This window comes from Mesoplodon mirus (assembly GCF_964341445.2).
Source record: "Mesoplodon mirus genome assembly, chromosome: 3".
Lineage (NCBI taxonomy): Eukaryota > Metazoa > Chordata > Mammalia > Artiodactyla > Ziphiidae > Mesoplodon > Mesoplodon mirus.
The window spans coordinates 114,024,694-114,150,529 of NC_138978.1; the positions used below are offsets into that span (position 1 = coordinate 114,024,694).

General features: G+C 41.5%; 3 protein-coding genes across 7 annotated transcripts; 2 read left to right on the plus strand and 1 right to left on the minus strand.

The window, feature by feature from the left end:
- Positions 1-9,992: 9,992 nt before the first annotated feature.
- On the plus strand, positions 9,993-11,342 carry GJA8 (gap junction protein alpha 8; the record flags this gene model as incomplete). Its single annotated transcript, XM_082614459.1, has 1 exon — positions 9,993-11,342. One exon carries the CDS (start codon positions 9,993-9,995, stop codon positions 11,340-11,342), a length of 1,350 nt encoding a protein of 449 aa, XP_082470585.1.
- Positions 11,343-26,887: 15,545 nt separating this feature from the next.
- GPR89A (G protein-coupled receptor 89A) lies at positions 26,888-73,885 on the plus strand. 3 transcript variants are annotated; one of them, XM_082612696.1, is made up of 16 exons: positions 26,888-27,095; positions 34,748-34,807; positions 36,222-36,325; positions 42,369-42,475; positions 43,639-43,740; positions 50,473-50,593; positions 51,240-51,320; positions 58,651-58,760; positions 60,676-60,764; positions 61,916-62,008; positions 68,545-68,640; positions 70,282-70,371; positions 71,298-71,363; positions 71,503-71,634; positions 73,214-73,279; positions 73,740-73,876. In XM_082612696.1, exons 1-15 carry the CDS (start codon positions 27,054-27,056, stop codon positions 73,274-73,276), a joined length of 1,356 nt encoding a protein of 451 aa, XP_082468822.1. In that variant the 5' UTR covers positions 26,888-27,053; the 3' UTR covers positions 73,277-73,279; positions 73,740-73,876. The 3 variants fall into 3 exon arrangements, with proteins under 3 accessions (XP_082468822.1, XP_082468821.1, XP_082468820.1); XM_082612695.1 differs by having other exon boundaries at positions 73,214-73,885; XM_082612694.1 differs by lacking the exons at positions 73,214-73,279; positions 73,740-73,876 and having other exon boundaries at positions 26,889-27,095; positions 71,503-72,162.
- On the minus strand, positions 72,262-104,742 carry PDZK1 (PDZ domain containing 1). Of its 3 annotated transcripts, none has more exons than XM_082612691.1 (9): positions 104,665-104,742; positions 87,717-87,928; positions 86,689-86,935; positions 84,788-84,924; positions 83,151-83,346; positions 80,395-80,591; positions 75,605-75,829; positions 74,648-74,938; positions 72,262-73,247 (listed from the first exon to the last, which is right to left on the minus strand). In XM_082612691.1, the coding sequence occupies exons 2-9, from the start codon at positions 87,924-87,926 to the stop codon at positions 73,194-73,196; spliced, it is 1,557 nt and encodes a 518-aa protein (XP_082468817.1). In that variant the 5' UTR covers positions 87,927-87,928; positions 104,665-104,742; the 3' UTR covers positions 72,262-73,193. The 3 variants fall into 3 exon arrangements, with proteins under 3 accessions (XP_082468817.1, XP_082468819.1, XP_082468818.1); XM_082612693.1 differs by lacking the exon at positions 104,665-104,742 and adding an exon at positions 94,071-94,135; XM_082612692.1 differs by lacking the exon at positions 104,665-104,742 and adding an exon at positions 90,373-90,405.
- Between the last annotated feature and the right edge of the window lie 21,094 nt (positions 104,743-125,836).

Consider the following 125,836-nt stretch of genomic DNA (forward strand, 5'->3'; position numbering starts at 1 on the left):
TGTGTCCCCCTTCTGCCTAAGCAGATTGAGAAAGATAACTTTGTTAGCAGGAGAAGCCCGGGCCGAGGGGTCGTGCTCTATAGAATTGGCACAATCTGCTCTCATGCATGAGCTGCTCCATTCAATAGAGGGCCCGGCCTTGTCCTGACAACTCGTCTGTGCGGGAAATCCTCTCCCCAGTGAAAGTGCCCCACGATCTGCCCTCCACCCCACCCCTTGACCCTCAGGGCACGGGAGCCCTTGAACCTTGGCCAAATGGCTGTGATGAAGAAGAATCTGTCTCACAACCAAGCTGGCCAGGGAGGATGGTCAGAGAGGGCCATGGCTCACCTTCCCAGGTGGCACAAACAAAAAGAAAGTATCGATCCCTGTGCTGGTGAAGCAAGGAACCCTCAATCCGAACCTTCTTCCTAATAGTGGGAATAGCAGTTACTATTTATCAAGTGCTTCCCAAATGCCAAATACTGAACTCAGTTTTACACACGTTGCTTTATTTAATCACTACAACTCTTTGTGGTGGACACTGGTTCCCATTTTTCACAAGAAAAAACTGAGGCGGAGACATGGAAAGTCGCCGGCACGAGATCAGGCAGCGGGCTAGTGGCAATGCTGAGATGGTCTCATTCCAAAGCCTGGCATCACAGCATTGCTGTTCAGTTTCCTACAAGATGGAGGCCTCACCCTAAGGCCAGATCTGGGGTTTGGGGGCTGGGAGACCAGATCCCCACAGTCCCCCTCTCCTTGAGCAGACATATGTGTGGTAGGCATCCTGTCAGGGCCCGTGCCTTATCCATCTTTGTGTTCCCAGCACAGTGCCAGGTACCGTGACAGCTGAGCAAAAAGGGTGTAGTGGATATATGTATATGTATAACTGAATCACTTTGCTGTACACCTGAAACTAACACAACATTGTAAATCAACTATACTCCAATATAAAATAAAATTTTTTAAAAAGAGAAAACATAACCTATAAGGGAAAAGAACCCGAAAAAAAAATATATATATATGTATGTATAACTGAATCCCTTTGCTGTACACCTGAAACTAACACAACATTGTAAATCAACTATACTCCAATATAAAATAAAATTTTTTTAAAAAGAGAAAAAATAACCTATAAGGGAAAAGAATCTGAAAAAAAAAATATATATATATGTATGTATAACTGAATCACTTTGCTGTACACCTGAAACTAACACAACATTGTAAACCAGCTATACTTCAATTTAAAAAAAAACTGATATTAAAAAAAATGTTTTTAAAGTATGTAGTGGAAAGGAAGGGCAAAGTTGCTGGGTGGCATCTCGTTTCTTGGTGGTGCTGGAGTCTTAAAGACATGTGGGTGAACAAACCATACATGGACAAACAAGAGACAAAAATTACATTTCCCAAGAATTTCTGTCCTCGCCCACTCTGTTTCAGCCCCTCGGGCCTATTGCTGAGCGCCTTCCCCAAACACCCTCATGCCTCCGTCCCTCACCTTCTTCAACGTCTGCTCAAACCTTACCTTCTCAGCGAGGTCTGTGTCAGCACCACCTCCCCTCCACTGGCTCTCCCAATCCCCCCACACATCCTGTCATATTTTTTCATATTTGGTAGCACTTATCACCTTCTCACCTACTATATGATTCACTGGGTTATTGTATTTAATGAATATTATCTGCCTCCCCCACAAAATATAAGATCTGCTGTGGCAGGGATCTTTGTTTTATTCACCGATGTGTCCCAAACACCTCAAAAGGTGGGAGCTTAACAAATACTTGTTGAATGAATCTCCGAACATTGCCCACTAAGTCAGAGCCAGGCCTGAGACACTCAGGGAAGGGACCCGATTCACCCACAGCCCCTGGTCCTCGGTTTTTCAGAACCCCATTCCCCTTCCACACCTCAGCAGCTAGGAGAGAGAGATTCTGAGTCCCCTAATTCCAGTCACTGGGATTGACTGAGGACAGTCCCCTCAGGCCCCATGTATCTGCCTGCCCTTCTACTCATGCCAGGGCTCACCTGCTTCTCCCTAAAGAACCCTGCTGCTTATATAAGTCTGTGCCCCCAACATGGAGGCACCGGAGCCATGGAAAGTGCCTGGGCCTCGGAGACATACCACAACATTAGAGCGTCATTTCCACCCTGAGCCTGGTTTTCCTCATCTGTAAAATAAAGAGGTTGAAACCAGTGATCTCTTCTGGTCTTTCCCAGTTCTGACACTCCCTGTGGTCAAGGTTCACTTAGAAACAGACCAACCCATGACCCTGGGGTGCAGGACACAGCCGTACTCAGAGCAAGAGGAGATCACAGCAAACATAACCAACAAGTGAACAAGGATTCACAGCATTGCGTAGGTTATATCGGTAGCCACCATCATCATAAAAAGTCCTTTTTACAAAACAGAAAGGCAGTTATTAGCATCTCTATTGCACAGATGAGAAAACTGAGACTCAGAGAAGCTGAGCAAATTGCCCACAAATAGGAAGCAAAAGAGCCACATCCAGAGTCGGGTCTCCTGACTACAAATCCCATAATCTTTGCAAACACGTAAATGCTTCACTATTTCCAAAATGCATCCTGGTAAAAGAATGCCACCATTAAATTATCCAAAATGTTAATAATCTATTCTAAGTAATTACTGAATATAAAATTAGAATTTGCATTTGAATGTGGTTATGTCTCATGTTTTAACGATATATTTCCATCCAATAAAATAATAGGGCCATCATGAGAAGACATCCCACTGAAAGACCTAAGAAGCTGACTCTGATTCCTGGTAGGAATAGACAACCCATCTCTCAGCAACAGCTAAGATGAGTCTCTCTCCCCATCTCTTTCAAAACATTCCTCAAGAGGTGTGGAATTAAGTGTTTATATTTCCAACGACTTTGCAGCTGACAACAAAAATAAATCAATCAATTGGGCACTATTAGTAGAATGTCTTCAGTGTCAACAGAATAAAAAAGCAAAGGAAGTGCTCAATTAGAAAGCTGGATTCATCCAAACCTGTGAAACTAATTGGTTCAGAGCCATGTGGACGTTCCCTGTTTTTCCAGATGCAAGTACGTGCTCTACTATCATCTCTCACACAATGATGTCAGGAGATGGGACCACCCCACCAAAGTAGCCAAATTGGTCTGGGATGCCCTGCATGAGTAAAGTTCATTTGGAAGGTTGTGGAATGTCTCAGGGAAAGCACAAGCTTCAGGAATCAATATTTACTGAATGTTCTCAAAAGAAAGAATGACTGGGTTTCTTTCCCTCTCATCTCTGACTTCTTGCCTTATTGATAATTGGGAACAATCTTGACTGTCTGTTTTTAACTGAGGGATTCCCTAGAAGGCATTGTCTCAATCAGTGCGGGCCTTCAAACCTAGAAGTTGGAAAGAAATCGGAATTCTAAAGTAAATAAGGCTGTAGGCTAATGAACGTTTTAATAAAAATGGAAGTTAAGACACACAACATTGGTACCATCCTCCTTCAAACTGCCCTCGTCAAAATGTAATATGCCCACGACACCAGAAAGGACAGGAAATAAGAGGTGTGGCTGAAGCAAGCACCCTTTTTCCCCTGGCTTATTCTCAAAGTTGCCTTCGATTTAGTATCATACATTGCAGATTTCCTAAAACAATCCCAGTTACAACCATTTTTGCTCCATCGTTTCTACAAGTAAGCTTGTAGAATAAAATGCCCCAATTTTTGTTTTGGAAAATGTGGTCAAAACAACCATTTTCTATACCAGTGCAATAGACAGTCCCAGATAGTGGAAAGGGAGCAGGCTCAGAGAGACAGAGAACATGCATTCATGCCCTGCACACTAGCTTCCCAAGCATCATTCCTCATTAAGCCATACTGGTGTTTCATCCAAGAGCCTCTTGGTAAGCAAAATCATCATACACTCATTTTACAGATGGAGGCACTAAAGTCTAAAACTGTCACTGACGTTGCATTATCCCCTTGATTCTTCAGCTTCTCAAAAGTATCTGTAGGGATTCCCTAGTGGCGCAGTGGTTGAGAGTCCGCCTGCCATTTCAGGGGACGCAGGTTCGTGCCCCTGTCCAGGAAGATCCCACATGCCGCGGAGCGGCTGGGCCCGTGACCCATGGCCGCTGAGCCTGTGCGTCGGGAGCCTGTGCTCCGCAACGGGAGAGGCCACGAGAGTGAGAGGGCTGCGTACCTCAAAAAAAAAAAAAAGTATTTGTAATTATGGGTGAAACAAAGTGGGAAATGTCATTGCCTTGACAAATGGTGCCAGAATTCTTTGGAGTATTAAGACTCCTTTTCAAAGAGGGAGACTGCCCTGATGAAAGTTATGAGACACAAGAACAAACTACCAATGGAAGATGAAATATCATCCTTCAAAGGGACCAACTGACCTCTTGCTGGGGTGACTTTGGCCCAGTCTGACTCGGTGACCTCTGACTGTCCCTACATCCCTAAGATTCTCTAAGCTGATAAAAAGGTGCTAGGAAACCACCCCCAGGGCTCATGCCCTCTGGAGAGAAGCCAAAGATTTCCTGTTGTAGAAGGCCAGTCTGCTGCTAAAAGAAACTTTTGGAGACTGCAGAAGCCCCAGCTAAGCTTTCCCACATCAGCTTTTCCCCACCCCTCGTCCCATCAGTGCCCAGCACAGCTCTCCCATTCTCTCTCTCCTATTGTTTTCCAACATCCCTCCCTTCATAAAAGCTGTCTGGCTGGGAGCTTAAAATATTGCTGGACAGTAAAACCTACCCATCAGGGCCAATCCAGTCATATCTGTTCAGTCGTGCAGCACAGTAGGGGCGGGGTAGAGAAGTGGGAGGTGGGCTTTTAGGCACCAAAGGAAATTTCGAGGCCAAGCTCACCATTTTACTGCTGAGCGCCAAGAGAAGAAGAGAGTACCTATTTCTCCGGGGGACCCTACTCCTATTGGCAAGTTTTCCATGGGTGATATTAGTTTGCAGGCTTCCCACACCCCCCTCCTTTCCCAGCCTAATCTAAGGGCTATATCTGGAATTCTCCACAAGGAAAAAGGTTGCCACTAAAGTTCGGTCTTGGACTGGGATGTCTGGACTTAGAGTCCAATTCCGAAAACCTTCTTGGAATCGCCCTAAGAGTTGGCAGAGGTTTGGAAGGGAAAGAAATGTAGGAATTGGGGGCACAAGGGTGGGGTGGTGCCAGAGATGTCCAAACTCTAACTACAACTTGACTTTTTGAGGCCTTTCATTTTTCAGAATGAATTAACATGTCCCCAGTTATCCTAAGGACCTAAACCAAGTATTTGAGGTTTATGAAAGATTTCTGTAATTTTTCACCTAAACTCTGCGATAGGAGTAATAGTAATAATTGTTGAGTGCTGTGGGTATAGGAGAGGCTTCATGCTCAGCATTCTTGATGTTGGAGCATTTACTAGAACACAGGGATGGGTTTGCTAAGGACCATTAAACTCTTCCTGGGAGCAGGTTCCGTGGTCCCTACAAGAGCTGGAGGTTAAAGGGGCTGCTCTAGAAACACAGAGGTGCATTTACACTCCCTAACCCACCAGAGTGGTAAGTGGCCTCTAATCCTTTTCGTGGAACTTGTTAACACGAATGTGTATGTGATGTTTTGCCTCTTAAAAGGCAGGAGAAGGCAATGCTATCCTGGAAATCACCCTGGGCTTGAAGCTGAAGACCAGGGCTCACATCCCGGCTCTGCCCTGACTGGCTGACCCCCCTCTTGGGAGACTTACTTAACCTCCCACTCCATCTCCCATTCTGGTAATGGGGACTGATAATGCCTAGTTCCCTGGTTCTCAAACATCCATCTGTAGACCTGTCAGTTCTGGTCCGAGATGAATTTTTCGGCAGCCTGTGACAAAAATGTGACAACAACGTAGTAAATAATGCAGTAAACTTTTCACCAAGTTAAATGTGTTTGATTTAAAGGCCTGTCTTTTATTCTGAAATTATGTCCTGCCTAGGTTTATGGTATTAAAATTCCCCTTTTATGAAATGATGGTGAAAATAGACTGCACTCATAGTTAGCAATTAAATAAGTTTTAGGTCCTTGTTTGACAAAATAAGGAGTCAGTAGCCCTATGCTGGTTACCATATTTTGTTGTTGTTATTGTACTAGTCTCTGAAATCCAAGTCTGAGGGCCACTGGCATAGTTCACAGGTTGTTATGAGGACTGAAACAAGATTTGCTAAAATGTATCATTTGTAAATAGATAAGGGCTACCCAAACATACGGTGTTATTTCAATCATTACTTAAAACCATAATCCTCTAGTGGGGTGTTCTGGTGGATACCCTGGGGGTGGAGGCTTGAACTCTGGCAGCTTATTTTCCACCTGCAATAGATTTTCAGAAGAAAATAAAACATAGAATTGCCTCTTTGATGAAGAGAAATCCTTTGGTTTCAATTTTGTCCTGCTCTGGTGGAACAGTTTGCCCAGATTTACTTTGATCTGACTTCCTTTAATTATAATTTTCATTCTTAGAAGTGGAGAACCCAGGGCACTTTTCCTTAGCACCTCTAAAGCTTTTCTCCTTAATGCCATAGTTGGCCTGTTTCAACAGCATGACATTGGAAAGATTTTGTCCTAAGTTATAGTTTCTCTTCTTCCATTATATTATAAGAAATTTTGTAACTAGACATTAAAAAAAAAAACATAAGAAAGAAAACCACTCAAACAATCCTAGCATTGCAGGGTGGGTATGGAAGGACACAGCTCTGTCTGGCTTAAATTTGGAAATTATGAATGGGTTGGTCAGGAGGGTCTTCATGTGTCATGAACATGTGTCGTGACACTCATGTGTCAAGAATTATTGGCCCCAGTTTATAGCTTTAATTTTATATAAAACAATACCTCAAAATAGCTAGTTTTGGATCAATTTACTATTCTTTTTTGGAATTTACCATTGCTTTGCAAGTTGTCAGTCTCCCACTGCTAGCTGCAGCGAAGAGGACTGGAGTTCCCTAGGCTGTACATAATACTGGTATTACATGCACCCAGGAATTGAGAATTTCAGGTTTCAAATGATTACCATTAGTCCTATCCACTGGTATCTATGGAGCTCCCAGTCTGTAAGATCTTTGTTCTGTGTCATGATGGTTCACAGACAATAAAGACAAAATGGTCCCTGTCCTCCAAGAGCTTTTGATCCTAAAAAGGGGAAACAAGACTGGTAGACATACAGTCCTGAGAGCTTGTGCTCGCCACTCACATTCATGTGGGTACATGAGTGAAATACACACAAAATCCCAAAGGGGCTAATATGGTACAAGTAAGATTGTAAAAGGAGTTGATATATCAATGCGGATAAGGCATCAACACCCCTAGATTTAGAGTTCGTTAAAGCCAGACTTGATCTCATAGGAGTAAATTACACGAATTATTGTTTTGACATGAATTTTAGATTGAACTTTTTGGTTAAAAAACCTTGGATTTTCCTGGTTCTTCCACCAATAGGATTTATGCTTGGGCTGTTTACCTGATTGTGGTGTTTTCTACCTTTTTCCAGAAGGCAATGGGAATGGCTGCCACTCTTTAATAGGGCAAATACTAGATTTAGCTGCAGTTTGAGGAGTGTTAAAGGTAGAAGTATAACTACATACATGTGACTGGGATTCTGAATGGCTGGTTTTGAGTAGAGGACCCTCTCCCACTCTCAATTCCCCATTCCTAAATGGAACTCTTCCCAATGTCAGAGTCATGACTAGGGATGCCACAGCTGCTCTCACCTTCCCAGGAGGAGAGAAGCTGCTGTTGGATGCCTTGCCTAACTAGAAGTTTCTGGTCCAAGAGGAGCAACTCTCTGCTCTTCACCAAGAAACAGCTGAGAGCATAGCTTGTTCACACCTGCAATCAGTATCTGCCACCAAGTTCTGTCTGGCCAGGCTCCAAACCGCAGGTTGGAAGGAAGCTTATCCTCTCCTAAAGATGAAAATCCCACTTAATTTAAGATACCACTTTTCATCACTCATTCAAGTGTTTAGCAAATATCCCTGTCATTAAATGTGGTGGGTGTATTCCTCTGGCCCCATGGACTTCTGATCCTATAAGGTGGGGCACAGCTGGAGAAGCCTGGACCAGCATCTCTAGCATGGGTTCATGCCCTGGTCTGAGGGCAGTGTTGAGTAAATGTCACAGCACTAGAGAAGTTCAACATGGGTAACATCAGCTGAGGTGGAAGTTTTTTGTTTTTGTTTTTGTTTTTTGCGGTATGCGGGCCTCTCACTGTTGTGGCCTCTCCCGTTGCGGAGCACAGGCTCCAGACGCACAGGCTCAGCGGCCATGGCTCACGGGCCCAGCTGCTCCGCGGCATGTGGGATCCTCCCAGACCGGGGCACAAACCCGCATCCCCTGCATTGGCAGGTGGACTCTCAACCACTGCGCCACCAGGGAAGCCCTGAGGTGGAAGTTTTGATCAGAGTCTTCCGGAGATTACCAGCTTGCCCCACAGGTTTGCACTGGACAAATGACCCAGTCTGCACACATCACCCCTGTCAGTTCAATCCCATGTTCATTAGTCATTGCTGTTGCTAGGGGCATTATATACTAGCATGTTTAATGGTATTTTTATTCCTACAGAACAAATTTTAGCTCTATTAAAATAGCCACAGTTATAGACCCTAAACCCTTTTCATTCTGTGGGACACTAAAACTGTCTTAGAGGACTTTCCTCACCCTGTAACATGATTTCTTCCGAAAGCACTCTTCCCATTCTTTGGGTTTAAAAGAGTAATAATAATAATAATATACTTATACTGCTCTCAATTTGTAAAGCTATTAAGAAAGGTTTCCAGATTTCAACCTAGAGAAGAGAAAACATAAATTAAGAGTACAGGAGTCACAAAGAAAGAAAGGTGGGAGAGTTGCAACATTGCTGACTTTGACGATGGAGAAAGAGGGCCACAAGCCAAGGAACGTGGGCAGCCACGAGAAGCTGAAAAAGACAAAGAAACTGAATCTCCTCTGGAGCCCCCAACAAAGAACACGGTCCTGTTGAGACCTTGATTTTAGCTCAGTAAGGTACATGTTGCTCACATAACCCACAGAACAGTAAGAAAATCATTTTGTATTGTTTTAAGCCACTAGGTTTATGGTAATCTTACCACAGCAGAAAAAACCTAATACGTTGTCCTTTAAAAAAAAATAGAGAGAGTACAGGAGTCACAAAATTGTATAGCTCCAATCACAGGCAATGTATCTCAATGGGGCAACAGAAAGAACCCAGCCTTTGGGATCAGACAGACAGAACCACTACTATTTAGCTGTCTGATCTTAGAAAAATTATTTAACCTCTCTGAGCCTCAGTTTTCTCATGTGGTGGAATCAAATTAGTTAAACCCTTATCAAGCTCTCATTATGTGCTGGGCTTTGTGACAGGCACTGAGTATATAGCAGTAAATAAAACAGGTGTGGTCCATACCCTCGTGAAGAGTACGGTCCAGCAGGATCCAACTGAATGAAAAAATGTCATGTCAAAAGTCTGTCATAAAGTAGATATTCAAAAAAAATGTTTCCTTCCACTTCCAACATCCAATCATTATATACCCTAACACAGTCAAAAGTAAGGTGACTACGGGCAATTTCATACATAGCAAAATTTTGTTGGGGGCCCAGACACAAATGGATTAGTATACTTCTTCAGCATTATGACTCATGAACCTCAGTTCAGCTTACGGTTCTAATTTAAATCCATGTAACCATGGGTTTCTATTTATGATCAACAATGAATCCTTATTTTGGGGTGGAGTTCAAGGCTTATACAGATATTGCCTCATTTATCCTTTCAGGCAGCTTGTGAAGTGAACCCATTTTACAGATGAGGAAACCAGTGGAAGCAGATTCTTTTATGCTTCTTTCGTTCCCTAATATTCGTCTGCACAGGGGAAGCACTCAGTACATGCTGTTTACGCGTTGACCGTGCCAGTCACTCAGGAAGGAGAGGTACCATGAGAGATAGCAAAGAGAGGCTGATTCGAGATTGCATTGTAGCGTCTCAGCTTTGCCTTCTCCTTCCTCCAGGTTGCTGAGACATGGGTGACTGGAGTTTCCTGGGGAACATCCTGGAGGAGGTGAATGAGCACTCCACGGTCATCGGCCGCGTGTGGCTGACGGTGCTTTTCATCTTCCGGATCCTCATCCTTGGCACGGCCGCGGAGCTCGTGTGGGGGGATGAGCAGTCCGACTTCGTGTGCAACACCCAGCAGCCAGGCTGCGAGAATGTCTGCTACGACGAGGCCTTCCCCATCTCCCACATCCGCCTCTGGGTCCTGCAGATCATCTTCGTCTCCACTCCGTCGCTGGTGTACGTGGGGCACGCGGTGCACCACATCCGCATGGAGGAGAAGCGCAAGGAGCGCGCGGCGGAGGAGCTGTGCCAGCAGTCGCCTGGCAACGGCGGCGGCGAGAGGGCGCCCCTCCCAGCGGACCAGGGCAGCATCAAGAAGGGCAGCAGCAGAAGCAAAGGCACCAAGAAGTTCCGGCTGGAGGGGACCGTGCTGAGGACCTACGTCTGCCACATCATCTTCAAGACCCTCTTTGAAGTGGGCTTCATCGTGGGCCACTACTTCCTGTACGGTTTCCGGATCCTGCCTCTCTATCGCTGCAGCAGGTGGCCCTGCCCCAACGTGGTGGACTGCTTCGTGTCACGGCCCACCGAGAAAACCATCTTCATCCTGTTCATGCTGTCCATGGCCTCTGTGTCTCTCTTCCTCAATATGCTGGAGGTGAGTTACCTGGGACTGAAGAGAATCCGATCTGCCTTCAAGAAGCCAGTGGAGCAGCCACTGGGGGAGATTCCTGAGAAGTCCCTCCACTCCATTGCTGTCTCCTCCATCCAGAAGGCCAAGGGCTACCAGCTCCTCGAAGAAGAGAAAATCGTGTCCCATTATTTCCCTTTTACTGAGGTTGGGATGGTGGAGGCCAGCCCACTTTCTGCCAAGCCTTTCAGTCAGTTCGAGGAGAAGATGGGCACCGGGCCCCTAGGGGACTTGTCCAGGGCCTACCAAGAGACACTGCCTTCCTACGCTCAGGTGGGAGCCCAGGAGGGGGAGGGGGAGGGCCAGCCTGTGGAGGCGGGAGCAGAACCGGAGGCGGAAGCAGAACCAGAACCAGAGGTGGGAGAGAAGAGGCAGGAGGCAGAGAGAGTGAGCACGGAAGGCCAGGAGACCCTGGCCGTGCTGGAGGGGGAGAAAGTGGAGACCCCCGAAGTGGGGAAGGAGGTTGAGAAAGAAGAGGTGACGCCTGAGAAGGTATCAAAGCAGGGGCTGCCACCTGAGAAGGCGCCTTCACTGTGTCCGGAGCTGCCTGGAGATGACACCAGACCCCTGAGCAGGCTGAGCAAAGCCAGCAGCCGGGCCAGGTCAGACGATCTAACAGTATGAAGCAGTGCCAAAGGAAGAAAGAAAAGAAAACACGCGAGCTAACATATGGCAAGATGAAACCTAAAGTTGCCAACATGCTTTGAGTCGTCTGTCCCTCCCCTCACACCCACCCTGGTTGGACAGGCACTGCGGTAGAACCGTGCATGCCGTACAACTAGGAAACTGCCTTTCCCTTATATAAAGGCTATCCAGATGAACCCATTGTCCTGTCAAAGTTCCCAGTCTCATGACTGCCCTGCCCCTCTACGCCACAGGGAATTCTGCTTTCATCCCCATGTCCCCATAGAAATCCTTCCAATCGGAATTGTGATTGTCTCATAGCTTTTCACCAGTCTTGTCTCAAGCTCACAAACTCCGCTGAATTTTATCACCCCAGCACTTCCTTAGCAGACACCGTGTGACATATATCAGGGATCCCAAACTTAAACGCCTACAGGATGCAGGCCGGTGGTTGAAATTGGTGATGTGCGCCTGTTCTAATGCCATGGGAGAGCTAGGGCTGTGAAATTTGGAAAGCAGAGGGCAACTGCTGCTCATTTCCAGGCAGCGATTACCAGACAGTGTTACCTGGCCATCTGATTTTTCAAGAGAAGCCAGAAATCCAAACATTTAAGTGAAGTTTCCCACATTTTTAATGTTGCCAGCTAAATTTTAAATATGCCATGTGGGCCAAAGAAAATGTGTGCAAGCCAAAGTTAACCTGTGGGGTACCAATCTGCAAGTTCAGCTTATACTCATGAGCCCAGCTTTCCTATGGAATTGGTCATATTATTTAGGGTCTCAACTTGTTCCTGTGGCTTCCAAACCTCATTTCACCATTTTGGAGTGTTTGGTTTAAATCATCAGTCTAGGAGATGTCCAGAGTTCTCACTGGCCTTTCTCTTGGGTCACTGTAGCCCCTGGGTTCTGATGTAATTACATCCCTTGTATTGGTGGGAATTCTGCACTGGGCGCTCTCAGAAAAGGAGAACAAACCCCATAGCCTCTCCCAGAACTGAAAAGGCTTTGAACCCTGGTCGCAGTTTTCTTCCCTGAAGCAAAGGAGATCCTTTCCTTTCCTGTCCTCTTCCAACATCAGTGCTCAGCCTGAAATCTACACCTCCTTTCATCAGGGGCTGGGAGCAAGCCCAGCTCTGAGCCAGACGATACCTGCCTACTGGCCTGTCTTGAGGAGATTAACCCTCAGGCCTTGCTCAGGCAAAAAACATGTACAAAAAGGACCATCAGAGTGGCACTAGAGAGAGCCTCTTACAAATTGGGAACACAAACAGCCAGGGTCTCAAAGTCTAGCCCCAGGCCAGACTTCATCCCCGGAAGGGACATAAAGGCTTAACAAGGGAACAACAGGGATCTTGAAGGTCTCCTACCCTTTATCCCCCCAACCAACTCTCTTCAAACATAGAGTCCAGTCAGGGAAAATCCTCAGATATAAGTACATATTTCACACAGGGAGCAATTTTACCTAGAGCCAATCAGTTCCCAGAGCAGAGGGAGAAATTGATATCCAAGCTGGTCCATCTAAAACAAAGCTATGCTTCATGGGCTGCAGTGCCAAGGCTAAGATAGGAGGGATAGAAACCACAATTGGGATCTGGACAGGAGACCACCAGGGTACCCAGAAAAAACGGCCTTCATTCTATCTTACCCCCAACCAGCACCATCCCAAAGAATGCAAATCCCTTGTGCTGCCCTCTGTTTACCACCTTCCTTTTAAGATATTCATTTTAGATATGCTTTTCTAGAGCAAAGCCTCCTCCAAAACTATTCCTCCCCTGTGACAGTATTCCCATTCCTTGGTGCTCCATTCTAAAGCAAAATGGTCTAAAAATGAAATTCATTCTAAGGTATGATTTTTTTAAATTAATCCAGGGAAAATTTACATTTTAAAAGAGAAAGCCTAAAATGTATTTTACCTAGGTTAATCCAAAGTGACAAACTTTCAGTGAAGGAATGAATTAGGCAATGGACAGTTGAATAGAAGAGGTATATTTGTCTTGTAGACAGGTGACTTTCTGGCTACTACTTGAATCTTCCTTCCCCTTGCAATCAACACTATTCCAGACAGACTTTCTTCAGTATGATGACAGAAGTAACAAAATCCCAGGCCTGAGAACCAGACATCATTGCACTCTCCCTAATGGCTGCACTATTGCTCCTACAGTTTTGCTCCTGAAGACCCATTTTAAGAAGATGTAAACTCAGAACCTGAAAATAGATTGATCATTACCAGAATAAAGTGTCTATATCAACTAGGACTTAATCCAAAAGAGAAAAGAAAAAAACTGTCATTCCAAGTGAAAACTGCTGGTGCTCTTTGGAACCAGCTGTAGAGGTGTAGGTGAAGGCTGCTTGTCTTGTCTTGCTGGGGCCTAAGTGTGTGAGTGTATTTCCTTGAATGAAGCAGCATCCTGCTTCAGTGTCTGTACCTACCCCACCAGCGGGGAAGTTGCCATTTTCCCTCTCAGTCTTCCCAACAAACGAGGAAGCTTATTTTGGAAGAAACAGACACAGGCACCAAGGGACCAGGGCTTTTTTTTCTATTTCTGCTATTTGGTCGCTGTGTTATTGTCATCTCTTATCCTCTCTGTACCTCAGTTTTCTGTCTACAAACTAGAGGTGGCATTTACCACCAACGTACCTCCAGGGGTATCAGAAGGATTCATAAGTTACCTGCCAAGTCTAGAGCCTGTTGAGTGGTGTCTGAGAGATTCCTCCAGCAGCAGGGAGACTGGGAAGAAGGGCAGGTGGGTAGCTTCTATCTGACTCTCCCAACCTGCCTTGCAGTTATCTGGTGAGAGTTTTTCAATGTGGAATAGACACTCAGGAGATCCGTTTTCTCAGAGAAGGCTCAGAACAGAATCTTGACACCATATGTTTGGTAGGAACCTGTTTGACCTTGAAAAATGGCTGGGGACAGATGGGCAATTGCTCTCCACCCATGGAAAATGTCACCTCATGCCTCACCTTAAGCTGCCACACAACTGCTGTCAGGTTCCATTCACAGGCAGTGGCATGTCTGTGGAGGACCTTACCCTGTACAGCTGGATCCCTCAGTATCTCTTCTGAGGCAAATAATTATGACTGACTCAAGATGATAATCGCCCCTGGGCTCCATGAAGGCCAAGCTTTAAATCCTAATCCTGGTCCTTCCCCTGTTAGATTAAACCTTTACAGTATGTGGATCTACGAATTAAAAAAAAAGCACTGGACAGCATGACATCAAAAGTGCAGCTCTCTCGGGCTTCCCTGGTGGCACAGTGGTTGAGAGTCCGCCTGCCGATGCAGGGGACACGGGTTCGTGCCTCGGTCCGGGAAGATCCCACATGCCGTGGAGCGGCTGGGCCCGTGAGCCATGGCCACTCAGCCTGCGCATCCGGAGCCTGTGCTCTGCAACGGGAGAGGCCACAACAGTAAGAGGCCCGCATACCGCAAAAAAAAAAAAAAAATACAGGGAGATCAGCTCGGTGCTTTGTGACCGCCTGGAGGGGTGGGATAGGGAGGGTGGGAGGGAGGGAGACACAAGAGGGAAGGGATATGAGAACAGATGTATATGTATAACTGATTCACTTTGTTATAAAGCAGAAACTAATAAAAAATTAATTAATTAATTTAAAAAAAACATAGATACAATCTGTAAAACGAAGTAGGTGTGTACCTAGAAGTGATAGTGAAATAGGCATGGAGAGTTTTCCTTCTTGTAATTATCATATTACAACTAAATATGTAATTGGGGGAGGAAGGAGAAAAAGGAAATAAAATTCTAGGTTCAGCAGTTAAATAAGAGGAAAGATTTTTATGAAAGACAAGTCATCTCCACTGCCCTAGACATTGCTGCTCCCAAAGCCAGGAGAGAGTGGTACTCCACTGCAGCCAACGAGGTAGCAGTGGGATATACTGTAGCCTCCAGCCCCACGCATTCTGGAAGTTCTCCCAGGCAGACAAAGTATATTATGGAAGAATTCATAAAGTCTCCTGGAGGGAAAAGTAGATGGCGTCACTGTCTTTTTCTGCAAATTTTCCATCTATGAAATAGGATTAGTAAAGGCTCAGCTAAGAAATATGTTCACAACAAACTTCTTGGGGAAAATCTCTGGCAAAAGCATTATTGGGATTGTGTCCTGAATTCTCCAACTTTCCACATCTTTATGTCAGAGCTAATAGTTACACGTTAGACTGTTAAAAAACAATAAAACTAACTTGACTTTTCACCATCTTTGTTTTTTCTTTTGACCTGTCAGCCATGCTACCCTGTGAAGAGTAGTTTCTGGTGTTCTTCCTTTGAAATTAAGGGGTTGAGGGACAAGAGCACTGGGGGACCGGGAGGGGCAGTGATATGCTGGTAAACGTGTAACAACCAGATCTTTCCAGGGTAAAGAGGCCCTGGTTTGTAGTGTTTGCCAATTTCCTTGCTATAAATTTTTCCACCATCACCACTTTCAACCCACCAACATAATGTCACTAGACACAGAAATGAGAAGAGATGTACAGTAGCATAAAATTATAAATATTTCCACCATACAATAGATATAAATAACCTCAAGAGCACAGATAATAGTAAAATAATTAAGAAGTGATTGAGCTCTGTGCGTTACCTTTGTTTCATTTTTAAGTTTATGTAGTTTAATTGTTAATAATGACTGTACACTTAAAACTGCCTCACAAAATTCCAAGAAATTTAGCAAATGGCTCTTACGAGCCAGTACAAGCCAGCTCCAGCACACAGCTGGGTGGAATGGAGGAGAATCTGATTTAGAAAGAACATGAAACTCTCCTTATCAATTGAGGTTTGGTCAGTTTGTCCCCTCTCTTTCTCTACACAAATCTCAGGAAAAATAGTAGTATACTTCTTTGGTGCTTTGGAAAGGGACAAAATAATAGGATTTGTTCTCTTCCATGTCACTGAGAACTGTAGAAAGAGTTAAAGTTATTCATTACAGATAAAAATAGATAAAATAAAATTAGCCAAAATATTCTGCCTGAGATTTATCATGTCACTTCTCTACTTAAAATCCTTCAATGACTCAATTGCTTACCCCGAAATTCTAAATTCCTTAACATGACTTACAAAGCCTTTATAACTGATTGTAACCCACCTAGAGAGGATGTCTATTTTTACTTGCCCAGAATCTATTCTCCCTTCTTCTATAATAACATCTTCTATTGGGAAATACTCTTCCTCAGTTAGATATAGTCTTGGTGGGACTCTTAGTAATGTTTACCCTGACTTCCCGTGGTCAAGAGTCAGGTCTTGTTGTTTGTTTTTATTTTTTGTTTTTTGTTTTTAACTCAAATGGGCCAACCATACACTCACTCCCTGGAATGTGAATCTTGAGTGGAGTAACCGAGGGACCGAAACTTGGTTGAGATTCATTTATCTTGACAGAAGCCTTTAAAGAGACTCACAATTAGTTCCTGCTTACCTAGATTTCTGGGAGATGCTTAGTTCCTCTCTTTTCAGATCATGGTTCATCGGCCTTCCTTCAGTTCGCTAAGCCAGCCCAGAGTTCCTTTTTTATTTTTTTTTAAATTTAATGTTGCCAAAATTGTCTCTATTAATTACAAGCCTCTGACTGGTAGGTACACCACCTTTCTAGCCTCGTCTCCCACATCCATCCACATATGCATGTGTTCCAGCCTTACAGAAACATTGGCTGGTCCCCAAATATGGACAAGCCTGGCACTTAGTGATGAAGAAATTCCATGGTATTTCAGGCCTCTGCCCTGTCCTGCCTTTTTTCTGTAATCAGCTCTTTCCCATCCTTCAAGATTCAGCTCAGTTGTCTTCTTTATGAAATTTCACAAACTTCCCTATACAAAGTGAGTTGCTCCCTCCTTTGTGATCTCTCAGTATTTGTGTACACTTCTCTCATAGCACTTATCAAAAGTGATTTCAGGGCTTCCCTGGTGGCGCAGTGCTTGAGAGTCCGCCTGCCGATGCGGGGGACATGGGTTCGTGCCCCGGTCCGCGAAGATCCCACATGCCGCGGAGCGGCTGGGCCCGTGGGCCATGGCCGCTGAGCCTGCGCGTCCGGAGCCTGTGCTCTGCAATGGGAGAGGCCGCAACAGTGAGAGGTCCGCGTACCACAAGAAAAAAAAAAAAAGTGATTTCAAAAAGAGATTTCATATTATATATCTCTGAATATTCAGTACTTAGCACAGTGCCTAGAACATAGCAATGTTTGCTGAATGAATGAACACTACTCAGACATCTCCCAGGGCAGGAAGGAGATAATTGGCTAAGCACTCCCCAGCACCAGAGCAGGCTGACACTACATAGCAATATATCTGAGGAAGAGGTTCCGTGAAGGTCCCAAGAGTTCCAGGCTGAAGGCAGGCAGGCTTGCTTTATCATAAATAAAGGAAGGCAGGGAAATTTTCACATGAGTTGCTGGATGTCATCTCCCAGAGAAGCCTTGGAAGCCATATGTTGACGATGGCAGTCAGAGCCTTTGAATGACTGTAGACTAGAGGACCAGCCCCCCCTCCCACCGACACCCCTACCAATTCCCACTAATTGGACTTCCACACTTTACATGAAACAAAAAATAAGCTTTTATTGTATTAATCTTCTGAGCTTTCAAGATTTATCTGTTACAGGATCTAGCATTATCTCATCTGTTTACAGAAATTAAGGTTAGGTGTGACTATAACAAAAACCTAAACTATGTGGCTTTGGCTTAACAGTTGAACAGTGAGTGGTGAAGAAATGAAAATCAAAGGTTACAAGGATAGAGCCTCAGGCTATACCATGCAACTATTTAGTAAAAATGTCGCCTGTGATGATTTGTGTATTAGTTATCTATTGCTTGGTAACATATCACTCCAAAACTTAATGGCTTGAAACAACAATAAGCATGTATTATCTCTCATAGTTTCTGTGGGTCAGGAATTCTGGAGCAGCTTGGGGTCTCTCATGAGGTTGCAGTCAGATTTTGACAGGGCCTGCAGTCGTCCGAGGCTTGATTGAGGTGGTAGGATCCACACACTCACGGGGTTACTTGACCAGAAGGTTGGTGCTGGCAAGTTGGTATCTCTCTACTTGGGCCTCTCCATGGGTCTGCTTGAGTGTCCTCATGAGCTGGTGTCTGGTTTCCCCCAGAGCAACTGAATCAGGAGATCAAGGCAAATGCTTCAATGTCTTTTATGACCTAAGCTTGGAAGTCACATACCATCAGTTTCACTGCATTTTATTAGTCACTTTCCCTCAGACTGCTCCAATTACTGTACAGAGAATAAACTAGAGAGGAGCAAGATTTGAGATAAAGATGCCAATTTTGGCTCCTTTTTCTCTGTTTTAATGATTTCCTTGTACATATGATATGTATTGTAATCGTCTCCAAATGCCTCTTGGAAATAGGCAGGATTGGAATCATAAATGATAACTATAATGCAAATTCCAGACCACAGTACAATTGCCACCATCAGGGAAGCCCTCAGCCAAGGATAATGTTTTTGGCCAGGACAGACTTTTGAGTTCTTTTTTTTTCCCCCTCCAGCTTCTGTTCTTCTCTAACATTCGGCTTTCCTGAAAACTGTTCAGCTTTTCTAATTCATCTAAGTTTTCCAAATGCATTTTTCTATCTTTCTCATTTGCTACAGTTGTCATCTCCACACTGGCTAGATCTGTAGATGGAAGAAAGGACAAGGCACCTCCGGAATTGAGTTAGGCCAATAAAACCAGCAGAAAATGGATGAGATCAAATAAACACAAGTGAGCTAAGCCAGCAGAATATAATGTAACAACAACAACAAAAACAAACCCCAATTACATCTTTAAGGCAGACATTATGACAAGGGACATTCTTATGACATTACAACAAATAGGGACATCTCTAATGTCTCTCAGACCAGAACCTCAACTTTCTCCAATTTCTTTTTTCATGATTGTATCAGAATGAAGCAATAATTTCCAGGACAACTCTATCTTTCATGAATTACAGACTATTTGTCCTCCCTTTAAATATTTTTTATATACTCATCCAGTAGTCAAAGACCCTTCTTGACTTGTAAAAAATCCTGTTGACCTAATTACTGTGCCTAGTTAGGTCCTATACATAGACCAGGACAGAAGAGACTCTCATCTTTACAGATGAGTAACAGACAAGGAAAACAACAACAAAGAGACAGCTAACAGCCTAGAATTTATGAAAGGTACAGGAGACATGAGAAGAAAACAGCGGTCACCAAAAGTAAAGGAATAGAATAATTTCAAAAGATATTTACTTAAGAAAACAAAAATAATCTTGAAATCTATTTTATGCTCTCAAAAAGATGTAAAGAAAACCTGGGCTCTATAAAACAAGAGATGAAACAAAAGATAATAAAATAACAAACTGAATTGGAAAAGGAGCTGGCAGAGTTAGCAAACAATGTCATGGCAGAATTTAAGAAGAATAAAGAGCAGAATTAACAGCACATAAAGCCAAATCAGTTTTGTAAAGTGTCAACATCAGAAATTCTCCCATAATGCCAAGGGGAAGAACAAAGAGATGAAAGTTATTGGAGAGGAGATAAACGATGTGGAGAGAAGGCAATAGAAATCCAGTACATAGGTATTGGTTCTCCTGAAGGAGAGTCAGGACAAGAGAACCACAATCATCAAAGACATAATGGGAAGAAACTTCCTTGAGCTGATAAAAGACCTGAAACCACAAATTGGAAGGAATTCACCATGTACCCAGAAAAAAAAACTAGATAAATTGTGATTTGAAAGTATAAAGAGATAATTCTACAATTTTAGAAATATAAGAAACAACTCCTGCTGTGGTTTGTGTACTGCTAATGAACAGTTAAGTTTTCACATTCTTGCCCAGTTGTGAACACAGAGTAGGATCACAACTTGTCAATAGGAGCTGAGGCTTCCTGTGAAGAAAATATATATTTCAATGTATAATCCTGGAAAGGGAAAGATCTTGGTTGAGAAAAGAGGACTTGGAAGGTGAGCCTTAAATAAGAAGAAGAGGGAATTCCTTTCTCTGCCTGACCCTCATTCTCTTAAGCCTGGAATCCAAAGAGTTCCAATGTGCTCAATATGTTTCCAACAGATAAAGGAACAATGGCATGTGCCATATAGAAGCAAGTCAGGGACTAAATTAGGGAGTTAGTGATTTAGTACTTGTCAAGATCATAGAACATTACCTGGCTCATAGTAACCACTTGGTAAGTATTAGCTATTATCATTATCATAAATATTATTTCTATGTGATTAATTACTGTCATTAATATAGTGTTATTATTAAATGATACACCTTAGACTCAACTGGAATACAGAGATTTGAGAGAAGGGTTTGTGCACTTGATCTAGAGGGATTAAGAAGGAGAAATCTCCCCTCTCTCTCAGAGACCACTGTTGGCCATGGGGATCAGTGATAGCTGTAAAGGAAAAGAGAAGCTAGGGTGAGGACAAGAAAGCAAAACTCTTGGCTCTCAACTGTAGCCATCTCATCCCTCCCAATGTGGAGTTAGTCCCCCCGGAGCCAACTTTGCTTAACAGGATATTTATTAAGTTAGCTACAAAGGAAGAAAATATCAGGCTGGCTTCATTCTTCTCCATAACATATTAAATTTCAGAAAAGAACATCTGTAAAATATTGAGGATGAAAAGTTTAAGCCAGGAACCCCACAACAAGCCAAATGGCATTCATGAGTAAAGGCAATTGAAAGGCATTCTCAATTATGCCAAAACTCAAAATTCCTGCAAACCCTTCTTTAAAGAAAAATTTATCTCATGATTCACTCAAGCCAAAAGAGAAAGAATTTTTAAAAAGAATTTAAGAAGGCCAAGTATGAAAGAGGTTGGTGATGAATACTGAAGACATTAAACATAAAATGAATTAAATGTAACTGTAGTAAGAATCGTTACAAAACAGAATACAAATGTCATAAATAATTCTTAACACATAGTAATTTTTTAAAAGTAAGGCTTAAAATCCCAGGTTATACCAACATAAACTTGGGAACTGTGTGAGGTGGAAGGAGTAAGGGAAAAGGAGAAATATGAGGAAGTAGAGTGCCCTGATATTTTTTACTTACAAAGATATTATTTTATTCTCTATTTTAGCAGTTAGAAAAATATAGGGTTGCATGTGTTATTTTAAAACAAAATGTATGCCTTCCAAAGTACCAGGGGAAAAAATTAAGGAACACATAGTCCATACAGAAAAAAAGAGAGAACAGAAAAAAGAAAAATTAACAACAGACACAAAAAACAAGAAGGCAGAATCATTAAACCAAACCAAATATTTATTTGTATTGATATAAAATATAACATGGAACAAAGACATAGTATAGATCATTTTGCACTGTAAAATATGGCATCTATAAGAAGCCCTCAGAAATACAAGGAGATGTAGACAGAAAAATAGTAGTAGTTAGAAACTTTAACATGCCTCCTTCAGTTCTTGACAAATAAATAGAACACAAAAATATAGAGGACCTGAATATAATTTACAAGTCCGACTTAGTGGATATGTAACAAAATGTTAAATGGAATATTTCCTATGTCTTAGGGTTTCAGCCAAGGCTGAAAAACCAAGGACGATGAATGCTCAGTGCCTATACATTCTGAAGAGTGAAACAAAGCAAAAACATTCCATAACTGCTATTAAAAAAAAAAAGTGGCCCCCCAAATGGTCTTGCAACTCTTAATCCACCATCTGCTCCAGATTATTTAAGAGAATGATAAGGTTTAATTGCGAGGGCATTCTTTGAAGAGAGGGTCGGATGAAAATAAAGTGCTGCAATGTTTCCCCTCCCGTTCCCTCCAAATAAGGGTTCAAGGAAAACCGCTGAGATTTTTCTGGGAAACACCTGCTTGGAGGGAAGCCTGACATTTTACTAGTCATTAGCCACCTACTAATCTTCAGAAGTTTGCCTGCCCACCTCAGGCTACCACAGGAGCCAACCTTGGAGGAGCTAATGTGTGTGGCCCCAGATCTGCTGAGTCACAGACATGGTGACTGCCCCTTGCCCAGGGAAACTTGAGGGCTTGGGTAAGTGTTTCTTGTGGGCCAAATTCTTCACCACATTATTATCTTATTACAGAAAACAAACAAAAACAAACAAAAAAAAAGCATACTGGTTAAATAAATCATGGCATAATCAGATGATTGGAATGTTATTGAATCAATGAAAAATGTAAAATCTTTGGCATGAGAAAATATGTTCATGATATATTTCTAAGTGGAAAAAGTATATAACAAAATATCATGCTCATTGTATCCATTGTGGGAAAAATGAAAAAGTATACCTGCATAAGTGTGGGCATTTAACAGAGTAACCAGGAATAAGACTAAATATCTCAGACTTTGGAAATATGCCAGGATTGAGCTCCTTGGTACTTGTCTTTCCAAAGTCCTGATGGTAAATCACAATCCAGTGAGAAAGGCAGGGGCTTCTCTAAAATGAGGGAATGTTCTTGATGTTAGTCATTCAGAGAAGAAGTTAGTCCTGGAACAGGAAGTGGTGGGGAGATAAGGAAAGCTTTCTGCTCTGCGCAGTCTCAGACGACAGGAAACCCAAATTTAAGTGTGGAGAAGTTCACAACAGTTCTTATGGGAAAAGCATGCACATATTTTACTTTTTTTCGTGAATTCCAATTTATATATTCAATTTAAAATTTCCTCTCTCTATATTCTTCCCTTTTATTCACAAATTACATGGATCAAGTTAACTCTGCATTATAATTATATTAATAAGGAATCCCCAAATTAGCTTTAATAAATGGGAAAAGATTTAATGTTATATATTTTAAATAATGCCTCTGAGTCTTTCCAAATTTGGCAGATATACAATCATCAGTCTTTTCAATCCAACAGGAATAATTGGCAACCAGAAATTTTAAATATATGTTTAAACAGAGTAATAATGAAGGAAAACTGTGAATGTAAATTCATTATAATAATAATGAGTAGGGGCTTCCCTGGTGGCTCAGTGGTTAAGAATCTGCCTGCCAATGCAGGGGACACGGGTTCAAGCCCTGGTCCTGGAAGATCCCACATGCCACGGAGCAACTAAGCCCGTGCGCCACAGCTACTGAGCCTGCGCGCTAGAGTCCGCGAACCACAACTACTGAGCCCGTGAGCCACAACTACTGAGCCCGTGTGCCACAACTACTAAAGTCCACGTGCCTAGAGTCTGTGCTCCACAACAAGAGAAGCCACTGCAATGAGAAGCCTGCACATCGCAACGAAGAGTAGCCCCCACTCACCACAACTAGAGAAAGCCCGCGTGCAGCAACGAAGACCCAACACAGCCAAAAATAAAATAAATCAATTAAAAAAACCACACACACAAAAAACACTCTGGCCCTCAGTCCCCTTTCTCCAGGCAAATCAGAGCTGACCTTTCCCTATTGAAGAAGGACTTTGAGGTGGGAAGCAGAGTCTCACAACCAGTCCTCCAGTTCTGTCATTGTGTATGGAAGTTGTTAAAAATGCAGATTCCTGGGAGCCATCCTCAGAAATCCTGAGTCCACAGGTCTGCCTTAGGGCCTATGAATCTACATTTTATTATTTTTATTTTTATTATTTTTTTTGTGTGGTATGCAAGCCTCCCACTGTTGTGGCCTCTCCCATTGCGGAGCACAGGCTCCGGACGTGTAGGCTCAGCAGCCATGGCTCACGGGCCCAGCCGCTCCGTGGCATGTGGTATCTTCCCGGACCAGGGCACGAACCCGTGTCCCCTGCATCGGCAGGCGGACTCTCAACCACTGCGCCACCAGGGAAGCCCTGAATCTACATTTTAAACAAGCTTCCCAAGCAGTTACAGCACCACACTTTGAGAAAACTGCACCTATAAACTTTTTAGGTACCAAGTATAGATGCTGTCCATGGGACCACTGGGAAGGAAGTGTCTCCTCTCTGAATATTTGGGGTTTCCTGGCCAGCCTGCCTTGGTGGATTACTGGGGTATAGAGTGGGGTTCAAGGCCTCAGTGAACCTGACATAGCAAGGAAAGCTACATGGTAGGATGGCTATACATGGAGGGAGACAACTGGAGTAGGATGCCATGGAATTGGTGATGTCCTATATCTCAAAAATCCATTTGTACGTTTAGTACAACTGCATGTGAATCTACTACTATATCACGACAAAAAGTTTAAAAAGAAAATTCCTAACAGAAGTCATCCAGCCACTGGCATGGGCAGGAGAAGAGGTGCTAGGATGTTTCCCAAGGATCTAGTGTTCGTGTCAGCTCCTAGGATCAGTCTTTTGTATGAATTTGGAGGAAGAGGGGAATATAGTTAGCTGTCAGGATGTGGATGGTGCTGGACAGTGTGAGAAGATGGGTGCTGTAGCTGCTATGGAAAAGAGTGCAAAAAATTGACGTGAACAACACTGGTCCAAGGGACACAGATTGGTCATGTTGTCAGCAGACTCTTTAAGAGTAGATCTATGTGGCTGTCTGGCTGTCAATCTCTAGATGAGTGGTAAACAATGGTCAGCAACTATGAATATGAACTATTTTGGAAAGCATCCTTGGAAAATGGATACAAACAGGGGGCTCAGGTAGAGCCCAGGTGGCTTGACAGTCCCTGGAGGCAGAAGCAGATCTCACTGTTGAACAGGACTGCAGCAGCTAGAGTGAATTGGGAGAACAGTACTGAGGTAAGGGTAAGAGGACAAGCCATCTTGGTGACGGAGTCCACCACCACCAGGAAAGAGACCTGCTTTGAAAGGACAGTCAACTGGACGTTAATCTAGTGTGAAGGTTTTCTGGAGACATTCCGTCAAAAGCAGGGGGGGCTTCCCTGGTGGCGCAGTGGTTGAGAGTCCGCCTGCCGATGCAGGGGACACGGGTTCGTGCCCTGGTCCGGGAAGATCCCACATGCCGCGGAGCGGCTGGGCCCGTGAGCCATGGCCACTGAGCCTACACGTCCGGAGCCTGTGCTCCACAACGGGAGAGACCATAACAGTGAGAGGCCCGCGTACTGCAAAAAAAAAAAAAAAGCAGGGGGCAGTGGTTCTTTGGCTCACCCATGCCTGTCCTTGACCTGGACACAGTTGTTAACAATAGGGAGAATCCTGAATGGTGTCTTTCAGAGTTTTACACAGCCCTGGGGCCAATGAGATTGCATACCTTTTTCTGCTGCCAGATTCATTGAGACCCTGATCCCCGCCATGCACTCCACTAAGCCACCAAGGTAAACTGTTTGCCTTGATAGGCTAACCCAGCATTCTGCACTATCACAGAGTCTTGATAGATGACAATCTAACTCATCATATGCCTACACAGATGCTACTGCTTCCCTGATAGATGTAGCCAGGGACACAAAGTTCTCTGGTTTAAGACTCTCCCTTAGTAGGGCTGCCTCCACTGCTCCCTCGCCTTCAGGATTGGGGATTGGACATCTGATAGGTAGTTCGGGCTGCTTAGTATGAGTAGAGTTCAAGTCTAAGAAGAAAGACACATTCCCTTGTGTGTAATAAATCTGAGTCTCAGTTACTCAGATTGCAGTAATCTAAGCACTCTGGTCGAAGATGCAGGTCCACTCAAGGCTGTGCTTCCAGTATTGACTGCAGCCTTGAATCCCACACTGGGTGATTGCCCTCAGCTGGAGCCGGCTTCAGGCCAAGACTACAGGACTACAAGGAATAGGTAGAGTCCTGGTGGGAAAGGATAAGCCCTACAGCAGTGCATTAAGCCTTCACGCAATGAGTATTGAATGGATGAAGTAGTGATTCAGTCTACATGTGAGCAATTCCAACATGGGTTGAGGCGGTGGGGGAGATTATTTCCTAAAATAACTCATCTTCAGACTCTTAAAGAATTATTCCTTGTTTTGAATTAAATCTATCTTCATTTAACTTCCAGTCCTTTGTCCTACAAATATCTCTTGGGGCCATATCAAGTCTATCCATTCTTTCATATGAAGACAGCTGTCAATGTTCCTGAGTCTTCTTTCTTCGATTCCTTTCATCTGTCCTCATCTGGTGACTCACCTCTGAGCATTCTCCAATACATCTAATTGCCTCTTAAAAGCGCGGTAAAAGAATGCAATACTCCAGGTGTGGTCTGATGGGCATCAAGTACGAGATGGACCACTCCCTTGTTAAAGATGGTGTGCTTTTATTGTTGTTATCACATCAAATTTACTGGGTTAGCTATATTTGCTAAAACCTGCCTTTCCACTCTTCCCTCTTTATGCAGTTGTTTGTGGAGCCAAGTATAAGCTGTAACATCTAGAACACAATGCCTGATTTCTGGTCTAACTCATGTTTTTTTAATGGTCTAACTCAATATAATAATAATCATTATTATTAACTTCATCTTATTAGCTATGACCATTATAAAATAAAATTACCACTTAAAATGTTAGCTCAGGGCCCACCTCCTTTAGCCTCAGAAATGGAAACGCTCCCTTGCAATATATCTGCTTTTGAATTTTCAGGCCACATTGTTGTATCCCGCCCCTTTTAGCCAGGCCACCTCTAATTAAGCCCCGCCCCGCCCCCTGAGCGGCCACTCCCTGGCCCCTCCCCTGGCCCTCAGCTCCTCAGCACCCGCCCACTCCTAGCCCGAGGCGGGAAACGCTGGACGTAGCTGCTGATTGGCTGGCTGGGGCGCAGCTTGATGGCGTCGGGCTGGCGAGCGGAGGTCCTGGCAGTGGCCCGCGGGCGACAGCTGCCAGTGTGAGGGGGCCCGTGGTCAGAGCGTGCTGTGGCCTTGGGGAGTGGGAAGTGGAGGCACGAGCCCTCCTTATACTTCGCCATGAGTTTCCTGATCGACTCCAGCATCATGATTACCTCCCAGGTGAGCTACCGTGTTCTGCCCCAGGACTCCTCAGCCTCCCTTTCCCGAGTCGTCTCCTCCGGGCCTCAGCGATGCGGGCTGGCCCGGGGTCTCGGTCTTCTCTCCCGCGGCCAGTGCCCGCCTCACCTGTGCCCAGAGCTTGGGGAGGGTGTGGGATTTGCTGCATCCGGTTCCCTGCCCCCTGGCTGTCAGGAGGCGTCCTGCGGCGGTCCGCGCCCCCCGCCCAGACTCCATTCCTCCTCACCCCACCCCACCCCCAGGTTTTCCGTTCACTTTTGGGAGAGGTCAGGTGGCCTTAGCTCTCAGAGCGGGTGCCATGAGAAGGGAGCTGCCCCCAAAGCGCCCCGAAGCTCTGGACTGCGCCGCTGATTCATGGATTAGGGAAGAGTGTGGTTCCGGGCGCGGAGGGCGCGACTCGCCAATCCCTGCTGGCTCCTGGGGGCACGTGAGGGCTTTGCTGGTTTAGCTGTCAAATCCTGAATCCGGATGCGGAGAAATTTGCCGCCGTCACTTCAGAGATCTAATAAGTATCAGGTTTCCTTTGTACAGTAACACCTCCATCCTTCATCCTGTTTGCTGCCCACGCTTTCGGATCTTTTTCTAACCCTCTTTCCTTCCCGATTGGCCACCTTCATTCATTCGTACAGTCAGCAAACTTTTATCGAGCATTATATAAAGTTCTGAGGATACAAAACTAAAATAAGACACTGACTTGTCCCTGCTCTATAGAAACTTCATCTAGTGAGCCTTTTGCTTTTACCATGTCAGTTCGTTGAGTTACTCTGTTTTATTTTCTTCACAGCATTTATCATAGCACTGATATCATTTATGTATTTGTTTATGAATTTATTTTTTGAGATAAATTCTTCATAGCTCTATCCTCCCTCCAAGTGCGAGTACTCAATAAATATTTGTTGGCCAACTGATAAAATTTGTAGAAGCTCAGACTACCTAATTACTGATCTTCCCTCCACCCACCCCCATTTTTCCAGTAATTTAAAGTATTCTTTCTTAATTGTTCTTTTTTTTTCAAGTGGCACATGACAGAAACAGTTCCTTCTGGGGGTTTAAAGTAAACTAAATCTTAGGGTTTTGGGGTTTTTTTCTGTTTTTGTATTGCTTTATCCTAATGCTTCTGTCTTCGGAGTGGAGCATTGTCCTTGTTTCTTGAAACCTTTTATTAAAACATTTTAGAGAGCATGAAACAAGGAACAACCTGATAGGATAAATTTTTTGTTTTTAAAATTACCATTCTTTATAAGTTTTCATAACTATAGTTTTTATTGGCTACATAATATTCAAATGCATCTATGTATAAAAATCTGGACATGTAATTCTCTTGCTTTTCTAACTTTTCCAAGGCTTCCTGTTGCCCTTTATGACAACTCAGGGTTATTTTTAGCCCTAGTACCAACTCAAGAAAAATGACAATATTTAAGTAGCATTTTTTTCACTCAGAATAAAAATAAGAATGTCAGTGAGGAAATTGGCATTACATTATAACCACTAAGATGGTTATAACCATTTTTAACATGGATATAATTGATTGACAAGTTGAACCAAGAAAGTGGCTTTCTGATCTTGTATGCCATATAATACTTTAACTTTCACACATGCATTCACATGCAATATTAAATTTAATTCTCAAACCTGCTCTTTACAAGTGAGGAACTAAGACCCGAAGAATCCTTTGCATGGAATTGTTCTCTGTCCATATATTTATGTGGCTACTTCATCATCATTTAGGTATCAGTAAAAATATCACTTCGGGGAGGCTTTACCTGACGCCCTACCCCCAGTCAAGGTAGCCTCTATTCCAGCCACCTTTTGTCTCATGTCCCAGTTTTAGTTTCTTCTAAATATCTATCACTTGTTTGTTTGTGTTCGTTAGATGTAAACTCCATGAGGTCCAGGATACTCTCTGTCTTGTTTCTACTGTATTCCCCAGCATCTAGATCAGTTTCTGGCACATAGTAGTCCTAGTAAATATTTAGTAAAAAGCACCTTTCTGGAGAGGTGTGATTACCTTAGAAACACCCTCCCCTCATTTTTCCTGTTTTGTATGAACTGAAAGATTTATTTGAAACGAAATCTGAAATCAGAGGTCACATATTGAATCTGGTCTGTCTCAGGCAACATCCTGGTGTAGAGATTGTCACAGGATAAAGTTCACATTCTTAATGTGGCTTATGGGGTCTCTTATGATGAGACCCAGCTCTTACCTCTTCACTTCAGCCTTGGCCCTCACCATTTCTCACTTCAATTTATAACACACTAGCCTTACTAAACTTCTTTTCATTCCTTAACCTGGCCATGCTACCATGCCTCCAGGTTTCCACCAGTCTGTTCTCTTTCTGGACCTTTTCCCCATATCTCTCCACTTCTTTCTCCTGGCTAACTCCTATTCAGCCTTCAGATCTCAACATGGATATCCAAAAAACCTCTTCCAGACTGGACTAGATGTCCCTATACATGTTTTCCTAGTACCCTTTGCCCACTTCACTTATAACAGCACTGTCACAGTTTCATAATTACTTGTCTATCTCCTCCATAGATTATAAACTCCTTAAGGCAGTGTCCATGCTCTCTTGTTTGCCATTCTACCCCTAGGGCCTGGCACATATTAGACACTAATAAATATTTGTTAAATAAATAAAAGTGTAAGTAAATGATCCAAGAAAGGGATCTTTTACTGTCAGTTCTTTAATAACTGTCCTGCCAATGGCCATCTATTTTTTTCAAATCTGTAGCTAATTTTCAATGTAGGAGTTATTTTTTGTAAAAGCAACTGTTATCTAACCTCTGTTTTCAGCCTTCTCTACAGTCATAAGACTTATCAGTTCCAAAGTACACTCTTAAGTCCCAAGGTCAAGACTCTGCACAATTTCAAAAATATTCTTTTTGAATAAGAGCTGTGCACTTTCTATTTTATTTGCAAAAATGTTTGAAATCGCTTTTACCTTTTGCATGCTTTTTAGATCCTCTGTAATCTTGCCAGAATTCATATTAATCTTGGACTTCTTGAATTCTCCTGGTATTTTTTTTCATATTACTTGTGTAAAACTCTTTTTAAGCATTTCTTCAATGTGAAAGAAGCCCACAATGAAATATAAAGGTATGTACCTCTTTCTCTTTTTCTTCTGTTTCCCACCCCCGCATATAGACTTATCAATTTCACTTGTTTTCTTTTCCTTGTCGAAATCCCATTTCAGAGTGCTCTTAGTGAAATATTTTATTCTTTTTTCATCCATCTCCACCATATACAATACTCCCTAAATTTCTAACTTCTCCATCTGCAGTCATGACTTCAGAAGTCATTTAAATATGGCCTCTAAACTATAAATTTAAATGTCTCCACTGGTAATGATTTATAATAGCCAAAGGATCTCCCAGGTAGTCTAGGGGTATTTTCTCCTAATCTATTCACCCTCTTCCTTTTCTACTCGGTCTGGATTCATGGAGCCAAGCTACTTTCTCATATCCTCTTGTTTCTTTACCTACATATAAAAGTCCACGCTCGGATCACTGCTATAGTTTGTCTACTACTAACTCAGGGGCCTAAAGCCTTCTGTAGAAAATCATACAACTGTGCAGATTGCCGATGCCATAAGTTTATGGACACCCTTAGCTCACTGAATCGTTTTTTTTCTTGACTTTAATCAGCTGCTTGTTCCCTTCCCCTCATAATTTCTCTGAGTCTTTATCACTCTTCAAAGCTCCCTTTTCCATTTTCACCCTCCTACTCTTAGCAGACCACCTTGCCTCCTACTATATCAACAAAACTGAGGCCAAGAGGTATGAGCTCCTTCTATTTCCTACATCTTAATCTAAGCAGTTATTTATATCCGCAACCATTCCCGATTCCTTTCCTCCCATGGGAGAAAATAAGGTGCCCCTTACTCCTGTTTAAGGCGATGTTTTCCACCTGTGCCTTTGATCATGGAGCAGCTTATTGGGAAGTGGTTAAAAGCACAAGCTTTGGAGTCAGCCACCCAGACTTCAGCTTGAATCCTGATTCCGAAACTTACTATAAATGGGTTAACTTCTGTTAAGCCTCAGCCTTCTCTGTAATAAAGACAATCAAACCTACCTTATCTGGTTTTCATGATTAATGAGATTGCAAGGCTAAGCACTTAGAGTTCCTGGAATATACCACATGGTCAGTAAAAGGTAGCTGTTGCTAATAATAATAAATTAATAACATCATCAACTCACCTCCAGTGTTCTATCAGTTCCTTCTCATATTTGTTTATCTCTTTACTGCTTTCTTCCCCTTGGCCTGTAAATTTTTCTCTCTACCCCACATGCTTCTTTAGGCTACTCTCTAATGTTTTCTCTCTGCCTCATTCTTGGCTGTCCCTTGGGTTATTTGTGCTTATTGTCTCTACTGCCTTACACGCCGCCGCCCCCACTACCCCCCCCCCGCCGCCCGCTGCGGGCATCCCCAGCCCACTAGAGTCTGGTTGCTGCCTCCACCTCACTACTCAAACTGTTTTCCGAAGGTCAGCGTTGACCAACAAGTTACCAAGTCCTTTGAGCCTTTTCAGTCCTGGTTCTGTTGCCTGTCTCTGCCTCATTTAACAATCCTTTAAACTCTATTCCCTTGGTTTCAGGATACCACAATGTCCTGGTGCCTATTATTTCTCTGACCATTCCTCCTCTGTCTCCTTCCTGGTCTCTTCTTCCCATTCCTTCCCTCTACTGTTTTCTTCCTGGCATATTGCCTTCTTCACTCTACTACGTACTATTCCTGGGTGATCTCATATTCTTTGGTGGTTTCAGCTCTTAGATGCATCTCAGCCCTACCTTCCTAATCTGTCCTTTATGTCAATTTGGCTTGCCCTCAAGCACTTAGCACATCTAAAAGTGAATCCATCATCGTCCTACCTCCCACCCCCATTCCCAAACCTTTGTTTTCTTGCAGTAGTCATTATGTAAAGTGGGTGGCCTCACCCTTCATCCTGTATCCCAAACTAGTCATCTTTGATTCCTCCCTGCTGATTTTACCTTCTAAGTACTCAGATCTGTTGCCTCCTCTCTAACCACCGATGTCTTACTTCAGGCCTTTATCATCTCTCTCATCGGGACTGCTGCAACAACCTCCTATCATGTTTCTTTCTCTACAGTGTTGTTTCCCTCAAATAGCTACCATAGTGCTCTATACAAAATAAACCCAGCCATGTCTTTTCTGTACTTAAATAACTCCTCATCACCTACAGACTATGATCCAAGCTCTTTACAGTGGCCTCCAGGGCTTTCAGTCATTAGTTCTCTGTTCCTCCTCTCTTAGCCTTATTTTTAACCACTTCTTTCTTTGAATTTTATCTTCCAGCAGCACCAAACTGTGTGTAGTTACCAGTATATACCATACTATCAGATTGGCCCAAAAGTTCGTTTGGGTCTTTCCGTAACATCTTATAACATCTTATGAAAAAACCCGAACGAACTTTTGGGCCAACCCAATATTTCTTACCTTTGTGCCTTTACTCATGCTCTTTGCTGTCTGAAAATAAAGCCCTGTCCTTCTACCCCCACTACCTGTCTTTTACCTGCCTAATTCTTTTTCATCTTTTAAGAGTGTTTGTTTGTTTAATATTTTAGGGATGGTGGAAACCTTTGAGTGTGTGTTGAATACCTTGGAACCTCTCTCTAGAGAAATGCATATAACCCCCAAATTTGCACATGATATCAGGTTTTAACCCTAAATTAAATCCTCCTTCATCTAAGGTATTATCGTCCCCAGAAAAATGTGTCCTAACCCCCTGCCAGATTGGTTTAGTCTACCTCTTTCATATTCTTTTACAATATCATGTGCATGTCTCACATTATAATTATTTAGTGTCTTCGCCACTATACTATACCTCCTTGAGGGTAGTAACTATCTTACTCAACTTTTTGTCCCCAGCACCTAGCACAGCACATAGAAGTTATTACCAAATAATTGAGGTTGAATGTTCCTGAAGAACAAAACATCTTTCACTGTGGACCATTTATCCATTCAGCAAACATTTATGGAGAGCCTGCTATGTGCCAGGCATTGTGCTGGGTGCTGAAGATACAAAGATTAACAAGACAAACATGATCCTTATCCTCACAGAACTTACAGTCTAATGCCTTTTTAAAAAGGGTGTTTTTAAATTAGACATTAAAAAACTGTGTGGTGAGTGCTTTGGTAAGGGAAATACAGGGTAGAATAGGATTATATAAAAAGAGCAAGTTACCTGTATTTGGGAGACCAGAGAAGGCCTTCAAGAGGTAGTAATAATTAAGTTACGATCTGTAGGATAAGTAGGGAGGGGACTGGAGAGAAGTTCCCATCAGAGGATAACATCTGCCAAGGTCTTGGTATGAAAGAATGTTGTATCTAAAGCAGCAAAAGCAGTTCCATGTGGCTGAAAATATGAATTTGGTGGGTAGGAGGGACACAACAAGAGGAGGAAGAGTCTGCTAAACCATGCTCAAAAGTTCACACTTGCTCCTAAAGTCAGTGGGAAGGCATAAAAGAATTTTTTTTCTGAAATAATGCCATTTGCAGCAAAGTGGATGGGCCTAGAGATTATCACACTAGGTGAAGTAAGTCAGAAAGAGAAAGACAACTACCATATGATATCACTTATATGTGGAATCTAAAATATGATGCAAATGAACTTTTTTATGAAACAGAAACAGACTCACAGACATAGAAAACAAACTTATGGTTACCAAAGGGGAAAAGGGGTGGGGGAGGGATAAGTTAGGGGTTTGGGATTAACAGATACAAACTGTTATATATATAAAATAAACAACAAGGTCCTACTGGATAGCACAGGGAACCATATTCAATATTCTGTAATAAGCCATAATGGAAAAGAATATGTATATATATATGTATAACTGAACCATTTTGCTGTACACCAGAAACTAACACACCATTGTAAAGCAATTATAATTAAAAAAAAAAGAATGTTATTCTTCAATAAAGTTCCTAGCCAATATAAGAAGAAAAGAGGAGTTGTGTCAGAGTATGTGTATGTAGAGAAAGTTCTATTTACCAATGGAAAACAAATGAGCTTTAGAAAGCTGAACAGAGCTGTCATGTGGCTACTGTCTCTGATGCCAGCCTGAACCAAAACTGACAATGTGAGATCCTGCAATCTTTTGGCTTTATACTGAGATGGAAACCACTTTAGTGGATTAGGCAAGATGGTGGAGAATCTGAGAAAGGTCCATGAAGGAAAACATATAGAAAATATCACTCTTTCTACTACTTTCCTTTTTAAAAAATATCTTAAAAATAACTCCTTTTCCTTGAAGTTGTTTTGTTTTTCTAAATACTTGCAAGCAGGAATCATCTGTAAGAAGCAAGTTTCAGTGACTCCTTTTTTATTTGCTAATTTCTCTGGCTCATAAAATGATTATCATAAGATTACAGGAAAAATACATACTTTAATTTTTTGTCTAACTTAAACAAGGATAATTTCAAAAATTGAAGAGTCTTTCAACATCTAGTCCCAGTGTTGAGGACTTTAATAAGTAGATCTTATATGGGTGGATGTCGCCTTTAATCTCTGAAATAAGCTATTTAGTTAGGCGACCTTTTATGTAAAATAGTCTGTAGAAGGCATTTCTCAACAGATTATGTATATTGACCTTCTATCTTCTTTCTCCTCCAGATACTTTTCTTTGGATTTGGGTGGCTTTTTTTCATGCGACAACTGTTTAAGGACTACGAGGTGAGAAGAGATCATTTTGATTATGCTAATATTATATGAATTTAGATTGTTTTAAATGAGACAAGAAAAATACCTCCATTAAAGAAAAATCATGTTCGAGAAAGACAAATATCATATGATATCACTTATATGTGAAATCTAAAGAAAATGATACAAGTGAACTTATTTACAAAACAGTAGACTCACAGACGTAGAAAACAAACTCACAGTTACCAAAGGGGAAAGTGGGGGGTTGGGGGGGTAAACTGGGAGTTTGGTTTTAACAGATATACACACTACTATATATAAAGTAGATAAACAACAAGGACCTACTGTAGAGCACAGGGAACTATAGTCAGTATCTTGTAATAACCTATAATGGAAAGGAATCTGAAAATGTATATATATATAAATATATATATATATATCTGAATCAGCTGTACACCTGAAACATTGTAAATCAGCTATACTTCAGTTAAAAACACAATGAGTTATGCTTGAACTTCCATGACCTGTGATGGTCAAGAAAAAAAAAGAAAAATCATGTTTACTCCCAAGATGGGAAGTTTTTGCCACTATATAATTCTTAAATTGCAGAATATAATTAAGCTTAGTTGATTTTTTTTTTTTTAGGCAAGTCGTGTATAGCCCAGAAGCCAGGATCATGAAATATCATGCCTTAGTCATCTCAGTATATATACCAATAGCAGATAGTTATTCTTTGGGAGAGAATTTAACTTATAATGTCTCATAAATGTGCTCATTCATTTGGTATCTGGCCTTCAGTGTTAATTACCAATCTTACATCCTAAGTTAATACCAAATTCTAAGGCTGGTTCGATTCGTATCTTAAGCCTTGAATTCAGAAAGACAACAGCCTACACTGGACATTTCCTAATTAATCTTTCTCATTTAGTAATAAGCTCAATGGTTATGGACTATCTGGGGTCATTTCTAGTATGTTCTCCATTAAACTTCCCTAGGGAGTTTGAGTTGTTGTCTGAAATAGCCCAGAATTCCAGAGATTCTGTTCTGCTCAATACTTTAAGGCCTCCTGGGGGAGGTTCTAAAACTGGTCCAAGGTCTGCAGAATGTTGAAGTAACCCTTTTAGCACTAACCTGTATATATAAATCTGTAAATTTTTTTGTCAGTGTGCATCAGTAATTCTAAATGCTACTTCTGACCCTGTCACTTCATCTTCTTGTGCTTTAAATTTTTCATCCACAGGAGGAGGATGATAATAGTGACCCATGAATTAGAAGTACTACCTACTTTCATCTATTTCTTTAGCTCCAGACAAGTTACTGTCATGGCCCTGTTTCTAATAACTTGAGAACTTCCTTAATATAAGTTTTCTGACTTGTAACCAGAAGGTTATCAACTCAATATTTCACACAAGGAAATGACTTTTAGTCTCTATTTGACTTTTAACAGGTGCGTCAGTATGTGGTACAGGTGATCTTCTCTGTGACTTTTGCATTTTCTTGCACCATGTTTGAGCTCATCATCTTTGAAATCTTAGGAGTATTGAATAGCAGGTGAGTAAGAGTACTAATTAGCTCTCCTCTTAAAGAGACCTATGTTACTTTCTTTATGGTGGAAGATTTACTGGGATCCCATATCTGAAAAAATCCACCATGTAGTTAGTTTAGTCTCAGTAACTGTAATAATCATAGCAAATACAGGTCCCTAGCACCTAGTAACTGGCTTGACAAAGATTATGAAATAGCAGGAAAACAAGTCTGAGCATTAGTTCTAAAGTACTAATTGAGACTGAAGCTGTGAGAGCCTAGGTCCCAGGCTTCACTCTGAGAAGTTTTATTTTTCTCAGACTGCTCTCTGATTGAATCCCAGTAAGAGCCCTTCACGTTGTCCTGCTGATTGAAAAATCTCTACCTGCAAAGATCGGAATTTCTCAGAGCTAGTTAAGGGCTTCTATGAAGACTGAACTCCAGTTCTTACTAATCAAGTTAATTTTGTTGATTTCATAGGCATGTTCAAGTCTGATTGAACTTAGAGTGTTCTTTAAAGCATTTTTTAAAAGCAACTCCTGTCCTCCTCCAAATAACAGACCTGTTTAGTTTATTGAACAGTCTATCCAAAATATTTCTTGCTTGTTAAACTGCAAGCTTGAGTTTTTGGGGGGGCGATGTTTGTGTGTAGAGAACATCAGCTATTCTATATAGAGTCTTGTACTTTTTTATCACGACATGGAAAAGTCTTTTAAGAATAAAGTGGCATTGGCTCTGTAGTCAGGAATCAATGCTGAGCTAAGCTGTATAACTCATTATAGACCTCTGATACTTGAGACTTACAGAGAGATTATATTCTCAAATTCCTTTTTTGAGAATCAGAATTGATAATTATGGTCTCTTGATAGATAAATTAAGAACTTGTAGTATGGGAAAACAGGAATATGTTCTGACTCGGCTGCTTTTAAACTTGTTCTTTAATAATCCAAACCTTTCTTGGATGAGCTAGATACAGATCCTATGACCGTCAAGACATGCTAGTTATTAAATTTTATTTAAGAGCCCAGAAATAAACCAAAGCATATACAGTCAATTATTTGAAAAGGGAGGCAAGAATACTCAATGGAGAAAAGATAGTCTCTTCAATAAATGATGGTGGGGAAATTGGATACTCACATGTAATAGAATGAAACTTGACCCCTATCTTACATTACTCACAAAAATTAACTCGAAATGGATTAAAGACTTAAATGTGAGGCCTGAAACCATGGAACTCCTAGAAGAAAATATAGTAAAAAAACTCCTTGACATGGGTCTTGGTAACGATTTTTTTGGAAATCACACCTAAAGCACAAATAACATCAAAAACAAACAGGTGGGACTATATCAAACTAAAAAGCTTCTGCACAGCAAAAGGAACCATCAACAAGGTGAAAAGATAACCTTTGGAACGGGGAAAAACATTTGCAAACCATGTGTCTGATATGGGGTTAATATCCAAAACATATAAAGGACTCATATAATTCAATAGCAAAAAAACCAAATAATCCAATTTAAAAATGGGCAAAGGACCTGAATAGACATTTTTCCAAAGAAGATTTACAGGCCAACAGGTACATGAAAAAATGCTCAACGTTACCAGTCATTAGGGAGATGCAAATTAAAACCACAATGAAAACAGTAAAACCACACCTCAGATCCGTTAGAGTGGCTACATCAAAAAGACAAAACAGGGCTTCCCTGGTGGTACAGTGGTTAAGAATCTGCCTGCCAATGCAGGGGACACGGGTTCAAGCCCTGGTCCGGGAAGATCCCACATGCCATGGAGCAACTAAGTCAGTGCACCACAACTACTGAGCCTGCGCTCTAGAGCCTGTGGGCCACAACTACTGAGCCTGCATGCCACAACTACTGAAGCCTGTGTGCCTAGAGCCCATGGTCTCCAACAAGAGAAGCCACTGCAATGAGAAGTCCATGCACTGCAATGAAGAGTAGCCCCCTCTCACCGCAACTAGAGAAAGCCCATGCATAGCAGCAAAGACCCAACACAGCCAAAATAAATAAGTAAATAAATATTTCAAAAAATTTAAAAAAAAGACAAAATATAATATAGTGATTTGGATGTGGAGAAAAGGGAACCCTTGTGCACTGCTGCTGGGATTGTAAATTGATATAGCTGCCATGGAAAACAGTGTGGAGACTCCTCAAAAAATTGAAAATAGAACTACCGTATGATCCAGCAATTCCACTTCTGGAAATATATCCAAAGGAAATGAAAACACTGACTTGAAAGAGTATCTGCACCCCATGTTCATAACAACATTATTTACAATGGCCAAGATATAGAAAAAACCTAAGTGTCCATCAAAGGATGAATGGATAAAGTGTGGAATGTATATACAATGGAATATTATTCAATCATAAAAAATGAAGAAATCCTACCATTTGTGATAACATGGATGGACCTTGAAGGCATTATGCTAAGTGAAATAAGTCAGACAGAGAAAGACAAATACTGTATGATTTCACTTATATGTGGAACCTAAAAACAAAAATAAGAACACCAAACTCAGAAAAAGAGATCAGATTGGTAGTTGCGAGAGGCAGGGGGTTTGAGGATGGGGAATTGGAGGAAGGTGGTCAAAAGGTACAAATTTCCAGTTATAAGATAAATAAGTTCTAGAACACTGCTGTGTAATATATAGGAAAGTTAAGAGAGTAAATCCTAAGAGTTCTCATCACAAGGAGATTTTTTTTGTATCTGTATGAGAGAATGATGTTAACTAAACCTTTTGTAATCATTTCACAGCATGTGTTAAGTCAAACCATCATTCTAGACACCTTAAGCTTATACAGTGGTCTATGTCAGTTATTTCTCAATAAAACTAGAAAAAAAATTTATTATCACAACCTGGAAGTTTTACTGATATCTAAGCAGAGGTCAGCAACCTTTCCTGTAAAGAGCCAGATAGTAAATGTATTAGGCTTTGTGGGCCACACCGTTTCTATTGCAACTACTCAGCTCTGCTGTTGTAGAGCCAAAGCAGCCATAGGCAATATGTAATCAAATGGGTGTGACTGTGTTCCAGTAAAACTTCATTTATAAAAACAGGTGACTGGCTGGCCATAAGTAGTGATCTAAGTGGTGTAGAAAGGACTATGACTCAAATAGTCTAAAACCAAAATTATTGTTTTTGGTAGCTGATGTCACCCAACTTTTGACTCATTTATAATTAACAATCCAATATAGTAAGACACCTCACTCAGTTACTTGGATTTATATTCCTCAAATAGCTTATCTTAAAGAGTATGGAAGTAGCATTGCTAAAATCTCGTTCTTCTTTAGGTGCTTTTTTGGGGGATTGGGTAGGCTGAGACATGTCTTCAGTTATACCTATTTTTTCATACTAACATTTTGTCCTACTGTGTAACAGAATTATGGACCATGATCATATATTATTACCTGTGCATTGACTATTCAGAATACTTTTCAAAAGAAAATCTTGGACCTGACCAAGAGTATTCTTTTGGCTCCTCTCTAAACAGAAGTGGTATAGCCTCCTATTTAAATATGTAATCTTGTTGGTATCCTTAATTTTCTCAAGAGAATGTCACTTTACCGTCAGCTCAAATGACAGTTAGAATATATGGTTTGCTTTTAATTGGCAATATGGATTACACTTGTCATTTCAAACCTACTGCCTCCCAATATCTTTCAGAAACTTAGCTGAAATACTAAGTATGATTGCCTGGAGGATGTGCATATTGTTTGTTTCTCTAGATGCTCAAAAGTGGGTAATCCAGATGAGCAAAAGCTGTCAGTTTATCTAAACCAAATGGTATTGGCTCTCTGTAGGGCAGCCTTTACTGAATAGCTCTTTGTTTTATGATTCCTGCCATCTACACTAAGGAGTAAGCAGTAAGAAATAGCCCTCTGAAACTCATCAGTGTTTCTCTTGAAAGGATGTTGTGAAGAACATTGTTAATTGCCCTCATATTTTCTTCTTTATGAAATCTCTGGGGAAATTTCAATATGATCATGGTAATAATTCAGTAATAATAAATCAGTAATAATTATGCTTACTTTATATAATTTGTTTTTCTTACATACACTATGATTTATCCAACTGATCAATTTTTCTATTTTACATTGACTATTAGAAAACGTAAAGCTAAATTTATGACCCACCTGTAGCAAGTTTCTAGAACTTTATAGTGAGCATTTTCATAATAACCATCAAGCCTGGCCTGATATTCTACCTATGTTTTGCCACTGTTTTTCCTTCCTTTCTTATTTCCTTATAGTTTATTTCATCATCCTGTATTTTATATGTACTCATAAACCACTTAACCACTTAAGCTTTTTTGAAACAAGGCCTAGTTTTAAGTAAGTTTAAAATCAATAAACTTGACACCATCGAGAAAGTGAACAGATATCTTACAAATTGGAGAAAATTTTTGTAAATCATGAATCTGCTATGGGACTTCTATCTAGAATATATAAAGAACTCTTACAACTCAATAACAAAAAGACAAATATCACAATTAAAAAATGGACAAAGGATCTGAATAGGCATTTCTCCAAATAAGATATGCAAATGGACAATAAGCACATGAAAAGATGCTCAACATCTTTAGCCATCAGGGAGATGCAAATCAAAACCACAGTGTGATACCACTTGACACCCACTAGGATGGCTATAATCAAAAAGACAATAACAAGTGTTGACAAGGCTGTGGAGAAATTGGAACCCTCATTTGCTATGGGTAAAAGGTAAATGATACAGCCACTTTGCAAAATAATGGCAGTCTTCAAAATATTAAATATATGGGCTTCCCTGGTGGCGCAGTGGTTGGGAGCCTGCCTGCCGATGCAGGGGACATGGGTTCGTGCCCCGGTCTGGGAGGATCCCACATGCCACGGAGCAGCTGGGCCCGTGGGCCATGGCCGCTGAGCCTACGCGTCCAGAGCCTGTGCTCTGCAGTGGGAGAGGCCATGGCAGTGAGAGGCCCGTGTACTGCAAAAAAAAAAAAAAAAAAGATTAAATATAGAGTTATTATATGACCCAGCAATTGCACTCCCTCGTAGATACCTAAAGAGAAATTAAAACATTTCTACACAAAAAACTCCTATATGAATATTAATAGCATTGCTATTTATAACAGCTAAAAAGTAGAACAACCCAAATGTTCACCAACTAATGAATGGATAAACAAAATGTGGTATATTCATACAACGGTATGAATATTATTCAGCCATAAAAAGGAATGAAGTATTGATAGATGCTACACATTGTTGAACCTTGAAAACATTATGCTAAGTTAAAGAAGTCAGTCACAAAAGATCACATATTACATGATTTCGTGTACATGAGATGTCCAGAATATGTAAGTCCATAGAGACAGAGAGTATATTGGTGGTTTCCTAGGGCTGGGGAGGTTGAAAGGAAAGGGGAGTGATTGCTAATGGGTACTGGGTTTCATCATGGAGTGAGAAAAATGTTCTAAAATTGATTGTAGTGATGGTTGCACAATGATGTGACTATACTAAAAACCATTATATTGTACACTTTAAACATGTGAATTATGTCTCAATAAATTGTTATAAAAAGAAAAAGCCCTAAAAATATTTTAATCAATAAGTAAAATATATTTTATAAGCAGTAGTAAAAGTGGTCACACAAATCAGATGTTTATACTGAGGGTACAGAAGAAGTATTTATGTGTCTTTATAACACATATTATTATTAACATTTATTTTCTTTTAACTCATATTGAAATAGGACTCCCAGTGGTAAGTGAAACAAGTCATTCTACCAATAATATATATTGATAAATGTTATACATTGTCTATGAATATGACTAGAGCATTAACATTCTCAATTTAATAAGTAAAATTCTTAGGAGGTTAAGATGGCCATATATACCTTTCAGAACTTTGTATTTTTTAATCCCTATAAATGAGCAGATAGTAACAACCTAGTTGACTAATTAGATGGGATATATTCAGTATTGAGTTCAAAGAGCAAGAGATCCTTTGGAAGGCTAAAGAGAGTGAAAGTAGCTGCCCTCTTCCCCTCCTAGTGATATTCTTTGACATTTGTTTCAGCTCCCGTTATTTTCACTGGAAAATGAACCTGTGTGTAATTCTGTTGATCCTGGTTTTCATGGTGCCTTTTTACATTGGCTATTTTATTGTGAGCAACATCCGACTATGTGAGTATTTTACCTTCGTGTCAGCACATAAGATGAGTATTCTTAGGGATTGAGGCTGTAGAGAGCTTCATTTCTATATTACTTTCAGTAGCTACTGTTGTTTGAGGGCACCTCATACACAGCATCTTTAAAAGATTGGTACAAGGGGCTTCCCTGGTGGCACAGTGGTTGAGAGTCCACCCACCTATGCAGAGGACATGGGTTCGTGCCCCGGTCCGGAAGATCCCACATGCCGCGGAGCGGCTGGGCCCGTGAGCCATAGCTGCTGAGCCTGCACTTCCAGAGCCTGTGCTCCGCAACGGGAGAGGCCATAACAGTGAGAGGCCCGCGTACCGCAAAAAAAAAAAAAAAAAAAGATTGGTACAAAATAAATATTGAATGAATGATTAGGTTATTTGTCCTGCCACGGCTTTATTTGTTTCTACTATAATATCTTTCCTTTCATTTTTCCAATGCAGGGTACTATTTGTACTTTCTGATTTGTACCGGGAATTGTTATTAGTACTTTATCAGAAAATGACCTTTCCCCCTCCTTTAACTGTCATCTTAAGAGACTTCTTGCATTCTTTTTCTTTAATTAATTAATTTATTTATTTTGGGCTGCATTGGGTCTTCGTTGCTGCACGCAGGCTTTCTCTAGTTGCGGGGAGAGAGGGCTACTCTTTGTTGCGGTGCAGGGGCTTCTCATTGCGGTGGCTTCTATTGTTGCAGAGCACGGACTCTAGGGCGCACAGGCTTCAGTAGTTGCAGTGCAAGGGCTCAGTAGTTGTGGCTCACGGGCTCTAGAGCACAGGCTCAGTAGTTGTGACGCACAGGCTTAGTTGCTTCGCAGCATGTGGGATCTTCCTGGACCAGGGCTTGAGCCCATGTCTCCTGCATTGGCAGGCAGACTCTTAACCACTGCGCCACCAGGGAAACCCAAGAATTCTTGCATTCTTAAAAAAAAAGAAATGTCTCCTCTAACTCAACCCACATCTTAATTTCAGCCAAATTTCTCTTATGATGGTAAGAGGTTTAGAAAACAATTTCTAAAACTTATATTGTTCCATCATTCATTTGCCAAGTGAGCAAGCCAGCCAAATATTAATTAGCATGATCCCATAAACTTATGTAGAGAAAGCTCTTTAACATATATCTATTTCACCTTGTCTCCTCTTTCTTAGTGCATAAACAGCGACTGCTTTTTTCCTGTCTCTTATGGTTGACCTTTATGTATTTCTTCTGGAAACTAGGAGATCCATTTCCCATTCTCAGCCCAAAACATGGTGAGTGTATATGTGGTGGGGAGAGGGAAAGTGTTGTTTATAATTTTCTAATTTGAAAAAAATCAAAATTTTTAAAACTATTGACTATGGGAAACATAGCAAGTTATTTCTCTAAAAAAGTCTGGTTTTGAACTGAATTTTTCTTTCGTCCTAGGAGGTATCAAATGCTGGTTTGGGAACAGATTTCTATCATTTTAGAGCAAGAGTTTTGACTTTAGGTTAGTGAATGAACTTTAAGGGAGTAATGGGTAGAGAAAGGTATCCTTAACTTTAACCTCCTAATATTTTATGCAGAATTATGGGAATGTATTTGTATGTGTATTTGGAAGTGAGGGATCCATAAGCTTTTATGAGATTCCCAAAGGGGTCTGTGACCCAGAAGAAATGGCTCCTGCTTAAGTGATAATAAAGATCATTTTAGGGAATGTATGTATTTTGGCAAAGAGCAATGACATAAAACACAATTAGTAGATGAAAAACTTTTTAGGAGTCAGTGTCTCTCCTCACACAAAAAAGTTCATCTTACATACAAGAACAGGTCATGGACATAGCCCTAATTTCTGTGCTAAAAACAATGAACAAAAATCCCTCACCTAACAAGTTCTTCTAGAACTACTCCAGAAATAAATACTACTCCAAAAATATACATATAAAATAGGACTTCCTGGTGACGCAGTGGTTAAGAATCCACCTGCCAATGCAGGGGACACAGGTTCAATCTCTGGCCCGGGAAGATCCCACATGCTGCGGAGCAACTAATCCCATGGGCCACAACTACTGAGCCTGTGCTCTAGAGCCCATGAGCTGCAACTACGTAGCCCCCGCGCCTAGAGCCTGTGCTCCACAACAAGAGAAGCCACTGCAGTGAGAAGCCCATGCACAGCAACGAAGAGTAGCCCCCGCTCGCCGCAACTAGAGAAAGCCCGCGTGCAACAACGAAGACCCAACACAGCCAAAAAAAATAAAACAAAAACAAAAGAAAACAAAAAAAGCAATTAAATTTCCTATAAAGATAAAAAAAATAGATTAGAGTCTACCTGTAATAAATATACTGGAACTTTCATATACTGGAGCTTTTTAAAAAAAAAATACACATCTTTTCATTTCACTATCCTGCTATATTTATCAAGGTTCTTATAGCAGAAAACAGATTCTACTCTAACTAGTTTAAAGCAGAAAGTGATTTATTACAGTGTATTAGGGAGTTAAAAACCGTGAAAGTTGTCACCTGCCACTCAGGACATATGATCAGGGACCAGACATTAGAAACGGCTTCAGCTGCCCCAGCTCCCAAGTGTTGTCACCACTCCCACGTTATTCACTTCTGTATTTGAGGTCTTACATGTGCAAGTGAATATGATGCAACCTAGGTAACATTCAGAACCTTAGCTTCAAGGAAATCTGGGAAAGAGCTTTTGGCTTTCCAGATTCTATAGTTCAAGAAGACGTGCTAGAAAGGCATTGGAATGAGTGTTTAATGAACCAGTGTCTTGAATCTGCCGTACCTCCCATGCGTCCTTCCGTATCTACTCATTACCTAGAGCAGGGGTTTGGGGAAGAGAGGTTATAAGACTCTCCTGCAGGAGTGTCAGAGGAAACGCAGTTTTGAAAAGCATGTGCAACATCATAAATAACTGTATATTTTAAAAACAAAAATAGCTATTTTGAAATTTCACATAACATTAAGTAAGTCCCCAAAAGTTAAGAAGCACCAGCATACCAAAAACATTCAAACTCTTATCATGTCATACAAGACTTTACAAGTCCTGACAACTGCTCTCATTCTCTGTCCTCCAGTCCTACCAAATTACTTGAAGTTCCTAGAGCTGTTCTATCAGCCTGGACAATGCTTCACATCTTGTCTACCTGGAAAATACCTATTTATTCTTTCAGTATTCAGCTCTTGTCAGTTCCTCTAAGAAGACTTTCCTGGCCATCATTAGGAGATATTAATTGCTCCTGCCTCAGTGTACTTGTATCACCTTTAAAACTTATGATTACTTCTTTCCTTATCTAACTTCCTCATTAACCTGTGAGCTCCCTGATGTCAGAAACTACATCTTATTTATCTTTGTATCCTTAGTGCCTAGCATGGAACCTAGCACATAATAAGTGTTTAATACATATTTATTGAATTAGTGAATGAAAAAAAAGTTTTTGGTTCTCCAAGGTGGTAGACGAGCTCAAGAATGTAACACTCTGGGGCTTCCCTGGTGGCGCAGTGGTTGAGAGTCCGCCTGCCGATGCAGGGGACACGGGTTCGTGCCCCGGTCAGGGAAGATCCCACATGCCACGGAGTGGCTGGGCCCGTGAGCCATGGCCGCTGAGCCTGCGCGTCCGGAGCCTGTGCTCCACAATGGGAGAGGCCACAACAGTGAGAGGCCCGCGTACCGCAAAAAAAAAAAAAAAAAGAATGTAACACTCTGGGTAGGAATTTAGGATTTGCTAATATGGTCAGCATGCCCATGTCACTGTATGGAAAGGTTTGAGGTAGAGAGGCCCTGATAATATAACTCTTAAACTATTTCAAATAAACCCCCAGAGAGACAGATTTGTTTGTGATACTAGAAATGAGGGACAGTAGTTGTAAAAGGACCCCAGGGCTGCTTACAACGATAGTGCAAGCTCACATGCAGTCCAAAGATGTGACTCTGTCACCTTTTTCCAGCTTTCTTCTTGTGAGCAGTCGGCTCATGTGACCAGTGCAGCCAGGCCATGCCCAAGGGGAGATGAAGACCATCACATCTATTGTACCTTCATCCATCCCTTTTTTAAATTCTGTGGGAATGTCCTGAAGAATACACTGAGAAGAAGAGCTAAGAAGATAGTTTCAGTATTAGTCTTTCTTTTGTGCTCTGGTAAATAAGCATTTTGGTTTTATTTCTGAATGTTCAAGCATCTAATTAATTTGACCCAGTAAGAGAAATAAGTAGGAAGAAAAGTTTAGGCAGTGGCTGAGAAGCAGCCAGGCACCTTTTTAGAGCTTTCCCAGCACTCTCCCAACAGCCAATATGGTTTGTTGCTATGGAGACCACACAGAAAACTATAAGACCCCATCCTTACCTATATGAAAAAATGTCTGAAAGTATTCCTTGTGCAGTGCCTGAACCTAGGAAGGTTGGAAGACATTCCATAGTGGGAAAGAGTAAGAGAGAATAAGAAATCATATGAAGCTAGAAGGAATCTCTGAGTAAATAGCAACAGTGAGATGGTCTTCTGCAAGTCACTTATCCATCTGACTTTCCATTTATGAGCTGGAAAACAAGAATTATAATGATTAACCTTTACTTCATAGAAATGCTGAGATTAAGTAGATAGTATCTAAAGGTACTTTAAACCAGAAAAAGATACTTAATAAAGGGACATCACCTTTATTAAGAGAATAAAAGGAGAGGGGACTTTTTTTTCAGTTTTTTATATTTAACAACCTGTATTAATCCCTTGGATTTTTTTTTATGTTACTGGGTGATAATAATGTACCCACAGTCTACAAACATTTGTTGAACACCTTCCATGTGCCAGGCAGTAAGAAAAGCAAAGTTCAATAAGACATGATTCCTTCCTGTAAAGAGGATGCAAATTCAAGAGATACGTGGAAAGTAGCATCAACAGAATTTGGATGAGGATTTATTCATTCATTTAACATTCTGCAAATATTTATTGAGCACCTCGTTTATATTAAGTGATAGAGATACAACCATGAACAAAATAAACTTGGTTTCTGCCGTCATGAAACTTACAGTCTAGAAGGAGGGACTAAACAGTAAATTGGTAAATATATAAACACATAGTTGCCAATTGTGATTATTGTCATCACGGAGCAAACAGGTTGCTGTGATAGAGAATAATGCAGATAAGGATATCAAATTTAATGCAAGGCCTTAGCGTCAACCTTTCTGAGGAGGTGGTATTCAAGCTGAGATTTAAAGGGCAAGATCAAAGGTAGACCCAGCAGGAAGGCACAGGAAACATCATGTAAAGCCCTGAGGTAAAAAAAAAAAAGACTGGTGTATTCAAGAGTGAGTAAGAGACGGAATGGAGACTAGTGGTATAGATTTTTTATTTGGGTGACTAGATAGCTGATGATGTCATTTGCTGAGATAAGTAATACAGAAGAAGGAAGATAATTTTAGTTTGGGATATGTTGAATTTGAGTTGCCTGTGTGCATCTAAGTGATATTCAGTAGGTAATTGGATACACAATTCAGGAACTTAGGAAAAAGGTATGGATTTATCTGTCCTCTTGGAGATAATTTCAGGAATCTGAAAAGTTAGACATCAACTAAATGCCATTAGGTGAGACTGGGGAAACAGGCAAGATCACCCAAGGAAAATGTATAGACAGAAATGAAAGAAGGAATTCTGGCCCATGCAGAGCAAAAAAAAAAAGACCAAGGAAAAGCAAGTAGAGAAGGAAACGGGAAAACCAAGGGAAATTGTGGTATGAAAGCCAAGAAAGGAAAATAATTTTTTTTTTTTTTTTTTGCGGTACGCGGGCCTCTCACTGTTGTGGCCTCTCCCTCTGCGGAGCACAGGCTCTGGACGCGCAGGGTCAGCGGCCATGGCTCACGGGCCCAGCTGCTCCACGGCATGTGGGATCTTCCCAGACCGGGTCACGAACCCATGTCCCCTGCATCGGCAGGCAGACTCTCAACCACTGTGCCACCAGGGAAGCCCGGAAAATAATTTTAAATAGGAATGATTCAGTGTCATAAATGATTAAATAAAATAAGGATTGGCAAATGTTGAATTTTGCAACCAGAAGAAAATTTGTGACCATATTATAGTAATGGCTGAGAGTCCAAGCTCTAGAGCTAGGCTGTTTGGGTTTTAATCCTGACTCTGCCCCTTGTTAGCTGTGTGGCCTTGACTAAGTCACTTGACCTCTCTGTGCCTCCATTTCCTCATCTGTAAAATGTGATATTCAATAATATCCACCTCATAGGGTTGTTATGAGGATTAAATTAATTGTAAGTAGAATACTTAAAACAGTACCTATTATATAACAGGTGCTTGGTGAGTGTTACCTATTCTATTGCCATTACAATTATTAATCAAAGTACTTTTCATTGGGTGAAGAAGAATGGGTTAAAAGCTGAATTGCAGCCAGTTGAAGAATAAATGGAGGTGAAAGAAGCTTGGCTATTAACGGGTAGATAGAGAGGATTGGTAACTAGATGTAAATTCAAGGCCAAGGACAGACTTTTTCTTAGGAAAGAGACTTGAAACTGCAAGGAAAGAACTAGCAAAGGCGGAAAGATTGAAGATACGAGAGATAAGAGGACAGGAAATGGAACAAGATTTTGGAGGAGGTGGAAGGGAAATTAGATCAAAACCACAGGTAGAGAAGTCTTAGCTTCGGACACCATCTTGTTCTGAGGGGGGCAAGTTGGAAGGATGATTACAGATGTAAATATTTATAGTAGAATGAAGGTAGTTTATGTCTAATATCTTCTTTCTTATATAATAAGCCCATTAGCTAAAAAGAACAGATTGGAAAAATGAGTTAAAGAGTATCTGCTGAGCGGTAGGGGGAGACATGGCTGACCACGGGCGAGAAAAGGATTCCTTAGTAGTGTGTGATTTCTGTTAAGACTGGAGACCATATACCTGTAATGGCATCAATGTCAGTATGCATTCTAGCAGTTTGGGGCAGCTCAGTCATGGGCACAGGGAAGGCAGAGTGTTAGACTGATCCAGAGTTGGAAGTTTGCAGGATCAGTGCTTCAGGAGAAGAGTAGAGGACTGAAAGTCCTGGAGAGAGAAGTTAAAGCAAACAAGCTTGCAGTCCAAGCTCAGCAAAGAAGGAAATGGAAGGTCGGAGGAGGCAAAAGACTAGAGACCAGCAGTCATAATGACCTCTAAAATGGTGTAGTGGAAATAGAGGCACAAGAGGACTCAAATATTGGAAGTTCAGCTTCAAAGCTAGTAGAATTCCTGAACTACAGCTCTGGCATTAGGCCTTAGGAGTGGTTGGCTGAAGTGATGCTACCCTAGAAATAGGAAGTGAAAACAAACTTAAACTAGTGTTTTCCTGTGACACCAAACTTCCTGAGTTATTCTTAGCATTGCTTTCTGTCATATATCCCCAATACATCAACAATAGCATTTATTTTAACTACCAAGTTGATTTTCAGCCTTCTCAAATAATAGGAAACAATTGATAATTAGAATACAACTGAGTATCTAAAACTCATGTACTTACATTTGAATTACTCATTCTATAAATTCAGCCCATTTATTAGATGCATTATGTGCATATTGATGGCAAAAATGAATAAGACAAAGGTAGGTAAAGAGCTTATGACATTAGGGGAAAATGTATAGATTGAAGTTAACTATAGTAAGAAGTGGTATCTGCTATTTATATTTTTCCAGCAGTTTTGCTTTCCTAATTTTTTTGCCAAACCTTTTACTAAAAGTACTACCTTACTTTGTTAGAGTTCACACTACCTTGAATAAATAGGCAATAAGTGTTATTTATAATTGTTGTTATTATTTTACTATTACCATTACCCAAGAATAGAGATGATTCTGGAAGCATTTGGGATAAGAAGAAAATCAATAGACATATTTATTAGAGAAAAATCTACATATTAATAATTAAAATTTAGCTTATGTTAAGTTAGCTAAACGTAATGGTTGCTGTTTTCAGTCATGTTTCCTTTTGCTGTGCAGATAAAAGCCGTTTTACCTGTATCACCTGGCATTAATGTGCTTTGATATTTTTAGGGATCTTGTCCATAGAACAACTCATCAGCCGGGTAGGTGTGATTGGAGTGACTCTCATGGCCCTTCTTTCTGGATTTGGTGCTGTCAACTGCCCATACACTTACCTGTCCTACTTCCTCAGGTAACAAGAGTTTTGTCTCTTTTCTTTTTTCCCATTACTTATTGAATACGTATGTCACATTGTGCCACCATCATTAATACTTAAATATTAGATCTATGACATTGCCTTTTTACTCTTCTCTGTCCTTATGGGCATTGACCTAGAAATCTTTCAAATAAGTCTTATCACTTATATTGCTTGCCCTTGTTATTTGTCCTACATTTATTTATTTTTAAAATGGCAATTTCAATCTGACCTTCTCCACCCCCTTTTCACCCCCACTTTTTAAAGACACATTTTTAGTGGACAGCAATGTGAGCTAGTCTCAACTTGAGCAAATCAGTTCCTCCCAAAAGTAGAACAGTAGATGACAATGCCAAGTTAAAACTGTGCATACACATATATCCTAAATGTCACTGGATCAAAGTTAAGCAAGTCTATAAGAGAGCTAATTACCTTCCACTTCCCTGAGGCCCCAGAAGAATTAGCTACTAAAAAATGACAACAAAATCATTTTTCTTATTATAGTTATTTTAATATTCCTCAGAAAAAATACAGTTCCATGAATTATAGGGTAACAATTGAGGTTTATGTGTTTCTCCAGCTGCCTTGTATTATGCCCAGGGATGGAACCCAAAACTTTGCTAACAGCTTGTGCTTATTATAGGAATGTGACTGACACAGATATTGTAGCCCTGGAACGGCGACTACTCCAAACCATGGATATGATCATAAGCAAAAAGAAAAGGTAAGATATCAGCACATTAATGCTATTAGAATTTCTCAACAAGGAAATTTGACATGAATTGGTGCTAACAGGGAATTTCATCTCATTTCATTTTTAAGTTAGGGAACCATCAAAGACTTAGTGTCTAATCTTATGTGAAAGAAAATTTTCAAATTCAACCTTAGTTCCTAACTTTAGATAAATTCTCTTGAGATAAATTTTAGAATAACTTTTATATTTGAAGGTATTCTACACTGGATGTTTTAAAAGTCTTTTGTGCTGCATTTTTACAAACTTTTTCATGCCTTATTTCAACTTCCCTTTCTCCAACTACTTTAAAAAATCCTTCAAGTCTTCCAGCTATTGTTGTTGTTTTTATTATTTAAAAACTACTTTTAAAATGTATGTTTTCGAGGCGACATTTCTAGAAATCTGTATCACAGTGGGTAAAAGCATAGGCTCTAGATTGACTATCTGAATCTGAATCTTTGGCCTACAACTCACAGTGTGACTTTGAGCTGGTTGCTTTATTTCTTTATGTCTTGGTTTCCTTATCTGTAAAATGGAAATAATAATAATGAGTTGACTAACATGTAAAGTTCTTAGAACAGTGAACTATACATAGCCAAGGAAAACTATCTAACTTATTAATAATCCCGGCAGGACAATCATTTGGTTTTAATACTTGGCCTTTATTTATTCATTCATATAGTCATTCACTTAATAATTATATAGAAAGCCTACTTTATGCTAGGCACTGTACTAAATGCTGAATACTACATAGAGATAGAATGATGAACGAGGTAATCTGTTCCTACCTTCATGAAGCTTATTGGTCTACTGTTTTTATTAGAGTTATTAGTGCTCATATAAAAATGATGTCATAGAAGTTTTAAATTGCATGAGTGTTTTTCCATTTCATGTTTCTTCTTTCAACACTTTACTGTGTAGTAAGATACATAATCAAGTCAAAGAAGACTTAATATAAGAGAGAACAATAGACATTAGAATGATAAAGAGGTCCAGATTCACCAACTAATTATTTATCTCCATTTGTATACATCTTTACTAAGGGAGTGGAAGTAGATACACATGTGTATACATTTGTTTACTTTTATATGTTTTGTTCACATTCATGCTCTACAGTTTATTTTACATGAATGAATATGAATGTAGATTTTTAGAATATAACAATAAGAGCAGCATTGTTCAGTATTAAAAGATACTTGTATAGGAACATACTATTTTGATTCCCATGATCATTCTCCCTTGTACTATGTTTATTTTATTTATATAGAAAGATGAATATAAAGTCATGACCCATGTCATTGTGGATGTGCACTTTTAAGCCATTTCATCCCAGTCATGCTGAGGAATTAGCTCTGATCTATACATGTACCCCTATAGACCTTGTTAAGTCAGGATCTGGGATGGTTTGTGGTCCTGCAGTAGGTCTTACTAATTTGAGTGGCTCTCAGAAGAATCAGCCTCCCAACTTGACCTAATTATCACAGTTCTTTACCCAGTGGAGCTGACAGGGCAGATAGACAGCTAACATGACAACACTGCAACCTTTGAGGTTCATGCAATGTCCTTGCTATTTACCAAAATATTGAAAAAATGTCTCCAGAAACACTCATAGTTGCAGAAGAGTAGTGACCAGAAAACATCTTTCAATTTAACAGCAGAGGTCCCTAGTGAGATGACATACACGAAAAATAACATCTGTTGTGTACAGAAAAGTTAATGGTTGAAAATGGGGGCAGGAAAGAGGCATACTGTCTTCTCACTTGGAACACTGAATAGAGGATAAGGTTTATAGTATTTGGAAAATATTCATCAAAAACCTAGTTCAGATAGTATAAATATGCTGAGTTAGTGATCAAAGCCTTTCAGCTTTTTTCAGTTTGAGAGAATTAAGTGACCTGTTATTTTGTTTTATTTTTCTGTTGACTTAGATTTTAAAGCTTTTGTTTTGGAGATCTCTGATATAACTGAAGTATAGTCTTTTTTCACAAACAATATTAGTTTTGAAATTGTAGTATTGTAGAAGATAAAAAATACAGTTATGCAACTAACTACACACCACGGTAAAAGAAAAGAACTTGAACTAGACAATCACTTTACAAGAAACTTGTTAAGTCATCTTGAGCAAATACTAAACTGTCTCAGTTTTCTCATTTGTAAAATGGTGGGGTTAACTAAAGGGTCTCTAGGATCCCTTTCAACCCACAAATTCTGAATTTATACTTTTTCACACAGCTTATGACATACAAAAACAAAAAACCTAGAGTACATAGAGTATGTAAAAGTTAATGCAAGCTATTACTATGAGGAAAAACCTTATCTCTACCCTTGAATTAGAAACAGGAAAAATTGTTAAAAACAAATATTCTAAGGCAATGGAAAATGAACAGAGACAGGTAGAAATTTGAAGAGTGTCAGGTAACTGCATGTTTGTGGTTTTCTTGCCTCGGAGTGCTCTTCAACCACTGCTCACTTAAGTATACAGATTGATAGAGTTCAAATCAGCAGAGTAACTGGAAAATTTAAAGGGAAAATTTTGGAAGCAAGAGAAATGCAGAAGGACTGAGATCTACAATCTACATAAAAACTTTGCCCAAATCCCTGCCTCATCACTAAACTATACATGTGTAGAGGAAATACCAGAGAGTTGAGAAGTAGGCAGAAACTAGAAAGGGGTCTACCCTTGAAAGACAGCATTGCCTCTTAATGAGATTTGCAAGTTTGTTGTGTCTTTAACTGAGTGCATTGTCTGAACAGTATGTAAGTTAGACATTGTTGGATGACAGAAAGTGACAGGTATGTAAGTTAGACAAGTTGGATGACAGAAAGTGAAATTCTTACTGGCTTGAGGTGTCAGAAGGTAGAACTCAGGACTGGCAAAGCAATTAGAAATTTAGGAGGGATCCCTAGAAACAAAGGGACCACAGAGAGGGTAAGCAAGGCCTAAAATTTGATTATAAAATCTGCCCAAATTCTTTGTTGGCCACTAACCTGCTCAGGCTCAGAGGAAACCACCAGAGAGTCAGACTAAAGAAAGAGCCACTCAGAGTTGAAAAACTGAGCAGAAACATTAGTTACTGCACACAGTAAGTATGACAGTTTCACATTTCAAGTCCAGGTAAATTAACTGCTTACTAGAACAAAGAAAGAGCAGTCCTCAGAAAAATAAAACAGGTTCCAAAGCCACTAAAACATAATATCTACAATGTCAAGTTTTCAATCAGAACTTACTAGACATACAGAGAAACAGAACTGTGCAACCCATATTCAAGATTAAAAGCAACTAATAGACACTTAACTCCAGGGGGGCCCAGATAACAGATTTAGCAAACAGACTTGAAAACAGCTATTATAAATACATTCAAAGAAATGAAGAAAGCATAATATTAATTAGTGAACAGAAAAGGAGTCTCAAAAGAGAAATAGAAACTGTATTTTAAAAAAGAAACAAAAGAAAATTCAAACCTGAAAACTACAGTAACTGAAATGAAAATTTTACTATGTAGACTTAGCAGAATTGAGATGGCAGAAGAAAGAATCAGTGAACTTGAAGGCAGGTCGATAGAAATTATTCAGTCTGAAGAATAGAGAAATCAAAGATGGAAGAAAAATGAACAAAATCTCAGGATGAAGCAATATCAAGCAGTCTAAATACTTGTAGTTGGAGTCCTAGAAGAAGGAGAAAGGGGCCAAAAAAGTACTTGAAAAAATAATGGCCAAAAGCCTTCCAAATTTGGTGGAAAACATTAATTCACAGATCTAAGAGGCTCAAGTAGGGGAACCACAAAACTACACCTAGGTTCATATAGTCAGATTGCTAAAAGACAAAGATAAAGAAAAAATCTTGAAAGCATCAAAAGAAAAATGATAAATATAGGGGAACAACAAAAAAAGTAATGGTTGCTGAACAAGGTTATAGGATACAAAGTAAACATACAAAAATTAATTGTATTTTTATATTACTAGAAATTAAAAATACAGTACAAATTACAGTCACTCAAAAAAAATGAAATACTTAGGTATGAATCTAACACAACACGTACAGGACTTATATGCTGAAAACTATGAAGTGCTGATGAAAGAAATCAAAGGTCTAAATAGAGAAACATACCATGTTTAATAGATTGGAAGACTCAACATAGTAAAGATGTTAATTCTCCCCACATTGATGTACACGTTTAATGTAAGTCATTTCAAAATCCCAGAAAGATTTTTTGTAGATACACACAGAATTATTCTAAAGTTTATATGGAGACACAAAAGTACTAGACACTTTTTCAAAATAACTAAAACAATTTTGAAAAAGTAAAGTGAACAGTATCAGTCTATCTGATTTCAAAACTTATTATACAGCTATAATCAAGGATTATATTGGCAGAGGTATAGACACATAGACCAATGGAGCAGAATAGAGGACTCAGACCAACAGAAAAATGCCCAACTAATTTTTTTACAAATTTGCAAAATCAATTCAGTGGAGGAAAGATAGCCTTTTCAACAAATGGTGCTTGAACAATTGGACATCCATAGATTTTTTTTAGATGAATCTCGGTCTAAGTCTCACACCTTATATAAAAGTTAATTCAAAATGTAAAACTATAAAACTTGGTAGAAAAATAGGAGAAATATTTGAAATCTAGGACTACACAAGAGTTCTTAGACTTGACACCAAAAGCACAATTTATAAAAGGAAAAATTGATAAATTGGACTTCATCAAAATGAAAAAAATTCACTCTGTGAAAAACCTTGCTAAGAGGATGAAAAGAGAAATTACAGACTGGGAGAAAGTATTTGCAAACCACATATCTGAGAAAGAACTAACTTTCAGAGCTTAGAGAAAAAAAAAAATCAAACAGTCCAGTTAGAAATTGGGCAAAAGACCTGCACAGACATTCACTGTACACGTTTTATAAATGGCAATTAAGCACATGAAAAGGTTTTTTAACATCATTAGCCATTAGAGAAATGCAATTAAAACTATGAGCTATTACAACATACCTATTAGGTTGACTAAAATAAAAATTAGTGACAACAACAAATGCTAGTAAGGATGCAGAGAAACTGGATCACTCATACATTGCTGGTTAGAATGTGGAATAGTATAGTAACTCTGGAACACAGTTTAGCAGTTTCTTAAAAAAACTAAACATGCAACTATTACACAACGTAGCAATTGCATTCCTGGGTACTTTTTCCAGAGGAATGAAGACTTATCTTCACACAAAAATTTGTGCCTTAATGTTTATAGCAGTTTTATTCATAGTAGCCAAAAATGGAAATAATCCAGATATCCTTTAATGGATAAATGGTTAAAGTGTAGTTTATCCATACCACAGAATACTGCTGAGTAATAAGAAGTTATGAACTACTGATAGATGCAACAACCTGTATGAATCTCCAGAAAATTATGCTGAGTAAAGAAGCCAATCCACAAAGGGTACAGACTGTATGATTCTATTTATATAACATTTTTTAAATGACAAAATGGAAGTGGAAACAGGTTCGTGGTTGCCAGGGGTTAAAGAAGGGCTGGGGGGTGGGAGGAGGGAAGTGGGCTCTACAAGGGCAACATGAGGGATCCTTGTAGTAATGGAAATGCTCTGTATTTTGACTCTATAAGTGTCAGTATCCTGGTTGTGATATTGTACCCACAAGATTTCCGTTGGGGAAAGGTGGGGAAAGGGTACATGGTATCTCTGTATTTTTTTTATAACCCCATGTGGATTTACAGTTACATCAAAAGAAAATGTTTAATTAAAAAAGTAATTGCTGACTTCCAACCAGAAGTGATGGATACCAGAAAACGGTAGAATGGAGTATTTAAACCATAGTAGACATTTTTCAGCTTCTTTACATGCAAACTACCACCAAGTACATACTTCTTCTAGTGATTACCTGTTAGCCTGTTGTGGAACCACAGTGCAGTGTCTGTCATCTTTACATGTTCAAGAGGTTCCACTCCACAGCCAGTCATTATGTTTATTGTATTATAGACATTGAAACTGAGGACAACAGAAATGCACTTCTGTGCACCCTATCTCCCTCTGCCTTCCTTTAATCCAGCATGGTAGGTTGATGTAAATGAGTGGGATAGAACCTCTTCCCTTTTGCTCCAGCTTTCCCAACTATGAAAATAGGAAAACTAAGACTTATGAGTCTCACCAAGTCAAAATCTCCCTAGGTCTGAGCCTCTTCTTGGCTGTTCTACATCTTCCAATAATGCTGAGTTACAGTGAACATGTGTAATTAAAGGAAAAGGCAGAAGGAGCTAATACAACTTGGGAGCTATATTCCATTTACTCAGTATCCCAGTAAAGGTCATTTTAAGGAGGAAACAGTTAAGTCAGTGTGGCTAACACACTTAATATTCTTTATTGTTAATATCATTTTAGCCAATGGCTTAAAGAATTTAGCCCACAAAAATACCATTTGGTATTTGTTACCATTGGTTCCATTTGTATTGGTCCTAACCATGAATACCAATGCTGCTTCTTTATCCTTACCACTTCGATCTCTTGTCATCCTTTTGAGGTTAACCTTGAGTTAAATTTTTCTTTAGTTCTACAACTCTTTTTATTAGAGTCATTCTGCTTTATTTTAAGCCTGTAGGCCTTGGCCTATTGTACTCTTCAAGTAGCCATTAATGCACAAATGATCTGTTTTTCCTCACAAGGACCCTATTCTATGTGGTGGGCTGGAACATGGCAGCAGCCACCACTGAGGCGGTAGGTCCTTCCACAGACTGACAGGACAAGCGGAAGGACAAGTTTCCCACTGATTTACTCGGTAGTAGTGGGAGACTGTCGTTAAAGGGAGAATGGTGTTTTAGAAGAGGCCAGGTTTATGTGATTTTCCGAGGTTTTTGTTTGTTTGTTTTTCTTTTGTCTGCTTTTAAAAAGGAAAGAAAAAAACATTTATTGAGTTCCTACCCTGTACCTGATCCTTTAGCTAGGCACGTTAGCTATTGTTTTATTTTGTTTTTAAATGATAATGTTAATACTTAAATATATTATTTCATTGATCTTCACAATCATCCAGAGATGAGGAAATGAAAACTCTAAGGTCTCACAGTTTCCAAGTTGTAGAGCCAGTCCTCAAATTTATTGCCTACTCCAATTCTGTGCTCCTTCACCTATTCCACATTCCTTCTGGGAGTGTATGCTTTTCCCTCAGTTGTAAGTGGTGGAAAAGTGGGGCTCCAGAATTTGAATCCTTCCCTGAACAGCTCAGCAAATGAAAGGAGCAGTTATGAGACTGGAAAGCAGATGAGAATGGACTACGAGGGTCCATGCTTCCTTGCTGAGGTTTTATATTTTATTTCAGGATGGCAATGACACGGAGGACTATGTTCCAGAAGGGGGAGGTGCATAACAAACCATCAGGATTCTGGGGAATGATAAAGAGTGTTACCACTTCAGCACCAGGAAGTGAAAGTATCCTTTATCCCTCTGCTTGATTCTTTTTCTCAACTCTGGACCAAGGGCAGAAGAAAAAACAGTATTGGGATATTCTCTTCTAAGATACCTGACTGCAACAGAGTTCAGCTGGCCAGGGCTGGGCTTAGGAAATACAATGTGTACAGTCATCTTTCCAACAGCCATAGAAGATCATAAAATAATAAAACCATTGTCTTTGAACTGAAGGGGTCCTAACACGTCAGTCTTTCCATTTTACAGATGAGAAAATAGACCGAGAGAAGTTGTCACACAATGGCTTGTGGCAAAGATAAGACCAGAACTGTGGTCTCCTCAGTTCTTTCCACTACACTATTGTATTTCCCACCTCTGCAAAACCACCACAAAACAATGCCTCCCCCAAATGGATGGTTTGTATATGAGATTGTAAGGGCCCATTTCTAAAGCAGTCAGTTTTAGAAACAAACAATTTTTAAGCAGCTCTGTATCTCCAGTGACTTTTTGGTTTAAAGAATCAAGGAGATTGGGATAATGGACTTGTCTTGGCCCAGCTGGTTGCAGTGTTAAACTGATTCCCAAATTGAGTAACCAAATCTCTTTGTGGCTACCAGGTTATTAAGCCGGAATTTGGGGTGGGGGACTAGAGGTGAAATAGCATATTCCTGCTTCATTCTCTGGCCTGAGGAAGAACAGATTCCCCTGTGCCTCAACTGGAGGAAAAGAATGTAACCTATTCTTGCTATAAATTATGATATATCTTTCTGGTGTGAAATGAAGGTAAGAATTAGAAAAAGAAAAAAAAAAAGTAGGATGACCACAGGAGAGAGAAAAAAAAGATGACTTTAAATTCATTTCTCGTCTCCTATTTCCAGACAGAGTGCTAAGGGGTAAAATGATGAGCAGAGGTTAGCCTCTCTCCTCAAGGAGCTTACTGCCTAATCATGGAAGAGCCAAACGTGTAACTCATTAAACCGCATTATTCAGTGGCCTGGACCATGCCAACAGCAGCCACTACTGAGGAAGGAACTGAAGGGCATTTGCTGATTTGGGTAAACTCACAGAGAGGAGGGAAGATTTGGATTAAAGCCAATGCTTCTGTTTTAGAAGGGGCTGTCTTTACTATTTTTATTACTTAAAAATTCATAAAGGCCAAAGTTTAGGTTTAAGCTGTCTTAGCAACACTAAGTCAAGTCAAAAAAGTGTCGGGATTATTTAAGATCTCTGAGTCCTTTCCTAAATGGAGAGGATAATCACATGACCTCACTGAGTTCTTCAAAAGTGGCATAGCGTAATGGAAAGAGCAGCCCTTGGAGTAAGGCAGATCTGACTTTGCTTCCATGCCTATTAGCTGTGTGACTTTGAGCAAGTTATTTGACTCTCTGAGCTTTACTTTCCTTATCTGCAAAATGGATAATAACACCTATCTCATGGGATTGTTGTAAATAATAGAAGATAATATCTGTAAAGAACTAAAGAAGGTAATGTCTATAAATCCCAGCCTGTATTAGAACTCAGTAAACATTAGTTCCCTTCCCTATCATTGTATTTATTCAGATATTTCAGGAGAAAACTTTGCTATATGATAGGTGTTTTTCTTACTATGTAACCTTTTGAGATGCCAAAGATTACATTTGACTTAATCTAACTAGATAAAGCAAAAATAAACAGAACCATCTCTCTGAGCCACTTGAGCTAGTGAGAAACTGAGTGGTAGGTGTTTGGTGGTGATGCTCTTGATGGAAAAACTTTTATACACCTGTGTCTGAGGTTGGAAAAATTGTGCTAAAGTAGTACTGCTGGCTATAAGCAGGAAATTGAAAATATGGGCAGTTCCTAGGACCCACTGTAGAAGAAAGCAAAAGCAAATGCTTTCTTTATTGCTATTCCTTGAAACTTCTATGTGATTTAAACCTTGATGCCCGTTTTGTGCCAGATCTTACTCTTATTCAACAGGAAGTGGATGCTTTGGAAGAACTAAGCAGGCAGCTTTTCCTGGAAACGGCTGATCTATATGCTACCAAGGTACGGAGCAAGGAAACTGAAGTGTGGTTTTTACTAATATGATTGAAGAGAAAACAAGACTAAATAGCTTTTTAGCATCCTCTATGGCCAAGCCATGTTAAGAGGCACCTCATAGCTTCAATATCAGCCATGAAGCACTGATGGCTGCACCCTTTGTAACATTGCTCCTACCAGTAGCAAAACCCTTAATGGAACACTCTCAAAAATAGAAATTAGTGGGATAGTCAGAAGAGGCTTTTAATCATCTAGGAAGGTGGCACACACCACTTCCTACTGATGATCCAGGATCAAGAGGGTAGCTCCTATGGTAGCTCCTCTGTTTTTTATTCTCTTGCAAGTTAGTAATAGTGTAAGAGCAGTAAGACACCAGTCTGCTGTGGTCTAGCCCTATTTTAAAGGATCTGGATCAAGAAGGGACCTAACGGGCTTCCCTGGTGGCGCAGTGGTTGAGAGTCCGCCTGCCGATGCAGGGGACACGGGTTCGTGCCCCGGTCCAAGAAGATCCCATATGCCGCGGAGCGGCTGGGCGCGTGAGCCATGGCCGCTGAGCCTGCACGTCCGGAGCCTGTGCTCCGCAACGGGAGAGGCCATAGCAGTGAGAGGCCCACGTACCGCAAAAAAAAAAAAGGGACCTAACTACAAGAAGTAACTTTCCTTTGTACACCTAAAATGCAATGTAATTTAAATATGCAAAATCTATTAGTTAAGGTTGTTCAAACTATTTTAATCCTTTTTGAGGATTACTTCACAGGAATAGCCATGTAGGATAGAGGTAAACATAGGCTTTGAAGACAGATAGACCTGAGCCTAACTTCCCTTACTCACTAGCTCTGCAACCTTAAGCAAGCTATTTAACCTCTCTAAGCCTCTGTTTTCTCATCTGTAAAATTAAAGAGAACATATCTCATAAGAGTTTTTATGAAGATTAAAGTAGATAATGCATGTAAGGTGTTTATCCTAATTTCTGGCTTAAAGTAATCATTCAATAAATTTTTCCCACCACTACTATTACTGTTATTTTAATATTATTATTATTATCATGTGTGGTTTTAATTCTTAGCCTGAACAGTGATTCAAAGAGGCAGGAATTTTGTGGAATATAAATGTAATTTTGCTGAGACTAACCATGTTTTGTGTTTGTTTTCCCTCAGGAGAGAATAGAATACTCCAAAACTTTCAAGGGGAAATATTTTAATTTTCTGGGTTACTTTTTCTCTATTTACTGTGTTTGGAAAATTTTCATGGTAAGTATATTATTTTTAATTGTCAGGATTTAGGTGATTTTCCCTGGTAATGGCAGAGAGAGAAAATTGAGTTTGGTTGAGGCATTGAACTAAATTCCAAATCCGGTAACTAAATTCCAAATCCAGTTGAGTCAATAGAAAATGTGATCTTTCACATCTCTGAGCCTCATTTTTTCACCCTCTCCTTTTTGGGTCACCTAGAAGAGGGAGGTTGCATTTTTATTCTGTCAGAAATCATGAATACACTGCTGGGCGTGGGGTGGATGGATGGTGGGGGGCCGCCGCATGGCGCAGGGGGATTGGCTCGGTGCTTTGTGGCCGCCTGGAGGGGTGGGATGGGGAGGGTGGGAGGGAGGGAGACGCAGGAGGGAGGGGATGTGGGAACAGATGTATATGTATGACTGATTCACTTTGTTGTAAAGCAGAGACTAATAAAAAAAAAGAAATCATGAATAAGTTCTTAGATTATGAAATATATGAAGAGTGAATATTGAAGTTTCTTATTTTACACCCTGCTTTCCATATTATGCATGAGTACGTGACTGTATATAACGCAATTCCTACCTTCAGCTCAGAATAGAAACCACCTGTCCTTTTTAATAATCTGTATATACCCAAAAAAGTTAATTCTAAAACATATTTCTACAGATAAGTTCATCTTCTGTGCTTACAGCTCTTATTCTTTTGTGGCTCTCCCTTAACGCTCTATTCTTTATGTGCATTTTATGTACTGCATTATTTGTCTTTACTTGTGACTCATCTGCAGGTATTAATGGATTTCAGTGTGATTATAGAAAAGGCTGATTTGACGTTCTAGTTTGGTGACTTTCCCACTGGGGCTGTGCTTGCACAAAGAGGAGCTTTGTCAGCTTGTTAGTTAATTTTGATCAGTGTAGGTGAATGGAGGATTCTGGATTTAACAGATCTAATGTTATAATAAATTGATGTTAATACCCATTCAGATGACATTTTAAAATCTTTTTTTTAAATCAGTGTTACTTTATTCTTTTTTTAAATTAATTAATTTATTTATTTTTGGCTGTGTTGGGTCTTCATTTCTGTGCGAGGGCTTTCTCTATTTGTGGCAAGTGGGGGCCGCTCTTCATCGCAGTGCGCGGGCCTCTCACTGTCGCGGTCTCTCCCGTTGCGGAGCACAGGCTCCAGACGCGCAGGCTCAGTAGCCATGGCTCACGGGCCCAGCCGCTCCGCGGCATGTGGGATCCTCCCAGACCAGGGCTCGAACCCGTGTCCCCTGCACCGGCAGGCAGACTCTCAACCACTGCGCCACCAGGGAAGCCCAGACATTTTAAAATCTTGATTCATTCAGTGGGAGAGGATAAATGAAGATATTGTATTCAGTTAACTAAGCTACTAAAGGCTTTTCCTGAGATGCAACCTTTAGGAGAGCATAACATTTTTAACAGCTTTATTGAGATGTAATTGACATTCAACAAACTGTACATATTTAAAGTATACAATTTGGTAAGTTTATATAAGTTTATATATATATACCTGTGCAACAGTCATCACCACAATCAGGATAGAGAACATATCCATCCATCACTTTCAAAAGTTTCCTCGGGCCCCTTTGTAATGCCTCTCTATTCCTTTTTATTGCTGAGTAGTGTTCCACTGTATGGATGTGCCACAATTTGTTTATCTGTTTGCCTGCTGATCGATATTTGTTTGTTTTCAATTTGGGGATATTACAATAAAGCTGCTGTGAACATTTCTGTACAAGTCTGTATTTGGACATATGCTCTCTTTTCTCTTGGGAGAAAGCATTTAAGTGTAGAATGGCTGGATCATATGGCAGATGTATGTTTGACTTTTGAAGAAACAGCCAAACTTTTCCAAAGAGGTTGCACCATTTTATATTCCCACCTGCAGTGTTTGAGAGTTTCAGTTATTCCACATCCTCACCAACATTGTGTAGTCAGTCTTTTTAATCTTAGATGTTTTAATAGGTATGAGGTGGTATTGAATCATTTTAATTTGCATTTTCCTAATGTCTAATGAAGTTGAACAACTTTTTATGTGCCTTTTTGCCACCTGTATATCCTCTCTGGCAATGTGTCTATTCAAATTTTTTGCCAATTTTTTTTTTTTTTTTTTTTTGGTACGTGGGCCTCTCACTGTTGTGGCCTCTCCCGTTGTGGAGCACAGGCTCTGGACGCGCAGGCTCAGCGGCCATGGCTCACGGGCCCAGCCGCTCCGCGGCATGTGGGATCTTCCCGGACTGGGGCACGAACCCGTGTCCCCTGCATCGGCAGGCGGACTCTCAACCACTGCACCACCAGGGAAGCCCTTTTTTGCCAATTTTTTAATTAGGTTGTTTTCTTTTTATTGGGTTTGAGAGTTTTTCAATATAGTCTGGAAGCCTTTTATCAAATATGTGATTTTCAGATATTTTCTCCCAGTCAGTGGCTTGGCTTTTCATTCTCTTAGCAGTATCTTTCAAAAACCAGAAATTCTTCATTTTGATGAAGTCCAGTTTATCTTTTTTTTTTCCTACTATGGATTATGCTTTTGGTGTTGTATCTAAGAAATCTTTGTCTAAAGATTTGTCACAAAGATGTTTTTCATATGTTTTCTTCTAGAAATTTTATAGTTTTAGGTTTTACATTTAGGTCTATGATCCATCTTGAGTTAATTTTCTAATATGATATTGGAGTATGAATCCAAGTTCATATTTTTCATATAGATAGCCAATTGTTCTCACACAGTTTATTGAAAAGAGTAACCTTTCTCCATTGAGGTAATTTTGCAATTTTGTCAAAACTAATTGACCATATGTGTGTGGGTCTGTTTCTGTACTCTCTTTTTTTCTATTGAGATTTATATGTAACTTATATATTTACTTCTGCCCATACCACACTGTCTTGATCAATGAGTTTTCCAATTCATGAGCCTGGTACAACTCTTCATTTATTTAGATCTTCTTTAGTTTCTCTCAACAATGTTTAATAGTTTTTAGTGTACAAAACTTTCATCAGACTTATCTCTTAAGTATTTAATTTTTTGATGCTATTATAAATGAAAATGTTTTTATAATTTTAATTTCCAAGTGTTACTAGCATATAGATATACAATTGATTCTTGTATATTGATCTTATATTCTGCAACCTTGCTAAACTCCCTTATTATTTCTAGGAGCTTTTTATAAATTTCGTAGGATTTTTCTACATAAACAATTCCATCCTACCTTTCTTCTTCTCCTCCTCCCCCAGCCTTACTGCACTGACCAAAGCCTCCAGTTACAGAGTTAAATAGAGCACTCATCCTGATCTTGTTCCTGATCTTAGGGGGAAAGCATCCAGTCTTACACCATTAAGTATGATGTTAGCTGTCGGTTTTTCCTAGGTGCCCTTTATCAGGCTGAGAAATTTTCTTTTATTCATAGTTTCTTGAGTGTTTTTAATCATGAAAGCATGTTTGATTTTGTCAGATGCTTTTCTGCATCTATTGAGATGATCATATGATTTTTCTTTTTTAGTCTGCTAATATAGTGAATTACATTAATTTTTGAGTATTAAACTGACCTTGCATTCCTGCAGTAAACTTTACTTAGCCATGATGTATTATTCTTTTTATATTTTGTTAGATTTAATTTACTAAAATTTTGTTAAGAATTTGTGCATCTATGTTTATGAGGAATACCAGAATGTAGTTTTCTTGTTAATGTCTTTGTTTGGTTTATGTGTCTAACCTTAGAGAATAAGTTGAGAAGTATTTCTTTCTCTTCTAATTAGCAGAAGAGTTTGTGTGGAATTGTTATTATTTCTTTCTTAAATGTTTGGTGGATTTCATCAGCCATCTAGACCTGGAGTTTTCTTTGCAGAGAGTTTTTTAACTACAAATATAATTTCTTTAATAGTTATAAAGTTTATTCAGAGTTATCTATTTCTTCTTGAGTGAACTTTTGTACTTGTGTCTTACAAAGAATTTATCCATTTTTATTGAAGTTGTCAAATTTATTGGCATAAGATTGTTCACAGCATTCTCTTATTATCCTTTTAATATTTATAAAATCTGTAATGATGTCACCTCTCTCATTCTCTTTTTATGTAACAGCTCTATTGAGATATAATTCACATGCAGTACAATTCACCCATTTAGTGTACAATTCAGTGGTTTTTAATATTCACAAAGTGTGTAACCATCAACACAATCAATTTTTATCACCCCAAAAAGAAATCCCATACTCACTAGCAGTCATTCCCTATTTCTCCCCCAGCCTCAGGCAGCCACTAATCTATTGATACTTTCTGTCTCTATAAATTTCCCTATTCTGGACATTTCATGTAAATGGAATCATACAGTGTGGTCTTTTGTGATTGGCTTCTTCACATAATGTTTTCAATGTTCCTCTGTGTTGTAGCCTCTATCAGTACTTCATTCCTTTTTATGACTGAGTAATATTTATTTCCTTATATGGATATACCACATTAATTTAAATTATCCACTTATCAGTTGATGGACATTTGAGTTGTTTCCACTTTTTGGCCACTGTAAGTAATGCTATTGTGAGCATTCATGTATAAGTTTTTATGTGGACAGATGTTTCATTTCTCTTAGGTATATACCTGTAGGGGTAGAATTGCTGGGTTATATGCTAACTATATGTTTAACCTTCTAATAAACTGCCAAACTACCAGGCTGTTTTCCAAAGCATCTGTACCAATTTACATTCCTACCAGCAATGTGTGATGGTTGCAATTTCTCCACATCCTCTTCAACACTTATTATCTATCTTTTTAATTATAATAATTTTAGTGTATGTGAATTGGTATCTCTCTAATTCTTGATATTGATAATGTGTGTCTTTTCTCTTTTTTTCTGATCAGTCTCGATAGAAGTTATCAATCTTATTGAACTTTTCAAAGAACCAGCATCTGAGTTAATTGATTTTTCTCTGTTGTTTTTCTGGTTTCTACTATTATTTCTCTTCTGCTTTTTTAGGGTCTTCTTTTTCTAATTTCTTAAAGTGGAAGCTAAGATCATTGGTTTGAAACCTTTTTTTTTAATATAGGTCTCTTAACGCTATAAATTTCTTGCTAAGCACTATTTTAGTTGCATCTCACAAAATGCAACTTTTTTGATATGTTTATTTTTATTTTCCTTCAGTTCAAAATACTTCCTGATTTCCTTTTTGATTTCTTCTTTGACTTGTGGGTTAGAAGTATGTTATAAAATATTTGGGGATCATCTGAATATCTTTCTGTAATTGCTTTCTAATTTAATTTCATGTGATCTGCAAATATACTTTGAATCTTTTTAAGTTTATTGAGACTTGTTTTCTGACCCAGAATATGGTTAACCATGGTTAATGTTCTATGTACACTTGAATAGAATGTGTATTCTACTCCTGTTGGGTGGAATGGCTTGCAAGTGTCAATTAGGTCAAGTTGGTTGATAGTATTGTTAAAGTTTTCTGTGCTCTTACTGATTTTCTGACTACTTAATTACTGAGAGAGGGGTGTTGAAATTTCCACCTATTGTTGTGGATTTGCCTTTTTTTTAATTCTATCTTTTTTTTGCTTCATGTATGTCATGTAGGGTCTTTATGTGCCCCTTGTTGAAATGATTCTTTTATTCTTATGAAGTGACCCTTTTATTTTTTGCTATGAAATCTACTTTGTCTGATATTAATATAGACATTCCAGCTTTCTTTTGATTAGCGTTAGCATAATATATCTTTTTCCATACTTTTACTTTTAACCTATTTGTATCTTTAAAGTGGGTTTCTTGTAAGCAACTTGCTTTTTTATCTAATCTGATGGTCTCTGCCATTTAATTGTCATATTTGGACCAGGAGTCAGCCATCTGTAGCCCACAGGCCAAATCCAGCCACAACGTGCTTTTATTTTAAAAGTTTTATTGGAACACAGCCAAGCCCATTTATCTACATATTGTCTGTAGCTACAGTTACGTGACAGTGGCAGAGTCTGCCAACCCCTGGTTTAGACCATTTATATTTAATGTGATTATCGATATGGTTGAGTTTAAAACAACCATGTTGCTGTATGTCTTTATTCATCTCATGTGTTCTTTTTTCCCCTTTTTCCTTTTTTTCTTCCTTCTTTTGGATTAATTGGGTATTTTTCTTAATTCCATTTGATCTTCTTTGTTGGCTTGTCAGCTATAACTCTCTTTTTTTTGTTTTAGTGATTGCTATTAGAGCTGTCAGAAAATAACCACAGGGAATGACCCTGGAATTCCTTGATTCTCTTACCCTGAGTTCGTCTACCAAAATGTTTCCTTTCTGGATCCTATTAAATTAAGTTGTATATGTCATAGCCTTATTCCCCTTTATACTCTACAGAAAAGAAAGATAGTGTAGATAGGGACTTTTGTTTGCCTATGTGTGAATAGCCAAAATAGATTTCTTATATATGATTTAGATTGAGAGTAGAATTGCATTTTTAGGAATATCCACCTGTAAGGTACATTTGGTGATTAATTCATTATTTTGAATCATTTTTTAAAATGGTGATTATTGAGATACTCTAATGTAAAGGTCTGTGTCTCTGCAGGCAACCATTAATATCGTTTTTGACCGAGTTGGGAAAACTGATCCAGTCACAAGAGGCATTGAGATCACTGTGAATTATCTGGGGATCCAATTTGATGTAAGAGTTGTATCAAAATCCTTGTTTGTTATGTTTCTTTCTATTTTATCTGCTCTAAATTACAATTCTTTAGATTCTAACTCCTTATTCTAGGTGCTTGCTCTGCTTTCATTCTTCTCACTGTCCTCTATATTTGGCATATATTTGGCATATTCATATGGCAAATTCGTAAAGGGCATAAAACCATAAGTAACGACTGGCAATTATTATTGTCATGGAGAGTGATTATTTCTGTAGTTCCTCCTCTTCTTCTCTGTAGCAGCTACCACTCACCAGCTTCTCCATAACAAATATTCAAATACTTCTCTCTGTGATACTTGATGACATCTTCAAACATAACTCACCTTTGATTCCTCTGGTAGAAAATTAAATACTAATTAGTGTTTTTGTGTTAGAACTGAAATGATTTCTGCTATAAAAAATTAACTGTATCAATTAATTCATGTGGGTTTTGAGCTAAAAATGTTAACTGTCACCTGTGCACAAAGGTTTTTTAATCGTCTTTCTACATGTTTTATAATACCACTGTTATTAAACACACTCTTGTCCCAATTTAAGTTTAATGTCTTTATTTGTAGAATAGTATATTTTCCAGGTATATATATAGCCAATGATTCTAGCTGATTAGCACTTTGATAATAAGACCAATGTCATGTTCTTAGTCCCTATGAGTGCCATTTAGCTGTGCTATGATCCTGGCCACAGACTGCATGCTACCCCCAGCCAGCCGTCTCTGCTGGACATGCCCCTGGTAGCTGGATAAAATGAAAATACACCAGAGCAAATTGAGCTCCAGTCCTTGAGAAACAGCTCAAAGCACACATTTTTTTGATGATAGATCAATAGTGTATCCTTTTTTGAAGGAGCATGGTATCTTTCCTTCAGGTAGTGTATAAATTATACGGTAAAGTATGCTTCGCTCTTTTTTCACATGTGTTTTCCTCTTTTAAATATTTTTACTGGGGTGAGGTTTTAGAAATGCCCTTATCAGTGCTTTAAGGCTAGCTGCTGTGTGTGTATATGTATTCCATCTATAACTCATCTATATACATACTTCACGTTTCATAATTCTGAATAACATCTCTTAGATGTTAGCAATGCAGCTCCCCCTCAGATGCTTTTCAGCCCTGAATCAAGCACAGGGTATCACAGCTGCCTCTCACTCTGAAGCAATCCAAGAGGAGAAGAAGGTATCATCATGTGATTCAGATGAAGGTCAGCTATTTCCTAGACTATAGCTGAGAATGTCTACATATTCTTTTATTATAAGAAGAAAAGTTTCTTATAGTTTTGGGTGATCAGAGAACTGTCATTCACAGATATTAAAAATTATCAGGCTGCTATTTAGTTTCCTTTTAATTCATGCTTTTCACTTGAAGCTGTGTTATTAGCTTTGTGTTTCTTCTGGTTATTAGGGTTATTTTCATCACTTCATTGCACTTTCTTTCTTCTGTCCTTCAGTTTTAAGTCTGCTAGTTAAGATATCCACTGCAGTCTTCCTGTACATGTTTTCACTGCCACTTACTTGCTAATGAAGTTCCCTCTCACAGCTACATAAGTGATAAGAATGCATCTTCTTAGCTTTCCCATCTCTCTGAACAGAGATTTAACAAATATTTTTCCTTCCTATTGTGTTGACAGGTGAAGTTCTGGTCCCAACACATTTCCTTCATTCTGGTTGGAATAATCATTGTCACGTCTATCAGAGGACTGCTGATCACTCTTACCAAGGTAGGTTGTATCACAGAGTTTAAAAGTACTAATTTAATTACATGTGGCACTGTGAGATGATTTTACCTAATTAACATTTCTGCCTTCTGAGATCTTAAACAGCAGTCGCAAATATTTAAAAGACATACAACAGAATAAAAGAAAAAGTTAAACTAATACATAAGTTGATGATGATGTATTTACATCATACACCAATCAGATAAGTACAGTTAGTTACCAAAGGTCACAGAATGAGATCACAGTCTGCTTCATTCACTGATATGTCACCAGCATCTAGAACAGAACGTGGCACATGGTAGGTACTGAGCAGGTATTTGGAATGAATAAATGAGATAGTATTTGAGGTTAGAAGAATAACTGTGAGAGTTGCTTGTAAGGAGGATATGGAAGTAGGAGAAGCAGAATGTTCAGCTGTTTTCTGATCAACATAGGAAGGCTTCATGGAGCTGGAAGGTGAATCCTCTCTGGCAGAAGGGGTAGGGATTTCAAAATCCAAGAATTGTTTGAAAGGAGAGAAGAGGTTGGGAGGGGAGAAGGGATCACCAAGCATCTAGCACAATTTTAGGAAGAGCTCAGGGAGCCTAGTAACAATTTCAAGGGCTTGGAGTGGCCTGGAGTAATTTGTTTTAATGATTTATAATGATGTTAAAATCATATGTATCACATAGTTTCTGATAAGGTGGAATCCTTTCATGTTATAATACCTAAAACCACCAACTTACCCATATGGGAAAAGTATAACTGGATCCTTTTGGGGCAGTCTATTTAAATATCTTATTTATAGCCTTAATCATATGAATGGTTCTATAAAGGATTGTGGCATGGAAGAGACATTTTTAATTAAATGTTAACTGTACTACTTAATGTTTTTGACACAGGAATCTAGCAGTACCATATAAATTCATCTCTCCTCCCTTTCTTGACAGTTCTTTTATGCCATATCCAGCAGTAAGTCCTCCAATGTCATTGTCCTACTATTAGCACAGATAATGGTAAGTTTAACGAACTAGCTTTATGTGTACAGCTGTAAAATGCCAGAAATGTATTCTATACTTTTAAATATTTTAACAATGTCCTGGGACTTGTCTGTCACTACGTTCAAAGGGACTTCTTGATTAATCTGACTTACAGGGCATGTACTTTGTCTCCTCTGTGCTGCTGATCCGAATGAGCATGCCTCTGGAGTACCGCACCATAGTCACCGAAGTCCTTGGAGAGCTACAGTTCAACTTCTATCACCGTTGGTTTGATGTCATCTTCCTGGTCAGTGCTCTCTCCAGCATACTCTTCCTCTATTTGGCCCACAAACAGGCACCAGAGAAGCATATGGCACCTTGAACTCATGGCTATTATAGACTGCTACAGGCCAGTGGTGTCAGAATTTGGATATAAGAGGGAAAAAATGGAGGGGACCGGGGCCTAACATTTTTTAAACAAACAAAATGCTATGGTAGCATATTCTACCTCCAGCTTATACCTTCCTCCTCCGATGATACTGTGATCATGAGTAGCACCAGCTACTCATGATCACAGAAATGAGAGAGAGAAGTAACTCAAGCTAGTACTCAGCCAAGAGCACCCTGTTTGGGTTTGAGGCTGGTGCAGTATGCTGGGTGGTGGGACTGGACAGAGCCAAGAAACTAAGGGGAGAAAATACACTGGAATTCTGGGCTAAGAGAGATCTAAGGTAGCTGGGCCAAACACATGAGATTCTGTTCAAGTCAAGGATCACATGGAGAAGGTTATGATGTTCCCTTGAGATTGACTATCATTAAAATCAGAGATTGTTAACACTTTGGACTTAGCATCATTTTATCGAGGATAGCTTGGTTAAAAAGTTATGCTTGTGTGATCTAATATGAATTGGCATCCCACCCTTCCTCCCCAACCCCTGTCCCCTTAAAATAACCAAGAGGTTATCTGTCCTGGGGACGAATGGTATGCAGCTGAACTAGAGTCTACCAAGAGAGACTTCAAAGTATGTCATTTTTCTTGATTTCCTTTCAACTTATTATTTAAAAGTGAATTACCCTAAATTCAAGTCAGTGATGATATCTCATTTTTTCTTTTCATTTGCCCCTCGTGCTGTGGGGTACAACAATGAATAACTGCTAACTGGAATAAGTCACTTTCCTATCCTACGACTCAATTTCTTCATCTGTAAAAGGAAGCTGTTGGAAAATTTTAGAACACTCAGATATGCAATTTAAAAAAATCCTGAATTTTATTACCAGGAAGTCTCTTTTTATTACTCAGATCTTATTCTGAGTTTTATTGTGTTTTGGGTTTCTAGAGGCAACATGTAGGTTAAAGCATAAAAAGTTTACCAAAAACAAAAGCACTATTAAGGTTACATCAGCTAACAGGCAAAATTTAAGCATACTCAAAAGGCATTTTTAATGGCATTTATTTTAGCAACAACAACATTCTTACAAAGGATAATTTTAATAGGCTTATCTGCTCAGGTACTTTAATTAGCAGTTCTCACATATACAAATTTATAAATCATCTTTGGTGCTCTAGGAACCTACAGAAGAGATAACAGCATACGGAGAAATGTAGTTAAGTTGAAGCTTGAAAGAAATCAAATGAAAAGCATCTGGCTCCTGCCTTAACTTTTCCTAAGTTGACCATAAGTAAGCTATCTGCAGTAGCCGCCCCTAAAACAGATGACAACAGAAGACAATCGCACATGACAAACTGGTTTCCAGAGGAGTTCTTCTCTAACAGAGACAGTAAACCGGTGGTAGCTCATTCCTTAGGAAAAGATTCCTATTAAATACCCAGAAACAGCTATCAGCCAAAGCTATTACTTGTTCTCATCACATCTCTGTATCTTCAGAATTGGAAGAAGAATGAGAGGCTGTACTGTGGGCCTGTGCAAAAGAAAACAAAGGATCTATAAGTGGTAAGAGTGTGAACATCAGGAGATGGATGATCTATTCCAGAGTTGCATGACTTAAATCAGGGAGTAGAGTCACTCACTAGAAGCCAGGTGACCTGAATTCTGTACTTGGCTTTGTTTCCAGTTTGCTGTTTGACACTAACAGATTTCTTAAGGTCCATATATGTATAATTTCTTTTCTGTAAAGTTAGCATAGTACTATAATGACTTCCTATAGAGTTGTTATAGAATTTTTTAAAGACACCTAGAATACAAGGTCAATGGCTATCATGTATGCAATGGTCTGCAAGTCTGTATCTCCCTAAAATGGGTAAGTTGAAATCCTGTTCCCCAGGGTGATGTTATTAGGAGGCAGGGCCTTTGGGAGGTGATTAGGTCATGAGGGCAGAGCTCTCATGATTGAGATTAGTGCCCTTATAAAAGAGGCCTCCCAGAGCTCTGCAGCCCCTTCTTCCATGTGAAGGCACGGCCAGAAGTCAGCAGTCTGCAAGCTGGAAGAGGTCCTTCACCAGACACTGAATCTGTCAGTGCCGTGGTCTTGGACTTCCCAGCCTCGAGAACTGTGAGAAATAAATGTTTGTTGTTTATAAGCCAACCAGTCTATGCTATTTTGTTTAGCAGCCCAAACAGACTAAGACAGCATGTATTCATTAAAAGTGAGTATTTGTTTTTTGTATTACCAATCAATAGAAATAATGTAACAGAAAGAATATAAAACTTTTAGAGTCTTGGCTTTGCCATACATTTTCTTTATGAACTTAGGTCAGTTTACTTTTGGACCTCAAGTTCACCTGTGAAAAGAAATTAAGACTTACCAAGGAATTTATCTAATCCAAATACATACGGAATAATGCTTACTCTTCCCCAGTAATAAAACTTGAATATCTGCCAATTATTTTAAAAACAATACTGTCACTAACCACCACCATTCATTTTCATGCTTACCATGAAGCAGGCACTGCTCAAAGCACTTTAACAGTCTTAATTAATATAATCCTGATAACAATCTGACAAATTATCCTTGTTTTATAGGTGGGGAAACTGAGGCACAGAGAATAAATCCATTTACCTAAGGCTGATAAATGGTAGATCCAGAATTTGTACATAAATAGTCTGATTCAGTTTCTTCTGGTGGTTCCCATTATAATTTTGATAAGTTACCATCAACTCCATGCTATGAAAAATAAGATGTTTGCTGTTCTTATACCATCTCCTCTCTGCCATGATAAATAAATTTGCTAGCTCTCTTTACACTGTAATTTTCTAGTATTTTAGGAAATCTGTGGTAAACATAGACACAGGGTGCACTTATTAAGGACTTTACTAGACTCTGGTTAGTTAGATTACTAAAAGAAATGTATCACCACTCACTCGTTCTTTTGCCATGTGTGAGTCTTGCTCTGCTTCCTCCGGCGTTCCTTCTTCGGGATCAGGGGCATCATCCAGTGGATTAGCCATGGAGGAAACGATAGGGATTTTCTTAGCCTGGAAATAATCATAGGCCTTCTTTCCACAGACTAAGAGTATGACATTCTTGCCACTGGTCTGGATTCTGTCCACCACCTTCTCATAGGGCTCATCCAGTACGTTCACTCCATTCACTTCAATGATGACATCCTCATCCTCTAGCCCAGCCAGGTCAGCAGGGCCACCCTTCTGTACCTGTGGGCAGAGGTTCTGAGTTATCACTTCCAAACACAGATAACAGAATGTTAGACTAGCTATTCTTCAGAGGAGAGATGAGGACATTGAGAATTTATTTTTAATCATGTTATTATTTCTCCTTGAGGTAGAGAAGTTGAGAATGGTTCTCTATTGCTTTTCTCCTTATGAAAGCTACAACTTCCGTACTCAAATGAGTAGTGTCACAGTGGTTGAATATCATATGTCTTCTGGGTTGAAGGCATTAGATTTCATAGGTCCGCCTTCTTTGTTCCCAACTTGAGAGCTGTAGAGATAGTCTTCTCACTGTCAGTCCCTGCAGGGTAAGGGCATTATGCACAGAAGCAAACAAGTATCACTCCCATAATATTTAGTGACTGTCACCACAGTCATGTCAACTCACTCTGTTTACAGTATTTGATTTGAAAGTATCTATAGAGACAATTAGGTGGAACAGATGTTTAAGAAATGAAAGATGTGAGCTTAGGATGTACTAGTACCTATCTTAAAGGGTACAAGACCATAATGGTGTTTATTTGAACCCACGTGAGACCCTCGGTGTAAGCCTTCAATGTAACCTTTTTACTGAGCCATCAGTGAGTGGGAGAAACTGGGACTCTCCTAATTGTGACTGTTCGTTGGGCTGCTGGAACCAGATCACCATACCTCTTTGACGAATGAGCCTGGCTGACCCCGAATCGCATTTAAGTGAAAGCCATAGCCATCTTCACCTTTGACCAGCCTGCAGAGTTTAGGCTTATGATCTGCTACTTCCTCTGTAGTATCTGGGCTTGAGACCTCCAGAGGGGCAGGAGTAGGAACTGGAGCCTCCTTGACAGACCCATTAGGCAGTTCTTGATTTTGATAGCAGAGTAATGGAGAAAAGCCAGCCTTTAGAAAATAAAGGGGAAAAAAACCCATTAATTGTAAGTATGAGAAGTTACACTTTATTAAATGTGCTGGTTTAATTTATAAGGTATCCTCCATGTTCCACTCCTCTTCCAGATACATCTGGCTGTGGGCTATAAAATTTCTCTACTACCCCAAACAGAAAAGGTATAAAGGAAGACTGAGCTTGGTTATAGAGTAATGAGTGTAAACATGTAAACAAATGTAAATATATATAAAATAAAAGCAGTATAGACTGTTGTACAAGGATCCAAAAATAAGTCTAACAGACTGCCAGTTTATTCTGATTCCATGATAGTGAGCGAGTCACTGAACAAACCATAGGCAATCTCCCTTTTAGGAGATTATAGACATTGAGTGACTTGCCCAGTACCTCATGCAGAGCAGGTTCACCTGGCCCTTCCCCTTCAATAAGATGGTCTTCAGAACTCTTCAGAGCTCCTTAAACACATTAGAGAAAGTGAAACATGAGACATTATTTTTACCACTATTTGAATTACACGCAGTAATTAATTGGGGGAGGGGGTAGAGGAGGTTGGCAATCATGTGATCACATATGGTAACAAAAGTCAATTCCAGGGCTTCCCTGGTGGTGCAGTGGTTGAGAGTCCGCCTGCCAGTGCAGGGCACACGGGTTCGTGCCCCGGTCCGGGAAGATCCCACATGCCGCAGAGCGGCTGGGCCCGTGAGCCATGGCCGCTGAGCCTGCGTATCCGGAGCCTGTGCTCCACAACGGGAGAGGCCACAGCAGTGAGAGGCCCACGTACCGCAAAAAAAAAAAAAAAAAAAAAAAAAAACAACAACTCAATTCCATCATTTGCTACTTGCTTCTCCCCCTCCCCCTCCAGTCCTGTATCTGCTGTACTCAATTTATTTTACTATTTATTATTGTAACCATTAGCTGACACTTCGGTTAAGCCAGACTCCTCACTATCTTTAAATACTTCTAATCCATCTCAACTCCCAGACCATCCATGTGAAGAAGGCAGTGATGGTCTCAAATATAAAGAGGCAGAGAACAGGAAACATATGACTGGTTTGTGTTACAGAATGAAGAGTTTAGCTGAGTGTGGGTTTTAGTTGAGAGAATTAAAAGGGTATATTTGGGTATAGTAAGATCTTGGATCAGTAGTTAAATTATCACTCACAAGCATCCAGGACATTTGTTAGGCAATGAGTAGAAAATCAAGCAATTGAAGGTGAGTACGTTTGCTCTGCCCCAAATCATACTGTTCAGCAACCTGGATAAAACTGGATTTGGGGTCCTGGTGTCATCTGTCTTACTAACCCCAAGACCACATCTTCCTTTCTTATCAAGAGTAGCACCAGCACAGAACCTGCTAGTTACCTAATTCAGCTAACTTCAGACCTTTCAATGATATACTTGCAAATCTCCCCACATTTCTTTCTCTTTAAAATGTGGAAAATTGGGGGCTTCCCTGGTGGCACAGTGGTTAAGAATCTGCCTGCCAATGCAGGGGACACGGGTTCAAGCTCTGGTCCAGGAAGATCCCACATGCTGCGGAGCAACTAAGCCCGTGCGCCACAACTACTGAGCCCTTGTGCCACAACTACTGAAGCCCACGTGCCTAGAGCCCATGCTCTGCAACAAGAGAAGCCACCGCAATGAGAAGCCCACACACCGCAACAAAGAGTAGCCCTTGCTGGCCGCAACTAGAGAAAGCCCACGTGCAACAATGAAGACCCAATGCAACCAAAAATAAAAATAAATAAATTTATAATAAAAAAAAAGTAGAAAATTGGGACTACCCTGGTGGCACAGTGGTTAAGAATCCGCCTGCCAATGCAGGGGACATGGGTTCAATCCCTAGTCCAGGAAGATCCCACATGCTGTGGAACAACTAAGCCCATGCACCACAACTACAGAGCCTGCCTTCTAGAGCCTGCAAGCCACAACTACTGAAGCCCGTGTGCCTAGAGCCTGTGCTCTGCAACAAGAGAAGCCACCGCAAGGAGAAGCCTGCACACCACAATGAAGAGTAGCCCCCGCTCGCCGCAGCTAGAGAAAGCCAGTGCACAGCAACAAAGACCCAATGCAGCCAAAGATAAATAAATTTAAAAAATAAAATAGAATGTGGAAAATTGTCAAAGTGACTCATCACATGCAAAAATACCACTGATGTCACTACCCAAACAAGCAAATCAACTGTATCTGCCAGTAGCAGCTAATCTTCAGGCAGAGGACAGTAACATTAAACACTTAATGAGTTTTTACTCATTCTTCTCTCAAATATTTGGCTGTCTAGTATGTGCCAGGAACTGTTTTAGGTGTCTGTTTTATTCACTGATATATATCAAAGATCCAACCACCTCCCACCTACCCATCTATGGAACTTACTTTGGGGTGGAGGGGGTAGTGAAGAGGGAGGAAGAAGATGGCAACAAGCATCTTTTTAGGTCCAATTTCTCTCATCTTAACCAAAACATTAAAATTATAGTTCAGTCATGCTGTCATAAGTTTAGGAGGCATTGAAAAGGACTTGATGCCAGAATTCCCTTTACAACAGCTACAGCAGTGACCTTCTGACTTCTGCTTGATTTTTTCCACCAACTGGGAACTCCCTGTTCTGCAGAGCTTGTTCCTGGCAGCTTCAGTTATCCTTAAGCCAGAAGCTAGCTCCCTGTGCCTTCTCTATTTGGTCAAGCTGTGCCCCATAGAACACCTCAAAAATAAGTCTACTTCCTGCACGTAATAGCCTTCCAAATTCATTAGATAGATATAGTTGATAGATGATAGATAGATCTAGATAGATAGTATATAGATATATATATATATAACATTTTTTAAATCCATTCATCTGTCAGTGGACACTTGGGTTGATTACATCTTTTGGCTATTGTGACTTAATTTGTGGCCTAACATATTGTCTATTCTGGAGAATATCCCTTGTGCATTTGAGAAGAATGTGTATTCTGTTGTTGGATAGAGTGTATGTCTGTTAGATCTAGCTGGTTTGTGTTGTTCAAGTCCTCTAGTTCCTTACTTCTGTCTGGTTGTTCTATCCAGTATTGAGAGTGGGATATTGAAGTCTCCAACTATTACTGTAGAACTGTATTTCTCTTTTCAATTTTGTCAATTTTTGCTTCATACATTTTCCCAGCTTTAATGAAGTATAATTGACAAATTGTATATATTCAAGGTGTACACATGATGATTTGCTAGACATATACATTGTGAAATGATTACCACAATCAAGTTAAATTAACACATCCATCACCTTACGTAGTTACCATTTAGCCTTTCAAATTCTTGAAGATGTTCTTTCTTCCCCAAAGTCTGTGCTTATTCAAGCGAAATATTCATGTAGTGTCTTACGAAACCTCTGCCCTAGTTACCTTTCTTGACACTGGCCTTAAAGTGAGGTTCTCAGAACTGGACACAATGTTGATTTAACAAACATTTATATGTGCCAGGCATTATTCTGAATGCTCCAAATATTAACTCATTTAACACTCATAGCCACCCTTCACTGTAGCTACACCTATTTTACAACGAAAGAAACAGACACAGAGAGGGTAACTTACCCAAGATTACATTACTCGTAATTTCAGGTATAGTCTGACCAACTCAGTACAGTAATACTACCATCTCCAGAAGCTAAGTGTCAATTAATGTAACCTTAAATTGCATTTTTTGGATAGGGGCAGAGTGTCATCAAGACAAGTGTCTTGAAATATCTAATCAAAATGATGTGCTAGGAGGGATTATGGCATAATAAAACCTGCATTCACACACCGGCTTCAGTCTGCTAAGCTGTGTGACTTCCGCCAATCATCACTTAGTCTAAGTTCCATTCTTTTCATCTAAAAAGGACGCTAGTACTACCACCACCTCTCATAATATTCCTCCCTCTATATCACTTATACACCTTGGGATGCTTCTATTATTGCATATCACACAGAACAAGTTCATCTTTGTTCATTTTTGTGACCAACACCCAGCAAGGCAGATGGTGCCTTAGGAGGCCCCCAAATGTCTGCTAAGCTAGAGTGAACCTGAGTTCTTATGACAAAAGTGTTATAAAAACCTTAAAATGTGCAGATAATAGCTGTTGTGATTAGAGGAAATAAGGTTAGTTTGACACCAATTGGTCTTGGTGAATCTGTGTTTCTACTCCCTTGCTAAGGGCTTATAAACTGTTTAATAATCCTTTCTAGGCTTTTACACGGATTGATAGAATGTATTGGTCTATAGTTTAAAATCCAGTTATTCCCTATTTGGGAAAGTTAGGGCTACATCTGCTTATTTCCAGGCTATTGTTCATAGGTTTTTCCCAGGTCACCAAGAGAGATTCTGCAGTTATATTTGCAAATTCTTTCAAAATCTTGAATCTAAGGACTTAAAACTCATGTGCCAATCACTTGGCATTCTCTTATCTCTACCAATTTGAGCTTCAATGCAGCCTTTATGATGATTTTATGCCCCTTCCAGTATGAAGATCAAAGTGGTAACTTAGCCAAAGTTTGAGGGCATGACTGAATGGACCCAACCTTAATTCATGAATATGTGGCCTTGTATTACTTACCAGTTTATATATGTTTTCCGTCTCTTTGTCCACCACCAACAGTGAAGTCTGGTCTCCACCCTTTTTAATCATTTCCACCACACTGTCATGATCGAGGGACTCCACAGACTCGCCGTTGACAGCAACCACCAGGTCATTGTTCTTCAAGCCAGCCTTCTCTGCTGGACTTCCGGAATCTATGTCCTTAACGATTTGACCTACTCACCCCCACCAAAAAAAAATTAATAAAATTATCAGAAAGACCACTAAAAAACAAACTGGGGGATTTCTGCTGGAACCTAAGGCCCTTATAAAATAGATATAAAAAGCATGCTGAGTTCAACTCCTGTCCTTCCCACTGGCACCCTAGGATGTCTATACACATCCTATCCAGCCTCATTCTTTGGTCAGAACTCATTCCAAGAACAAACCCAGCCATTAATAATGAAAGGGTTTTAAAGAATGTTGTTACTAAAAGTGTTTGGGATTCAATCTTAACAAAATAGCATGCTCAGCAGTAAGAAGGGTCAGCAAGGTCCCAGGAAGTCAGTGTGCATACTTGTATCTGTACATCTTATGTAGAAGTTGCCATAAAGAAAAAAGGGGGAAGGGAAGAATGATGAACAAAACCAAAGAATTCAGACCCCAGGAAACCCATGCTGGCATTTTAGTAGCAGTTGGGCAAATTCAGTTGTGAATGCGTTTGTGTGTGCACGCCACAAGGATGTGTCTTTAGCCTTATTCTCGTGACTTAAACTATCTTCACCAGATGCCTCCAGATCTCTCACACTTTTTTTTGTCCTTCATTCAGTTTTTTTTTTTTTCTTTTTTCTCTTTCGCGGTACACGGGCCTCTCACTGTTGTGGCCTCTTCTGTTGTGGAGCACAGGCTCCGGACGCGCAGGCTCAGCAGCCATGGCTCATGGGCCCAGCCGCTCCGCAGCATGTGGGATCCTCCTGGACCGGGGCACTAACCCGCGTCCCCTGCATCAGCAGGCGGACTCTCAACCACTGCGCCACCAGGGAAGCCCCTTCATTCAGTTTTAACAAGCTCCAGTTTCACTTTTCCAGCTAGCTGCTTGGCGTCTCCAACTGGATATCCCATAGATTCCTCCAATGTAATGTATTCAAACCAAAAGTCATCTTGGCCCGTCTCCCTCATCATGGTCACCTGTTAGTGGGAGCACCATCTCCCCAGGCACTGACACTTAGCAACTGATTCTTCCTCAGCATCCACTCCCCATGTCTAATCAGCCAAGTCCTTCAGTGCTACCTTAATATTTTTATACATCTCCTCTTCTTGAGTTCTAGATCCTCTACCTGAAATTCTACCTAAACTGCCACAGCACCTTACCAGTTGCTCTCCCTGTCCTTAATGCTCACCTTTTCCAATGCAGACCTGCCTCCAGATTCATCCTGATGCAATGTCTGACCGAGTCACTCCCCAGGGCAACAGCATGAACGTGGGCTTTGGAACTAAACAGACCTGAATTTGATCCTAGCTGTACCACAACTAACTGTTTGACCTTATAGAAATTATTCTATCTTCTTCAAGTCCTCAATTTCAGCAATTCTTGCAGAATTATTAGGAGTAATTGAGATGTGTAAAGCTCCTGAGACACCGTAGGCTTAATTTTTCTTCTCTCTCACACTGTTCAAAAAACATTTAACTCCCCACTGACTATAGAAACAAGTCCAAACTCCTCAACACGCACTAAAGGTCCATCATTTCTTGCCAACCAACCTTTCTAACTTGGTTTTCTGTGCTACACATTAGATGCCAATAAAACTGTGCCTGTGTTTTCCTGCTTTACTCATACAATCCTGTCTTCATGGACTGGCCTTCCTGTCCCCACTCCATCAACTTGCCCAAATTCTATTCATACTATGAAGCCTGAGCTCAAGTGCTGCCTTAGTAAAAGAGGCCTCCCAGTACATTTTTAGTGAGAAAAACTTGCTCCAACATTGGATTTCCACAGTATTTTATCTGCCCTGTATTAAGGTGCTTCTCACCATCTACCTTCAGTTATGGATACACATGTCTTATGTCCTCTACTAAACAAGAGGCTTCTTGACTGAAGAATTCTTGTCTGATTCACTTGGTATTCTCAAGGGCCCTGAGGATGTTTTTACATTATATGAACCAAATTAATGTTTCATAAATTAATATAAATATATGATTAAAAGAAAATAGCAACTTCTGGGTGAATAACAGTTCACATGGCCTGAACCTACATTTTTTTAATGTATTCAGCTTCTGTAGGAGGACCTTAGTTCTTTCCTTATTGAATTACAAGGAACCAGAAAGACTCCTGGTTCTCTTCAAGTCCCAGATCCCAACCCACACCTCTGCCTCAGACCTAGGGGTGTGCTGGAGCTGCCTCACACCAGCTCATGAAAACACTTCTCAACTTTGCATTCTGTGACAGCATGTTGGTGGCTTGAAATCAGACATGGTGGGAGTATTTACACCACAAAAAACAACACAAGCTACAAATTAGGGCTTTTTTTTTTCCAGAGAGCCAATTTACCAGCATACTACTGCCCAGATCCAAAATTCTGCCTTATAATTCTGCTGTGGAAACCTAGGGATGCCCATCATCAGGCCCCCACCCCATATGCACGGAGTTAAACTGACCCAGCTATGCTTTCTAGTTTCTTACTACTTCCTTCATGAATCTGATGAGGGGTTGGGGGCCTTATGGAACTCTGGAGTCAGACTGGGATGAGGAATTGGATGGTTACACTGCCAGGTTTTCTGCTCTTCAAGTGCCTTACCTTTCTGTTCTGGGCCTGACCTCAGATAGAAACCATAGCCATTGCTTCCCTTCTTCATCTCCACAACCCGGGGATGGTGGGGTAGCAGTTTCAAACTGGCTGTTTCTCTCTTGAATTTTATCTTCTGCTCACTATGGTGCTTGTCAGTTTCCTTGTCCACCAACAGGAACATGACGCGGCTTCCGGACTTCTTCACCTGCAACAATATACACAGGTGAGGACCAACATCAATCTCCAAGAATGATGCTGGGAAATAGGAAAGTTTCTGTATCAAGGCACACAGTCTATAGATTCAATAGGAAATATGAGATGTGAGGCCTGAGTTTAATCTGTAATACTGTTTTCTACCACCTCACTGGTATTTATCTATCTTCCCTCATACAGTTGTTTTTCGCCTTCTTAAGTATGACCTCACCCACACAGATGCTAACTGAACCCAAGTGAAATCTGTGTACCCAGAAAGGTACATAGGTGAAGACTAGGAAAGGAGTTTGAAAAAGAAAGTAAAGGTCTACTTTGAAAGATCCTTCTACCAGGAGAAGATAAATTTGGTCAATTTTCAAGGTTCCATATGACCCCAAAGGAAAACTTCTGATGGACTTCCCTTGTGGTGCAGTGGTTAGGAATCTGCCTGCCATTGCAGGGGACACGGGTTTGAGCCCTGGTCCGGGAAGACCCCATATGCCGCGGAACAACTAAGCCCGTGCACCACAACTACTGAGCCAGCGTGCCACAACTACTGAAACCTGCATGCCTAGAGCCCGCGCTCCACAACAAGAGAAGCCACCGCACACCGCAACGAAGAGTAGCCCCCAGTTGCTGCAACTAGGGAAAGCCCACGCGCAGCAACGAAGTCTCAATGCAGCCAAACATAAATAAATAAATTTATTTTTTAAATTTATAAGTAAATAAATTTATATATATAAAAAAAAACCTCTGGGCTTCCCTAGTGGCGCAGTGGTTGAGAATCCGCCTGCCGATGCAGGGGACATGGGTTCGTGCCCCGGTCCAGGAGGATCCCACATGCTGAGGAGCGGCTGGGCCTGTGAGCCATGGCCGCTGAGCCTGCGCGTCCGGAGCCTGTGCTCCTCAACAGGAGAGGCCACAACAGTGAGAGGCCCGCATACCGCAAAAAAAAAACAAAAAACAAAAAAAAACCTCTGAGTGTTTTCCATGTGTCATGGAACCATGCTAGACAGAAGATTTGGGATATAACAGGTCTTCAAATACTCCCCATGTGTAGCTCAATATTCATCACCACACTGGTTATCTTCCAGCTTGTATTACAACATTTTAGTAACATGGGCTCAACATTCACTTTATTATAAATTTAGAGGGGGATTCCAACCCCCCTCTAAATTGGAATTAATTCCAATCAATTACAAATAAGATCCAAAAGATAAAGTTAATGGTTCTTTAGAACACTTTTCTTCAAAACAACATGAAACTAGCAAAGGCCTTATTCCAAAACCCTATAACACTTTATACCACTAGTGAGTCTGTTTGCTCTTAATACAAAGGGTTAGCTTCCCATTATTATAGTCCTCCCATCATAAACTACCATTCCTGTCTTCCTGTCACTTCCAATGAGAGCAGAGTGAAAGATACAGTAAGAAAAGTACTCCTTTGGGATATACCTTTTCAACCACCTCGTCATGGGTGGCATCCTCTACGTTCTCTCCATTCACTTCAATCAAGTGATCATCAGCCAGGACTCCTGCTTTCATAGCCACACCTTGAGGTTTTATATCAGTCATGCACACTCCCTTTTTACCTGAAAGAGGGTAGCAGGTGAACAAGCGTCACAACTCCATTACACAGAAAGTCCAACAGCAAAGGGTTTTCTCCCAATAATACAAAATTAGAACTTCAAATGTTAGGGCTAACTCGAATAGACTTTGGCTTCTGATCTAGAGTGACAATTAGAGCTCATAGTGCAAAGCTTGACAGAGCCATTACTCAGTTGGTTTTTGTTGATTTGAATACGATTTCTGAGCCGAACTAAATGCAAAGAAGCAATCTCAGGTGGCACTGGCTTCTTGAACCAGAAAGTACCAAATCATGCCCACACTGCATCACTGTGTCATACTCCCTTTCTTTGCATTTGTAGAATTAGAAGTTGTCTGCTCCATTCTGTCCTCTTTAATTAATACTATCAACAACCACCACATCCAGTGGAGTGAATAAATCTCACTGATGCAGGCTAAAGAGGGCAGAGGCACAGGAGGAGAGGAAAGCATCCACACAGTCATTGTGTATTAGTAGGTGGTATGATTTAGGTGCTTCTTAAAGAAGTGCTGTCAATTCTTTCAAGGTATTAATATATCAGCCTAGGCAAAGGGTAGCTTCATAATGACTACATAAACAATTTGCAAAGAATAACAGTAATTTAAACTCTGCTTCCTTAAATACTTAACATTTCTCCTGTTACCTTGTTATGTATTTGTCATGAAGAAAAAATTTTCTTCATAAAGCTAACCTAAACCATTCACCATGGACATTATACAAAGGCCAAATGAGTAGAGTATGAATTAAAATTTCTTTTTCTTTTTCTTTCTTTTTTTTTTTTTTTTTTTTTACCATTTTACTGATAACCAACCTCTGGGAAATGCCAAGCTTCCCTTGACCACCTACATCACTGTGTTTTAATAACTGACAAACTTGAGAAATACCTCTTATAGCTAGTTTATTTCTCTTGCTACTGGTTAAATAAGCCTTGGAAACTATTTTATGTTTACTATTGGTCTGCCGTTTAGCACTTAGCAAATTATGACCCACTATCAGTACCTCTCCAATACCAGAAAGAACAGGGAAGGAGCAACATTAGAGGTGGAACCAAAAGGCTAACACAGCTATGATTCCAACCTCAATCCCAGTGGAATCATTAGAAAACCATGGTCAACTGAGCGTGGGTCAGCCTGCAGCTCTGAAATTCTAGAAACAGAACTTCTAATGCTTTCTGATGGTTGGGATTTCTCAAATCACTGTACCTCTCAGCTAGAGGTCAGGAAGTCAGGTCAGAGCTTGGCCACAGCTGAGGGTACTATTTAAAGGCCACAGGAGGGTGGGGATTTTTGCAGTGTCCTCAGCAACTGTAACAGTGGCTGATACATAAATAGGTACTCAAGAATTTTTTGAATAAGTGACTACCTGGGCATTCTGAGAGATGAAAAGAGATATCACTCTAATTCAAGGGTGGCCATCATGGAGAACCTCCCTTCTCTTGCCTCTTTTTCTCCATTCTCCCCTCTGTCTTTACCCACGAAGAAGCATCAACCCTCTAACCCTCTGGCCTCAAAGGCTCAGCCTGACAAACACTGGGGGACCGGAGTGCCCAGTGTCCCCCACACAGTGCTGCTGTCCAATGTCCTGATCCCTCTTTGCACAACTGTGCAAAGCAAGGGAAAGGCCAGGGAGGGAAAGGGAGAGAGAGGCTGCTGTTGGATCTCCAACTGAAAATTAGTCAAAGGAGTCATTAACAGATAACAGTATCTTTCTTCTGAAAAGTTGTTTGTCCCTGCCCCACCCTCAAGCTCACCTTGGACAGTTTTCAGAGAGAAGCCATAGCTACTCCCCTCCTTCACCAGGTAGCAGAGCCGTGGCTGCGTCCAAGCCTGTGCTCCTCCGTTCATCACAGAGGGCAGCTTCTTATCATTCAAACTCGACTCCTGACTTTGATCCAACTCTTTCAAATCTACTTGTTTTTTCATAGCTTTCTCATAAGAATCCCCATCCAGGACCAGTATAGTCACTGAATTCCCACTTTTTCTGACCAGATCCACAACCTAGGAGGAAGAAAGAAAAAGGTTAACTTTAACCGATAACCCTCTATCAACCTCCGGGGTGGGGGCCGGGGGAGGGCTCACCATCTGGCTCATTATGTGGCCCTGGAGATTCTACTAGCTGACCCCTGACACCCAAATAGTTAGCAGATCGTGCCCCAGCCATCTCTGCCCAGGCCCCTCCCGAGATCCAGGTACAGATTAGGCTGGGCCTCTAGCACTACTGTAATCTAGAGTATAGCCCAACCCTAGCCCAGGGGACTTTTACTAGGACTGGTCCTTTCCAGGGATGAATGCTGCCCTAGAGCAAAACAGGTCCTCCTGGGTCTATGGAGATAGCATAGTACAGTGAAAAGAGCACCCAGTTAGAGGCAGACAGAATTGGGGTAAGGTCAGACCCTCCCCCATGTTCACTACATGAACACATTAGCAAGCTAAGGTGACTGAGCCTCCACTTCCTCATCTATGAAATAGTGATATGAACCTCATGAGTTGTGGTGAGGATTTAACAAAATAATGAATATGAAATTGCCTAGTATAGTTCCTTTCATGTAGCAAATATGCAATGCATATTAGACCTGACACTATTCAAACCTAGGAATAATTTTTACAGTTCTTGGTTAATCATGGGAGACTTGATTAGCTGGCAGAATATAGCTGTAAAGGTGTCCTGCCTTGCCAGTGGCAGCCAGGAAGGCTCCACTGACCCCCAAAACTAGAATCAGCAGAGATGTGGGAGCTGAAGAGATCCTAGAAGCAGAAGAACCTCAAATGTCCCATTTACCTGCATATGCTCTTTCTTGTCCACAAAGACACCATTGATCCTAAGAACTCTGTCTCCATCCTGGAGACCTGCCTTCTCTGCTGGGCTACCCTTCTCAACCACCCGGACCAGGTGGCCATCAGTGTCCTTCTCAATTCGCAGGGAGAAGCCATAGCTTTGCCCTTCCTGTTTAGACAGCTTGCATTCTCGGGGGTTGAAGGTGGAGGCCATTTCTGTGATGAAAAACAAATGGGTAAATCCACAAGACAGAAAATCTAACTGGGGTGAGAAATCTGTCCTCCATCTCCTATACCTCTATTCTTCTGTCACACCAAATCCAGACTGTTCAGGTAGCAACATTCGGGGTATAGGAAGCCACCTTCCAGGACTTGCTAGTGACTTCCAAATCTATTTCTCCCCAAAGATGACCTTACACTTGAATTTCAGACCCATGTGTTCGGCTAGGTACTGGACAGAGATGCTTCCATTTCAATAGCTCCAAGACCAAATTCCCCTTTGTCCCCTGACCAAAAGAAATTAGTTCCAAATACATTACCTAAAAATTTTAAGAAAATCCAAGTCCACTTTCATTTAAATATTTGAAGAGCTTGCCAAGTTCTGGGCATTGAAGATAAATCTGTGGACAAGACACACCTATACTTTGCCTCTCATATCAGGGAGAACATGTTTCTACAGAAACATGTTGAAAACATGATGAATGATCTACTAGGGAAGAATAGAGTGATAAGGGAGAATATAACAGAGTGTCTTGGGAGTAGGGAATGGGGTGGGAAGAATTAAGAATGGCTTCCTGGAGAAATGACTTTTCCAAAACCTGAAGAATTAGTAGGAGTGGTGAGGTGAGACAAGATAAGGAAGACCTCAAACAATTAAAAATCAGAGAAGCCAGGCCTGAGAGCTGACCTGGTACATTGGAAACAAATAGAAAAGTGGTTTCTAGGACGCTGAAGTTCTAGTCAGAACAGAGGAGGGATGCCCGACAGAGAGAGGATTCCCGCTGCCACGTCAGATTTCTCCCTCCTGAAGCGCTTCCGTTTCCACCCATCCTGCCCCTCCTTTCACCCTGTTTCAAGAGCAAGGCTCTGGGCCACAGGAGGAGGAAAGGAAAAGTGTGAAAACCAACAGCTTGGGGCCCTGGTACCCAAACATTAAGGGTCAGATTCCTGCTAGGCACAGGGAACTATATTCAATATCCTGTGATAAAACATAATGGAAAATAATATGAAAAATATGTATAACTGAATCACTTTGCTGTACAGCAGAAATTAACACAACATTGTAAATCAACTATACTTCAATAAAATTAAAAAAAAAAAAGATTCCTGCCAGGGGTCCCCAACCCCTCCTGGCTTAAGCACTTGAGAATAGAGGCCAAGAACTGCTGGTGTAGAGCAGAGGCCCAAGAGCAGTAGGCTAGACTCTGCTGGTTAAACTGCCTGCACAGCAAGCCCTCACGTTCCCCTCGTCACAGCTCCCTCCAGTAACTCAGAATAAACCATCCGTTTCTCCTGGAGGGACAGGAGCAGATGACCGCACAGGGTATGGGAGTGGAGGGCGGAGGAGAGACAACAAAGTGCTCCAGGCTCCCTAGAAGCCACGCCATGGTAATTGGACTTGGCCTTCTCTGACTTCTGTGCCCACAGAAACATACAGTACAAATGGGGCAGAAAGCCTCCCACGGCCCGGTCCCTTGGCTATTGCACTTGCTCTCAGCAGAGTCTGGCAACCAAGCCACCAGAGGCATCAATGACTAAGAAGCCAAGGAAACAAGAAATAAATAGACAATGTTTCCACACTAACCTATATAAAATAGATAACTAACAAGAACCTACTGTATAGCACAGGGAGCTCTACTCAATACTCTGTAGTGGCCTATATGGGAAAAGGATCAAAAAAAAAAAAAGAGTGGATATACGTATATGTAAAACTGATTCACTTTTGTTGTACACCTGAAACTAACACAAGAGTGTAAATCAACTATACTCCAATAAAAATTTTTAAAAATAAAAAAATAGACAATGTTTCAAGTGATCTCTTATGAGGGCCTGAGGCCTAAGGCCACCCCAAAGAGAATCAAGGGCAGAGAAAAGTGAAACCACAGTCACCACGATCACCGTCCACACCTGGGAGAGCATTGCAGCTCTGTCTTATCATGACCAACCGCCAGGAAGATGCTGCTTTGGGAGGAAAGGGGGGAAAGTAGAGAGTTAGGGGAGAAGAGGGCAGCGCCAGAGTGGGGCTTCCTCACATGCAGGAACCTGTGTGTGGCCTCTCTGACTCTGACCCATGACTTTTCTTTCTACTGATCATCCAGCCTGCAAGCATTCCGTTTTCCAACTGGAATCTACATCTATGTCCAAACTTACCCCTAGATCCCTATCAGCTCTCAATTTCATAGGCCTGAAAAGCCTTGAAGGGAAACAAAATAAAAGCCCTCTGAAATTTGGAAGTATCAATAATTATAGAGAAACCTCATCCAAATCCTACAAAATTCGAAACATGTCCTGAAAATTATTCAAAATAAGGGCCATTAGATGCTATGTTTTCATCAAGAGATGAGTCTCTTTCTGATCAGCGTATGAATGCTCGTTTCTAAGGTACCCACCCCTACAGTTCAGCCATCTCACACTCTGCAATGGCAGCCACAGGATCTTACTCTTTTTCCCAAGGATGGAAGATGAATCCTCCTTGCTCGTAGGGCGGTCCAGTGTTTGGGGAGAGAAGAGACAAAGTTTTCCTGTATCTCAATAGAGACCTGAAAGTCTGATATACAAGGAAACACAAATCCCTGTTTCTGGGCAAAATCTCAAGTTGTTTGTGTGTTTCTTTCTTTCTTTAAAGTTTCAAACAGCCAGACAGTAATCACTCAGATCTGCACTTATGTCTTTGAAGCCTCAGGTGTTCGAGGTCAGAGTTTCTTTTCACATCTATGGTTGAAGCACAGAGAATTAGAGCCAGTTCACACCGATAAAAATACTGATAGAAATGCTACCACTCTGGGTGGGAAACAGCTGCTGTCCCCAGGCCCAGATTATGTCCTTCCACCCTCTCTGCTCTTCCAACAATTCAGCCACTAAAGGATTAATGCTGCCCCCCATACCAAACTGATGAAATATTTAACACCTTCATCTGTACTAGTAGAGAAAGCTGATCAAAACCCCCAAAGCTTGGCCTTACATAGGGCCCTGAAACTGTTTGTTTCCTGTGCCATCTTGTAGAGAGACAGTTCAACTAGGAATCAAGAGGGCTGGGCTCTGGTCCAGCTCCAGTCCTGGGTTTGTCTAGTCCACAGCCTGGTTTACACTGGCCCCTAAATCAGGGTTGGCATCAGTCACTTTAGCAAGACTCTGTCACTGCTCCATGATAAGGATGCCTGGAACTCTGGAACACAGGGCCTAACTAGGAAGGATCTCTGTATTTAAGGATACTGTTTCCTATTTCTTCCTCCTTTTCTTGCAAATCAAAACCACAGTGAGATATCACCTCACACCTGTCAGAATGGCTATCATCAAAAAGACCACAATTAACAAATGTTGATGAGGATGTGGAGAAAAGGGGACCCTTGTACACTTGTTAGTGGGAATGTAAATGGGTGCAGCCACTAAGTAAAACAGTATGGAGGTTCCTCAAAAAATTAAAAATAGAACTACCATATGATCCAGCAATTCCACTCCTAGGTATATATCCAAAGAAAATGAAAACACTAATTTGAAAAGATACACACCCCAATGTTCATAGCAGCATTATTTACAATAGCCAAGATATGGAAGCAATACAAGTGTCCATCAACAGATGAATGGATAAAGAAGATGTGATACACACACACACACACACACACACACACAATGGAACACTACTCAGCCATAAAAAAGAATGAAATTTAGCCATTTGCAACAACATGGATGGACTTGGAGGGTACTGTGCTTAGTGAAGTAAGTCAGACAGAGAAAGACAAATACTGTATATTATCACTTATATGTGGAATCTAAAAAATAAAACAAACAAATGAATTGTTTGTTTGTTTAAAACAGACTCACAGATATAGAGAACAAACTAGTAGTTACCAGTGGCGAGAGGGAAGGAGGGAGGGGCAAGATAGGGGTAGGGGATTAAGAGGTACAAACTACTATGTATAAAATAAATAAGCTACAAGGATATATTGTGCAGCACAGGGAACATAGCCATTATTTTATAATAACTTTAAATGGAGTAGTCTATAAAAATCTTGAATCACTATGTTGTATACCTGAAACTAATATAATAGTATAAATCAAATATACCTCAATTTTTTAAAATTAAAAATAAGTAAGGTAATAGTTTAAAAAGAAAAAAAGGATACTGTTTCCTATTTCTTCAGCCCCCACCCCCATCTTCTGCTTCTTGAGAATCCAGAGATCAGAACCCTATGGTGGAAAGATATGCAATTAGTGAAGGCCTATGGATTTCCATAATATCATATCGGCAATCATCTGATTCAGGCTGGAGTCCATCAAACCCTCAGCAGGCCTTACTCCCCAGTTCAAAGAGCCAAAATAAAATACTGGAAATGGAAGAAAGCTCTAACCATTTCTGAGCTCTGGGGGAAAAAGTCAATTTTTGGCAACAAAGTTGCTTGTCTGTGGGAAGGAGAACAAAGTGCTGGTGGGCAGGAAAGACTCAGTGGTGAGAGCCAAAGAGATTTTTTTTTTTTTTTTTTTTTTTTTGTGGTTCGCGGGCCTCTCACTGTTGTGGCCTCTCCCGTGCGGAGCACAGGCTCTGGACATGCAGGCTCAGCAGCCATGGCTCACGGGCCCAGCCGCTCTGCGGCATGTGGGATCCTCCCGGACCGGGGCACGAACCTGTGTCCCCTGCATCGGCAGGCGGACTCTCAACCACTGCGCCACCAGGGAAGCCCCAAAGAGATTTTTTTAATCAAACTTTATTATTAATCATACCTTTAGACTCCACCTTCTTCTAAAAGGATTAGATTATTGCTACCAGGAAAGGCAATAATATATCCAAGGTCAAGAAGAAAAAGTAGGTACATTTTAGAAGTTAGGAAGGCTAGCTAATGACAATAAGAGGAGGGTTGGTAGGACCTGTGAATGTGACCAGAGAAGAAAGAACTGAAGCCACTGGGCTATTTTCCACAGGAGAAAAGTAGCTGGTGGGACCCAGGGGACTCTCCCAAGGCCAAGGTAGCCAAGGTCTCCCGGCTCCAGGCAGCCATCAATATGAACCCATACACGATCCGAGTCAACACCCACCCTCCCCAGCGGTGCTGCACAGAGCCAAGAGTGTGGGCAGGAGCTGCTCCTGAGAGGATCACAACCACAAAAGTGAGACTCAAACAGCCAGAAGGGTTCAGCTTAGTTGGCCCAGGCTAAGAGGAAGCCTCATTTTCCCCTCAGTTTGTGTGTTTGGGGCTGGAACCTACAGGAACTTCCTCAGCAGGGCTAGTTGGAGAAAGAGTGAGACCCCATTTCAGTTGATTCCCACACCAGTGGGACTTGTAGTGAAGCATGCCTGCCTTGTCACCCGGCACGTCAGAGAGTCCCCTGTTCCACGATAGGTGCTGTAAGTGGAAAGGTCCCATTAAAAAATACCATGGGCGTGAATGCCTTTAAGCACCGCCCCCGTACCCCTCCAGTGCAGGGGAGGGCTAAGAGTGAAGGGATCTTTTTTTTTTTTTTTTTTTTTTTTTCTTTTTGCGGTATGCGGGCCTCTCACTGTTGTGGCCTCTCCCGTTGCGGAGCACAGGCTCCGGATGCGCAGGCCCAGCGGCCATGGCTCACGGGCCCAGCCGCTCCGCGGCATATGGGATCCTCCCAGACCGGGGCACGAACCCGTATCCCCTGCATCGGCAGGCGGACTCTCAACTACTGCGCCACCAGGGAGGCCCGAGTGAAGGGATCTTAAAGCCACTTAGCTCATCAAAAATCTATGATCTCCTGAGAAATATTTGAGAGTCTCAAGGTCAGTGGGAACCTGACAAGAACACAAAGCATCTCCCAATACAAAATGGAACACAGGGTTCTCCGAATTATTTCCTGCTCTAAAGCAGAGTTATTTGTCTAACTCCTGTAAGCTTCCAGGTATTATTTTGTAAAAGAATCCTGAAACTGCTGTAGATGAGCTAACACACAAGCCAGGGAAGAGCAAATTCTTCTGAGGAAGGAAAAGACAACTCCTGGAAAAGCGAAGTCAGCAAGAATCAGAGGATATTTATTCGTCTCCTCAGCCCTGGGAGCTGTCTACCCAAAGTCAGCAGCCGGTTTCATCTGAGGGAACAGATCTACTTAGTTGACAGTGTAAATCTATAGACCATCAGGTGATGCCAGTAATAATAAATCACGTTACCGTTTAAAAACTCACCATATGTCAGGCATGCTACATTATCTCATTTAATCTTCACAATCACCTTACAAATTTAATCTCAATCCCAGCTGGCCCACAGAATCACCTGCAGAGATTTATAAAAACAGATGCTTAAACCCCACCTCAGATCTACTGACTCAATCCAGGCTTGAAACCTGAACATAAGCATTTTTAGAATCCCCACGAGTTTAGGAAACTAGTGCTCAAAACCACCCTTTGCTGCTCCCAGCTTCCCTTCCCTCCCCTCAGTCTTGGGATAACACCCTCATGGGTCAGAGAAGAATGTCAAGGTTGGGTGAAAGATTAATGGCTATCTTGAGCTCACCTTTACTCAACTTGAGAAGCCAAGGTGGCAGCCTGGTTAGGAGAGGCCCTCAGGATCCAGCTCTGCCCACAGTCCTGCCCGGCCAACAGCATGGAAGTGTGTGGCAACCTAAAGGCTGTGACCCTGCCTCCCTCCCCACGTTCTAGTTCTGAGCCAGGAAACAGAATCCAGCAGCTGGAAACAACCTTTAACAGCTCCCATGGGCTCTTTGTCCAAGGAATTAAGTCTGAGGGGGCCCTTCCCTGGCCAGCAAACCTAATCACCCTAAGAGCTGAGGCCATTTCTCCTCCTCCATCATGCTATGGTTGGAAACCCAAGCTCCATTCCTGTCTGAGGCCAATCAGATTCTCCAATTAGGGAGTGGGTGCAGCTTGTTTAGGATCATGCACACAGGTCCCTCAAAATTCTACTGAACATCAAGAAGACGTATTACCCCAAATGTGATTTCATTTGTCCATGCCACAAATATTTGCCTCACACTTATACGCAGAACACCATTAAGTGGTTGATGGAATAAAGTAAAACAACAGCTCTATCCTCAAGGACTTTATAGTTAAATGGGGGTGAAGGAAAAGTTTTAGTACAAAAATAGCTACCACTATGAGCAGAGTATAAATGCCATGAGACCTACAACATGGGACAAATTAAGGAAAGCTTCACTAATTAGGTAGGATTTGATTTAGACATTGACAACACATAGGTAGGATTTCAACAGGTACAGAAGTAGGAACATTCTAGCCACGAAGAATAGTGTGGACCTCAGGCATGGAAGTGGGAAAGTTCTTGGGTATGGTCAAAGAAGAGCTAAAACTCAACATGACTGAAGAAGAGCCAACAGGAGGACAACCAAGATGTCCTTCTGTCATGGATGACAAGTTAGACTGTAAAGGCCTCGAATACCAGCCCAAGGGATCTGGCCTTAGTTTGGTGGTCAGGGACCACGCAAAGGTTATAAGCAGAGGAATGACAGGATCAGAGTTGGGCTCCAAGAGGAATGGCCTGAAGCAAAGACGTACTGGAGGTAAGTCAAGAAAGAGGCTCTTGTAATAGTCCTCCTCACATGCAACGAAGACCTGCCCCAGCTGGTAGCTGTGAGAATAGAAAGGAGGTGACAGAGATGGAGGAACTACAGAGAGGACTGAGTGACATATGGTATTAACTCTTCAATCCTGTCCTCTCAGATTTCTCCATGCAGAGATGGCCTCAGACAGGACAGGTACAACACAGATGTCCAAAATATTTATTTACACTGACCGTGGCTAGTGTCCAGGAAATACAAGAGGTCCCTATTCCTCTCCCTAATTACTGCTCACCTCACTCACACACAGTTTTGCTGTGGGTTCACGAGGCCTCGTTGCACAGAGTGGCACATGCACACTTCAGTCTTCTAAGGGCACCACTCAACGGGAACGTAGCTGTGCTTTCGGCTCCTCTCAGCTCTGAGTTGCCAGGACGCCCTAATTCTGCGGCCATCTTTTCATTCTGTCTGTTTCCCCATAAGTGGTATACTTTCCCTGGATTTATTACCCTTGCTCAGTTTTTTCTACTAACCACCCTTGATAACTTTCTTAGACTCCCCTTCTGTATGGAATCAGTTTCGTCACTCCCACAATTCCTATGTTGAAGCCTTATGACTGTTTGGAGATAGAGCCTTATAAAGAGATAATTAAGGCTAAATAAGGTCACAAAGGTGGGGTCTGGCATCTTTATAAGAAGACACAGAAGTGCATGTACACGGAGAAGAGGCCATGTGAAGACACAGTAAGAAGGCCACCATCTGCAAACCAAGGAGAGAGGCCTCAGGGGAAACCAACAATGCTGGCACTTTGATCTTGGACTCCTAGCCTTTAGAACTGTGAAGAAATAAATTTCTGTTTAAGCCACATGGGCTTCTGTTATTCTGTCACGTGGTATTCTGCTACAGCAGCTCAAGACTTAATACATCTTCCAAGTAATGCTGCCCACTTGGGCTGGGTGTTAGAAAGGAAGAGGTAAAAAAAAAAAACCCAAAAAACAAAACCCCACAAGTTCATGCCTTGGTGACTGGCATAAAAGTTGTACCATTAAAAGATGATACAGGAGACTTCCCTGGTGGTGCAGTGGTTAAGAATCCACCTGCCAACGCAGGGCACACGGATTCCATCCCTGGTCCGGGAAGATCCCACATGCCGCGAAGCAGCTAAGCCCATGAGCCACAACTATTGAGCCTGTGCTCTACAGCCCACGAGCCACAACTGCTGAGCCTGTGCTCTACAGCCCACGAGCCACAACTGCTGAGCCCATGTGCCACAACTACTGAAGGCCGCGCGCCTAGAGCCCATGCTCCACAACAAGAGAAGCCGCAGCAATGAGAAGCCCGCACACTGCAACAAAGAGTAGCCCCTGCTAGCTGCAACTAGAGAAAGCCCTCATGCAACAACAAAGACCCAACGCAGCCATAAATAAATAAATGAATAAACAAAAATAAAAAGATAAAAGATGGTGCTGGGACTTCCCTGGTGGACCAGTGGGTAAGACTCCATGCTCCCAATGCAGGGGGCCTGGGTTCGATCCCTAGTCAGGGAACTAGATCTCACATATATGCCACAACTAAGAAATCCACATACTGCAACTAAAAGATCCCGCATGCCACAACAACAACCCAGTGCGGCTAAAATGAATGAATGAATGAATAAATAAATAAACATTAAAATAAATTTAAAATATTAAAAATTAAATTTAAAAAAATGGTGTAGTTATGAGGAATGAGATGGCAAAGTCAGTTTGAGGTAGTTTTACATGAGAGGACTTGGCAGAACATCCTGCAGGTAGACAGAAGTGTGGGCCTGGAGCTCAGGAGATGAGGGACTAGAGTCCTCATGGCAGTGATCGGTGATGCAAGGGAGTGAGAACATGAAAGGAAGAGAGCCGAGGATAAAGCCTTGCATGATACCGACATCTAGGCGACAAGAAGATGAAGCTGAGAAGGAATGATCAGAAGCCCAAGATTTTACAGTCCAAGGTAAAAGAAGAATTTCAAGACAGGATAGTTAACAATGCAAAATGATGCTAAGAGGTAAAGAGAATGAAAACAGAAAATGCCGCTAAGTTTAGGAAATGCAAGTTCAGGACAGATAAGGGACTAAGAAGGAAGTGAATACTAGTAAATTAACAGAGGCCGTGAATAAAGTTACATCTTGAAACAGATAAATGAGAGAGTTGGGATAGCAGCTTAAGGGGAAAGCAGGGTTGGTGGATGGTTTTATTTTTAATGTTTGTATATCAAGGGATGATATGGAGAGCACAGCAAATGGGTTTGGCCTTGATGAGGTGGAATACCTCTACCGAGGCAGGAGAGAAGTGGAAAAAATGAGATAAAGAGGAAGACAAGGGGCTTCCCTGGTGGCACAGTGGTTGGGAGTCTGATGCAGGGGACACGGGTTCGTGCCCCGGTCTGGGAAGATCCCACGTGCCATGGAGCGGCTGGGCCCGTGAGCCATGGCCGCTGAGCCTGCGCATCCGGAGCCTGTGCTCTGCAACGGGAGAGGCCACAACAGTGAGAGGCCCGCGGACCGCAAAAAAAAAAAAAAAAACCAGAAGGCTAGGAGGTGAGGGTTTCTATGTTCACGATGAGACCAGAACTCATTAGAATGTGAGACAGTGGGGCCCGTGTGAATTTCGAGGACGAGAAGCCACAAGTGTCCCCTGGGAAAGATGAAGTGCTCCAGGGACTGGCTGGGCAGGATGAATGGGGAGAGGGAAGAAGAAGGAGCTGAGGGAGCAGTTTTGAAAATTAAGGGGTTGACACAGGAAAAGTCTTCTTAAACGATGTCTAGAACAGAGTAGTTTCCAGTTAACAAAAAGTCTAAAGTGGCCATATAGGTATGCAGCTGATGTGAAGGGAGTTTGTATTTTTATTTCCATCCTCCCTCAGCATTCTAGTCTGGGTAAATACGTTAGAAAGAACAAGAGTTTTAAAGCCAAACCCACTTTTGAATTCCGGTGTCACCACTTGCCAGCCGTGAGAACATGCGTGACTTCCTTAATTCTGAGCTGGAGATAGAAATACACCTAAAATAGGAAATGCATATGAACCCAGCAAAGATTACTGAAGATGGATCATGTAAAGCAATCCAAGCATAGCATCTGGAGCAGAGAAGCCCACTCCAGGTGCCCCATCTTCCCTGCTCTCTGGTGAGGGTCCTGAGTCAATGGGAATCCCATTTCCTGTGAGGACATTTGAGCAATGTTCCTGATTTTCCTTTTGAAGCAGTCAAGAGATTGAGTGATGCACTAGGGATGGGCAGGAATCTTGATTGTCAGGTCAGGGATTCTCTATCTCCTCACTCTGGACCACCTCTGCAACGTTAGTTTTAGCTGCTGAAAAGTCAGGGCTGAGATTTTGTTCTCCATGAAATCAAGCTCAAATAATAAACTCAGATTTCCCTAAACCCAGAAGTATCATGTAAGTCTGAAAGCTAGGGAATTACAAAAATAGAACCAAATGCCATATATCAAGGAGGTATAAGATTCCAGGGAGCTTTTACAGAACTAAGCAGACCAGAGAGTCCCAACACCTGGAGCAGATGAGCTCTAACAGATGTGAGTACAAGATACACCAGCCAAGGGGCCCAAGGAACAGAAAAGGGTGGAGAGGATGGAGTGAGGGAAGCATCACCCGATATGCGGATGTATGGGTGGATCATGGTCACCGGGGAGTGACGAGTGAACAGGTTCACTCACCAGACAACATCACTGGATTTCCAAAAGATTAGAGAAAGGATGTGGGATAAACAGCATTCTTCTTAAAGAGGGAAAATCAGAAGGGCACTGTCTTCAGTGACAGCCAGGTGCAATGACTACCGTCAGGAAAGAAAATGCCCCAATATTGTCTTCTTTGTCTCCCAAAATCCAGGATGTAGTGGATCATTCTATAAATACAGTAACCCTACAACTGTTAGTCACGAGTACTCTGGACCCACCACCATCTTATCTAATAGTTAGGAATCAATGGTGCAGTCATTATCAGACCACAAAGAAAACATAGCCTCTCCTCACAAGGCTCTTATGTAACCAACACCTGAGCCATGAAAAACTAAACAGTGAAAACTTAGCAAGACAGTGGGGAATAATGTTTATCCTAGTTACTGCAACTGGGGGAGGATATTTGTATAACCTAGGATGTAACCATAGAGTAAATTATTTCTGTTTCATTGAGGCATGAGGGGAAGAGAGGGCAGGAACTCTCGGGGAACATTCAACTTGAATGTGACTCACTTTGCACTAAACTCCATGCTGGTTTATAAAACACTTTGAACTTCAGCAAGGAGGAAGCTTGACCAGGCATGTCTGCACATCGTGCCCTTGTGAGAAATGCTGCCTCTTCGCATTTACATGCATCCATGTCATAAGTAAGACAAAGAAATCACTAGACTTTTGTTGGAAAAATACAACCGGTGGAGACTGGTGATGTTAAGTCAGCAACTGTAGATGGTGAATTCCCTACAACCATCAGCCCTAATCAAGAGGTTCCAGCCCTGGGCCAGGAATGTCTGCCTTCTATCAAAGCCTGCCTCAGAGCCTCGGGACATACTGTTTCTTCCAACAGCATAAAAGAAATCCTAGTATATCTCAGCTGGCGTTGACAGATGTCTTGAGCTAGGAGGAGATAAATGCAATTCAATTTCATCCTTCTTCAAAAATATTTTACCTAGAGCAGATCCAATATCTTTGCTGCAGATTATATTTAAGCCACCTGGATTCCTCCTTTGAAAAGCAAGAGGTGTGGGGGATTTCCCTGGTGGTCCAGTGGTTAAGAATCCATCTTGCAATGCAGGGGATGCTGGTTCGATCCCTGGTCTGGGAACTAAGATCCTACGTGCTACAGGGCAACTAAGCCCACGTGCCACAACTAGAGAGAAGCTCACGCATGTACCACAACGAAGTGAAGAGCCCATGCGCTACAAAGAAAGATCCCACATGCTGCAACTAAGACCTGATGCAGCCAATAAATAAATAAATAAATATTTTTAAAAAGCAAGAGGTGTGGAAATTCAAACACTCAAGTTTATTAATTTTAAATGATTAGTGTCAAAAATAGAAAAATAAGTGGGGCTCCAAAATGGCTACTGTTTGGTCTTAGGTAGCCATAGATTTCAAGTGTGGGAAATTAATGAAATGTGTTCCAATGGAGAAGGGTGATCATAGGACCAGTGAGTAATTCTTATTTCTCATCTATGATAAGGAATAGAATCTGCTTATCCTGAAGTTCATTTGGCCCGCTGGTACTAAATGTCGCTTCCCCGTACCCATGCATCATGAATGATACTTTGTCCTATATGGTAGGACTCTTGGTTGGAGTTCAAGACCTTCCCCACTCTACTTGCTTATCTAAGAGTTCTACAAGTTGGGAAAGAGATAAAGCCGATATTGTGTGGACACAGAGGTGCCCTCGGAGAAAGGATATCCTTGTGCTGCTGATAGAACTGGTACCTGAAAATAGCCGAGGGTTGGCTGGAACAAGAGTATCTCCCAAAACTGGCGTCTTGTTTTACAAAACCCTTTGAACTTGCATTTCTGCACCCTCGCTCTTTTCCTATATATCCAGCCTCTAGGCTCTCCCAGCCACTGCCCCAAGACAAACTTCCTGATCTTATTCTCACCATGTTAGTCTCTAAAAACAATATTTAAGAACCTAAAGTCCAGACTCCTTTCTCAGGCTTTGAGGCTCAACATAATCCAGCCCGACTCCATCCCCCTCTGCTCCCCAGCGACACCAAACTGGCCCACGTGTGGTCATCCACACCCAGCCTGCCCTTCGCTCACACCACATGCTCTGCCTGAAATACCTGCCCCCTCACCCTCCGATTACTTATTTATAGTAGGTCACATTTTTTCCAAGTGAATGAATTCAAGACCTATTCAAGGCTCAGTTCAAATTTTAGGTCATATAAATACAAATCCTTTCCCAACCACCACAGTCTGAAGGAATCACCCCAGCCTCTAAATTTCAAGTACCATTTATATAATCAACAACTTACATTGAGTATGTACTACCGAGGCTCAACCCAGATTAGACACTGCTCTGCCCTCACAGAGCCCGGAGTGAAGTGGAGAAAGTTATAGACACAACTACCAAACACGGGTGCTGGAATATGGAAAAGAAAATGTTTGTTATTGTTATACACATTTGTTGAGCTCCTGCTAGGCTCCAAGCGCCAGCCTAGGTTACCTTTTATGAGTTCTCATTTAATCTTAATGGTCCATTTTACAAGAAAAAAAAGTCCCCGAAAATATAAGTTGGTTTCCCATAGCTATTTGGATAAGCAACAGAACCTGGATTCAAACCCAGTTGGGTCTGGGTTCCTCCCCCCAGCCTCCCAACCTTGAGGGCTGTGTTAGGGAACCCAAGTAGTTAGACTTGGAGGGGGAAGGCATCCCAGGCAAAAGGAGTAGCACAGGTATGTTCAGGGATGGTGACCAAAGCCCAGAGAATAGGCATATGTTGAAAGTAAGAAGCAGGTCAGGTTAGACTGGGAAGCACTGTAGACTCAGTTCTATAGACTACAGAGGAGCTTCAGTGTTTATGTCCTGTGAGGCTTGGCCGTCTCAGACCACAGCTGCCATTGAGTTGACGAGGGGCTCTCTTTCATATTTATCAAAACTCCTTCCCACTGACTGGGTTCCTTCCTTCCCTGGGGTCATGCCTGTCATAAAGCTGTCTGAAGAGCATCAGGATAGTAGCACTTAAGGTGCACAAGACACTATGAGCTTCTCCAATCTCATCCTCATTAAGACCTAGGTTCTATTATGCCCATTTGATGGATGAGGAAATAAGAGAGGAAGAATACATCTGCTCTGGAATTCAGGTTTCTGATTTTTAATCATTTAGCCATGATACCCACCAGGCAAAGAGATTATCATGAAGGGCCAAGGAAAGGAGTTGCTGAGATCTCCAGGAAAATACATCTAGCTCTACCTTGCTACTCTCATCAAACTCCTATGCAACAAATGTGAAAATCATTTAACCAAGGTGTGACCGGAGACACCCATTCCCACTTGATCAGACTCGGGACCTTAGGTGCCTGAGAGACTATCAGAGTTCTTCAGCCTCGTCTTTGATAAGAGCATTTTATCCAAACATATTGACTCCATGCCTGTAGCTCCCTCCCTGCCACACTAACTTCCATTTATCATAATAGCTAAGCATCTACTCTATGCCAGGTATTGTTCTAAGAACTGGTATTACAGCAGGTAACACAAAGGACAAGACCCCTGCTCTCTTGAAGTTTAATGTCTGCCAAAGGTGACGAAAAGTGAAGAAGATGACTTCTAATGATAAAGGCTACAAATGATGAGATGCAGTGGTGAGGTGGAGGGAGGAAGCTAAATTTAAAAGCCATTCCTGGGGAGGTAACATTTTAATACCTACCCAAATGACAAGCGGGAGCCAGCCTTCAAAGCTCCAGGTTCCATTGTACTTGGTGGGCTGAAAAGGATATTCGTGATCATCTAGTCTTAACTCTTTATTGATAAATGAGTAAATAGAAGCTCGATGAGATTAAAAGACAAGATCCCCCAGCTGACGGCAAGGCTGCCCCACTGTTCCACAGAGCCCTTGGAAAGACACATTTGAAATGTAAGCACAGGGGTCTCCCTGGTGGTGCAGTGGTTAAGAATCCGCCTGCCAATTCAGGGAATACGGGTTCGATCCCTGGTCCAGGAAGATCCCACATGCCGCAGAGCAACTAAGCCCGTGCACCACAACTACTGAGCCTGCGCTCTAGAGCCCATGAGCCACGACTACTGAGCCCACAAGCCACAGCTACTGAGCCCACGTGCCACAACTACTGAAGTCTGTGCACCTAGAGCCTGCGCTCCGCAACAAAAGCCACCATGCACCGCAACGAAGAGTAGCCCCCAGTCACCGCAACTAGAGAAAGCCCGCGCAGGGCAACAAAGACCCAACACAGTCAAAAATAAATAAATTAAATAAATAAATTAAAAAAAAAAGAAATGTAAGCACACTTGTGGTTATGCATGAACACATATTTATAATTTTATTTTCAATACAGCCTTGGGGAAAAGATGAGAGTTTTTGATAGACAATAAAATTGAGGCTCCGGTTGGTGAAGCGACTTGTCTAATGGCCCGTCACAAACAACTGAATCAAAACCCAAGTTATTTGTATTCCAGTCCCAAGTTCTTTCCCCAGGATGAGAAACGGCTGTCTAGCCAGTGGTCTATGAACATAGGACATCATTACTAGCCACTTCATGGTTTATGATACAAAGAACAAACAAAAGAGTCAAAGATAAAAACAATTTACTTTGTCATAACACACAAACTCAAAGTCCCTGAGTTATTTGCTGCAGGAAAGAACATGTGATTCCAGGTGACTAGACAACCGTGGCCTGAGACAAAGAGCCCCTGTGACTTTTGGAAAGGGGACTGAGAGCTCATGGGTGCAACATTGCAGGGACTATAATTAAAGAGGAACGTGTTCCTGCAGAGCCAGCCCAGATCAGGAGTGTCCTTAGCTGGGAAGCCCTGAGATGACAGTCACATTTAAATCCCTTGACCACTTCTGCTTAGGAAATAAGCTTCTAGTGGTTCCCAAACCTACCTGCCCACAAGAATCATCTGGGGAGGGAGTGGGGGAGATGTTGGGGGGGAAAAAAAAAAGATTTTTCAGGACCTCACAAGACCCAAAGAACTAGACACTCCAAAGGGCAGAGCCTGGGGATCTATGTTTTAAAATTCAGCCAACCTAGAAATCCACTGGTTTCTCCACAATTCTCAGAGCTATAATGTGATAAAAAAAGAGGAGAAATGCATGTTTTTATTATCCAGTGAGAAAGTTGTTAGGTTGTATCCTTTAAGGGCTGCTTCCAGAAGAAAATCTTTACTACCCAAAGCCCTTGTACAGTGGGAAGGTCCTGTGAAAGAGAATCTCCCCACGACCTGTGAAGTCTGTCGTCTCACTCCCTTTGGCTGCACATCGAACCCCCATGCAACCCTGGGAAAGCTTTTTCTCAGGATCAGTTTACCAATTCCTTTGTGAAGCAGACCCCAGCCTGACAGGGTCGGGGCGTCTCAAGCAGAGAGAACCTCAGAGTGTGGAGAATCCCTCCACCTCGATCCCAACACCACCTGGCTCCTTCCCCACCAGCCTCTCTTCTGCCCTGGACAGCCAGCTACTGTGTAGAAAAGGAAAAGGAAAAAGAAGGGGGTTCGGGCCCAGGTGGTCAGTGCCCTCAGTCATGGGGAAGCCGACTCATTTCTTACCTGGGTCCTGGAAGAAGAGGAGCCACCGGGTTCACCAGGGAATTCTCTCTCTGCTGGTGAGCTCTAGTCTTGGAACTCACTGGACTTTGAACAAAGGTTGATTTAAAAGCTGATGTATTTAACAGGGACGTGTGGTCTGAGTTCAAGTGACCTCTGTCCTGCTTCCTGCCAACTGGCTGGGCCCTGAGCTGGGCAAACCTGGAAAACCCTCAGCAAACCCGACCCGATGCTCCGGCCCACCTACCTAGTGATGCCAGGCGCCCTGCTGGCCGCCCCCACCCCTGCCCCGCCGCTCCCTCCCTCCTGGAGAAAAAGAGGGGAGAGGGAGAGGCCAGCTAGGGAGGAGGGACCTTCCTCGGCTCTCTCCCCTCTGCAGATGCCTCAGTCACACCCAAGCAACATCCAAAGCCTCTGGAGCCTCCACCATCCCCCATGGCGAGGGCAGGGCTGAGGACCATCACCTGATGATCCTCAAGCCCTGAGGTCTTCCTGGGGAGCAGTACCTGTGTCACCCCCACCCAATAGGAGGCCAGCAGGCCAAGGAGTCCCAGTAAATGGAGCAAAGCCCCTGGCGTGCCCATCCTTCCTCCTCCTCCACCTGCCCGCGAGTTCTTACTTGCATGCTCCCTAGAAGTTGAGCCAATAAAGCCCCTGCTCTTATTTCCCAGCTCCCTTCCTCTTCTCAGACACTCTCTCCTCTTTCTTTCTCTCTCTCTCACCGGAGGGTGCTCTGTCTCTATTCTCCAACAGTTGCCTTCCCCGTCCACAATCAGAACCTCTCAGGCAAGCCCCGCTGGGCAGGTGGAGGTACTTGCCGCAACTCCTGGGCCAGTGCCTGGGCAGTGGGCTGGCATCTGTGCTCGGTCCCAGCCACGAGCAGCTGACCCCTGTCAGCAGCACCCACACAGGCAAACCTAGGGCTGGGCTTCTCACTGACCTGGATCCTCAGCCCACACTGGAAATCAGGGCAAGAGATTGCTCCAAGCAGTGAAGCAAAGCGAACCACAGGCTGAGGACAGGGTGGCCTTGCCCTCCCCCACCCATGCTCCAAGGGCCTCTTGTCTTTGCTGGGTCTTGGCTGCCCTGGGGTGAAGGCATGGCTGGAGCCAGGGGGTAAATGGTGGTCAATGACAAACATCTGAGCAGCTAACTCATACCAGGTCACCTCTACCTTCACTCTATACTTCCTGGGCCTCCTGTATATCTTCCAAAGTGGAGGGTAGAAGGGGAAAAATTTGGATTTAAGATCTGAACATCTGGGGACTTCCCTGGTGGCACAGTGGTTAAGAATCCGCCTGCCAGTGCAGGGGACATGGGTTTGAACCCTGGTCCGGGAAGATTCCACATGCTGCGGAGCAACTAAGCCCATGCACCACAACTACTGAGCCTGCGCTCTAGAGCCCGCAAGTCACAACTACTGAGCCCACGTGCCACAACTACTGAAGCCCGCATGCCTAGAGCTCATGCTCCACAACAAGAGAAGTCACCTCAATGAGAAGCCCGCGCACCACAATGAAGAGTAGGCCTCGCTCGCCACAACTAGAGAAAGCCTGCACACAGCAACAAAGACCCAATGCGGCCAAAAATAAATAAATAAATAAATAAATAAATAAATAAATATTTTTAAAAGATGTGAACACTTGGGTTCAAATTTTTTTTTAATTTATTTACTTATTTATTTTTGGCCGCATTGGGTCTTTGTTGTTGCGCGCAGGCTTTCTCTAGTTACGGTGAGCGGGGGCCACTCTTCGTTGCGGTGCACGGGCTTCTCATTGCTGTGGCTTCTCTTGTTGCGGAGCACAGGCTCCAGACGCGCAGGCTCAGTAGTTGTGGCTCACGGGCCTAGTTGCTCTGCGGCATGTGGGACCTTCCCGGACCAGGGCTCGAACCCGTGTCCCTTGCATCGGCAGGCAGATTCTCAACCACTGTGCCACCAGGGAAGCCCTGGGTTCAAATTTTGACTCCATCACTTCCCAAGTGTTTGATCTACAGGAATTCTTTTTTTTTTTAATTGGAGTATAGTTGCTTTATACTGCTGTGTCAGTTTCTGCTGAAGAATTCATTTTTAACTCTGTCTCACTTACCTTCATCATCTGTAAATAGTTGTTATAATATTGTTTTTAGAAACTTTTTTATATGGAATCAAAATATCTCTCATTTCTGTCCCTGAGTCCTGATGGCTCCCTCTGAGCTACACTAAGTCTACTCTTTATTCTACATAGCAGCTCTTCAACTATTTGAAGGCTGATGTATCCCCCATAAGCCTTCTTTTCTCTGGGTAGCAATGGATGCCCCTCATTCCTTCAGGTGGTTTGCCTATGTCATGATTTCAAGACTTCCTGCTCTGGGTCCCAGCCAACTTGTCAATGTCCCTTTTAAAATCAAAGGCCTAAAGGGAAAAGTTGAAGGTGAGGGAATTGTCCTATATTTTGAGTGTGGGGTGCCTATGCAATTGTCTACGATTACCAAATTTCACCAAACTATACACCTAAAATGGATGAATTGTATTGCATTTAAATAATGCCTTAATTTTTTAATTAAGGATCCGAAATCAGTAGAATTTACTCTTGAAACTTCTAAAATGAAAAAAGTTGGATGATCAAAAGAAAAGGCAGGGGGCTTCCCTGGTGGTGCAGTGGTTGATAGTCCGCCTGCCGATGCAAGGGACACGGATTCATGCCCCGGTCTGGGAAGATACCATGTGCCATGGAGTGGCTGGGCCCGTGAGCCATGGCCGCTGAGCCTGCGCGTCCGGAGCCTGTGCTCCGCAACGGGAGAGGCCACAATAGTGAGAGGCCTGCGTACCGAAAAAAAAAAAAAGAAAAGAAAAGAAAAGGCAGGACTTCCCTGGTGGTCCAGTGTTTAAGACTCTGTGCTTGCAATGCAGGGGGCACAGGTTCAATCCCTGGTCGGGGAACTAAGATCCCACATGCCACGGGATCATAAAAACAAAAAGGCAGCCTTCACAGTGGAGGTTACACTCAGGCCCCAATCAAGAGACTTCTCAAACTCACCCTTTACCCCAGTCCAGATGGGATAAATAACCACAAGCCTTCAAACTGGGAATAGAAAAGGCCTTGAAATATAGAGACAGTGCTGGTTCAAAGTTAAATAGAAATGAGCAATTGTTTGGTTGTTTTTTTTTTAATGACAAAACTCTTTCCCACCTGTTATGTGGAACTGAATGAGATTTACCAGATCAGTGGCTCTGATCTGGTTAATGCAGAAGGGAAAATAACATTGTTTATTGTGTGTCCGGTAAGCCTTTATATCTATTATTCTGTTAACACTCAGCATGATCTTATGAGACAATATCCCCATTTTACAGATAAGAAGGCTTAAATTCATCTGGTTAATTACCCTGTCTGAGATCTCCTGGCTCAGAAGGCTTAAAGAGCCTGTCTGTCTCCTTAGGTAGTACTGTTTTGCCTCTACAATAAGGCCTCCCACTATCCAGGGAAGGAATTTGCTCTACTTCCCTAAAGGTACTCAAGCAGAGGCCGATGTTGACCTGTGTCATGTTACAGAAAGATGTCTTGCATTGTTAGGGGACCGGAGTAGGCGATTTCTTGGATTGCTTCCAACTCTAAGGTTCTGTGAACCTAAATGCTGTGGGTCCTGCCCATGACGGTATAGTTGAGTCCTGCCCTGGTGTGTGCGTAGAGGACATGCAGATAAGAGTTACAAACATGGGATTTGGCATCAGATGCTGCTGCCATTAATGGCAGATTTAAGATCTTAAATCTGCCATTAATAGCTTTATATTTTTTATTGTGAGCTCAAGTTTGTCTGGGCTTTATCTCTGGAAAATTTGGCGGCTTGGGTGGAGGGTTTTATGTTCTTTTTGTCAAGCAGCACCTCTCCATACCCCTAGAATGATGAGGTAAGGCACCAAAAACCTGGGGTCAATTTATGTTGGTTACTTGCCTTAGTGTTCCCAGATCATGAAAATAATTAATGTCAGTTACGGTGCTAGCACCTCCTAAAGGCAGATCTGTGGTTGGGAATTTGCAAGAGAGGATTCTTTTTTCCCTCCAGAGTCCAGGCCAAGACAGATGGTTTCCTTGTTATTCCTAATCTGCTTTACCCTGTCCTGTTTTTTCCATAAACATATCTCCTTTTATCATATTTATATGTTTATTAATTATTTTCTGTCTCTTCCCCACCAGAATATAAATTCCCCAGGGGTAGGGATTTGTACTTGTTTTGTCACTGTATCCCAAGTGCCTGGAATATAAGCCTAGCTTATAGCAAGCTTTCCAAAAATGAATTGAATGAGTGAGTGAATAAATGAATCTCTTTTTGTCAACAGGACTGCTTTTTATCCCACCATTTCACTGAGAGTGTAGCCTTCTGAGGGTTTGGTGCCCATGCAGGGTCTCAGTTTCTAGGTCTTTTCTCTTGTCCCAAAGTGACCCTGCAAAACAGATTGCTTGGTTACTGGTTTTCAGCTTTCTCTTCACTTCTGGAACTTAGAGATTTCTTTCCTTTCATCCACGTTCAACTACCTATTTGAAAAAAAAGTTTGGTATATTTTACCCAGTATTTCTACGAACTTTGTAGAGAAAGGGTTTTCAGATTATCTAGTCTGCCATGTTTCAAGAAATGATTCTATCACTTAGCAGTTACTTTTCCTCTCAAAACTCCAGCTTTTGACAATACTTCAAAGCTACAGTAATCAAAACAGCATGGCACTGACACAAAAACAAACATATGGATCAATGGAACAGACCAGAGAGCCCAGAAATAACCCACACACCTACGGTCAATTAGTCTTCAATAAAGGAGGCAAGAATATACAGTGGAGAAAAGACAGTCTCTTCAGCAAATGGTGTTGGGAAAGCAGGACAGTCGCATGCAATTCAATGAAGTTAGAACACAGTCTCACAGCATACACAAAAATAAACTCAAAATGGCTTAAAGACTTAAATATAAGACATGACACCATAAAATTCCTAGAAGAGAACATAGGCAAAATATTCTCAGATATAAATCATAGCAATGTATTCTTAGGTCAGCCGCCCAAAGCAAAAAAAGTAAAAGCAAAAATAAACAAATGGGACCTAATCAAACTTATAAGCTTTTGCACAGCAAAGGAAACCATAAAGAAAATGAAAAGACAACCTACAGACTGGGATAAAATATTTACAAATGATGCAACTGACAAAGGCTCAATTTCCAACATATACAAACAGCTTATACAGCTCAATATCAAAAAAAACAACAACAACAACCCAATCAAAACATGGGCAGAAGATTTAAATAGACATTTCTCCAAAGAAGACATACAGACAGTCAAAAAGCACATGAAAAGATGCTCAACATCGCTAATTATTAGAGAAATGCAAATCAAAACTACAATGAGGTGTCACCCCATACTGGTCAGAATGGCCATCATCAAAAAGTCTACAAATAATAAATGCTGAAGAGGGTGTGGAGAAAAGGGAACTCTCTACACTGTTGGTGGGAATGTAAATTGGTACAGCCACTATGGAGAACAGTAGGTGGTTCCTCAAAAAACTAAAAATAGAACTACCCTATGATACAGCAATTCCACCATTAGGCATACATTTGAAGAGAATGAAAACATTAATCTGACGGATACATGCACCCCAATGTTCATAGCAGCATTACTAACATAGCCAAGATATGGAAGCAACCTAAGTATCCATCAACAGATGCAGGAAAAAAGAAGATGTAGTATAGATAATGGAATATTATTCAGCCATAAAAAAGAATGAAATGCTGACATTTGCAACAATGTGGGTGGACCTAGACGGCATTATGCTTCGTGAAATAAGTCAGAGAAAGACACATTCTGTATGTTATCACTTATATGTGGAATCTAAAAAATAAAACAAATAAATGAATATAACAAAACAGAAACAGACTCACAGATATAGAGACTAAACTAGTGGTTACTAGTGGGGAGAGGAAAGGGGAGAGGGGCAAGATAGGGGTATGGGATTAAGAGTTACAAACTCTTATGTATAAAATAAATAAGTGACAAGAATATATTGTACAGGGACTTCCCTGGTGGCACAGTGGTTAAGAATCCGCCTGCCAATGCAGGGGACATGGGTTCAAGCCCTGGTCCGGGAAGATCCCACATGCCGCAGAGCAACTAAACCTGCGAGCCACAACTACTGAGCCCGCACGCCACAACTACTGAAGCCCGCGCACCTAGAGCCCATGCTCCTCAACAAGAGAAGCTACTGCAATGAAGAGTAGCCCCCACTCACCACAACTAGAGAAAGCCGGCGCGCAGCAACGAAGACCCAAAACAGCCAAAAATAAATAAAAGTAAATTTGTAAAAAAAAAAAAAAAAAAGAATAGGGCTTCCCTGGTGGCGCAGTGGTTGGGAGTCTGCCTGCCAATGCTAGGGAATGCGGGTTCGTGCCCCGGTCTGGGAGGATCCCACGTGCCGCGGAGCGGCTGGGCCTGTGAGCCATGGCCGCTAGGCCTGCGCGTCCAGAGCCTGTGCTCCGCGGCGGGGGAGGCCACAACAGTGAGAGGCCCGCGTACAGCAAAAAAAAAAGAATATATTATACAGCACAGGGCAAGATAGCCATTATTTTGTAATAACTTTTCTTTTTTCTTTTTTCTTTTGGCGGCATGGTGCAGCATGTGGGATCTTAGTTCCCTGACCAGGGATCTAACCGGTGCCCCCTGCAGTGGAAGCGCAGAGTCTTAACCACTGGGCAACCAGGGAAGCCCCACATAATAACTTTAAATGGCATATAATCTATAAACATATTGAATCACTATGTTGTATACCAGAAACTAATATAATATTGTAAATCAACTGTAGTTCAATTAAAAAAAAATTCCAAGGCTTATGCCCTTTCTACTACCAGTCTGCCTGGTTTAGTACAAGATTCCAGCCTCTACCCTTCACATTTGAGATATTCCCTGATATGCTCAAATTTTTACTCCAACTTCAGATCTGATTATCCTTGTCTTTTTAGTAGCTCATTAACTTACTCAGAGCCTGACATTTTAAGCTCTAGTGGTTTTCTGTCCCTGACCTGAGTCAATGTTTATGACAATCTCCCCTTTTACTCCCTATGTTACTATGGCCTTATCCAACACCTGAAGAAGCAGTCTGTGTAGTCTGCATACCTTTGGAGGGATTTATTAGGCCAGGGTCCAGATGCAGAATTGAGATAAATGTTTTACAGCAGTGAGAGGCAATGGGCAGGAGGAAGGGCAAAGCTGTGGTCCTCGGCTGGTTCACACATTGTGGCCCCACATGATTGCTGATCTAAACTTTCTAGTTTTTTTCAGCAACCAGGTAGCAGGGCAGGGCAGGCCTGAGGACCCCTGGAGAGCTGTGACTTATTAATACTTGCAAGCTGGCTGCAAAGGATACTTTAGTAGTCATTTCCTCCCTCTTCCTTTTCCCAGCTGAGGGGTCAGAATACACAGTATTTTTCCACTGGGGGAAAAAAAACTGACATGCAGAGCGAGAACAGGCCATGTCCTGGGTTCCTGAATGTACCAAAGTTTGGGCACTCTCGGAGTATGGATTAAGGTTTCTACTTGCCTCTTTCTGAAAGACACAGAAATGGAGGATCAATGGTCCTTGGGAAGTTCGGACCCTGTCTGAAGGAGCCAGTTTCTCAGGGACCCCAAAGGGACAAGCTTAAGGATAGGAAAACAGCAAGGAAAGTGCCGGGGATCTCAAGGTCAAAGCCTCAGCCTGACTCCAGCCCTCACAGAGAGACTGGGGACCATCCCATCCATGGGTGAAAGGCCAGTGAGAGAGAATCAAGACAAGGAACAGCCTAGTGGGCTCAAGTCTGTGGCATGATTTAAAAGACACCCCTGCCTCAAAGTATTGCCTCCTTCAGGATGGTCCCAGGACTTCCTGACACTCTAGTTTGGAGAACAAACGAATTCATGTGAACCCTGTTTTTCCCCATTGCTTAGAATTCTAACATGCCAGAAAAAACAAAAAAACCCCACAATACTCATTATCCACTGAAGACAGTACATCTTCTTCTCAAAAGCCCAAATCAGATTAAGGATGATCCCATCTGATCTGCCTCAAGGTGGAGTACAGCCTCTGTGCCCCCAGCCAGCTATGGAAGTGCTGACATTCTACCCTCAGCAGTGGATCCTTTGCTAAACACTATCTTTTCCTTTCCCCTACATCAGACTGGAAATATTCCAGGGGACAAAATGTGAAGACCCTGATTCAAAGACTTGGGCATCAGGAAGGCCTGGGATTCCTAGAGGCTGTGGGAAGGCTGAAGAAGTGCAGATGTCCCAAAACGTGTGAGGCTACTTTCCTCAACTCCCTTGGCCAAAGACAAAGCTTGGCAGGAGGCTTAGCGAGGAGCTCAGCACTGGGACTCACAAGCCTGCAGCTTGTGGGGCAGCTCTCAAGGGGCGATAATCGGAGGAGGATGGGGATCTGCAGCTCTAGAGCCACGTGCTACATGACGTTGGCGTCCAACAAGCAGGGAGATGCCGAGAGGAACCATCTTCCTATTTGCTCATACAACACAGTGTGGGTTTGTGGTGGCGGTGAGGGGACATCCCAGCCCAGAAGACAGACAGAGCTGCAACTGCAGCCATTTCTGCCATCAAGCTGTTGTGTCCTGGAGAAGCTCAGGTTATCCCCATACAGGTCTGCGTGTGGAGCAGGTGGCAGTGTTTGGGCTGCCAAGCCAGCAGTTCTGCAGGAGGGAGGCCTGGCTGCAAAGGAACCGCTGTCCTCTGTGACCAGGAAGAGACAAAACAGACTCTCCCTCATACCAGTGAGTTGGGCAGACAGACTCTCTCTGCCTTCTATTTAAAAGACAGAACTTGAGGTCTTCCCTGGTGGTGCAGTGGTTGAGAGTCCGCCTGCCAATGCAGGGGACATGGGTTTGTGCCCCGGTCCGGGAGGATCCCACATGCCGCGGAGCAGCTAGGACCGTGAGCCATGGCCGCTGAGCCTGCGTGTCTGGAGCCTGTGCTCCGCAATGGGCGAGGCCACAACAGTGAGAGGCCCGCGTACCACAAAAAAAAAAAAAAAAAGACAGAACTTGAAGTCAATATTCCCAGTGAGCCATTCACTACAGGCTGGAAGTTAGAATTGAAGCCGAGAGGTGTTGTTCTCAGGGCCTGCCCTGTCGCCCTGATACCCACACCCCTGAAGCTGCCACCACGTCTCCACAATAAAACAGCCCTGACTCCCTCCTCATATGATATTACCAAGGAGTCTGGGCAGGAGGCCAGTGGATACAGCGGCGGGATTGAAATGCCTACACGGCTTTGCTCTAAGTGCCCTCTGGCCCTGAGGTTTGGTTTCCTTCCAGAAAACTATTGGCTGTGCCAGAGGGGTCAGTTCGCCCTTTCCCAGGGGAGACTCTGGGTCTCCCACCAGGCCCGTGGAGCCAGGAAAGGCTGAGGGCAAGGCAGAGAAGGGGAGTAGATCCCTTTTCTCTCTCAGCCTCTGACATGCTTCCTTACATGGCCTGTCACCCAGGTTGCCGACTGTCATGCCCATCACAAAGCAAGTGTAAGCCCCAGATCAGACCAAGGTTCAGAGGTGCTCTCCCCACCCAACACCCCACACACTCACACGCAGTACGAGCCACGTGTAGATTCAGCCAGGTGAGCTTCAAGGGGAAATGTGCCAGAATAACAAAAATTTCTCTACATGCAGATGTGGTCTCAGGCATTTTCATTGCCTAAAAGTCTGACATGGTGGAGTGAAATGTGGAAATTAGTCACAAAAGCTGAAGTGATCTTTGGCTGCAGTGAATATACTAAGCTCTGACTATGCTGAGGCTGGTGGCAGGTCTGAGGCCCACACACACTTGACAAGGGAACTTTACAAACTAGACTCTGGAGGAGAGTAACAAGGATGAAGGAAATATTGACACTGTGCCATAAGGAATAGTTGAAGGAACAGGATATTTAGCCCAGGAGGGAGAAATGTTAGCTAGAATGATTAGCGTTCTTCACAGATTTGATGAGACTCCATGTAGAAAAGGAAAACCAGGTGATGCTAATAGCCAACATTTATTGAGTACTTACTATGTGCCAAGCACCAGGCTAATCATTTTACACACATTTTGTCATTTAATCTAAATATCAGTGCTATTATTATTCCCACTCTACAGATGAGGAAAATTCGGAGAGGTTGAGAGTCTTGCCCAAGGTCACATACCCAGTGGTAGAGTCAGCAGATGAGCCCAGGCCTGCGACTTAACCACCATCCAGAGACATGTTCTGTGTGGAGCCCTTGGCAGAACCAGACGCAGTGGTTGGAAGTGAAAGTGAGGCAGATCTGAAGGCAACATGAGAAAGAATTTTTAAACAACTGGAGGCAACAAAGAACAGTGGGTGGGTGCTTTAGGTGGTCATGAGCTACACACCACTAGAGAGATGAACGCAGGGCAGGCAAGAGGTGTTACGTAAGACAGTTTGCAAGGAGAATTACAGCGGCAGCAACAGCACCTGGGAACTTGCTAGGAGTACAAATCCCTGGACCCCACCGCGGCCCTACTGAATCAGAAACTCTGTGACTGGGCCCAGACACCTGTATTTTAACAAGCCGTCCAGGTAATTCTGATACACGCTCAAGTTTGAGAACCACTGGCATAGAAGTTTCTGCACCTGGCGAGGGACTGGACTAGCTGATGGTATTAGTCCCTTCTGTCTCTAAGACCTCACAGTTCTATAGAAGCGAGATACAAATATGATTTAACATCTAACCAGATTTTCTTTTAACATTGAGCGCATCCTAGTAATATCTTGGAAACAATATATCAGCTGCTAAACTGTGTGATTGGACTCAGGTAACTTAGACATCCCAAGGCTGACAAAATAAATATTTGGGGGCTTCCCTGGTGGCGCAGTGGTTGGGGGTCCGCCTGCCGATGCAGGGGACGTGGATTCGTGCCCCGCTCCGGGAGGGTCCCGCGTGCCGCGGAGCGGCTGGGCCCGTGAGCCATGGCCGCTGGGGCTGTGCGTCTGGAGCCTGCGCTCCGCAACGGGAGAGGCCACGGCGGTGAGAGGCCCGCGTACCGCAAAAAAAAAAATAAATAAATAAAGTAAAAATAAAATAAATATTTGGAAGGCTGTGGGCAAGGGGCTGCCCCTCCAGCCCCCACCCCCCGACCAGGAAGCAGCCTACATTCTAGCCACCTGTCGCTCCACGGGTTTCCAAACAAGCCCCGAACGTCCCCACTCCTTGTTCGTTCCTGTTGTTCCTCTATCTGAAAAACACTTACCTTTTGAAATCCTCCCTTCTCTGAAAGCTCAATTCAAATGTCACTGTCCGTGAAATTTGCCGACAGTATCTGGTGCACGGGGCAGCCTTCCTTCCCTCTCTCCTTCCTGAGTTTTCTCTCACTTCTGGGCAACTCGCAGCACCTAGAGCGGTCAGCCTCGTCTCACAGGGGTGGAGCTTCTCAGCAGAGCGGCGTTCTCCTGGCGCTCAGTCATGTCAGCCCCCCAGCGTCTACCGTACGATGATGCTCAGTGAGGAGGGATCAGAGGCAACATTTTAGGAAAATGATGTATGCAACTATTTACAAGATAAACCGATGCTGCCTGACTGGTAAGAAGGGAGCCCTCTGTGATTCAGTTTCAAGTCCTGAGGTCTTTGCAGAACTTTGAGGTTTTTGCAATAACCACTGTGAATGCATGTGTGCGCTGCCGGGATGAAGGTGCCCCACCTTCACGCAGCTACAGCCCTGTTATCTTCAACTCCTCTTCACGTTCGTAACAATCTTCATTGCATAATCCCTGGATGATGTGAAATACTGAATGCCCTCTCAGCCAACCTTCCAAGTATCCCACAGAGACAAGCATGGACAAAACTCCTTTTTAGAGAACAGAGAGGTCATAAATTAGACCACTAGTGTAAGGACAGCAAAGAAGGATACTGGGTCACCAGATACCAGGCCCAGTTTAACAGCTTATGTCTGCAGGGCCAGGTGTCCTGTGGGCTGTGGTGGACTGGCCCTGTGACCAGGATGCTGGTGAGAGACAGGGAAATGGGATGAAAGACCCCCCTCCCCAACAAGGGTTTCTATACCCCAGGCTCCTGGAATTGACTCATTCTATTGTGAAACCTGAATACTTTGGTGGAGTAACGAGGTGTTCCTGATGTCTGTCTCACCTGACAACACTTAGGATGATGGCTTCAGTGGGGCCACGTGAAAGGACCTCAAACCCCAGAGGTCCTATTATAATTTTGGAGCAGGGGGGCACACAGCACTACAAAACAGGAATTCCCTGTCCACACAAGGGTGAAAGGGACTCTAGATTAGTCATGAAAAATTTCCCCCAACCCCACTTGGCCTCCTGGGTAGCACAGCACTGGTTGGCAATCATGACAGGTGTTTGCTGTAGAACCAGGAGACTTCCTGTTGTGCTGGCTCCCCTCTGGCACAGAGCCTGGCCCACTCTTGCAGAGGTTAGAACCCAAAGCTTCTCATTCTCAGACCAGTGCTCTTTCCACCAAAGTGCACAACCCTAGAATTTAGGAATAATCGTTGCAATCTCCCCAGCCATCGACAACCAAGGAGGAACAGAACAGAATAGAAATGGGTGAGGGGGTCATAAGTGAAGAAATAAGGTCAGTCAACCATCCCTTCACCCGTACATACAGGACCATTTTGGCCGCCCTCACCCCTCATCTCCCCTGCTCCCCCAGCCTCCCTGCATCGCTCCTAGCCCATCTTCCCCTTCATCCTGCAGCAGCTCTGTTCTCTGTCCTACATCTAAGCAAAGTCTTCTCTCAAGAAAAGACTAGGCACCTTTCTTTATACTTGAGGGCACATTCTGTCCTTATATCTTCTAGTTATTCTATTATCAGTCTTATCCTTATTATGAACTATCAAGTGAAAAAGCTTTCTCCCCCAAGGTGAAGAAAACAATTTCAAAGAGTGGTTCTTCTCTGCCCTTTCAGCACCTTAGTCTATTTCTAACATGCAACAAAAAAAAAAAAAAAAAAAAAAAAAAAAAGAGGAAAAGGAAAAGGATAAAGTGGCAGAGGAGGACGTGGAGGAGAGAGAGGAGAAAGAATTTCACAGTGAGGGTGGAGGAGGAGAACAGCAGGAAGACACCTGACTGCTACAAAAGAACCCATTCTCTGGCTTTCAAAGATCATAACTACCAGTAATGAAGGCACCAGCAATGACAGAAGTGGGGGATGGAGTTTTAACAAAAATGAAGAACAAGTCAAGGGCTGAGAGCTCATTCAAAGTGCTTTCACCAGAGCCCCCAGCCTGAGAGCAGGAAAGAAGAATTTCTGTCCTGAGGTAAAGAGCCCCACTGGGGACTTGGGGTCTGGGAGCAGGGATGGGACAGTTGACAGGACTGCTCAGGCAAGGACAGGCTTCCAGTGAGGTCCCTGAAAAACCCCATTTCTTGAAATGTTCTTTGCCCTCAGGAGCCTGGGAAGAGAAGTGTTCCTCATGCCCACGGGGTTGGCATGCTCGCTCTTCTCCAGGGGGCTTTCAGGGATACAGCCTGTTCTAATAATATCCTCAAATGGGAAAGAACCACACTGTGTGTTCATGGGAGGGAAATCCAGGTGAACTCCTTGAAGTAACTGTACCTGACAAAGCCTAAATTCCTTGTGCTGTTTTAAATCCTCCAGGCTAATTTCTTCTGTTCAGTCTTCATGGGGGATGAATGACAAATGGTTGTTCTCATCAATGAAAAGGAGATAGTTACCAGAGGAAAATTACCAAGGTTTGAATAAACTCTCCTCTGGATCCCTCAAAGCCTGGCCTGGGAAAAGCCACTGGGCTCCATGGAGCTTGGTGCTTGCCGTGTGAGGTGCCTTGAGGGAAGCTCACATCCCAGATGTATGCTCTGGGGGTGATGCAAAAAAGGGAGACTTTGGGTCACTGGCATGTTTTTGGCAGAGTAAACCTGGGAATTCCAGGGTGAAGATAATGGTTTGGAGATAGTTTTCCCCAAGTTCTAGAGTTATACACTTTAGTGGGAAGACCTTTCATCTAGGAATCAGGAGAACTTGTTGCCTCAGTTTCCCTACATGCAAAGTGAGGACCCTGTCCTGCAGGAGCTCTTAACTGAGGGTCCATGGGATCGTGAATCGGGGGGAAACCTTACATCTTTATTTTCACCAGTCTCTAGTTGAAAGCATTTGCTTCAACTATGAATGTAGGCAACAAACCACATTAGAACTTGCATTCAATAGAAATTAGTTACTTTCAAATCTCCTTACGGTTGTTACAGATTTCTCAAAATGTCCTATATGCTCATCACTATTATGAAATTACAATAGTTTATTAGGTTGATGCCACATCTAAAAAAGCATGTATACTACTCTATCACACATTCTTCTAATGTTTGGACAACTGTTTTGAAATAATTTGTTTCTTTTGTTATCTTATGTATTTTATTTTATGAATTTTTAAATGTTATTCTGAGAACAGGCTCCACAGGCTTCACGAGACAACAGAAGTGTCCAAAGCACATTTATGTTGAAGTTGAGAAGCCGTGCTCTAGTGTGTTGAGAGGGGTCAGAGCCGGAGGCCTGAGAAAGCAGACAAGCGCTCCAAGGGCCTCCTGACCCTAACTTTGGCTTACATACAAATCTGGCTCTACTCTAAGGAATTTGGTGTTACGGTGATTACTGAGATCCCATCCCTGGGCCTGAGGCATCTTTTTCACTTTTGTGGGAGATCTGCAAACAGAGGTATTTGTGGAGCGGATTGCTAGTGTTCCAGCTCCTCTGACAGGCTAGGTCTGAGCTTTGGTAGAGGAGAGAATGGAGCCTCTTCTTTACAATCTTGTCCCCACCAGCAAACCTTGGGCACAGCTTCATGTGTCATTTAATCGTCACAACATTCCCATGAGGCAGCTTTAAACACAAGAGGAATGTGTGGCTGAGCAATTTTACGAACGTGCACGAAATCACACGAAGCTTGGATCTGAACCCAGGTGCCTCCCGCTTTAAAAGGTCGGGGAAAGGAGGACGTGTACTGTCGGCTGCGGCTGCGAGTTCTCCATACTGAGAGTCCACAGGCCCTGGGCAGCCAACGGAGTTCAGGAATCCCCGGGGAAAGGCTGAAAGGTGAGGGTGCCAGCCTGGTGCCAACCTAGTCTGCACCCTCATCCTCGCCCGCTCCGGGGCTGGCCACATTTTATGAGGGAGAGGAGACTGCCTCCGGCACCTGGTGGACCCAGAAAGTCCCCAGAATTCCCTCCCCACCACCTCTACCTGCTAATGAGGGCCAGCTGCCGCCCTAGTACAGGCTGTGACCCCAGGATCCACCAGACCCGATCTTGCACCCCCCTGACCTCCGCTACTAGTTTAGGTTTTCCCTGGCGAGCCCGCACGCCCCCTGCGCCCCGGCCGTTCGCGGGGCCAAAGGTTAGTCTCAGGAAGGCTTCAACTGGAAGGCAGCGCCCTCTAGCGGTCAGAGTGCAGAACCAGCAGGGCCCTGTCTGCACCACACCAGGGTGCTCCCGGTCCGGAGCACAAAGGTCACCTATTCCAGGAGCATCCTTGTCCCATGGACCCCACCTACCCACAGCCCTCCACAACGGACCACGACAGACTTACACACTCTGCTTCAGCTCGGCCCTAGGCACCGCGAAGCCCGTTCACTCTTGCATCAGCGCCTGCGAGCCGGCCAGCCTGTCTGCCGCTCTTTTCTTGGAAGCAGTCCCTACCCTGCCCCCTCCCATCCCGCTCACCAGTCCCTAAGGAACCACGCCGGGAGAAGGCATATGACCTTCTCAATATCTCACAGCTAGCTAGTGCAGAGCCAGGACTGGAAGCCAAATCTCCCCAGCACACTCTCCGCTGTACCTGTAAGGCACTAGCTCCCCAAAGTCAGCAAACATCTGTCAAGGCCTAACCCCACTGCCATCTTGCAGCCTTTCCAGATCCCTCATTTAGAATTTCTCCTTCCCTATTCCTTGATATACTTTATGACCTTATTATTGTTATCAGAGTCCTCCTTGTGTTGCAGCTGTTCCTGAATGGCTGGATGAGTGTGAGAAAAGAGGCAAAGGAAATTCCAAGAGAAAGACCCCATAACTTGGGGGTTAGAATCCTTGCTCCCTCACTTAGAAGCTGTGATTTTAAGCTGGTCACAATGCCTAAGTCTCCATATGCTTAGTTCAAATGACAGATTTTTAAATAACCATAATAGCTCAGTGTTTTATGAGAACTAAACACAATCATGTGTGTGGATGTGCTTGAAACACTGTAAATTGTCTCAAATATGAGGAACCATAAAAATAATCATGGCTAACATTTACTGAGCCCTGACTCTATGCCAGGCACTATACTAAGTAGTTTACATAGGTTGCTTCATGTAACCTACACAACAACCCTGGGAAGAGAATATTATCATCACCATTTTATAGATCAATAAGCAGATTTTCAAAGAGGTTAAAAAACTTGCCAAACATTATACAGCTAAGAATTGTCAAAGCCAGATTACAAACCTGTCTTTCTGATTTTAGAGGCTGCATTTAACCACTAAAATAGTCTCTGCTGTTTTAGTTATCTCTCTGTGCCCTGTGTCACCTGACACATCACAGTTGCTCAGTGTTTGTCAAAGACATTCATTTATTAAGGGCTGAGCATAGTGCCTGTCCCAGGAGCCTAAGAAATTTGCTTGTCACCAAGTAAGTTTTGGGACCAGGACTTGGACACAAGCTGTCTGGCTCCAGAGTCTATGCTTTTAACCACACCCCTTGGCTGAAGGAATAATTGCAATCCTCTTTCTCTTTCTTTTCAAATTAGATAATGCTTGCAGTGAGACACAAAAGCATATCACTAAACTTTCAATGTTTTGTATCAAGAGTCAGCAGGACATTCTGTTGGAGACATGGTGAAGCACGAAGGTGTAACAACATAGGAGAGGGAACAAGAGGTCAAGGCTAAGGCAGCAGCACTGGGGGCCAGATCACTGAGCTGCTGTTGCTGCTGGGATTTTTTATTAGGATTGTGACAAATTTATCGGTAAATATAAAGAAAATTAACAATTATCTCCATTTAGATTTTCTTTCATGTTCCTTAATAGTACTTTATAGTTTTTAGCCTATAGGTCCTAACAGAAATCTTGTTAAAGACAGAAAGAAAAACATCATATGATATCACTTATATGTGAGATCTAAAAAAAATAATGATACAAATGAAATTACTTACAAAACAGAAATAGACCCACAGACATAGAAAACAAACTTATGGTTACCAAAGGGGAAAGGGGAGGAGGGATGAACACACTATAAAAGACTGATAACCAACAAGGACCTACTGTATAGCACAGGGAACTATACTCAATATTTTGTAATAACCCATAAGGGAAAAGAATCTGAAAAAAAATAGATATATACATATATGTAAAAAAAAGACGAAAAAAAAAAAGAAAAAGCAGGATTCTTTTGAACTATTGTCCAGATACTATTTGTCCAAATACAGAGTCAAATATTCTGTATTTATTTATGTAAGACTATATTCAATGTCAGCAACACTCATCAGATATCTGGTGAGCAAACTTCTGAAGTGTGTAACTGAAATACCTTCGGAATTATTTTAATTCTGAAAATATTTATTGTACTAAAGAGTTTATTATTTATTTTTAAACGTCTTTATTGGATATAATTGCTTTACAATGGTGTGTTATTTTCTGCTGTATAACAAAGTGAATCAGCTATACATATACATATATCCCCATATCTCCTCCCTCTTGCGTCTCCCTCCCACCCTCCCTACCCCACCCCTCTAGGTGGTCACAAAGCACCCAGCTGATCTCCCTGTGCTATGCGGCTGCTTCCCACTAGCTATCTATTTTACATTTGGTAGTGTATATATGTCCATGCCACTCTCTTCGTCCCAGCTTACCCTTCCCACTCCCCGTGTCCTCAAGTCCATTCTCTACGTCAGCACCTTTATTCCTGTCCTGCCCCTAGGTTCTTCAGAACTTTTTTTTTTTTTTTTTTTAGATTCCATATATATGTGTTAGCATACGGTATTTGTTTTTCTCTCTCTGACTTACTTCACTCTGTATGACAGACTCTAGGTCCATCCACCTCACTACAAATAACTCAATTTCGTTTTTTTTTTTATAGCTGAGTAATATTCCATTGTATACATGTGCCACATCTTCTTTATCCATTCATCTGTCGATGGACACTTGGGTTGCTTCCATGTCCTGGCTATGGTAAATAGAGCTGCAATGAACATTGTGGTACATGACTCTTTGAATTATGGTTTTCTCAGGGTATATGCCCAGTAGTGGGATTGCTGGGTCGTATGGTAGTTCTATTTTTAGTTTTTTAAGGAACTGCCATACTGTTCTCCATAGTGGCTGTATCAATTTACATTCCCACTGACAGTGCAAGAGGGTTCCCTTTTCTTCACACCCTCTCCAGCATTTATTGTTTGTTGATTTTTTTGATGATGGCCATTATGACTGGTGTGAGGTGATATCTCATTGCAGTTTTGATTTGCATTTCTCTAATGATTAGAGATGTTGAGCATTCTTTCATGTGTTTGTTGGCAATCTGTATATCTTCTTTGGAGAAATGTATATAAGAGTTTATTTTAATGTAGCAAATAGCAAAAAGTTTATAAACTTCCCAAATATCTTACTGCAAACAAAGCCAGTTTTCAGGATCCGGCCTCAAAAGTTAGTTTATTATAATAAAATTATTGAGCACTTGCCTTAAAAAAAGAGTTGGAATCAGAGTTCCTCTTGGTTTTCTGGATTTAGGAATGTTTAGGAAATACCCTGGAGGAAAAAGAATGCAAGCATCCTTCCTTGAAAAGAGCAGATAATAATATCTATGAAAATTAAATGATTCAATGCATATAAAGTACCTGACATATCATAGGCCCCTACAATTACAGTTGCTTTTTCCTCATCCTCCATTTCATTTCTAAAAATTACTTTTTATAGGTTATGTTTTTGCAATATACTCTATTTTTCTTGAAAAAACTTTTAAATTAAAAGTAATATGTCCATAAGGTAAAATAAATCAAGCAAAATAACACACAGTGAGAAAAAAAGTTTCCTTACAATTACCTCTCTCCCTACCCACAGTACACCCCCCCAAAGAAGTTCACTATTTTAAGTTTTTTTCATTTAACCCCTTTGATGGTTAAGGTTATAATTTTAATTATACACCTTTATTTTCTGTTACTTCAAAGAGTATCTATTGGCCCTCCTCCATGAGGAATTTAACACCCTGACATCACCTCCTGCTTTCCAATATTTCTTAATGATATTTAATGTTTTAGTCCTTCTAGTGCTCATCTTCATAAATTTAAAAATACTTACATCTTTATTGTTTTACTAATTTTACATGTTTTTTTACTCCCCTCTGAAAATTGAGGAAATACCAGTTAGACTTCTTTCTTACTCTCCTTTAACTCTAACCCACCTAATTTTTGTAAGGTACTTTAAAACTTTTTACATTGTCAAGGTTTGTAACATTTATATTTGTTCTGTAATACCAGTTAAGTGATCTATGTTATGCCTGTAGGTTTATTCTATAAGGAGTACTAACAACATTACAATTATGTAAATATTCAATTAAATCAAGCAGTTTGATTGGATCCAAAAAAAAGAAATATAATCTTATGACATTAATTAAATCTTTGCCTCAAAAGAGAATGTTACAAATGTCAAGGTCAAATGGACTTCCTTTTCATTTCTTTCCAGATGTCTTCCATTCTTCAGATCATATTCAGTGGCTGGGATTTCTTATATCTTACAGTAATACTATGTTTTGTCTTCCTTTTTGGCTGTGTAGTACCTACTTGAGTAATTTTCTTCATAAATGGTGGGTGGGTGGTAAACCTTCTCAGATCAGTGTTCTCAATTTTATATGCATGGTATCATAGTGTATATGTACATAGGTATGTATATATATGATTTTATCATATATTTTTAAAATATATTATTTGATATGTACAAAATATGTAACATATATCTAAAAATCTAAAGCATAACGATATAATTAACACCAATGAGCCCACGGCACAACCACAAAATTAGAACATAACCAAAAGCATCCTCTACCTATGTATTTCTCCCCATACCATCTTACTGACAAAGAAAGAATGATAGGCAAAGAAGATGCAATTTGTGAAAAATAGGATTTAAAAAATTTTTTTACATCTATGCTAATTGCATTATGGCAGAGAATGTGATCTTTTTGACAAAGATTCTTTGATATTTGCTTTATTGGCTAGTACATAATCAATTTTGTAATAAATAAATCTAAGAAAAGTAGAAGGAAAGAATCAAGTTAAATATGGAAATCAACAAGAAAATAGAAAATGATAGAACTACTAAGTAAGTTGAGCAGTTTATTCAGGAAAAACAAGCAATAAAATAGATAATTAACTAATGTAATCAAGGAAAAAAGGGAAAGAAAACACAAATACACAAAATAAAAAAACTAAAAAGAAAGAACTATGAATGCAGAGGAAATTTAAAGAACCATAAAAACCCCTTTTCTCAATTCTATGAATATAAATAATAGACAAAGCAGATAATTTTCTAAAAAAAAATTTCAATGCACAAAAACTGTTTCCAGTAAAGAAAAAATACTAAATAGAATACTTACCAAACAAGAAATAGAGAAAAATTATTATGGCCTAACTTTCCCCCTAAACATTTGCCCAGTTAGTATCACTAGAGAATTCTACTAAAACTTTAAAAAACAGATTATTCCAATGCTATTGAAATTGTTTTTGAGCTTAAAAAATAAGTTTCCAAATTCTTTTTGTGAAGTGAGCATAACATTTATTCCAAAACCTAATGAAAGTAACACCAAAAAATTTAAAAAATCAATCTTATTGAAGAATATGGAAGCAAAAGTCTTAAATAAAATACTGTGAAACAAGATTGCTTTGGCTATTCAGGGTCTTTTGTGTTTCCATACAAATGATCCCAAATAGCCAAAGCAATCTTGGGAAAGAAAAATGGAGCTGGAGGAATCAGACTCCCTGACTTCAGATTATACTACAAAGCTACAGTCATCAAAACAGTATGGCACTGGCACAAAACCAGAAATATAGATCAATGGAACAGGATAGAAAGTCCAGAGATAAACCCACGCACTTATGGTCAACTAATCTATGACAAAGGAGGCAAGAATATACAGTGGAGAAAAGACAGTCTCTTCAATAAGTAGTGCTGGGAAAATTGGACAGCTACATGT

Excerpts from the sequence above, each read along its gene's own strand:
- GPR89A (XM_082612694.1), top strand. The coding sequence starts at position 27,054 with ATGAGTTTCCTGATCGACTCCAGCATCATGATTACCTCCCAG. Across the intron at positions 58,761-60,675 it reads TTCAGCACCAGGAAGTGAAA|ATCTTACTCTTATTCAACAG; the intron begins GTATCCTTTATC and ends GTTTTGTGCCAG. Across the intron at positions 70,372-71,297 it reads TGCTGATCACTCTTACCAAG|TTCTTTTATGCCATATCCAG; the intron begins GTAGGTTGTATC and ends CTTTCTTGACAG.
- PDZK1 (XM_082612691.1), bottom strand. The coding sequence starts at position 87,926 with ATGGCCTCCACCTTCAACCCCCGAGAATGCAAGCTGTCTAAACAGGAA. Across the intron at positions 86,936-87,716 it reads ACAAGAAAGAGCATATGCAG|GTTGTGGATCTGGTCAGAAA; the intron begins GTAAATGGGACA and ends TCTTCCTCCTAG. Across the intron at positions 73,248-74,647 it reads CACACATGGCAAAAGAACGA|GCCCACAGTACAGCCTCTCA; the intron begins GTGAGTGGTGAT and ends TCTTTTGCACAG.